Source organism: Triticum urartu, chromosome 7A (assembly GCF_056163025.1).
Source record: "Triticum urartu cultivar PI428250 chromosome 7A, HENAU_Tu73, whole genome shotgun sequence".
Taxonomy (NCBI): domain Eukaryota; kingdom Viridiplantae; phylum Streptophyta; class Magnoliopsida; order Poales; family Poaceae; genus Triticum; species Triticum urartu.
Genome location: NC_141879.1, coordinates 233,419,623 through 233,563,801, shown reverse-complemented (window position 1 = coordinate 233,563,801; position 144,179 = coordinate 233,419,623). Strand labels below are relative to the sequence as shown.

General features: G+C 46.5%; 1 protein-coding gene across 1 annotated transcript; it reads left to right on the top strand.

The window, feature by feature from the left end:
• The first annotated feature begins 67,665 nt into the window (after positions 1 to 67,665).
• On the top strand, positions 67,666 to 68,061 carry LOC147959144 (uncharacterized). Its single transcript, XM_087532503.1, has one exon. It carries the CDS (start codon positions 67,666 to 67,668, stop codon positions 68,059 to 68,061), a length of 396 nt encoding a protein of 131 aa, XP_087388629.1.
• The last annotated feature ends 76,118 nt before the right edge of the window (positions 68,062 to 144,179 follow it).

The following is a 144,179-nucleotide window of genomic DNA, read 5'->3' as shown; positions in this document are numbered from 1 at the left end:
TCATGCTACCTAAGCCCATATTTCGGGTGCACCTTTCAACCAATGTTTAAATTGGGTATGTTTTCCTCGAGCATATCTCCTTATATCATTTGGTCTGACAAATGTTATCTCTTTGTTCACATGATTGTGGAAATCCATCTTTTGGAAATCTCGACGAGTTGTTGTTTAGTTTATCAGCCACCCCCTCATCCTCTCCTTGGTTTAATGCTGAACTCTGGTTTCAGAACTTGCTCCATGGTTCATTTTCCCGAGGATCTTAAAATGTCTTTGCGTCAACTGTTGTTGCACCTTTTTTTGTCGGGCATCCTGAGTCTGAGATATCCTAACACCAATCAGATAGAATCCCGGTCAGATATGATGGTTGGGACGCATTTTCCAAGAGGTATAACGTTGGTCTTTATATGACCCGGTAAGTTGATGTCATGCCTAGCACACCTGGCTGGAGGGCCTATTGTTATAGTTCTTCCTTTTAGCAATGTTAACCATTCTTCCATGAGGAAATTGAAAGACTTATTCTATCAGTTGTTCCTAATGAATCCATTGAGTATCCAAAGTCTGACCTTTGCTTGAATACCACGTCAATGCTATCTTGAAGCATGTCTATGGTACTCCGGTTTTCAACAGGAACATTTGAAGCCCAATGCTAAATGTTTCCTGCTCAATTATCCAAGCACCGTTGTATGGGTAATGACATGAAATTTATTTCCCCTTACCTAAATGGTTTTCTACTTCTATCTTGTACTGGATATCATGCTCTGCTTGTCCTTGAGAAGGATATACCCTGAAATATGTGTTTAAACATATTTTCCTTTCCATTACTTGTTTAACCTTTCCAGTAATCTGACTTAACTGAGCAGTGATAATTCCCTGCTTAGGTAAGCACTTCGTTGTACCACTCTGCCAGTAAGAACCTGCTACTATTGTTGATGACATTTCGATAACCGCCGATGGACGAGAAATTTGCCTATTGGTCCGCCTCGTTCAACGAGCAGGAAAATGGTTCTCTTCGTCCCTTGCCCTTGGTATCGATGTTGTTGCCGACCTAACTGACATGCTACCCTCTAACATGCCTTGCTATCGTGACCGTGTAAGATGTCAGCCCCCTTTCTACTTTAAACCACATGGTGAGCCTATAACCCATAGTTCCACAGGAACGAAACCTGACACTCCTGTACACCCCTGTCCCCAAGGTTGTACCTTGCGCGTGGCCTCGTATGTAATTCGCGAGCCACCTTCCTAGTGATCTATACTGGTATCAGGCACAATAGTTATCCCCATTGCTTTGAACCCCTTTCACGCCCTGTTTCAGGCATCGAACGATTGCCTGCCCGCTCGAAACTTCCCATGATACCTCCTTACTTTGCTCTCAGTATTTTCTTAAGTTTTAATTCGAGAGTTACTTTCCGCCACCTTCCCCGATGTTATCGACCAGGTAGTCAACCTTGTAGAGGTCCGTTCTTTCGGAATAACCACCCTTTATTCTTTCGTAAGTACGATGGAGATCCTGCAGAAAGGATGCCGGCTTCATCATGACGACTAAATCATAGGAATGAAGAAATCAACTCTATGGATCGACCTCTTTGAGAAAAGCAACCAAGACCGAGAAGACTCGATATAATTTCATAACCACATCTTTCCCCTTACTCTACCTCTTAAATCTGGGGACGAGATTTCTTGTAGTGGAGGAGAATTGTGATGCCAGGATATTTAAGCTACAGTAATTCCCTGTTAATGATGCCACGTCACCGCGGTTACTATTGTCAATCTCGCGTTAGTTCAAAACGTTTCAAATTCAAATTTGAGTTAAAGGCAAACAACAAGTTTTCAAAAGTCAAAACTATAATGTTCTTAATGTGAAAAATAAATCATGGATAATATTGGTGAAAAAACAACATCTTTATAAAATAATTAAATACCCTAAAGTGATTAAAACAATAGCAAAAACAATTAATTATACTCCTGTTGTATTTTATAAAATACTAAACTATTTTAGCTAGGTGCCAAAGTTATTATTGCAGTGATATAATTAATGTTACTATTTTAGGTGCTAGTTGAATGTTTTACAAAACTAATGCAATTTAGGAAACTAAAATAAAACAGTGAAGTAAAAATAAATAGAAAAGAAAAAGACAAACATAAATAAAACAATGAAAAGAAGAAAACTCCCCTGGCCATCTGAGCCAAACAGCCCAGCCGGCTAGCCCACTAGTCCTGCCGGCCCCCCTCACTCCCTTAACCCCCACACCCACCGAAACCCTAGCCCACGACCACACAAACCCCCACCCCCGATCTCTCTCTCATCCGCCCTCCCGATCCAGATCGGATCGAGCGCCTCGCCCATGTGCCCCTCACCGACGCCCCGTCGCTTGTCGCCGACCACCGCTGCTGGGCTCCGTCACCGGTCGCCGCCCCATCGCGCCTCCATCCTCCCCTGCGACGCCACCTCACCGGAGCCGCCCAACCGTCTTCGCCGCCGTCGCCAAGCCCTGCCTCGCGTCGGACGCAACCTCGACCTCCTCCTCGTCGGACCTCGCGTCCTCGTCCTCTTCCCCGCCGTCCGCCAGCAAGCCTCGGCGCCCCCTCTCCCCATCAACGCTGGTGAGGCCCGGGGCTTCTCCCTTTCTCTTCCTCTGGCCTCGCTCGCGGTCACCGCACGCTAGACCACCCACGCGCGCGCCCGCGGTGAGCACGCGCTCACCGCGCCTAGCGCGCCCTATGCGCCGTGCTCCTCGCGACCAAGTCGTCCTCGCCGTGCGCCGCCTCCCCGCGTCGCCCACGACGGCTGCGCCCCGCGCCCTTGCTCCACTTCTGCTGCCCTTCAAGTCATCGTTGCCTGCTCCGTCGGCCGCACCGCCGCGCCCATTCAACCGCAGCTGCAACCGCTCCCCCTCTGGCTACTCGTCGCTCGCCCGAGTGCGCGTGCTGCCCCGCCTCACAGCGATGCCACGGCCTCGTCGGCCCGCGCAGCCGCACCCCCCCCCGCTGCGCCCGTGGTGCTCACTGCCGCCCAGCGAGCGCCCGGCTCCGCCCGCGCGCGAACAATGTCGCCCCGCCGCGCACGACCCGCGGCCTCTGCCGACCGCCCCGCTGCATCCTGCAGCCTGTGCCTGCCGCCGCACCCCGGTGGCCTTGCCCCATCGGGCACACGCCCGTTCGGGCTGGCGCCCGCATGCCCGAACCTGATAGGCCCTTATGGGCCTATGACAAACGGGGCCCACGCCGAGAACATCTATTAACAATAATAAAAAATAAAAAAAAATTAATAAACAAAAATAAAAATGAATTAATAAAATTAATTATTAATTAATTAATGAATTAATTTAATTAATCATGTTTAATTAATCTAATTAACTAGTTGGTTTAATTAAACAGTAATTAGTTTAGCTAATTCCTAATTAATCTAAACAGAGAATGATAGGTGGGTCCCACTGGACCCACACGTCAGTTTGACCAGTCAACACCTCTGTTGACTGCTGAGGTCATGCTGACGTTGGCATGCACTATTCTGGATAATGTTGAATTAAAATAATTAATAATAAATTAGAAAAATGATTTAAAACTTTGAAGATAAATAGTAAATAAACCGTAGCTCGGATGAAAATACTTTGTACATGAAAGTTGCTCAGAACGACGAGATGAATCCGAATACGCAGCTCGTTCGTCTGCCCCGCGTCCCTAGCATAGTGAACCTGCAACATTTCACCTCCGGTTCATCTACCCAAAAACACAAAACACCGGGGATACTTTCCCGGATGTTTTTCCCCCTTCGCTGGTATCACCTACCACTACGTTAGGTCACCCCTAGCACTGCGTATTGCCGCGTCTTGCTTTGTGTTACATTTGATTGCTCTATTATTTATTGTGTTCCCCCTCCGTTACTACTTTCCGGTAGACTCCGAGACCGCTGCCGATGTCCGTGTGTTCGACTACACCGAGGATGACCCCTCCTTGCCAGAGCAACTAGGCAAGCCCCCCCCCTTGATCACCAGATATCGCCTACTCATCTCTATACTGCTTGCATTAGAGTAGTGTAGCATGTTACTGCTTTCCGTTAATCCTATTCTGATGCATAGCATGTCATTGCTGCTACAACTGTTGATACGTTACCTGCAATCCTAATGCTTAGTATAGGATGCTAGATTATCATCAGTGGCCCTACACTCTTGTCCGTCTTCCATGCTATACTACTGGGCCGTGATCACTTCGGGAGGTGATCACGGGCATATACTATATACTTTACACTGTTACATTACCGGTGATACTGTTTGGAGTTGGGGGCTGAAGGGGCAGGTGGCTCCATCCAGGTAGTGGTGGGTCTGGGTTCCCGATGGCCCCCGACTGTTACTTTGAGGTGGAGCGACAGGGCAGGTTGAGACCACCTAGGAGAGTGGTGGGCCTGGCCCTGGTCGGCGTTCGCGGTTACTTCAAAATAACACGCTTAACGAGATCTGGGTATTTGATCTGAGTCTGGCTACTGGCCTATACGCACTAACCATCTACGCAGGGACAGTTATGGGCACTCGACGTCGTGGTATCAGCCGAAGCCTTCGTGACGTCAGCGACTGAGCGGCGCGCGCCGGATTGGACTGGAACGCCTGCTAGGCTAGGTCTCCTTCCGGCCGCGTTCGCAACATGCAGGTGTGCAATGGGCGATGGGCCCAGACCCCTGCACCATAGGATTTAGACCGGCGTGCTGACCTCTCTGTTGTGCCTAGGTAGGGCTGCGACGTGTTGATCTTCCGAGGCCGGGCATGACCCAGAAAAGTGTGTCCGGCCAAATTGGATCGAGCGTGTGGGGTTATGTGGTGCACCCCTGCAGGGAAGTTAATCTATTTGAATAGCCGTGATCTTCGGTAACAGGACGACTTGGAGTTGTACCTTGACCTTATGACAACTAGAACCGGATACTTACTAAAACACATCCTTCCAAGTGCCAGATACAACCGGTGATCGCTCTCTCACAGGGCTACGAGGGGAGGATCATCGGTTAGGATTATGCTATGCGATGCTACTTGGAGGACTTCAGTTTAGGAGGATCCCAGGCAGGAGGCCTGCGCCTCTTTCGATCTGTATCCCAGTTTGTGCTAGCCTTCTTAAGGCAACTTGTTTAACTTATGTCTGTACTCAGATATTGTTGCTTCCGCTGACTCATCTATGATCGAGTTCTTGTATTCGAGCCTTCGAGGCCCCTGGCTTGTAATATGATGCTTGTATGACTTATTTTATTTGTAGAGTTGTGTTGTGATATCTTCCTGTGAGTCCCTGATCTTGATCGTACACGTTTGCGTGTATGATTAGTGTACGATTGAATCGGGGGCGTCACAGCTGGCCCTTCAAAGAGAGTCACTTGTGGTTCAAAGCAAGCGTTTCCAACTCCGAGGATTGGTTGATTTGAAGTTCATTTCATTGATTGTTATTTGTTGTGTGATGAAAACTTTAGTATTTATAATGTATCATTGTTGTCGTTGTGGGTTGATGACATGTTGTATGTAATAAAATGATATGCCTGTGATAAACCTACTAAATTTATGAATGGCTTTCGAGTCGCTTCTCTGAGTGGGTGTTGCGACAAGGCAAAAAATATTTTCCGAATACATAATTGTACGCGCATTGCAATAGGTTATCGGATGAGGCCAATCAACAATAGTACACTATTTGTAATAGCTTCACATGTTGCACTGTCTCTGCATCTACGTATGTAATACAAAAAGTTTTAAACTTGAGACCAACCACCCACCCTCACAAAGAACACTTTTGAACCTATCATAGACTCCAGGAAATTTGGCCATAGTGTGAGGTGGGTCGTATGTTAATGTGTTCGCTGTATGTAACCAGCACCTCGAATCCTTGATACTAATACTATATAGTAGGGTGGCATGGGCCAGAACAAGCATTCACGTTCAGGAGTACGGCACACACCACCAGCACGACTTCCATCTGACACCATATTTCTTAGAATCCGTGCTACAACTATCTCTTCAACCTCGCCGTTTCTCTAAGTCAGCCATCGCGCGGCGGGTAAGGTGGGGGTTTGCTGATAGTCAGTTTCCTCAACTGCGGTCCCACTTGTAAGGCCAACTCCAACGCACGACCCCAAACGGACCTCCGTTTTTCCCGGATTCTGTCCGTTTGGGTAGGGCAATGGGTCATGTTTGGGCCATTTCTCGGATGCGGTGGTCGTGCGCCCAACGCGCGGACGTATCCCGGCCGCTTACATTTTTTTTTTGCAAACACATATCTTTTTTCATCATTGATTTTTGGTACATGGAAATACATCACCAAAATTTGACTAGAAAAGCAAGACCAAAGAAAACAAGAACCACAAGAATACATTTTAGAAGATATCCAACTTCCATAACTGCTCATGTAAGTTGGATTAGTGCCTTCTCGATGCATTCATTGTTGATCTGCGGAGGCTCGATCTTGCATGCTTCTTTCTTATTCGAGTGTAAAGAAGTAGACGTTGCTTCCTCGCATCTAGTCTCATGTCTAGCCTCTATTCTATCAACAAGTGCACTAGTCTCATCTCTAGCCTCTATGCTAGATAAAAGTGCTACAATGTCTACTAAATTGCGCTCTATCAACATATCGATGGACTCTTCTTCCCAATACCAAAACTTGCATCCATTCTACACAATAAATTTTAAGTTAGCACAACAAGTCCAATTCGAGAGCACAACCGAAGCTAAAGTAGCACATACCCCATCGGTTGAGCAGTTGATGAACACCCATTCAGGATGTTCCGGCGTTGTAGACACGCGACGCATGACCTTCTTTGGCCAGTCATCGCACGTAATGAGTGGCAATGTTGCACTGACGAGCTTTTGGGCCAGCACCGAGCCCGGCCGACCGCCATTCATGAATCTGCCGGCGGACCACCGACGGTGTTGATCCGAGCGGCTAGAGGACGAGTCAGTACCTGCATGCGGCCTTGTAGCCTTGCTGGGGCCTTCCGGCCTGGTGCCCGGCCAGTCCGTGGCGTGGCGCGTCCTCCCACAACCGGGCGAGCTCAAGCCCGACCGGATCTGCTCCAAATCCGGCCACCGGGTGCGCAAAACACGTAGCCGTGGTTGCGTACTTTCGAAGTGTCGAGGGAAAGTGGGTTGAGCGAGCGCACATCCGAGCTGCACACGCTGGAGTTGGCCTAGCGGCGTGGCGGACCAACCGTGTGGGGGTGCCAAGTGGCTTCGCTCGTGTGGGGGACGGAAGCCATCCCGCGCGGGCGCTAGGTTTGACAGGATGACCTTGTCGTCAGTGTCTGACCTCTGTGGCAACCATCCGCTCCCCACTAGCCTCTTCGTTGACATGTGGTCCCGTTCCCACATGTTAGTGAGACGACGGCTAGTCCTTTTGTGCAATTTCGGAATGGATGTCTATGTAGGCCGGGGCGCCTCTTCGGGTACCGTGGCAACCTTCCAGCCACTCTTCGCCTTTCCCTCTCGATTTGAAACTATTGTCGCACGCTCTTCCTCCCTCATCCATTTGCCTTCACCCTTCCTTCTGCCATTGTTCGATCATCTTCTCCATGGAGGGAACAGACCAGAAACGACCCCGTTATTCTTGCCCCGATCTGAATGATGATGTGGTGGAGGAACTCATTGATCAGTGCGACATCATCACCTCAGCTAGCATGGCAGGTTCGTTCAAGACCATTCTCGACTCAACTAATAACATCATTACAACAAACCCAAGGGTCCAAAAGCGGTTTGATCTCCCCTATCTTCTTCACTGTGACCCTCCTCACTGGCGCGCGGACGACGGAGGCCTCGCCTTGTGCAAGTTCGTGTCGCTTGATAATGCTACATGTGATGTTAAGATGCCATCGCTTGAGGGTAAGGCTTGGGCAGGTGCAAATGGAGATTGGTAGTTTATATTTGGTCCAACTGCGAGTGGGAACTTGTGAATGTGTACACTCGTCACCGGGTTCCACTTCCAAAAATCTCAGATTGCCCAGAGGTTGAGCACATCGGTTATGACCGTACTTTCAACTACGGTCATGGTGACTGTCGTCTACAGAAGATAGCAATTTGTCAAATTCCCGACTGCTCTTGGGATTTAATGGAATATGTAGTTGTTGCTATCTTCGACAAGCTTGTTGCCTTCCTTCATAGTTCAACTGGATGGATATTGCTCAAAAATCAGTTTCTATACAATGATGAGTACTGTGATGCAATTCAATATGAGGGTCTCGTGTTTGCTGCCAATACTCGTGGCACTGTTTTTGCATGGAATCATTATGCTTTCAGTACGTTTTTTCCACCGTAATTATAATTGTTTCATCCACATGCATGCGGGTTAGCTAGTTTCCCTTTACTAAGTAACCTTCTTGTGTTTCCAAGGTCCTGTGAACATTCCACCACCTATACTTGAAAAAAATTATAACCAAGGGGGAGATGACGATGATGATGATCACGAGCATGAGGACCCATATACTCAGTGGCGCCTGGCAACTTATTCCGATGGATCACCTCTTCTTGTCTGTATACAGGGCACCACTGATGTGACTAAGGAAGCAGGTGTTGTCTCCCATGGTCGCACTCTCCGGACCTATTCCAACATCTATTGTAGGATATTCGGGATGGATACTACTGTGCTAGCACCAACACCTTCTCCCTGGTTTAGTATTGATACTCTTGGAGGAAACTCGCTCTTCCTTGGACAAAACTATCCAATCATGGTGAAAGGCGATCCAGATGCTGTTGACACAACATTACTACCATTTATGAGAAGCAATTGTATCTATAACTTGAACATTGCTATGCTTCCCTACCGTGGCTATCATAATATGGGTCATGAAATAGGTCGCTTCAGCCTGGATGATCAGTCCTGCGTTGGTCTCGAGATTGATAGTAGCCGGTCCTTCTGATACAAGTTCTTCTGGTTCAAATCAAGTGTTTCCAACGCCGAGGAGTGGTTGAGCTGAAGTTCATTTCATTGCTTGTTATTTGTTGTGTGATGAAAACTTTAGTATTTACTAGAATGTTTTGTTGGAACTAATCTATAATCCAACATGTATCCTCGTTGTCGTTGTGTGTTGATTACTTGTTGTATGTAATGAATGGCACATTTGCATATGCATGTCATAAACTCAATTTATAAATGGTTTTTGACTCACTTCTTGGAGTGTTAGTGCCGTAGTAGTATAGCCAGCATCTGTAGTAGTATGAAGTTGCCACATCACATAGCGCCAACCAATAGTTAGGTGTCGCACGGAGGCCGAGAAATATGGTGATAGCGCGACTGTGTGAGGTGGGCTTGTACGTAGTATGATTTACGCACAGTGCTTGCCGTGTTTCCTACTCCTCCGATCTGCCTCCTTTTGCCGACACGTGGGACATCCTGCATCCAGGTCATGTCATGCAAGAAAATGGAGTGCTAGTTGAAGCCACGTGATGTGCATCTTGGGTTAAAATGTAAATAGAATCTTACTACTCTTGAGTAACTCCAAAAGCGGCCACCAAAGATCTTTATTGGATTTGTTTTTCATCACCAGCACGTCGAGGTGAAAGATGTGCAGGTTCAGTGGGTCCTCTTGCGTTTTCACTGACATGTGGGACCGCATGTGAGAAAACAGACAATGGGCTCCGCGCGTCTGCTGGCTGGCTGACAAGAGAGATAGAGGAGGGCTGAGCACGGACTCCGGGAAATTTGTTGTACGTAACCAACACCTTGATATAGGCTCGATATAGTGGGGTGGCATGGGCCATAACTAGCATTCACGTCTAGCAGTACGGCACACGCCACCCACATGAGTCGCATCTGACACCAATTTTCTTGGAGTCCGTGCTACAACCATCTCTACTCCCTCCTGTTTTCTCAGCCATCGCGCGCTGGGCCGGGTGGGGTTTTGCTGATAGTCAGTTTGCTAAACTGCGGTCCCAGCTGTAAGTGAAAATGCAACACAGCACGCATTCCCCCTTGAGCGGCATGCCGGACCAACCGTGTGGGTAGCGGGGTGCGACGCGAACACGACAAGCTTTTCCTTTTGAACTTGTAACTTGTAAAATTTGGTTCTACTCCATGGCACAACCGATAGATAGAAATAAGGATTTTCCCTAGAGTAATGAGAAGTTAGGTTCTGGCACGGTTCATGCATGGAGTATGTAAAAAAATTATGAAGTTGATGCGAACGGTAAGATAATTACTAATAGTCCCATATACTACTACATGGATTTGACGGAAAGATAATGATACATACGAATCCATCAACGACATCCGCATGCCCTAGTGCGTTGGGTCACCAACCGACGTGTGAGGAGCAGCGGCGTTGATGGCGGGTTCAACGTGCGTCTGAACAATGTCGTTCAAGGTTGCCCTACGGGTCAAGAAGGCCCGCGACCTATCGTCCTCCTCTGGCACGTAGTAGTCCTTGTGGACGATTTGCGCGTAGACGTGGGTGATTATGTCGACGCTGTCTTGCTGCACCGGGCGCTGCGCGGCGAGCGCAGCCTCGAGGTGGACATTCTTCGGTGCGATGGCGGGCAGTCATAGGGCTACTAATGCATCGAAGAGGTTGTCACCATAGAGGCCATTGAGGGTGGTGGGCATCACAGAGCCTGGGCGTGTGGGCTGGAGGCATACGTAATGGTTGTCCGCGAGCTTCTGGACGACGGTGAACTTGTCAAGGAAGCCGACAAGGACCTTGTCAAACAAGGAGACAAAGCTGTTGTCCAAGCAGCCTCTCACCGTGGCGGCCTCAAGCACGAAGTGGAGACGTTCCTCGGTGCCGGGCCGCAGGCCGGCGTCGTGGACCATCTGGCACAGTCGGCTGATGCTCACGCTCATTGCCTCCATGGGTCTAACTTCTAGTCGACTGATCTTGCAATTGGAGTGATCACTCTTGCCCTTGGTTAGGGTGCGTAGGTGTGTAGGATTTCGTAGATTGGACTGGCGGGGAGCCTTTATATGATAAGTGCGGACTGCGTTGAATTTACGTGCGTGTTGGCCATCTATTCCTCGGCCCTCTACTGCACCTGTCTTTGGCTGTATGACAGGCGGGCCAGCCACCTACTTGGCCCATGTGTCATACAACCAAAGGCAGGTGCAGTAAGTCAATGAAGTTGCGTCACCCTCCATGCTGGTGCAGTATAGTCATCTCACCGGACCTCTAGCCGGGGCCAAACGAGAGAACTTTGATGTTTACTGGTTTATTGGTCCCCTTTGCATCTTGCGCCAAGTTTTGACCTTTGATTTAACTAATAAAATGTTAATGCATGTAACCAAAAATGTCGTGTAATCCCAAAACACTTAGGCATGGTACATTAACTCCCTCCTCATTTCTTATTTCGTGACATATCAAAGAATGAGAGATGTGGGCCATGCATGCTTTCAATGACTTGAGACTACCAAACATGACATGCAGTGCTTAGTTCATTGCATGTAATCCTATTAATTAGCAAAAACACATTAAGTTATCTGACCGATAGGAATAAAACAGTACACCATTTATTTATTTACAAAGGGATTAGTACATTTTTTGTGACATGCATTACTAGATATTGCTAGTCAAATACTAAATCCAGATGGACGTGGTAGTACTACTAAATCCAGAAGGTGGTGCTAGTACTAGTAGTAGTACTACCAATGTACTAGTAGCACTGTACTACCCGTTGGTAAAATTATTACGTGTTGTTCGTCACAGTGAAGTGACAAGACCCTGCGCCGGAGATGACACCTGAGTATAGGCGTCGTGTTCGGCATACCATAGTCAGCCTCACCGTTTGCAGTCACTATCATCATGGATGTAGAGCTATCCTGCTTACAACTAGCCGTGTTTGACATAATGTCCCGTGTGTAGATGCCCATGCATTGCATAGAACACCAAGATTGGGGGTGGACGGCATGAGTAGTGGCCATCGCCCCAGATTTTTCCATGGCCTTCTAGATGTGGTGGGGAGGAGATAAGGCTGATTGTGAGATACAAGGAGTTGTTTGTAAATAGAGAACAAGTGCGGGCATCTTTTTGCAAAATTGGAGAAGTTTGGTTTGTATGCGTCAGATCTAGATCTGACGGCTATTGGTGAAAGATGGCAGGCACAACATCATCACCAACTCAGGACCTCATTGATTCGTAGGATTTTGAAAACGCAGGGCAAATAAATTTTCGAGTCTCTGGCCACTTGATGTTTCAAAAACAAATTCAGCTTTTGCGAAGACTTTGTCATTTAGGCTTAGACGCTTGCGGTGATCGGCACACCATTCATTGTTGCGCCAGAGAATGCCAAACCTCATTACCTTGAGCACACTTGCCTCTAGAACAAAGAACCTGGCCAATTTAATATCAGATGAGCTGCCTCGGTAGTCAATCAAATCAATTTCTGTAAGATGGAGATCAAGGCATTCGATGAGATTGTTATGGTACAACACATTTTTCACTTTCGGGCCTTTTTTATCTGCAAAAGAAGAGAACATATTAGAGCAGTTGGCTGTATAAGATTGCCGTGTCATCAAGAGGTACCAATATCATTCGCTCATACGATAGGGTTGGATGGCTAGTGATATTTTTTCACTCTCTCTCTCTCTTTCTCTTTCCTCTCATTTACCTAGGAGCACGTGAAGAGCTTGGGCATTTGTTGCCTTCCACTATGTGGCCAATGCCATATTTCTCAAAAGTATGCCACATAATACACATCGATGTCAAATCAAAAGATTTTGGCACCGCTCTCGCGATGTAAGAGAGTTAGCACCGTTGTGCACACAGACCCACATGTATAAACAAATCAATCAAATCAACTACACCAGCCTCTCACTCTCCCAAACAAGTGTTTTTTTATTGCCTCGGTCCTCTCTCTCTCCCACGCAAGTGTTTTTTCATTGCGTGAGTTAATTTGGCACTGGAGCAAAGTAGGTGATCCAGATTGGGGCACCAGGTGAGCAATAGAGGGGCATCGATGCCAAATGCATCACAAGTGAATTTGGCACGTGTTTTGGCCTACATAGTGGAGGGCCTTTATAGCCCACTTTTGTACTACCTCGTATTTAGTGTAAAATTTTGACCATAGATTTACCTAAGAAAATGCCAATGCATGTTACCAAAAATTATACCATTTGAAATTATGTTCAAATACGAGTCCAATGATATAATTTTTAGTGACATGCATTAACATTTTGTCAGTTAAATCTATGGTCAAATTTTGATACTACAAAATAGGAAGAGTAAACCAGGACGGAGGTAGTACTTGCTCTTAGGGTAACCATAGAGTTACTAGTCTAAGTTATTGCACTATGACTAGCCTAGGCTACTATAGTAGTACAACAAAAAAAACGATGCAGGTGATCACGTGAGAAAAAAAATACTAAAAACATTTCTTTTGGTGCAGTGCATAGATGCAATTTTGAACACTTCACTTGTCATCGTAATTTGGAAAAATTACGAAAAAATTGAGCTACATTGTGATTACCATTTACTAATAGGAAAGACGTTTCACCTCGATGAGTAGATTCTCCGTGCATGGAAATCACGTAAGGAATCCAACAACTTGATCCGGATTGGGGCCGATAGATTTTATTGCCAAGATCTTCACAGTGCGCATAGACTGGGTCAAGCTTGTGGGAATCATTTTCTGGAAGATGGTCCTAAATACATAAAGAAGAAATTTAAAAATGTGAATTTCAAGAAGACGGAGAAGAAGATGTGGATCCAATAAGGAGTTCAGAGAATTTGGCAGACGAGTACACCAACGCTATCAATTTCGGCGCGTCAATGACCCTGATTTTTGTTGGACCTTCTAGATCAGATACGAGCAATCTCTCAAGGAAAGGCGCATTCTCAATGACCATAACGTGGAACAGCTAGAGTGGTCTCTTCCCAATTGATGTGTTGTTGCGGGGCCAGCAAGACGCAAAAATCCATCGGAGATTCGTCGAGGTGATGTGGAGGCTAATGAACCCGTGGATCTACTCAAGACGAAGGTACTCGAGCAGGTGCTCCATAGCCTGCATCGAGATGCCAACATCAAAGAGGTCGAGCTGCTTGAGTTGAGGGAGAAGAAGGGCGGGCGCGACATTAATCTAGGAAGATAGCAGGGGCTGAAGCTGGCGCGGCGCAACGTTGGCGTGAGGCAGAGCGCGGACGGCGTCAGAGAGCGACATCGTCCAGCTTGAAAGTTGAGCTCCTAGAGCTGATCTATGACAGGGGATAAGAACCACTCGTCGAACTTGGCTTGGACCTTGCAGTTGGTACTGAACATGCGGCTGTCAAGGCGTCTGGCTGGCCCAGGCTACGATGAAAGGATCTTGGAAACTGCGGCCATGCGTTTGCAATCCCCGTCGCAGAGGGAGCTGTCGACGGTGAGGTTGAGGGGGACACGACCCCAGAGGGGGCGCCACCACCGGGAGAGCAGGGCAGTCCGCACGACAGATTTGGTGGGGAGGAGTCCGATGATGACGAGGAACATGTCGTTAGGGAGGCTGCTAATGAAGCCCAGGCTCACCGGATGCGGTTTTGGCTCGAGCCGGCTCTGCTTGTTGGCTGCCTCGCCGTCCATCTCAACCGGCGACGATGTCGTTGTACACGTGTGCTGGTCTGTGTTGTGTGATGGCCTACTGGGTGTGCGCGAGTGCGTCCTTCTGTGCATGCCGCCGCGAAGTGGTGAATTGTGCGTGAGTGCGTCCTTCACGCAGAAGAAGTGTGTCCTCAATGCGCCCTCAATTTACTAGCATGCGGGGTGCTACCCCGAGTGGTTTCAACTTTGTTTACTTCACCGCGTATCAGATGGGCCTCTAGTTTACTTATTATCACCCACTGCCACACGGGCCATCACACGAAGATAGAGAACACGAGCTGACAAGGCAACATGTGGACTGGTTGACCGGTCAACTGAACAGTATACGGAGCTATACGCTGACACGGTGAGCGTATAATCCATTGGTATAGAGAGTTCGAGTGAGAGCGGAGGCCCGTGAGAGATAGCAGAGAGAGAGAAAGAGCTACTCCCTCCGTTCGATAATGTAGTGCCAACATTTTTTTTAAAGTCAAACTTTTGAAATTTTGACCAAGTTTATAAACAAATTACTTATATCTACAATACCAAAGATAAATGATAGTATGAAGTAAGTACATGTTGTGATGAATCTAATGATCGTTCTAGATGTAAATGTTTTTCTCCACATATACCTGGTCAAACTTTTCTGAGGTTTGACTTTTCAAAACATCCATATGCTTTTGGACGTGAGAGAGTCCCTAACTAGAGAGAGAGAGAGAGAGTGTGTGTGTGAAATAGAAAGAGTGAGTGAAAAAAGTGTGTGTGCGTGTGTGAAAGAGACATGGACAACACACGATAAAAGTAGAGAAAAGGCGTGTGCGTCTTATGCAAACATATCACACATGCATCTTCGACAACAGAAGCAAGGTGAGGAGATAGTGTGTGGTTGTTTGCAACCGAGAGAGAAAGACCCCTAGGACGTGGCCAATAGGGGTCTGACAAGCAAGGGAGAGAGAGAGAGGTTGAGAAAGACGTACGGAGAAAATGCAGACATGGCGAGGAGAGAGTGTATGTTTGTGATAGAGAGATCCCCTGGAGATCGTGATGGGACTACATGGGTGGGAGATCGAGTGACAAGGTATGTGCACGATAGAAGATACCCTGAGAGATATCGAGATAGACGTATGGATGAAAGGAGACAATACGTGTGTTCCTGATGGCTAGTGAGAGATAATCATACTTAGGGGGGAGTGCGTGCGCCTATAATGGAGTGAGGGATTATGGTACTTAGGGGGGTGCATGTCACATAGAGAGAGAACAAGGGCGGAGAGTGTTGGATGGGTCTATATGTAGCGCGAGTGAGACATGTGTATGTGTGAACCAGGAAGATATAAAGTTTGAGAGAGATAGAGGAGCCCCAATAAGGCTGAGTGGTGCATTAGATAGCTGAGAGGGGGAAAGAGATATTCCATCCGCTCGATAATGCAGTGCATGTAAAAAAATAGAAGTCGAACTTTGGAAACATTGATCAGGTTTACGCAAATGTTATTTATATCTACAATACCAAAGATACATCATATGAAACTACATCTCATGATGAATCTAATGGTATATGTTTGTTGTTCTAGATGTAAATGTTTTTCTCCACGTACATGGTCAAACTTTGTGATGTTTGACTTCTCAATAAATTTATATGCTATGGACCGAAGAGAGTGCCTAAGTCGAGAGAGCAAGTGCGTGTGAAGGAGAATGAGTGAGTGTGCAAAAAGAGTATGTGTGTGAAAGAGAAAGGGACAACAAATGATAAATTAGAGAGAGTGTGTGTTTTTTCATTTCTTATGCAAACATATCACACATGCATCTCCGAGATAGAAAAGTAAGGTGAGGAGATACACGAAGATAGCTAGTGCGTGATTGTTTGGAACCGAGAGAGACACCCCTATAGCACATGTCCAATAGAGGTCTGGCCAACAAGGAACAAAGGTCGAGAGGGACAGATGGAGAACATGGACGCATGGGGAGGGAGAGAGGGTGTGTTTGTGAAAGAGAGATCCCCTCGAGATCGTGAGGGGACTTATATGGGTGGGAGATCGAGGAATGTGCGTGCGAGATAGAAAGATGCCCCGAGAGAAATCGAGATAGACCATGCACATGTTTGTGATGGAGACTAAGAATAGCTAGTCATATACATATAGGGGGGACTGCGTGTGCCTACATTTGAGTGAGAGACCATCATACTTGGATAGGCATGAGATTGTGTGTGTGTGTGTGTGTGCGCGTGCGTGTGAGATGGAGAGAGAACGAGGGAGAGAGATAAAGTTTTAGATGGGTCTACCGAGTGCGAGTGAGGTATGCATGTGTATGTGTGACCCAGGTAGATGGAGAGTTTGAGAGAGGGAAGAGCTCCGAGACGACATAGTGGTGCGTTAGAGAGTTACGGGCAACGAGCCAAGGAATTTGTGTGCGTACGCTGAGTGCACCCAAGATATTTATCTTGGACTAGAGAATCATACATAGTGTGCGAGAGAGACCTATAGATGGAGTATATATGCATGCGAACTAGAAAGGAACCCCCCAACACACACACACACAAAGAGAGAGAGAGAGAGAGAGAGAGAGAGAGTCCGGGAGAGGGGGTCGCGTTTTATGCATCAAAAACTGATATAAACCATGTTTCGATATAAACTTGCATTCAAATATTTAAATTGGAGAACATGTTGTCTACAATCCACACATGAACGGAGATATGCGTATATCAAACAAGTTCATTAATTTGACTCTCAACATGTTCATGGAGTACTATAATACTGTACAACATGCTACTCGATTGAGGTGTTTAATTTTGGATTTAGTTCACTGTTTTGACCTGGTGAACGAGCTATTTCATTGAATCGAGATATTTCATTTTGGGTTTGATTCCTGTTTTTGAGTGGGTCAACTATTTGTCATATAGTAAATCGCTAGCAACGAGCATGTAAAAACACATTACTCCCGAGCATCATCTCTCCATCTAAAAAATAAGTGGCAAGCTAATATTTCAAAATTTGATTCGAATCGACTTGGTAAGGTAGACGTGGATGCTCGTTCTCCCAAAATTTGAATGAACCGTTAAAAACCCTTTGCTCGGTGGAATTCGCCTGAGCAAATAAATGGGAGACGCGAAATTATCGGCCTATGTGGGACACACATCAATTGGCCCATTGTACATCGAGGGTAGGTTCGTAACTTCATCCAAGTGTGCCTTCTCCGCGGCCGAAATGACATGTGCCGAATAATTCATAAACCATGGTCGGCAAAGCACCCTCTCCTCGTCCGAAATAGCTCACACCCACTATTTCAAAACATGCTCTCCTCGCCTGAAGTCGCTCGCGCCCACTATATTTCAAAACATGCCCTCCTTGCCCGAAATCGCTCGCGCCGACTGTATTTCAAAACACGCCCTCTTCGCCCAAAATCGCTCGCGCCTAGTATATTTCAAAACACGCCCTCCTCGCCCGAAATCGCTCGCGCCCACTATTTGGGAGAAGCAAAGTTACTCTACTGTCCCCGACCCTCAGTACACAGACCCAAGCCGAGAAGCCTAAAGGCAGGGGTAGAACTGTAACTCCCCATCACATTTCAGACAAATGCGTCCGTAAGACATGGTTCCCCTCCAAATTCCCCATTCATACCTCATGGGTGCCAAATCACCTTCTTCCCGGAAGCTCCCTTCTCCTGAGCCACGAAACCTCAGCCCCTCCTCCATGGCAACCCCACCCCACCAAATTCACAGCCGCCCTCCTCTCTAATCCTGGAGACGCTGTCCATTTGCCGTCATGCATCGGGCTGTGTGCTTCTTACTCCCTGTTGCCGGAGCTGCCTCGATGACGGTCGCGTGAACCATACCGGAGCCGATTCACCCCCGCCGTTGTTCACGGTGCTGGAGCGGCTCCAACTTTGGACCCGTCCAAAGCCCCAGTGCTGCTTCCCCGTAGTCATCGACCATCGCGACATCTCTACTTCCCTGCCGCTGGTAACCACCGCAACCGCACCGGCCTCACCGACTAGGTAGCTCGAGATGCCTACTTCACCAGGCCGCCAGATAGGTCGCACCCTCATCTCAAATCACTTTATTTAGGCGTCAGCTATCTGAATTTTTATTCTGGGCTAATCGATTCCCAATGGGAAGCAGCACCCCTCGAGTCGGCGGAGCTCCTAGGCTGTCGGTTGGCTGGTGTCTAACGTAAGGGTGCGTGGGCGCAAGTTCTCCGTGGAAGCAGCGCTTAGATGGCTATCTTAGAGTTGCGTGGGTTGAAGGTACTGTCGCCGCCGGATCAGGATGACGGCGAGTCTATGTGGATTGGCCCGGGGGCGGAGCAACCACGGCAGTGCGGCGGGCGGGGAGCGGGGTTTTGGTCGGGGCCACGGACGGCGGAGGCAGGTTGCTCTGCCAGTGGTCGCTCGCTCTTCGGGGAAGATTCTGAACACTGTCAGTCGGGAGGCACAAGACGGCCATCAAGGCATCCGGCATAGATCGGACAGTACCAGAATATAATAAAATCGTGTGACGCCAATTAAGTTTTCAGTCAATAGACGTGTGACCACTCTCGTACCTTGTTGTTGATCTCTTAGGGTATTTCTTCAGATCAGAGAGATGTGTCGTTCTTAACATTATGCGTTTTCTGCATCTTCAGCCACACCGTCTTCTGACTCACCACAGCTGCTCCAACAAGGGAAGCATGCACCAGAAGGGAGCTATAGTCCCCACACAACAGTTCCCTACATCGAATGCGCGTGCCCGACATGGACAGCTGAAAGGATCGATATGGTTGAATAGAGGGGGTGAATAGGCAACTAACAATTTTTAGCTTTTCTTTAACAATTTAAACTTTGCATCAAAGTAGGTTGTCTAGATATGCAACTAGTTGAGAAACCTATATGATGCAACAAGGATAGGAACACAAGCAAGCTAGAGATATAACACAAATAAGCTTGCACGAGTAAAGGCACGAGATAACCAAGAGTGGAGCCGGTAGAGACGAGGATGTGTTACCGAAGTTCCTTCCCTTTGAGGGGAAGTACGTCTCCGTTGGAGCGGTGTGGAGGCACAATGCTCCCCAAGAAGCCACTAGGTCCACCGTATTCTCCTCACGCCCTCACACAATGCGAGATGTCGTGATTCCACTATTGGTGCCCTTGGAGGAGGCGACCGAACCTTTACAAACAAGGTTGGGGCAATCTCCACAACTCAATTGGAGGCTCCCAACGACACCACGAAGCTTCACCACAATGGACTATGGCTCTGCGGTGACCTCAACCGTCTAGGATGCTCAAACACCCAAGAGTAACAAGATCAGCAAGGGATTAGTGGGGGGAATCAAATTTCTCTTGGTGGAAGTGTGGATCGAGGCCATCTCAACCACTCCCGAGCAAATCAACAAGTTTGATTGGCTAGGGAGTGAGATCGGGCGAAAATGGAGCTTAGAGCAACAATGGAGCTTAGGGTTCAAAGAGGTAGGTCAACGGGGAAGAAGGGGACCCCTTTTATAGTGTGGAACAAAGATCCAACCGTTATCCACCTACCAGCCCGTGGCCAGCGGTACTACCGCAGGGCCACGCGGTACTACCGCTTGCCGCCAAGCGGTACTACCGCGAGGTCACGCGGTACAACCGTGCAGGCCCGTGGTACTACCGCAGCACCAGCAACAACTAGGGCGGACCAGTGGCACAAGTGCTGAGGGCGGTACATCCGCGGGCGCGGTACTACCGCTCCCCCTTGCGGTACTACCACAAGGCAGGAACCCCCTAGCCTGGGAAGAGTGTGGATAAGGAAACAACCGTGCCTACTTCCGTGGAAAAGCAGAAGAAGAAAAAACCCGACACAGTACTACCGTAGAGGGGCGGTACTACCGCCTGACAGCTGAGCACGGTACTACCGCGGAAGGAAGTGGTACTACCGTGGTGGGCGCGGATGTAAAAAATTACATCCGCCCCTACTACCGCGGGGAAGCGGTACTAGCCTGGTGGGCCACGGTAGTGCAGCTCCAGGGGAGCGGTACTACCGTGGGCACCTGCAGTACTACCGCGCCACAGCACGGTACTACCGCTGGTGCCTACGGTACTACCGCTCACCTGGGAGCAGTACTACCGCGAGCGAACACAGCAGTCGGGAACAAGGGACGAGATAAACAACAGAGGAAGCTCCAAGGTGCAAGGGAAAGGAGGGGACAAGGAAGAAACGTGTACGTGTTGATTCCACCCAAACCTTTCCGACGCGGACCCCCTCTTAATAGTACGGCTTTCCTACGACTCAAATCCACCAAAAAGAAACATAGAAAATACGCCGTCTTCAACAGTCTTCGAGGGGCACCCAACCGTCTTGTGCCTAGCGATGAAATGTCTGGGATACTCAAGGCACGCGATTAGTCCGCAAACGCGTTGTCATCATTCGCCAAAACACCTTAGGGATAAATATGCCCTTACAATCTCCCCCTTTTGGAGGATTGATGACAATACGGGATTTGCACAAGGGAAATAATATTAAGCAAACGCAAACCCCTCCTCTCTAGAATATAGACGGGCTCCCCCTAGATGTGTGCCATCTAGATGGGTGCTTTGGACTGCACGGCACACATACTAGGAACAAAGCTCCCCCTATGTTATAGAGACAAGGCATATCTAGAAATAGGAAGGCTAACACTAGACAAGATAGCACAAACATAAGTTAACTAAGATAGATAGAGTGCATATGTCTTACACCATATGTAGGATAAGTCTCGAAGGCACAAACCAAAACAAAGGCAAACGAGGCAAACAAGGTTCAAATGACAAAGCAAACACACCAAGCACGACACAACGCAAATCCCTAGACTCTCTCCCCCTTTGGCATCGAGACGCCAAAAAGGCAGAGAGGACACCTACACACACGGGTTGGCTCAGGCAGAGAAGTCATCCCACTGCTCCTCGTGCTCCTCGTCAGACTCGGTGGTGGGGACAGTCTCCTCGATGTCCTCCTCAGAACTAGTCCACTGGTACCCCTGCTTGGCCATCCATGCAGCCTCGGCCGTGATGACATCCTCAGAACCGCCAGAGACATCCTCCCCATAGAGCCTCATGACCTTCTTGTCGCGGCGGCGACTCTCCTTGTCTGTCACGTGAGTCCTATACTGTCCCTTTGCCTGCATGCAGAAGAGAGTCTTCATCTTGTCCTTTAACTTCTTGGCCCATGACGGCTCAGAGGAAGGTGTGGTAGACCTAGCAGCACGGTCCTCAGCAACATGCTCTGCACCAGCCTCTTCCTCACCAACAACCCTCCTAGCAGAAGAAGCCTCAGCACGGGTGGTAGTGTTGGCCCAGTTGGGCTTGACGCGGAGACTGATGGACACATGCCGAATCCAGTCTGGAGCAAGGAACTCATCACCAGGGTACATCTTCTCCCAAGTTGTGGAGAGCAACAGAAACAGGTACGGGCCATAGATAGGTTCCTTGCGAGTGAACACGGCAAACTGAAGCTCACACCACATGATGTGTGAGACATCCGGTGGCTGAGTCTGAGACGAACGTGCCTCTGCACACAGGAGCAACATGTCCACTAGAAAGGAATGAACCTTGTCCTTGTCGCCAATGTGTGGGAACAGAGTGTTGCGGAAGATGTGATGCATGATATCCAGAAAGGAGTTCAGTACCCAAGTCGACTTGCCATTGGGAAGCACCTTCTCAACAAGGAATGGCTGAAGCAGGTTCTTGTTAGCAGACTCGGAGTTGGCGTGGGGGCGAACACTAATGGGTGTGTGAAGCCCGTCATCAGGAATGTGAAGTAGATCCATGAACTCTTTCCATGTAGCAGATAGCTGACGGCCGTTGGTCATCCAGGTCATCCTCCGCTCATCCCCGGGATGAAAGTAAACTGAGGCAAAGAACTGACAGATAAGCTCAGGGTCATAGTCAAGGTGAAAGGAGATCACAGGCTCAATAGCAAACTGCTCCACCAAGTCCAGAGCCTCTCCAAAATAGTCACGCAACTTGTCCTTCCGCACGTGATTCATGTCTATCCACTTGACATCCACGAAGGTATTCTGCTTGTTCTTGATCACATCCAGATAGATGAGAGCCTGTTGCTTGGTCCAGAATAACTCGGTGCCTCTGAGGACAGCCCGAGGATTCACATAGGGATTGATCTTCCGGCGTTCGACATACTCATTGACTGAAATCTCGTCCATGCCCTTAGCAGGTTCCTTTTGCTTGCTGGCAGTGGTCTTGACATTGCGCTTGGGGGCATTGGGCCCTCTGGTGCTTCATCTTGGGGATTGCGCAGACGCTTGGAGCCAGTGTCACGACTGGGATTGGAGCGGCGAGAGCCACCACCTGAGACACAAAAGGCAAAACACACACGACAAGCAAGAAGGATCAATGCAAAGACCACAACACAACAAAAGAAACATGTAGGAAGCACACAAGATAATTGCCATGAGAGAGATTTGACCCCTACGGTAGAACAGCCAAGTGCTGCGGTACTAAGAGATCCTAGTCATGGTAGTACCGTGTAAGAGCACGGAGTACCGGGTCTGGGAGCGGTAGTAGGATCTTAGTGCCACAGCTAGTGCGGTAGTACCGTACCTGATGGGCGGTAGTACTGCACTATAGCGCGGTAGTACCGCACCTGAAGGGCGGTAGTACCGCACGAGCGGTAGTACCGCACGAGAGCCGCGGTAGTACCGCACCGCGTCAGATCCGAACAGGTTCAAATCTAAGAAAGCCCGCGAAACCACGGCTGTACTACGGTTCGACAAATCTATCACAGGACAATATCTCAAGTATAATTCCTACGCAACACGACTCTCCTACATCCTACTCTTGCATAGATTTGGCCTAAAATCTCAAGAACAACAAGCATCTCCCCAAAAACCTAGAAGAGAGACAACAACCAAGAAAGAGAGGGATTTGGGGAAAAACCTTGGTCCATGGCAAGAGGAAGTTGTGGGGAACGATCCAACCGGTCGGAATCCGAGGAGAGTGGCCGGAGACGGAGATCTGGCGAGGACCTCTGGCGCCGTTCTTGAGTGAGCGAGAGAGAGAGATGTGGGGAGAGAGAAAAATGAATGGGTATGGGGAGTTGGAACTCCCCTACCCGAGGCATAACCCCCACGCCCACTCGATGGCGCGGTAGTACCGTGCGTCATCCGGTAGTACCGCTCGGCGGGAGAACCGCACCGGAGCAGTAGTACTGCTCTACTGAGCGGTAGTACCGTGCCCTCTCAACGTAGTAGTACCGTGGCAAGCCGCGGTAGTACCGTGGGCTCAAAAAGTTGCAAGTTTCAAGCAGGTCTTTGCACGAAAACTTCAAGGCAACACGACACCACAAGACCACGCGACACACGAAGGCAGAGAGGCAAACGACAACACGAAACAACCACGAGACACCACCTCTTCCAAAGAGAGGGCGGTGGCCAGAGCCACCTATGTTTGAGTCAATTGGTATGGCACCGCGAAGAATTATGCTTGGGCCCATGACCAAAACTCGTCTTTGAGGCACAAGTACCATCAAACATGGCTAATGTGAAAGACTTGATCAATTTATGCATAATGGGGGAGAGAGAGTTCATTGAGAGAACAACACTCCCCCTATGTCCATGCCTACATCTAAACAAGACAACAAGTTGAGTATGGTGGGGTGTGCAAGGGTTCAAGCAACATTGCTCGAATCAATGATATTTAGCTCATGCCTTAACTCGCGAAATCTTGCTTCATCCAAGGGCTTCGTGAAAATATCTGCAAGGTTATCATGAGTGTTGACATAGTTGAGCTCGATCTCTCCTCGCCTAATGTGATCCCGGATGAAGTGATACCGGATCTCAATGTGCTTCGTCTTGAAGTGTTGCACCGGGTTGAGAGAGATCTTTATGGCACTTTCATTGTCACACCAAAGAGGCACTTTGTCACAAATGACACCGTAATCCTTTAAAGTTTGCCTCATCCATAAGAGTTGTGCACAACAACTACCGGCCGCCACATACTCCGCTTCGGTGGACGAGAGAGACACACAACTTTGCTTTTTGGAAGACCAACTTACCAAAGAGCAACCAAGGAATTGGCACCCTCCGGAAGTGGACTTCCTATCCACTTTGTCTCCCGCCCAATCGGAATCCGAATACCCTACAAGCTTGAAGTTTGCTCCTCTTGGGTACCATAAACCAAAGTTTGGGGTATGAGCCAAATATCGAAAGATTCGTTTGACCACCACATAGTGACTTTCCTTAGGTGCAGCTTGAAACCATGCACAAATTCCCACACTCAACATGATATCCGGTCTAGATGCACAAAGGTAAAGCAAGGAGCCTATCATGGAGCGATATACCTTTTGATCCACTGCTATACCATTGGGATCTATGTCAAGTTGGCACTTGGTGGGCATTGGAGTGGAAGACGGCTTGACATCACTTAGCTTGAATCTCTTGAGCATGTCTTGAGTGTATTTTGCTTGGTTGATGAACGTTCCTTCTCTTCTTTGCTTCACTTCGAACCCTAGAAAGAACTTCAACTCTCCCATGGAAGACATCTCGAACTTTGAGGTCATGAGAGCGGAAAATTCCTCATTGAAAGCTTTGTTAGGGGAACCAAAGATAATATCATCAACATATAATTGGCACACAAACAACTCCCCTTTGACCTTCCTAGTAAAAAGAGTGGGGTCGATTAGCCCAACTTCAAAACCACGGTCTTGTAACAACTCAGTAAGGTGATCATACCATGCACGTGGGGCTTGTTTAAGGCCATAGAGTGCCTTATCGAGTTGATACACATGATCGGGAAAGTAGGGATCCTTGAACCCGGGGGGTTGCTTGACATAAACCAATTCATTAATAGGACCATTAAGAAAAGCACTCTTCACATCCATTTGTTGTAACTTAAAGTTATGATGAGAAGCATATGCAATCAACATGCGAATGGATTCAAGATGAGCAACGGGAGCAAAGGTTTCACCGTAGTCGATACCCTCGACTTGGGAGTAGCCTTGTGCTACCAGACAAGCCTTGTTGCGAATGATAATACCATGGACATCTTGCTTGTTCTTAAATATCCACTTGGTTCCAATGACATTGTGATTCCCCGTTGGTCTTGGCACCAATCTCCACACTTTGTTGCGCTCGAAGTTGTTGAGTTCTTCATGCATGGCATTGAGCCAATCCGGATCTTCGAGCGCCTCATAGACCTTGTGAGGTTCGACACAAGAGACAAACGCGTGATGCTCACAATAGTTTGCTAATTGTCTACGAGTGCTTACCCCCTTTCTTAAGCTTCCAAGCACATTCGTCATGAGATGATCCTTGGTGGAGAGCTTGGAAGCAACCTTGGCGGCACGACGCTCCAATTCCTCCTCGGGGGTGAGACGAGGAGTGGTCACTTGATCATCTTGAGCATCGTCTTGAGATTTTTCTTGTTCTTGAACTTGCTCGGAGGAGAGAACTTGACCTTGGTCATCACTTGGTGTGTCACCACCGTCTTGAGCATGATCTTGCCCTTGGTCTTGTTCTTGAGGATGAGGGCCTTCATGTTGTTCTTCGGAAGCGTGTGGGCCTTGGGTTGGTGATGGCTCCACATGAGTGGAGCATTGTCCTTCTCCTTCGGCCACAAGGGGTTCCTCAATGGGTAGGATAAAACCAACACCCATTCTTCTTATGGCTTGAGGAGGAATTTCATCACCTACATCACAAGTGCCACTTTGCTCCACTTGGGAGCCGTTATTCTCATCAAACTCCGCGTTACACGTCTCCTCAATAAGTCCCATGGATTTATTGAGGACACGGTAAGCATGAGAGTTTGTAGCATAACCAACAAATATGCCCTCATAAGCTCTAGCCTCAAATTTAGACAACCGAACACCTTTCTTGAGAATGAAACACTTACACCCGAACACCCGAAAGTACTTGAGGTTGGGCTTGTTACCGGTGAGTATCTCATATGGAGTCTTATTCAAGCCCTTGCGGAGGTAGAGCCGATTGGATGCATGACACGTGGTGTTGATGGCTTCGGCCCAAAAGTTGTATGGAGACTTGAACTCCGCCATCATGGTCCTTGCCGCATCCATCAACATTCGGTTCTTCCTCTCCGCAACACCGTTTTGTTGAGGGGTGTAAGGTGCGGAATATTGATGCTTGATCCCCTCATCACTAAGAAACTCATCCAAGGTGTAATTCTTGAACTCGGAGCCGTTGTCACTTCTTATTGTCAAGATCTTTGCATTGTGTTGACGTTGTGCTTCATTTGCAAAGTCAATGATGGTTTGTTGGGTCTCGCTCTTCCTCTTGAAGAAATACACCCAAGTGTATCTTGAGTAGTCATCCACAATCACCAAGCAATACTTCCTACCCTCAAGACTATCAAAGGATGGAGGCCCAAAGAGATCCAAGTGAAGGAGCTCCAAAGGCCTCTTTGAGTAAATGATAGTCATGGGAGGGTGAGCCTTCTCATGCAGCTTTCCTTCGATACAGGCACTGCAAGCACGATCTTTAGCAAAACTAACATTCATTAGTCCACGGACATGGTCCCCCTTGAGAAGACTTTGCAAAGATCTCATATTGACATGGGCTAAACGGCGATGCCAAAGCCATCCCACATCAACTTTAGCCATTAGGCATGTCGCGGTCTTACTGGGTCGCTCCGAAAAGTTAATCACATATAGACCATTCTCGACATGCCCAACAAAGGCTACTTTAAGAGTCTTGCTCCACAAGAGGGCCACGGTATCGATATCAAAGGAAGTGGCAAAGCCCATGATTGCAAGTTGACGAACGGAAAGTAAATTGTATGCAAGGGACTCAACAAGCATGACCTTCTCGATCGTGAGATCATGAGAGATGACTACCTTGCCAAGTCCCAATACCTTAGAAGATGACGCGTCACCCCACTCGACATTGGTGGGCATAGATGGAATCTTGTGCACGTCCACCACCAAGTCCTTGCTTCCGGTCATATGATTTGTAGCTCCGCTATTGAGCAACCATGATCCCCCACTGGAAGCAAACACCTACAAGAGATCAATGCTTGGTTTTAGGTACCAATTTTAATGGGTCCTTTGATGTTAGTAACAAGGGTCTTTGGAACCCAAATAGACCATTCAATGTACTCATGAGGGGAACCAACGAATTTGGCATAGACATGCCCATCACTAGCACGACATAACATGTAAGAAGGATTAAAGTCGCCGGCTTTGATGGGAGGAGTGGCATTGCCCTTTTTCACACCGCCACCCTTCGCATTGTTCTTCTTCTCCTTGGAAGCACTCTCTCCCTCCTTCACAAAGGTTTGCATGAGAGGAGGAGGTCGTTTGGTCTTGTCATTCATCTTCTTGTTCTTGGACTCGGGCACGTACCCAATCCCTTCCTTGGCCACGACTCCCTTTTGGTTGATCAAGAGGTCGTTGAGGTTCTTCTTGCCTTGTATGCAAGTTGCAAGACCTGTCTCAAGTTGCACCTTTAGCTTAGCGTTCTCCTCAACAAGATGCACATGCTCACAACACGGGTTGGTAGCATTTGCATTATCAATTAGCATCATACGAGGAAAGGTGGCTTTTTCCTTGGTTAGCTTTACTTGAAGTTGATCATGAGACTCTTTGAGGCTAGCATGAGCACCCTTCAAGACCTTGTGAGCCTTGTCAAGTAGATCAAACTCCTCTCTGAGTCTAGCTAGATCAACCTCAAATTCGGCCTTCTCGGAGTTTAGCACATGAGAAACAATGAGAACATGATCATAATCTTTCTTTAACTTAGCATGATCAACGTTGTGTGACTCCTCAATAGCCAAACGAAGACCACGCTCTTCCTCAAGAGCATTGGAAAGATCTGAAATCTCATCGGCATAGTCACGACTATGCCCTTCCATCTTAGTGATGGTATCTTCGTGAGCCTCGATCATGTCATTGGCTTCACCAAGTTGTTCCAAGAGAGCAACAAAGTGCTTCTTGGATTTACCCTTAAGTTTGCCCATAAAGGCCTCAAACTCATTCGCCTCCACATTAGCTCCCTCATGTTCATCAATGCTATCCGTCGAAGAAGGATGATTAATGATGGTAGTTTTGATGTTGGGGGTTACCTTGTTGGTGGCTTTAGCCATGAGGCACTTGGCGGTGATGCTCTCATTGGGTGAGTCGAAGAGAGACACCCATGGAGTCGTCGCAATGGCAACGGAGGCCATGGCAACCGACTCATCATCTTCATCCTCACCATCATCCTCATTGTACTCTTCTTGTACCACCAATGCTTGGGGAGGAGTCTTCTTGGTGAAGTTGCTCTTGTTGGGGAACGACTTGGCCTTGTCCTTTCGGATGAGCTTGCCATCATTGTCTTCCCTCTTCTCATACGGGCACTCTGCAACAAAATGACTCACGTTGCCACAATTGTAGCAAGTCCTTACATGTTGCTTGCTCTTCGTGCCACTTGAGTTGTTCTTGTTAAAGTTTGGCCTTGAGTTTTTCTTGCTCCAAAATTGCCTTGAAGCGAGTGTCATGTGTTCATGATATGCATACTTTGTATCTTCGGGGTTGCTCTCCTCTTCTTCCTCTTCTTCTTCTTCAACGCAGAGCTTGGCCTTCAATGCAAGGTTGGGCTTCTTTGCCCTTTGAGAACGAAGCACCGCATTGTCGGCGGTCTTGTCCAAAATGTTCATGGCCACAAATTCATCCAACACTTCGCTTAAGGTCAAAGTGTGGAAGTCCGGCCTCTGACGAATGACGGAGGACATGGCCTTGTGGTAGGGCGTCATTGCCTTGAGGAATTTGCGCTTGATCCAATTGTCATCCTTGTCCTTGCTCCCGTGATCTCGGAGTGAGACCGCGAGTTTGGTTACTCTCCGATAAAGCTCACGAGGTTCTTCATCTTCTTTCATTGCAAACTCATCGGCCTCATCTTGCACCACTTCATAGTTGGAGTGTTGAATGCTTGCGCTTCCCCGGTAGAGCGAGACAACACAAAGCCATGCGTCTTTGGCCAAGGCAAAGGGACGAAGATGAGGTAGATCTTTGGGTGGAATTGCATCTTGAATGATGAAGAGAGCATTCTCATTGAATTGGTTATCCGCGGCTTCTCAAGGAGTGAAGTTGCTTGGATCATGCGGATGGAAACCTTCTTCAATGATTCTCCAAAGATTAGTGTTCACATGATTTAAATGACGTTTAAAGCGGTAAACCCAAGAATCAAAGTCCTGATTTTTCACAATCTTAGGGGGAGGACCGGCATGATTCAAATGAGTGGAAGGAACCGGCCCACCATAAAAAAGTGGTGGTTCCACATGAGCAAAGATGTCGGTGCCATTTTTACCACTAGAAGGAGCCTTTTCACTACTAGCTTCCCCCTTGTCGGAGATAGCATCCATCACCTTGTCGGTGGGATCACCCACTTTCAACGGTGTGGTGGATAGTTTAAACCCCTCAAGGAATTTAGTAAACATGCTTTCAACCTCGGTCGTCATGGAGGTTTTCAATGTCTCCAAGGCCACATTGAACTCCTCACGAGAGACCGAGGTTCCCCCACCGCCCATAGATGAGGTCGGATTCACACCGGAGTGTTCCTCCACACCGTCTACGGTATCAACCACACTCTTCGGATGGTAAAGTCCTTAATAAAGAGACAAGGCTCTGATACCAATTGAAAGGATCAATATGGTTGACTAGAGGGGGGTCAATAGGCAACTAACTATTTTTAGCTTTTCTTTAACAATTTAAACTTTGCATCAAAGTAGGTTGTCTAGATATGCAACTAGGTGAGCAACCTATATGATGCAACAAGGATAGGAACACAAGCAAGCTAGAGATATAACACAAATAAGCTTGCACGAGTAAAGGCACGAGATAACCAAGAGTGGAGCCGGTAGAGACGAGGATGTGTTACCAAAGTTCCTTCCCTTTGAGGGGAAGTACGTCTCCGTTGGAGCGGTGTGGAGGCGCAATGCTCCCCAATAAGCCACTAGGGCCACCGTATTCTCCTCACGCCCTCACACAATGCGAGATGTCGTGATTCCACTATTGGTGCCCTTGGAGGCGGCGACCGAACCTATACAAACAAGGTTGGGGCAATCTCCACAACTCAATTGGTGGCTCCCAACGACACCATGAAGCTTCACCACAATGGACTATGGCTCCGCGGTGACCTCAACCATCTAGGATGCTCAAACACCCAAGAGTAACAAGATCCGCAAGGGATTAGTGGGGGGAATGAAATTTCTCTTGGTGGAAGTGTGGATCGAGGCCTTCTCAACCACTCCCGAGCAAATCAACAAGTTTGATTGGCTAGGGAGTGAGATCGGGCGAAAATGGAGCTTAGAGCAACAATGGAGCTTAGGGTTCAAAGATGTAGGTCAACGGGGAAGAAGGGGACCTCTTTTATAGTGTGGAACAAAGATCCAACCGTTATCCACCTACCAGCCCGCGGCCAGCGGTACTACCGCTCCAGGCCAGCGGTACTACCGCAGGGCCACGCGGTACTACCACTTGCCGCCAAGCGGTACTACCGCGAGGTCACGCGGTACAACCGTGCAGGCCCGCGGTACTACCGCAGCACCAGCAACAGCTAGGGTGGACCAGTGGCACAAGTGCTGAGGGTGGTACTTCCGCGGGTGCGGTACTACCGCTCCCCCTTGCGGTACTACCGCAAGGCAGGAACCCCCTAGCCTGGGAAGAGTGTGGATGAGGAAACAACCATGCCCACTTCCGTGGGAAAGCGGAAGAAGAAAAAACCCGACACAGTACTACCGCAGAGGGGCGGTACTACCGCCTAACAGCTGAGCACGGTACTACCACGGAAGGAAAGCGGTACTACCGTGGTGGGCATGGATGTAAAAAATTACATCCGCCCCTACTAGCGCGGGGAAGCAGTACTAGCATGGTGGGCCACGGTAGTGAAGCTCCAGGGGAGCGGTACTACCGTGGGCACCTGCAGTACTACCGCACCGCAGCACGGTACTACCGCTGGTGCCTACGGTACTACCGCTCACCTGGGAGCAGTACTACCGTGAGCCAACACAGCAGCCGGGAACAAGGGACGAGATGAACAACGGAGGAAGCTCCAAGGTGCAAGGGAAAGGAGGGGACAAGGAAGAAACGTGCACGTGATGATTCCACCCAAAACTTTCCGACGCGGACCCCCTCTTAATAGTACGGCTTTCCTACGACTCAAATCCACCAAAAAGAAACATAGATAAGACGCCATCTTCAACAGTCTTCGAGGGGCACCCAACCGTCTTGTGCCTAGTGATGAAATGTCTGGGATACTCAAGGCACACGATTAGTCCGCAAACGCGTTATCATCAATCACCAAAACACCTTAGGGATAAATATGCCCTTACAACAGCCACAACAATTGCAGGGCCATCGACAAGTCAGCACATGGTGCTCACTCCTATGGATGGCGGTCAAATAGGTTTCACCCTCATCTTACTTGTGTGCAACATTTATGGCTTTGTTATTCATCTAAGCATTGAAAATAGATTATCACATTTCACTGTATATTCATGCTAATCTCCTACGGGTCTTGTTCAGGAGTTAACGTTGTTCCATAGTTCGGCTAAGAGACTTGTTCTTTAGGTAATGTTGTTCCATAGTTATCATCCATCAGCCAACGCTATCCCACAGGCTGGTGATTATAGTATTATACCACTTCTAGTATAACCTATGTTGTTCCTTAATACTTTTGTGTGCTATCTAGTTAATCTTGAGTACAAACGGTACATATTCTATAGCTTTCATCTGTGTTCTCCCTTTAGTTTTTGAGGCCTGTTGCTGCTAGTTAACCCAGTCCTACTATTTATGTCGTCTCCTACAGGCACTCATTACATAAATCTAACTACTAGTTGTCTTCCATGCATGTCAGATATAATTGCACGCACTGATTTATCCACAAGAACCTCACGGAGCAATGTAACGGCCAACAAACTTGACGTCAATGATACCCAATATGATGGGACATGTAAAGGCAGTTCTTCACAAAACTTGCAGAAAGATGATGAATCCTATTCACCCCATAAGGTCCTTGCTCTAACTTGGCCCTTGATATGGGAACAACATGCATATAATGTCCTGGAGTGCATCTACTCTGTTGCAATGCCTTGTGCTTCGCCTGCTGATCATGCATGTAAATATGGCATGCTTTCCTGTTTTTCAGTACCTATTCCATTAATGATAACATGTTTTCAAATTCAAGTACTGTCATTCTACTCTATCGCAATGTCGTCTGCTTAGTTTGTACATCATGCCTCTCAATATCTTATGCATTGTTATTCATCAGTATGTACTTCATCTGTCTACCATACCATGTTCTTTTTTTACATTGAAGTGATGTTCTTGTGGTCTCTTGCAATGCCATCTTAGTTTCCCAATCATACACGCATATGTTGTCTTAGTGTTTTTCTGTAATGCATTCCGCTAGCATATAATTTTACATTCAAGTAGTGTTTTTTACACCGTTGTCCTGTCGTATCCCTAGCTCTTACATCATACTCCCTCCGTCCGGATTACATGTCGCAGAAATGGATAAAATTGGATCTATCTAGAACTGAAATACGCCTAGACCCATCCGTTTATTTCTCGATGGAGGGAATACATGTCAATATGTCATGCCTTTCTATTCTTCAATGCCTATTCCATCTCTGTTGTAGCATGTTTTACAATTGAAGCACAATTCTTTTATATAAGGCATGCAAGGGGAAGACGGCTATGTTAGAATATGAAGGGTTACAAACCAGGTCTTTGCAAAATATCCAAACGTCGGGAGATAGTAAACCAACTCCAATTTTCATAGATATTGCTCCAGCACAGAGAAACCCGTCTCCCACTGATAATAAGAAGATTCCAGTGGCCAAAGAACTAGTCCGCTCTAGTCCAGCAAAAATATGTCAACTCCATTCTAAGAAGCGTGTGCGTATCCTCGCATCATGAAATTTTATAGCATTCTGATAATATTTTCTACATGTTTCTTACCCATCTCTCTTTTAGAAAATAGGCTTAAAGGATAGAAGACTTTTTGTACTAGGATCGTATTCGAGGAAAGTATCTTGCGGGAATTCTCTGTGCTCCAATGCTGATGTAAGTACCTACGGTATATCCCTATATTTTTACATCAACATGTATTTTGTTAATCAGTGTGAATCCAACCTTTATCTGATCTAAATTCAGTTGTAGCAAAATGTTAAAGGTGACAATGTTGATTTTTGTAAGGAAAACTGCCTAGTAGTTTTGCATACTGAGTTGCATGAGTTTGCTATCTCATATCATGCACATTACTGAATTGTAGTGCTGCTCTGGTTGCCCATTCATTCATTGTGTCCATGTTGCTTTCGTATTACCTTACCTGGCTGATGATAGATGGGCCATATTGTGTTAATTTGGTGTAGGCTGGTGTGGTCTGGTTGCCCAAAAGTTGCTTATGTCAATGTTACTTTCCTATTATCTGACCTGGCCAATGATAGCAATGCTAGTGTGTTAATTTGGTGCAGGGTGCTGAAGATAAGAAGACAAACTTTGAAAACAGCAAGGCAACCCAATTGTTTCTTTTCAATAAATCTAGGCCAGGTAATATGGCAATAACTCATGATTAATCTGTTCGGTTCCCGTCCTAATTTATGTTATGATGCAGTGGTGGAGACACTCTCCACTATCAATAATACAAGCCTGCCAAAATCGCCATCTGAATCTGTTCAGTTTCCTCTTCTCGAATGCAACGGAAAAATGTATGTTTGTGAACCAATTAATGGCTGAAGCAATGATGGAAATGGTGGAGGAATCAGAGCTGCACATTCGTGTGCAACAACAACTGATCAATGTTTTCAGAGACAATGTAGCAAAGCAGCAAGAACTTGCCCACATGCTTATGGGCGTCATCCGTGCTAAGGTTGCAGATTGTGATATTGTAGATCATTAGGTTCTGTTCATTTATTTGCATTGGCATCAATCTTTGATTGCCCAGTGGATGTAATTTCCTGTAATATAAGCTGGATGTGCAACGTTTTTCCCTTTATGCCGTACCTTTGCTTGATCGGTTTTGGTCCTGTGCATAATTGCTCGTCGTAATGGGCTCATATTATCTAATTGGGCTTAAAGACATGTACGAACTTTAGTGGGCCCATTAAGTTAATGGGCCGTTACCAGGCCGAAAGTTAATGGTAGGCCCTCTTACCTCCCGGGTTGTTAACAGGCCGACATCAAAGCGGGCAACAGGTGGGCCCATTTGATTTCACGGGCCGTTAACAGGCTCTTACTAAGGTCGAGCTACATATGGCCCAACTATACTGTGGGCCTTTAGCAGGCCGAAAGAGACAGCGGGCTCGTACTATACCATGAAGAGCATGGGCCGCTAAGAGGCTGAAAGTCAGGTCGTACTGTAAATGGCCCAACTGTGTTGTGGGCCTTTAGCGGGCCGAAAGAGAAACTCGGCTGGTATTGGACCATGAAGAGCATGGGTTGTTAAAAGGCCAAAACTCAGGTCCGACTACAAATGGCCAAATCATTTATGGGTCGTCAACAGGTTGAAACACACACCGGGCCGGGAATTGGCCCAACACTTAAATGGGTCACTAAAAGGCCAAAACTAAGGTCCGACTACAAATGGCCCAACTCATTTATGGGCCGTCAACAGGCTGAAAGACACACCGGGCCGGAAATTGGCCCAAACACTTAAATGGGTTGCTAAAAGGCCGAAAGATGTACATCCTGAAAATTGGCCCATCCGTTGAATGGGCCGTTAACAGGCTGAAATCACATCAGGTCGATATTGAGCGCAAATATATAGCAGGCTGTTAACGGGATCGAACTGACGATGGGCTAAAATGGTGTCAAATCTTTAACGGGCCATTGACGGGCCAAATTGGCACATCTCGTATGGGCCGTGGGATTAAAGGCCTGCTAATTTTTACTAGGCTGGCCTTTTTCACCGAAATGGGCCACTATTGGGACGTGCCATGTGTCGACCTATCATAGGCGCCTCCTGTCCAATGAATGGATGACATCTGTCCCAACGGTGAGCCAACACGTGTTTCCTCCGGCCAATGAGAATTTTACATGTGGAAAATCCTCATGGGTCCGGGCTATTAGCAGGTTATCGGATCCAAAACCTGACCCGATAGCTTAACGGCGTTCCATTACAGTGGATGCCATGTGTCGGTCACCCTTGACGAAAGCATTTCCATGAAGCACGATTTGTCGTCAAGGAAGTGGACACTTCCGTGATGATAATTTTGGTAATGTCATGGAACACTTCTACAACAGCACAGGTATGACTATCTTGATTCTGTCATAAAATCATCATGGATGTACATGCATGACAAAAAACGTGACCTACTGTGACAAACACGTATCATCACGGAAGTGTATTTTTTTGTAGTGAGTACAGCCGCGGAGTAGGTGCTCCATGTCATCCTTTGGGATGCGGACGGCGACGAGCTCGAGGTGCTTCAGTCGTGGTAGAAAAAGAGCGGGGGCGTCATTAAGGGGGGGGGAATGGCAGTTCATGAACTTGGCGAGGCGCAGCATGGGCGCAAAGCGGAGCGCGCACATTGGCAGCAAGCGCATATGCCCATCATGATAACTTAGCTTCTCAAGCTGATCTATGGCGCGGGATCGGAACCACTCGTCATGCTTGGCTCGTTCCTTGCTATTGGAACGGAAATTTCCCGCAATAAGGCCTTTGATTGGGTCATCGTGACTGCCGAGGATCTGGGAGAACACATACAAGCTTTGGCGATAGCCATGGCAGAGCTTTTGGGTGTCGAGGAGGTCGACAGGGGTGCGGAGCCATAGGGTGCGCCACCGTCGGGAAAGGGCGGTTGTCCTCGCCCGATATTTGATTGGGAGGAGGGATATGATGACTATCAACATATCATCGAGGAGGTTGTTGATGAAGTCTAGGCCTGCTGGAGTCGCTTGCGGTTCTTTCTCGACCCGCCTCCGCTTGTTGGCAACCTCGTTCTCCACCTCGTCAGCGGGGATGGAAATCTGTGTCAACATATTCACGCCGTGCTCCGGTGCTTCAGTAGCCCCGGCGTCGCCACTCCCTCTGATGGGGCGCTTCGGCGGCATCCTCGTACACTGATGGCTTTGAGGACTCAGACCGGCGTCGAGGATGCGGGGGGAGAGAGAGGAGTTGTGTGTGTGGCGAGGATGGGGGTGCGGCCGCTCGGCGGCGCCATTAATATAGACCAGTGGGAGCGAGGCGGGTGGCGGTCCAGGGTTGTCTCGCTTCCCGGTGAGAATGACGGCTTAATCTCTAGTATGAATGAAATCTATGCTTAATCCCGGTGAGAACTATTAATTTTTAGCTGCATATTTTGACAAATCGCATTGTCTCTTGGCTTAGCGCCAAAGTCTGGCTTTAATTTGCATACCGTAATCTGAACTGTTTCCGTTGAAGAGATGCACACATCCTGTGTTGAACAGCTTGTACGCTTCCCGGTGAGCCTACGCACCGGACTGTGCTCGCACGCCTCCCGTTCAGTCAAGCAGCTGTCCACACGGCACCTCCTATAGACATTAAAACCAAGACACGTGGCGTCACATGAGTGGTTAACCGAACGCACACGATTTGAATTATACAAACATTTGAGATATTAAAGTGGCAGCTATTTTTTCAAAATGCCTTTGTTGGCTGTCATTATTTGAGTGCGCCTTCTCTCAAAATGGACAAGACAAATACCACAGCATGTCGGGTGCCCTTCCATGATAGCATGCCAAGTTTCACGAATTTCATACGAGTTTTAGATTTACTAGAATTTAAAAACAAAGTATCTCAATGTTTTGCCGGCAATCAACGGTGCCCTGGTGTTTGAAATTCATTCCCATTTCTTGCATGGGACCTAAGCATGCACCCAAGGACATATATTTGATTTTTCAACCAATTTATATGCACTGGAGCATGCGCATGTGGTTCAAATTTGAATTATGCACATAAATGCATTGAAAACTCAGATAATGCAAAAAATGTCCAAACGAACCCCGAAAAATCACAAAAATTCACACAACACTCCTGTTGTTCTATGCTAACACGAGAAAAATAATTGAAAGCAATAATAGGCAATGGATATCGTTCCGTCCCCAAAGGTGGGGCGTTCCCTACCGAAAACCATCATGCTTGTTGTGAGAAGCTCTGGTGTGTGAGAAGCATATACCCAAACCTGCCCCAAATGGGACAAAAAAATTACCACGGCATGTTGATGCCGCTCCATGATAGCATGCCAAGTTTCATGAAATTCAGACGAGTTTTGGATTTACTAGAATTTAAAAACCAGGCATCTCAATATTTTGCCAGCAATCAACGGTGCCCTGGTGTTTGAAATTCATTCCCATTTCTTGCATGGGACCTAAGCATGCACCTAACGACACATATTTGATTTTTCAACCAATTTATATGCACTGGAGCATGCGCATGTACTTCAAATTTGAATTATGCACATAAATGCATTGAAAACTCAGATGATGCATAAAAATGTCCAAACGAACCCCGAAAAATCACAAAAATTCACACAACACTCCTATTGTTCTATGTTGACACGAGAAAAAATTGAAAGCAATAAGAGGCAATGGATATCGTTCCGTCCCCAAAGGTGGGCCGTTCCCTACCGAAAACCATCATGCTTGTTGTGAGAAGCTCCGGTTTGTGAGAAGCATATACCCAAACCTGCCCCAAATGGGAAAAAAATTCCACGACATGTTGATGCCGCTCCATGATAGCATGCCAAGTTTCACGAATTTCAGATGAGTTTTGGATTTACTAGAATTTAAAAACCAGGCATCTCAATGTTTTGTCGACAATCAACGGTGCCCTAGTGTTTGAAATTCATTCCCATTTCTTGCATGGGACCTAAGCATGCACCCAAGGACACAGATTTGATTTTTCAACCAATTTATATGCACTGGAGCATGCGCATGTAGTTCAAATTTGAATTATGCACGTAAATACGTTGAAAACTCAGATAATGCATAAAAATGTCCAAACGAACCCTGAAAATCACAAAAATTAACACAACACTCTGGTTGTTCTATGTTGACACGAGAAAAAAATGAAAGCAATAAGAGGCAATGGATATCGTTTCGTCCCCAAAGGTGGGGCGTTCCCAACCAAAAACCATCATGCTTGTTGTGAGAAGCTCCGGTTTGTGAGAAGCATATACCCAAACCTACCCCAAATGGGACAAACTTTTTACCATGGCATGTTGATGCCGCTCCATGATAGCATGCCAGGTTTCATGAATTTCAGGCGAGTTTTGGATTTACTAGAATTTGAAAGCCATGCATCTCAATGTTCGCGGCCAAGTGACAGTGGCAGGGTGTTTGACATTCATTCTCATTTCTTGCATGGGACCTAAGTATGCACCGAAGGACAAAGATTTGATATTCAACCAATTTATATGCACTGGAGCATTTGCTTGTAGTTCAAATTTGAATTATGCACATAAATGCATTGAAAACTCACTTAATGCATAAAAGTGTCCAAACGAACCTTGAATAATTCCAATTTGTTTGATGACACACCTATAGTTGCATGTTCACTTCAGATAAAAGTTCTAGCAATTGAAACACCGTCCATGGCCGTTGTGACCCCATTATGTAATTCAAATCAAGACGAAAAATCAAGTAGATCCCACACATATTATTATAACCAACCGTGTGAGATGCAGCACAAAATATCTTCGGACCGTGTCTGATGACACTTTGCGCGCCTGTTGTTTGGCTGAAGCGATTCCAAATTTTCGGCTTCCGCGAAAATATCTACCTCCCCGCCCCCTCCCCCTTACCAAAATCCACATTTCCCCTGTTTCCTCCTTCCTTGCCAAGTTGAAACCTTCACTCCTTGCTTGTAGCATCGCCGCCTCCTCGCCGGCGACCCTCCTTCACGCTGCTCGGCCTCGCCTATCAAGGCAGGTAATCCACATCCGACCCCCATCCTCCTCCTCCTTCTACATCCAACATCCCCCGACCGCTGGCGCGAGTGCGACACCTTCCACCCAAATCACCGACCCCTCCACCAAATAAGCGTTGGCCTAAGCCATGGTGCACGTAGTATAGCCAGGACCTCAAGGAGCATTTGGCAGCGGAGAAGCAAATCATGGCTGCACGCACGGATGAGGTTGCGATGGCTACCATTCGTGCTGACCCCCAGATCTTGGAGGAGCACCTCACCGTCGAGGCCACCGTTGACGCCTTGCGCACCGATGCCGCGACGTGGTTGTCTGCTTTAAACTGCAATTCGTGGCGTTTTCTTGAGGCCACCATTGGTGCCTTCGACAAAGACTACGAGGTGTTTCCTCAGCGTGCACGTGCTTACCTCATCTCGAGAGCCAGCAGGTTGGTGCTCGGAGCGGCTCAGGCAACTCACCACTACAACGAGGGCACCCACGATGCGGAGGCCTCGCCTTCTTCCATGTCCAAGGAGCCAATCATCATCGATATCTCCGACAATGAGGAGTAGCTTGTCTTATTAGCTCACTATAGGGACCCATGTTCAGTTTGCTAGCTACTACCTTTCCTTAACAAATTCTAGTGAATTGTGCTATCTACTTTTACCATGCAATCTTCTGTTATAGTGTATATGTTCTATATGTCGTGCAATGTGGTGTTCCATTAACTGCTTGGTTCAATTCTGCAAATGTGATGTTCAATTGTTCAAGGTGCAATATTTTCAAGTTATTAAGCATGCTTGGTTTGGTTAACTATCTGATCTTCTATTAGGAGTATGTTATATTGTTGAATTGGTGTTTAGTTAACTGCTTGGTTCATTTTTTGTGGCTTGGTTCACTTGTTGTGGTGTTTAGTTAACTTCTTGGTTCAATTCTGCAATGCGATGTTCAATTGTTGTGGCTGCATTCTGTTATTGTATACCATCTGAGGAATAAATCGAATTTGGCTGTACTAAATACATGAGAAACAAATACAATTGCTATATTTCCAAGTTGTTAAGCATGCTTGGTTTGGTTAACTATCTAATCTTCTATTAGGAGTATGTTATACTGTGCAATGTGGTGCTCAGTTAACGTTTGATTCATTTGTTGTGGTGTTTAGTTAAGTGCTTGGTTCAATTCTGCGATGTGATGTTCAATTGATGTGGCTGCATTATCTTATTGTATACCATGTGAGGAATAAATCGAATTTGGATGTACTAAATACATGAGAAACAAATACAATTGCTATATTTCCAAGTTGTTAAGCATGCTTGGTTTGATTAACTGTCTGATCTTCTATTAGGAGTATGTTATATTGTGCAATGTGGTGCTTCGTTAACATTTGGTTCATTTTTTGTGGTGTTTAGTTAACTGGTTGGTTCAATTCTGCAATGTGATGTTCAATTGTTGTGGTTGCATTATGTTATTGTATACCATGTGAGGAATAAATCAAATTGGGCTGCACTTAATACACGAGAAACATATACAACTGCTATATTTCCTAGTTCTTAATCATGCTTGGTTTGGATAAATGGGTTTTCCATGTGGCTTGAATTAATCTGATGAATCTGCAATGTGCTTATTTGTCATCAACATATTTTACTGATAGCATGCGAACCTTTACTTAACCTTATTACTAACTACCTTATATGTGTTGCAGGGAAACAATGGGAAGCACTGAGGTTTACAAGATGGTACTAACTATTATACCTTGCCTTTTTTATTCCTTTGCCCCGTTTCCAATATAGAGAAGGTATTTATGCACATCCTTGTTTTCAGTGTTCACTGATGATTACCTCTCGTACCACCTCTGTGGTCAAGAGGCGAGGAAAGTTTTCATACAAGACCCATGGTTCAATATTGAAGTGTTCCTGAAGAGGTCGAAGGATGGACGATCAATCATCCACAGGCACTGGCCTAAAGTTGCAAAGACCTTCAACATGAATGAAGGCTCAATATTCTCCTTCCGCTTCAGCAGTTTTCCAGATGAGATGCATCTCTCTATGTACCGTCTATGATGCTAATTTCGAAAGGTTCTAGATGTTGCATGTGAAACTTGCTGTTGGTGTAGTTTTGTAATGGGGTAGCTGAGTGCTGAAGCTATATCATGATGTACTCTGATGTATTTCAATTATGAAATCTTGCTTCCTTCATATGGAAATGAAATATATTATGTGCTTAATATGAATATCAATTAGATTAGCAAATGGATTATTAATAATAGGGCAATTAGCCCGCTAATTGGCCAATTAGCTTGCTAATTGGGTTTTCCTATTGCAAACAGTTAATGAGAAAACACCGTGGGCGATGGCCTCACGCAACGCACACAATTTCTAGGAATAAACCATGTTGGATCAATGAACAATCCCACACGACATTCTTTTTAAAATTGTTTGCGTTACGCCACCTTGCGCAAACGTATTCCTTGTAGCTACTGTGTGGGATGTATATACGAACGGAAAAATTTATCAAGGACTGAATGTGTGGGATGTACTTGCGACCGGAAACAATTTCATCGTATAATTGTATTTTTTAGCACTACTGTACGTATTTCCGCATTTGAGCGCTCGCCGGTCGCACACGACATCATTTTGCCGAGCGTGTGTGCCAGGAGGGCATATCCCCAACGGTGTCTGGGCCGTGTGGGAAGGACCCCCCTATCTCCCACACTCACTTGGCGACGGTTCCGAATGCCATCGCGGAAAGGGTTTAAAAATCGTTTGTTTAGGATCGACGCGCGCCAGTGAAGAATGTTCTTTGAATTTTCACTTGGCAGATTCTACTATTAAAAAGCCTATGGGAAGAATTAATGATGTTCTTATTCTTGCAAATAGGAATTATGTACCCATAGATTTTATTGTTCTTGATATTGATTGCAATCCGTCTTGTCCAATTATTCCTGGTAGACCGTTTTTACACACTATTGGTGTCGTGATTGATATGAAAGAAGGCAATATTAAGTTCCAATTTCCTTTGAGGAAGGGTATGGAATACTTTCCTAGAACTAGAATTAAGCCATCTTATGAAATAATCATGAGGGATTCTTATGGATCTCGAACCATAGATGACAAAACTTAGATCCTTGCTTTATGCCTAGCTAAGTGCGTAAAACTATAGCGCTTGTTGGGAGGCAACCCAATAAATAAATTTTATTTTTGCTTTTTGTTTCCTGTTTTTGTGTGTTAACACAATTATGCTACTGTTATGATTGTGTTTTTTATGTTTTAATTAGTGTTTGTGCCAAGTAAAGCCTTTAGGATCTTCTTGGGCAATAGTTGTTTGATCTTGCTGAAAAAACAGAAACTTTTACGCTCACGAAATTAATTTTAAGTTTTTTACTAGAGAGAGATAAAATACCCATTACACTTGCAGTAAATCAATATACAAATTTCTTAGGCCGTCCTAATGTTTCAGAATTTTTGGAGTTATAGAAGTATTCGAAATAGTCATATTTCTACAAACTGTTTTGTTTTGACAGATTCTGTTTTCTTTGTGTTGTGTGCTTATTTTGATGGCTCTATGGTTTTCTTTGATGAGTTTTTGCCATAGAAAAGTTGGAATGCAGTAGATATAATAGAAAAAATATGAATTGGTTTGACACATCACTTATAGTAGTGATTTATTATTCTTATACTAACAGATCTCATGAAGGTTTTGTTGAGTTTTGTGTGATTGAAAATTTTCAAGTTTTGGGTTATATTACGATGGATGAAGGAAGGATGGAAGAGCCTAAGCTTGGGGATGCCCCGGCATCCCAAGCTATTATCCAAAAATGAGCAACCAACTAAGCTTGGGGATGCCCCCGAGTGGCATCCCCGCTTTTTTCCAACGATCGTCGGTATTTTACTTGAAACTATATTTTCATTCGTCACATGGTATGTGTTTTGCTTGGAGCGTCTTGTATGGTATGAGTCTTTGCTTGTTTTATTTTGTGTTATAAGTCATCAATCCTTGCTGGACACACCTATTTGAGAGAGCCAAAATTATGTCATGACTTGTTAAAATTGCTCTCTATGCTTCACTTAATTTTTATGAGCAATGGACTTGCCCTAGTGCTTCACTTATATCTTTTTGAGCACGGTGTGCTTTAGTATTTTTGAAGAAATGCTCTCTTGCTTCACTTAGATTTATTTGAGAGTTAGTAAAATTTTAAAGAAATTATCATTTGCTTCACTTAAATTAATTTAAGAGAAATAAAAATATATTATGTTCATGATCTTCACTTATACTTGTTGGAGCTTGTCAAAAGCAATACATGAAAATTAGTCCCAAAGTGATAGATATCCAAGAAAGATATAATAAACACTTTCATGAAGATCATTGGACAAAATAAACTTGATTCTTAGTGATAGTTTTGAGATATGATGATGTGATATGTTAGTCATCTTGATGAGTAATTATGCTTTAGTAAGAATATTGGTGTTAAAGTTTGTGATTTCCTATGCAAGTACGAAAGTCAATAGTCATGCGATGAAATTATATCCTACTTGTGGTGCATTATTCGGTGTTATTTATGCTTAATGTTTGCTTATGAGATTATCTGTTTCTTAGTTGGTCGCTTCCCAATCTTTTGCTAGCCTTTATTTTGCACTAAGTATGATCACTACTTGTGCATCCAAAATCATTAACCCAGTTTTGCCACATGAGTCCACTATATCTACCCATATGCGGTATTCTTTTGCCGTTCTAAGAAAATTTGCATGTGCCATCTCTAATTTTCAAAATAAACTTCTCTTTTGTGTGTTTGTTTCCCTCGCGGAGCGGTGAGGGGTGGCTAATATTTTCCATGCTAGATGTGTTATTCTCAAGATGAGTGTTTATTCACTTGTCATTTCATGAGAGTAAGGCAAAGGTATTAGGGATGCCCAGTCCTGAAATGCAAAAAAAGTTGAATTTACTTTATGTTGTCAAATAATAAATTCCTTGGAAAGTGTTGGTATGGAGGGCACCCGTGGATACACTTTATGATGGAAAGTGAAAGTTATGGTGGAAAAAGGAATACACTTTATTTTCTGTTTGGGAACCGCCTATGATACATCTATGCATGGAAATTATTGGGAACTCTAAGTCATTTTCATTGGTGGGATGGATACACCTCTCAAAATGTTTTTATCTCTAAGTTTTTCGCTTTAAGCTCTAGCACCTCTACAAATCCCTACTTCCCTCTGCGAAGGGCCTTTCTTTTACTTTATGCAATTTTTATTTTGAGTCTCCATCTTCTCTTATAAAAGCACCAACTAGGAGGCAATAATGATCGTACTTAAGTATTGGGTGTAGCTAATATTCAAGTGTGTTTCATGAATGGATCAGTGTTTGAGCATGATGGGCTAGGGACAACTTATTTTAGCGTTGATATTTTGAAAGACATGGTTGCTTGTTGATATGCTTGAGTACGTAAATTATCATGTCAAAACTAGACTATTTCTTTGAACAGCTAAAAGTCCAATTGTCCATGCTATAAAGAAAAGAATATGATATGACATGATAGGCAGCATTCCACATTAAAAATTCTGTTTTTATCACTTACCTACTCGAGGACGAGTATGAGTTAAGCATGAGGATGTTGATACGTCTCCAATGTATCTATAATTTTTTATTGTTCCATGTTGTTATATTATCAATCCTGGTTTTTTTATAATCATTTTATAGTCATTTTATATCATTTTTTGGTACTAACCTATTGACATAGTGCCAAGTGCCAGTTCTTGTTTTTTCCGTATTTTTTACATCACAGAAAATCAATATCAGAAGGAGTCCAAATGCCACAAAACTTTATGGAGATTTTTTTATGGACCAGAAGGAACATGTTGGGCCTTGGTTGCACCTGGGGGTAGTCCCAAGGAGGGGACAACCCACTAGGGCGCGCTTGGAGGCCCAAGCGCGCCCTGGTGGGTTGTGCCCACCTCGGGTGCCCCACGAACTGCCTCTTTGCTCTACCAATACCCCAATATTTCCAGAACCCTAGGGGAGTCGACGAAATATTCATCCAGCCACCGCAGAGTCCAAAACCACCAGATCCAATCTAGACACCATCTCGGATGGGGTTCACCACCTCCATTGGTGCCTCTCTGATGATGCGTGAGTGGTTCTTTGTAGACCTTCGGGTCCGTAGTTAGTAGCTATATGGCTTCATCTCTCTCTCTCTCTCTTGATTCTCAGTACAATGGTCTCTTGGAGATCCATATGATGTTACTATTTTGCGGTGTGTTTGTTGGGATCGATGAACTTTGAGTTTATGATCAGATCTATCATTTTATATCCATGAAAGTATTTGAGTTCCTTTGATCTATTTTATGCATGATTGCTTATATCCTCGTATTTCTTTTCCGATATTTGGGTTTTGTCTGGGCAACTTGATCTATTTATCTTGCAATGGGAAGAGGTGCTTTGTAGTGGGTTCGATCTTACGGTGCTTGATCCCAGTGACAGAAAGGGAACCAACACGTATGTATCATTGCTACTAAGGATAAAATGATGGGGTCTATCTCTACATAGATAGATCTTGTCTACATCATGTCATTGTTCTTATTGCATTACTCCGTTTCTCCATGAACTTAATACACTAGATGCATGCTGGATAGCGATCGATGTGTGGAGTAATAGTACTAGATGCATGCAGGAGTCGGTCTACTAATCTTGGACGTGATGCCTATATAATGATCATTGCCTGGATATCGTCATAATTATTTGAAGTTCTATCAATTGCCCAATAGTAATTTGTTCACCCACCGCTTTGTTATTTTTCTCGGGAGAAGCCACTAGTGAAACCTACGGCGCCCGGGTCTTATTTCTCATATTATTTGCCTTTGCGGTCTATTTTTATTTGCTTTTATTTTCAGATCTATTAGTCCAGAAACCCAAAAATATATTGCTGCATGATAACCCACAAGTATAGGGGATCACAACGGTTTTCGAGGGTAGAGTATTCAAACCAAATTTATTGATTCGACACAAGGGGAGCCAAAGAATATTCTCAAGTATTAGCAGTTGAGTAGTCAATTCAACCACACCTGGAAGACTTAATATCTATAGCAAAATATTTAGTAGCAAAGTAGTATGGAAGTAACGTTAACGGTGGCAAAAGTAACAATAGTAGTTTTTGTAGCAATCATAACAGTGGCAACGGAAAAGTAACTAAGCAAAGATCAATATGTGAAAAGCTCGTAGGCAATGGATCAATGATGGATAATTATGTCGGATGCGATTACTCATGCAACAGTTGTAACATAGGGTGACACAGAACTAGCTCCAGTTCATCAATGTAATGTAGGCATGTTTTCCGAATATAGTCATACATGCTTATGGAAAAGAACTTGCATGACATCTTTTGTCCTACCCTCCCATGGCAGCGGGGTCTTATTGGAAACTAAGGGATATTAAGGCCTCCTTTTAATAGAGTACCGGACCAAAGCATTAACACTTAGTGAATACATGAACTCCTCAAACTACGGTCATCACCAGGAGTGGTCCTGATTATAGTCACTTCGGGGTTGCCGGATCATAACACATAGTAGGTGACCATTGACTTGCAAGATAGGATCAATAACTCACATATATTCATGAAAACATAATAGTTTCAGATCTGAAATCATGGCACTCGGGCCCTACTGACAAGCATTAGGCATAGCAAAGTCGTAGCAACATCAATCTTAGAACATAATGGATACTAGGGATCAAACCCTAACAAAACTAACTCGATTACATGGTAAATCTCATCCAACCCATCACCGTCCAGCAAGCCTACGATGAGATTACTCACACACGGCGGTGAGCATCATGAAATTGGTGATGGAGGATGGTTGATGATGACGATGGTGATGGATTCCCCTCTCTGGAGGCCCGAACGGACTCCAGATCAGCCCTCCCGAGGAAGATTAGGGCTTGGTGGTGGCTCCATATCGTAAAACACGATGAATCCTTCTCTCTGATTTTTTCCTCCCCGAAAGTCAATATATGGAGTTGGTGTTGAGGTCGGTGGAGTCCCAGGGGGGCCACGAGGCAGGGGGCGCGCCCCAGGGGTCGCCCTGCACCCTCGTGGACAGGGTGTGGGCCCCCTGATGCTGATTCTTTCGCCAATATTTTTCATTAATTCCAAAACGTGTCTCCGTGGATTTTTAGGTCATTCCGAGAACTTTTATTTCTGCACAAAAATAACACCATGGCAGTTCTGCTGAAAACAGCATCAGTCCGAGTTAGTTCCATTCAAATCATGCAAGTTAGAGTCCAAAACAAGGGCAAAAGTGTTTGGAAAAGTAGATACGTTGGAGACGTAGCAACTCCCCCAAGCTTAAACCTTTGCTCGTCCTCAAGAAATTCAGTTGACAAACTGAAAGTGATAAAGAAAAACTTTTACGAACTCTGTTTGATCTTGTTGTTGCAAATATGTAAAGCCAGCATTCAAGTTTTCAGCAAAGATTATGAACTAACCATATTCACAATAACAGTTATGTCTCATGTTTACTCATATCAATGGCATAATCAACTAGCGAGCAATAATAATAAATCTCGGATGACAACACTTTCTCAAAACAATCATAGCATGATATAACAAGATGGTATCTCACTAGCCCTTTCTGAGACAGCAAAATATAAATGCAGAGCACCCCTGAAGATCAAGGACTGACTACACATTGTAATTCATGGTAAAAGAGATCCAGTCACAGTCATACTCAATGTAAATTAATAGCAATGCATGCGAATGACAGCGGTGCACTCCAACTGGTGCTTTTCAACAAGAGGATGATGACTCAACATAAAAGTAAATAGACAGGCCCTTCACAGAGGGAAGCAGGGATTTGCAGAGGTGGCAGAGCTCGAGTTTTGAAATAGAGATAACTTATATTTTGAGTGGCATACTTTCATTGTCAACATAACAGCCAAGAGATCTCGATATCTTCCATGCTACACACATTATAGGCGGTTCCCAAACAGAATGGTAAAGTTTATATTCCCCCACCACCAACAAACATCAATCCATGGCTTGTCCGGAACAACGGGTGTCGTCCAACTAACAACAATCCTGGGGGAGTTTTGTTTGCAATTATTTTTATTTGATTTGAGCATGGGACTGGGCATCCCGGTTACCGGCCATTTTCTCGTGAATGATGAGCAGAGTCCACTCATCGTGAGAATAACCCACCTAGCATGGAATATATATATATATATATAGCCCTAGTTGATACTTGAGCTATTCGAGCATACAAAACAGAATTTCATTTGAAGGTTTAGAGTTTGGCACATACAAATTTACTTGGAACGGCAGGAAAATACTGCATATAGGAAGGTATGGTGGACTCATATGAAATAACTTTGGGGTTTATGGAAGTGGATGCACAAGCAGTATTCCCGCTTAGTACAAGTGAAGGCTAGAAAGAGACTGGGAAGCGACCAACTAGAGAGCGACAACAGTCATGAACATGTATTAAGATTAATCAACAATGAGTGCAAGCATGAGTAGGATATAAATCACCGTGAACATGTGCCAAGTCAAGCCACTCGAATCGTTCAAAGGAGGATACCACCCTATCATACCACATCACAACAATTTTAATAGCATGTTGGCACGCAAGGTAAATCATTATAAACTCCTAGCTAATTAAGCATGGCATAAGTAACTATAATCTCTAATTGTAATTGCAAACATGTTTCATTCATAATAGGCTAAATCAGGAATGATAAACTAATCGTATTTACAAAAACAAGATAGGTCGAGTTCATACCAGCTTCTCTCATCTCACTCAGTCCATCATATATCGTCATTATTGCCTTTCACTCGCACGACCGAACGGTGTGGATAATAATAATAGTGCATGTGCATTGGACTAAGCTGGAATCTACAAGCATTTAATGCAAGGGAGAAGACGAGGTAATATGGGCTCTTGGTTAAATCAACAATAATGCATATGAGAGCCACTCAACATTTTCATCATGGTCTTCTCCTCTCGACCCCCAAAGAATAAGAAAAGAAATAAAACTATTTACGCGGGAAAGCTCCCAACAAGCAAAAGAAGAGCAAGAAATCATTTTGGGTTTTATTTTAATTACTACTACTACAGGCATGGAAAGTAAACTAGCTAAAAGCTACAACTAATTTTTTTGGTTTTCCTTAAAGTTTTTCAAACACACAAGAAGAAGGCTTAGAAAAGAAAATAAACTAGCATGGATAGTACAATGAAAAGGTATGAGCACCGACAACTAGAATGAGTGTGTGAATATGAATGTAATGTCGATGAGAAATACGTACTCCCCCAAGCTTAGGCTTTTGGCCTAAGTTGGTCTATGCCCATGGATCGAAGCTACTGTCTCCGATGTACTGGTTGGTGATCTCCTCCGGATCCGGCTGATAAACAGACTGTCGATAAGTCTCAAGTGGTGGCTCAGGCTCAGGCTCCAGGACTTGTGTCAGCCTCCAGTATGCATAAATGGCCTCACGTAAGATGAGGTACATGCCTGAAAGTATGTTAAACAAAGAGGGTGCGGGCAAGGTAATAGTCTCAGAGTGAGTTTTATCAAATATCAAATTATACTTAAGCATCTTCTTCTTATTTTTAACAATAAATTCATGTGCTTCCAAACTCTTATAATCTTGAAAAATAGGGGGCAACAACTTTTCCTCTTTCTCATAATGCCTAATAGGCATCTCAAAGTGTTTAGCAAGGCGTGAAGCAAAGATGCCTACGAATATGGGGCCCTTTGTACGGTTCAGACTTAATCGTTTAGCAACAGTAGTGCTTAAGCTGAAAGTTGTATCACGAAACAAAGCATGGCGCAAAATGACAAGATCAGGAGCACTAAGATTTCCACTGTTCCCGCGACCAATTAAGCATCTACTAGCAAATATCACAAAGTAACGTAGAACACGAAAATGTATACTAGTAATTCTTGCATCGGAAACTTTCCTCGTTTCCCCTACAGCAATTCTACCAATAAATCCATCCACATCACTACGATGTGGTTCCTCGATGCTGCCCACAAAGGGTATCTTGCAGACTCGACAAAAATCATGGAGTGACATCTCCTTAACCTCATCATATAAGTGAAACTCCACTGAAGGTGGTGATTTCTGTCGGGTTTCGGGTTCCGGCAGACCCTTGAGGTTCGAACACTGGGGTGCGCGCGGAGATCTCTCCCCTACCAATCTACGTCTGATCCTCTCGTGCGAACTAAGATGAAAATGATGAACAACACAAGAGACACGATGTTTATACTGGTTTGGGCCACCGTTGTGGTGTAATACCCTACTCCAGTGTGTGGTGTGGTGGATTGCCTCCGGGGCTGATGATGGACTGTACAAGGGAAGAACAGCCTCGCGAGAGGTGTTCTTGAGCTGGTGCGATGAACTACTAGGGTGAGTTCAGTCGCCTCTCTCTCTCTGCTGGGGTTCTACCAGATCTCTCCGGGGGTCTCTCCCTGGGGGTCTCTTCCTACTCTGTGGTGGCTAGCTCTATTTATAGAGGCCCTGGGCCTCTCCCCAAATAATGAGCGGGAAGGGCGCCAACAATTGGTCATTTCGAAGGGGAACATGTAGTACAAGTTATCCTGACCAAAGGTGGTCTTCGGCTGCCAAAAGCACTGGCGATGACGTCGTCTTGGGCTCCACGGTGACCTCTGTTCTGCCGTCTAGCTTGTCTTGGTCTCGTTGCACCGGAATGGTAACCTTTGCCTGATGCCTTGGCCTGTGCTTGCCCCCTTTGCACCAAAGGGGAAACAAGGACACTGTGCAGGCCGGCGCCCGCCTGGTCTCGATCGTCATGGCTTGCGTCACGGGTTCCTCGCGAGGTACCCCTGCCTTGATCTCTCCGCCTCCTCGCGAGCCTGCCTGATGAGGCTGCCTCTGAGGAAGCTTCCTGTCGTCCGTCCCACGAGGCTTGGCCCCTCGCGAGGGTCTTTGAGCTTGAGCTGATGAAGATGGGCCGCGCTGGGCTCCCGCTTGAGCCACGCCGCAGGCCGCAGGCAGGCAAGTCTGGGACCCCCGTTCCCAGAACACCGACAGTAGCCCCCGGGCCCAAGGCGCGCCCGGGCTGGGCCCAATAGGAAAATGAAAGGGCAAGCGCGAAGCGCCACGGGCCCTAACAGCCTGCGGCCTTGGGCGCCGCGTGGCGGTTGATTGGGCGTGGGCGTCTGCACTTCCCACGACGCCTCGGCAACTGCACGACTTGACAAGTCCCTGCATGCAAAGATATGGGTCATGATTACCTGAGGTCATGGTGCTCGGCGGTTGGCCTTCCCCAGCTATAAGTTCGGGGTCGCGTGAGCTTCGCCGGTTCACCCCTTTCCGTCACTCCTCCTCTTATTCTTCCTCATCCTTGCTTCCTCTTGCGCCAATGGCACCGATCCGCCGGTTTTCAGCTGAGGAGAAGGGAAAGGCCCCCAGAGAGGGTCTTAACCCCCTCCAGCGGAAGAAGCGGCCAATCCTTTGTCACCGGGACAAAGGCGCCTGGCAGGTGGTGTGGAGGCCGTGGTACGAGCGGCCGCCGCCTGGGTTTCCGCTACCCTTGCACGCCCGCGTCGTGGGCCCCAGGGGGAAGGGCGCCGAGCAACACTGACAGCGTCGCCGCCGACGCCGGCGAGTCACAGTGGTGCACATCGTCCCCCCTGGAGTCCACGCGGAGCGCTCCTCTCGCGAGCTTGTGCTTCACGCCGCCATGCCTCCAACTTCGTGGATCCGCCTTCTTCCCTCCTTCACCTTCGATATGCCGCCGAGAGGGGCCCTGGAGCTCTGGCTGCAGCACGCCGACTGTGGCACCCCTGCAACCGGAGCGGAGGTCGCGGCCGTCGCTCCGGGCAAGGTCTTCATGACCCGGGGCTGGGGTGAGATTGCCCGGGTCTGTCGCACGGACGGCGCCTTGGTGATCCATCTTGAATACGACGGTGCCTCCTTGACGTTCTTCAAGGTCTTTGATGCAGAAGGACGATGGTTGGAATGCTGCCCTAAGGGAAGCGGCAGTGGTGACGAACTGGCGAGGACCAGCCCCGCCAGTTGGTCCTCCTGCAACTCCTGAGGCAGCAGCGGAGGGACTGCAGGCTTCAGCGGCTCCCCCGAACTCCTCGCGACCCCGGAGACAAGCGACGGCAGCTACGAGCCTCCGAGCTCGCGCCGCGCTCGGAGTGAGGCAGCTGCATCGGGCCGCCGACGCCACTGATCTGTATGGGATTGGCGCCGACACTGGGCGGCCCACTATTGATGATGGCGTCGCCTGGGGAGGTGCTAGCAAGTAGCGTTCCTTAGGGTTAGCACCTTTTGTTCCCTGCAAGGAATTAAAGCAACACCCCGCGGGGGTATGTAAGGCGTCTGCCGTGCTTTTGTAATTACTATATCCTTCATATGAATTGGCGTGAGGTGTCCGTTCTGTTCCGGCTAAGCTCCCCCTTTCTATCCTCACGAGGACTTGGCGCTCTACGCTGACAGGTCCCAGTCCCTAGGCAAGCTTCAGCCATCACTGGTATGCCAGGTCGCGATGCCGTGGTCAAGGCCAGGAGGTGAGCGGCCCGAGGTCCGGTAAGAGCCCCCGAGTCGCGTTGCTCAGGAGGTCCCCTTTAGCGCTCAAGCAATCCTTGTTGGGCGAGAAAGGAAGGAAGCGTCGCCGTGACAGAGTTGCACTGGGAGGGGATTTAGCGCTGCGTTGGTCTAGCTTTTGCGACGGCATGACTTATCTTGTGTGTCTGACGTAGTTCCTCGTAGAGGCGCCTGGCCCGAGAGGCGGTGGTCGAGGCACTACTGGGTTAGGCCCTTGCGAGCTTCCTCCCACTCCCCCGCACTTTCCTTAACGCTCTACATCCTCAGGTCCCGGCCCTCGAGCGAGCTCAGCCACCGCTGGTATGATAGGTCGCGATGCCGTGGGTCAAGGCCAGGGCGTGAGGGCTGGAGAGCTAGTAGGAGCCCATGAGTCGCGATGCTCAGGTACCCCCCTTTTAACGTGCAAGCGGTCCGTGCCGAAGAGAGGGAGAGAGAGCTCACGATGCCCCCAATGTTGCTCCTAGAGTAGGTCCTACACACCAATCATGAGGAGAAACAAGGCCTGTCGTTACGGTTGCCGGCCAACCTATGGTCACTCCGAGGGAGCGGTTAGGGCACTGAGGGCCTGGTGAGGTGGCGTCGTGTGGGGCTGCCGCGGCCAGAGCTCGGCCACTCAGGTTTATCAACGCTGCAGGGATGGACCCGTGCGCACGCGCTGTGCCTGAGCGAGCGGCTCTTCAAATAGGCGTCGATCGAGCAGGTGATTAGGTCAGGTATGTTAAGCACATAGGAGGAAATCCAATTTCAAGCAAGCGCAGGTAAAAGCAACCGCCGCTGGGTCGGGCCCGAGCGGCGTGGGGATGATGCAGCCCGAGGGGTGCCCCAACAAGGTAAATAAAGAGCATAAACAAAAAGGATACATGTCGCGGGGACGGACCCACGCGGACTGGGAATGGTGCAGCCCTGTGGGCGCTCCCATCTGAAAGTAGAACTCTGAAAGATGTCACCTGATGCTGTTGAAGATGATGTGATGCTGAGGAAGTGAGCGATGCGCGGTGAAGATGTCGGCCCTCATGAGCCCCCAGGCCCAGGGGCCTCGGGAGGCTCTGGTGGCACGTGCAGGTCTTCGGGGACCATCGCCACCTCCGCCAGGACCGCGCGATGCCTGACCTCCTGAGCCTCCAGAATGCTCCTCAACAAGCACCGATGTGCGGCGACCACGCTCGGCAGGCCGAAGGGCATGCGAACGTAGCTGTGGGGTGGTCCCACGCAGCGCCCTACGGCCGAAGGCCATAGGTGCTCCTGGGACGCAGCTCGGTTGAGCCCTGGTACGTCGACGCAGACGCGCAGTCCTCCATCCTCGCCTGGATGTGGAGCCACGGCACGTAAGCGGCGGCTGCCGCGCATGAGTCTGGACTCTTGTAGCTCTTGGGTGTTCCTTGCGGCGAACTCCTGAGGGTTTGGTCTCCTTTGACTTGTACCTTTCTGAGGGAAGCGTGCCTGAAAGCACCCCTCCAAGTGGTGCCCGAGCGCCTCCCCCGCGACCTTGGCAAGGTCGGTGGCTCTCCAAGAGAGAGCCCCCGAGCCCTGCCTGAGGAGGGCGCTGGGCGCGCCTTCCTATGCGCGAGAGGGCGGCGCTCCCTGATCGGGTGCGAATCCTGATGCAATACCTCTGGAGGTACCTGCTTCCTTGTGGCTCTGGCCAGGTGAGGTCTTCTTCTTCTTGAGGGTCGCCTCGGGAGGCCTCCCGCTCCTGCGATCTGGGTCTTCGATTGCTGCGGCTTGGAACGCACGCTCGAGCGAGCACACTGCGTCCCTTTCTTCACAGGGTACGGTGATGACTCCACCGCTTCCTGGCATCTTGAGGACATTGTAACCATGGTGAGTCACTGCCATAAACTTGGCTAGGGCTGGGTACCCGAGGATGGCGTTGTACGGCAGGCGGATGTGAGCGACGTCGAAGTCGATGAGCTCGGTGCGGTAGTTGTTGCGTTGCCCGAAGGTGACCGGAAGGCGAACCAGCCCAATTGGAACAGTGGAACCATCGGTGACTCCTGAGAAAGGCTCGGTCGGCTGAAGCTGGTCGTATGGCACTTGGAGATTGTCGAACGTCTCGACGGACAAGACGTTGAGTCCTGCTCCACCATCAATGAGGGTCCTGGTGACCTGCACGTTGCTGATGACTGGGGAGCAAAGCATCGGGAGGACTCCGGCCGCTGCCGCACACTTGAGCTGGTCTGCGAAACTGAATGTGATCGCGCACGAAGACCACCTGAGAGGGCGCGTGGCCTCAAGCTTGGGAAGGGCTGCATTCACCTCGCGAGCAAACTGCTTGAAGATGCGCTGTGAGGTTGGGGCCAGGGCGCCGCCCAGGATGCAAGCAATTGCACGCGGCTCTTGGAAGCCCCCAGCCCCATCGTCTTGGTGTTGGTCTTCCTTCCTCCTCGGTGGAGGCAGCAGAGGAGGGAGGCCTGCGTTGCCGTGGGGACGGTCCTCATGAGGCTGGTCCCTCCAGCCTCCCTCGCGAGACTGGTCCTGCCAGTGGTCCTCGCGAGGGCGGTCACGCCACGCCTGGCGAAGGCCACGGTCTTCCCATCGTCCACCGCCTCTTTCTCCTTCTCGGCCATAGCCCCTGTCGTTGCGCTCTGGGCGTTGGTCGATTCGCCCATCTCGCACAGCTCTGAGCTCTTAACATTCATTAGTGTTGTGGGTGTGGAGGTTGTGGTACACGCAGTACCGTCCGCCCTTAGATGACTCAGGCTGATCCCTGCCTCACTTGGTGTCCGGTTCCGCTGCTAGCACGGCAGCCCCCTTGCACTTCACGTCCTTGGCCTTGAGCTTCTTTTCTTCCGGGTCAGCTGCCGGGAGCTTGAGAAGGGAGAGACGCCCTTCCTCAGCCCTGGCGCACTTGGTGGCCAAGTAGAACAGCTCCAGGGATGTGCACAGGTCTTCATGGATTGCTAGCTCTTCCTGCATCTTGACGTCACGCACGCTGTCGGAGAAGGCTGAGATGATGGCTTCTTCAGTCACCTTGGGGATCTTGAGGCGAGCGTAGTTGAAGCGCTGGATGTACTTCTGCAGGGTTTCTCCTGGCTGTTGCTTGATGCGGCGCAGGTCGCTCACGGCCGGGGGCCGGTCGCGAGTGCCCTGGAAGTTGGCGATGAAGCGGGTGCGCATCTTGCTCTAGGAGGAGATCATGCCGGGCGCCAGGTTCAGGAGCCAGTTGCGGGCGCCGTCCTTGCGCGCCATGGGGAACCAATTCGCCATGACCTTCTCGTCTCCGTTGGCGGCTACGATGCCCAGCTCGTAGAGCTGCAGGAACTCCGTGGGGTCCGCTGTGCCATCATAGCGGGGAGGGAGGTCAGGCTTGAACTTGCCTGGCCATGTGACGCCACGCAGCTCGGGGGTGAAGGCGAGGAAGCCCGCCGTGGCCACTGGCGCCCTTTGCCGGTGCTGGACTCGTTCTTGCGGGTCACCACGCGCCGCCACTGGGAGCAGCGCGGGGTTTTGTCGTGGAGGCGCTAGGGCGTGATCTTGGCGCTCCGGCGCTGGGAGCGCGCGAGCACCTTCCCGGGGACGTGGGATCTCTTGGCAGCTCCCTTCTTGCTGCGCTGGCGCCGGACGTGGAGGGTCTCGCCTTGGGGCTGCGTGCCTTGGAGCCAAGGCACCTTCTTGGGGAGGAGGCGGCGGAGGCGCCTCCTGATCCTCGCCCACTGCACGGGACGGAGGGTGAGGCAGCGAGAGGGACCGCAAGGGGGAGCCCCCTGCGGCACTGACGAGCTCGGTGATGCGGGCGAGCCAGTCCTCGTAGAGGTCATCGACGGGGCGATAGTGCAGGAGCTCCCGCGCCAAGAGCAGTGAGGCGTGCGCGTCCATGGGTGTGCGACGGGCGTGGGACGACGAGCCAGCTGGAGTCAGCGACGTGGTGGCGGTGCGGCCATCCCGCCGCACCGAGGGGTGCTGGGACGAGGCCTGCTGCTCGTTCCCCGCCGGGCCGGTGGCGGCGTTGGTGGCGGGTGACGGGGAACGACGAGTGGGGCCACCGACGGGCGCCGTCTGGGCAACGCGAGCGGCATGAGCAGCCCGGCGCTCGGCGCGAGCCTGACGAGCGTCAGCCATGGACACGATGGAAGATCACACGCGAACAGCGGAAGGAAGATTCTGGCGCGCCAAATGTCGGGTTTCGGGTTCCGGCAGACCCTTGAGGTTCGAACACTGGGGTGTGCGTGGAGATCTCTCCCCTACCGATCTACGTCCGATCCTCTCGTGCGAACTAAGATGAAAATGATGAACAACACAAGAGACACGATATTTATACTGGTTCGGGCCACCGTTGTGGTGTAATACCTTACTCCAGTGTGTGGTGTGGTGGATTGCCTCTGGGGCTGATGATGGAGAGTACAAGGGAAGAACAGCCTCGCGAGAGGTGTTCTTGAGCTGGTGCGATGAACTGCTAGGGTGAGTTCAGTCGCCTCTCTCTCTCTGCTGGGGTTCTACCAGATCTCTCCGGGGGTCTCTCCCCGGGGGTCTCTGGGGGTCTCTCCCTACTCTGTGGTGGCTAGCTCTATTTATAGAGGCCCTGGGCCTCTCCCCAAATAATGAGTGGGAAGGGCGCCAACAATTGGCCATTTCGAAGGGGAACATGTAGTACAAGTTATCCTGACCAAAGGTGGTCTTCGGCTGCCAAAAGCACTGGCGATGACGCCATCTTGGGCTCCACGGTGACCTCCGTCCTGCCGTCTGGCTGGTCTTGGTCTCGTTGCACCGGAATGGTAACCTTTGCGTGATGCCTTGGCATGTGCTTGCCCCCTTTGCACCAAAGCTGAAACAAGGACATTGCGTAGGCCGGCGCCCGCCTGGTCTCGATCGTCATGGCTTGCATCATGGGTTCCTCGCGAGGTACCCCTGCCTTGATCTCTCCGCCTCCTCGCGAGCCTGCCTGATAAGGCTGCCTCTAAGGAAGCTTCCTGTCGTCCGCCCCGCGAGGCTTGGCCCCTCGCAAGGGTCTTTGAGCTTGAGCTGATGAAGATGGGCCACGCTGGGCTCCCGCTTGAGCCACGCCGCAGGCCGCAGGCAGGCAAGTCTGGGGACCCCCGTTCCCAGAACGCCGACAATTTCTTAGCATCGAAATAAAAAAATTGCACGAAAATATTAGTGAGTAGGCGATGCTGTTCGCACTGGTCGTGGAGGAAGTCGATGAGGCCTGCATTCTCATCCAAGTAATAAAAGTCATCATAAATTCCGGCGGCTCTCAAGAATGCATCACAAGGCCATTCGCACGGCCGAACCTCCGCAGTGCGAGGAAGATTGTATTTGGGATTTTTATTCTCCTCATTCTGCTTATCCTTCGAGCTTCGGCTTGAAGAGCTCCTCAACAATCTCTTCATCATTTTTCTTTCTCTGCAAAATTTCTGAAATTTAGTGACTCAAAATAAAAGTGAACCAAACTCAACAACATTGATAGCAACTACTCCCACAGGTGCCTAGAGGCTATATCATGCATTCAAACTACTTTGGACCATAAAAATTTGACATGCAAGCTCAAGAATAGGGTCACCTTAGCAGCAAAAATTTGCAATAAATAAATCACTAGAACAAAAACTAATTGGACCATTGGAGGAGTCACATACCGAAGAACAATCCCCCAAAATAATTTTGTGAATGGAGCTTTGAGCAAAGAGATCGAAAATGGCAGCAAGATGAGCTAGAACACGGATTTGAGCTGTGGGAGGATTTTTCTGGAGGAAGACGAAGTGAGTGGGTGCTGGAGTAAGTGGAGGGGGTCCACGTGGGGCCCACGAGGCAGGGGGCACGCCCCAGGGTTATCAAGATCAACAGCAGGTTCCATCTATACATCATTGTTATTGCTAGGTTGAGCATCAACATGAACATCATCATTATCACTAGGTTCATGTTCATTACCAGATTGTGTTTCAGCATCAGAAATAGAAATATCATTGGGATTCTCAGGTGTGTCAACAACAGGTTCACTAGAAGCATGCAAAGTCCTATCATTTTTCTTTTTCTTCTTCTTAGAAGGACTAGGTGCGTCAACATTAGTTCTCTGAGAATCTTGCTCAACTCTCTTAGGGTGGCCCTCAGGATACAAAGGTTCCTGAGTCATTCTACCCCCTCTAGTCATAACTCTAACAGCATTATCATTTTTCTTATTATTTAATTCGTTGAGCAAATCATCTTGTGCTTTAAGCACTTGTTCTACCTGAGTGGTAACCATAGAAGCATGTTTACTAATAAGTTTAAGGTCACCTTTAACTCTAGACATATAATCACTCAAGTGTTCAACCATATAAGCATTACGTTTCAATTGTCTACCAACATAAGCATTGAAGTTTTCTTATTTAACAATAAAATTATCAAACTCATCCAAGCATTGGCTAGCAGACTTATTACGAGGAATATCACCTTCATCAAATCTATAGAGAGAATTTACCTTTACTACCTGTGTCGGGTTATTAAGACCATGTATTTCTTCAATATGTGGTAAATTCTTAACATCTTCATCTCTAATACCCTTTTCTTTCATAGATTTCTTTGCCTCTTGCATATCTTCAGGGCTGAGAAATAGAATACCCCTTTTCTTCAGAGTTGGCTTAGGAGTTGGTTCAGGAAGTCTCCAATCATTATCATTACTCAATATATTATTCAATAGCAATTCAACTTGCTCAACAGTTCTTTCCCTGAAAACACAACCAGCACAACTATCCAGGTGGTCTCTGGAAGCATCGATTAGTCCATTATAAAAGATATCAAGTATTTCATTTTTCTTGAGAGGATGATCAGGCAAAGCATTAAGTAATCGGAGAAGCCTCCCCCAATCTTGTGGGAGACTCTCTTCTTTAATTTGCACAAAATTATATATTTCCCTTAAGGTAACTTGTTTCTTATGAGCGGGAAAATATTTAGCTAAGAAGTAATAAATCATATCCTGGGGACTACGCACACAACAAGGAGCAAGAGAATTAAACCATATTTTAGCATCAACCTTTAATGAGAACGGAAATAACTTAAGGATATAGTAGTAACAATTTTTTCCTCATGAGTGAATAGGGTGGCTATATCATTCAATTTAGTAAGATGTGCCACAACAATTTCAGATTCATAGCCATAAAAAGGATCGGATTCAACCAAAGTAATTAACTCAGGATCGATAGAGAAAATATAATCCTTATCAGAAATACAGATAGGTGAAGTAGCAAAAGCAGGGTCATATTTCATTCTAGCATTCAAAGACTTTTCTTTCAGCTTAGCTAAGAGTTTCTTAAGATCATATCTATCTTTGCAAGCAAAAAGGTCTCTAGCATTTTCTTCATCCATAACATAACCCTTAGGCACATCAGGCAATTCATATCTAGGGGGAGAATCTCCATCATCACTTTCATCAATATTATCTGTTTCAATAATTTCATTCTCTCTAACCCTAGCAAGTTGTTCATCAAGAAATTCACCTAATGGCACGGTATTATCAAGCATAGAAGTAGTTTCACCATAAGCATCATGCATAGCAGAAGTGGCATCATCAATAACATGCGACATATCAGAATCAATAACAGGTGTAGGTGTCACAAATTTACTCATAACAGAAGGTGAATCAAGTGCAGAGCTAGATGGCATTTCCTTACCTCCCCTCATAGTTGAGGGAAAAATCTTGGTTCTTTCATCTTTCAAGTTCCTCATAGTGATCAACAGATATAAATCCCAAGTGATTCAAAGAATAGAGCTATGCTCCCCGGCGATGGTGCAGAAAATAGTCTTGATAACCCACAAGTATAGGGGATCGTAACAGTTTTCGAGGGTAGAGTATTCAACCCAAATTTATTGATTCGACACAAGGGGAGCCAAAGAATATTCTCAAGTATTAGTAGTTGAGTTGTGAATTCAACCACACGTGAAAGACTTAATATCTGCAGCAAAGTATTTAGTAGCAAAGTAGTATGGAAGTAACGGTAACGGTGGCAAAAGTAACAGTAGTAGTTTTTGTAGCAATCGTAACAGTGACAACGGAAAAGTAAGTAAGCTAAGATCAATATGTGAAAATCTCGTAGGCAATGGATCAATGATGGATAATTATGTCGGATGTGATTCCTCATGCAACAGTTATAACATAGGGTGAGACAGAACTAGCTCTAGTTTATCAATGTAATGTAGGCGTGTATTCCGAATATAGTCATACGTGCTTATGGAAAAGAACTTGCATGACATCTTTTGTCCTACCCTCCCGTGGCAGCGGGGTCCTATTGGAAACTAAGGGGTATTAAGGCCTCCTTTTAATAGAGTACCGGACAAAAGCATTAATACTTAGTGAATACATGAACTCCTTAAACTACGGTCATCACCGGGAGTGGTCCCGATTATTGTCACTTCGGGGTTGCCGGATCATAACACATAGTAGGTGACTGTTGACTTGCAAGATAGAATCAAGAACTCACATATATTCATGAAAACATAATAGGTTCATATCTGAAATCATGGCGCTCGGGCCCTCGTGACCAGCATTAAGCATAGCAAAGTCATAGCAACATCAATCTTAGAACATAATGGATACTAGGGATCAAACCTTAACAAAACTAACTCGATTACGTGGTAAATCTCATCCAACCCAACAAGCCTACGATGGGATTACTCACGCACGGCGGTGAGCATCATGAAATTGGTGATGGAGGATGGTTGATGATGACGATGGCGACGGATTCCCCTCTCCGGAGCCCAACACGGACTCCAGATCAGCCCTCCCGAGGAAGATTAGGGCTTGGCGGCAGCTCCGTATCATAAAACGCGATGAACCCTTCTCTCTGATTTTTCCTCCCCGGAAGTGAATATATGGAGTTCGGGTTAAGGTCAGTGGAGTCCCAGGGGGCCCACGAGGCAGGGGGCGCGCCCCAGGGGGCGCCCTATACCCTCGTGGATAGGGTGTGGGCCCCCTCATGTTGATTCTTTCGCCAATATTTTTCATTAATTCCAAAATGTGTCTCCGTGGATTTTCAGGTCATTCCGAGAACTTTTATTTATGCGCAAAAATAACACCATGGCAGTTCTGCTGAAAACAGCGTCAGCCCGGGTTAGTTCCACTCAAATCATGCAAGTTAGAGTCCAAAACAAGGGCAAAAGTGTTTGGAAAAGTAGATACGTTGGAGACGTATCAGTAAGCAGTATGACTATTATCGCCCACAACTCTTTGTGTTCTACTCGTGCATATAATATCTATGCATAGACCTGGCTCGGATGCCACTGTTAGCGAACATAGTATTTCAAAAAAATTCCTACGATCACGCAAGATCTATCTAGGAGGAGCATAGCAACGAGCCGGGAGAGTGTGTCCACGTACCCTCGTAGACCGAAAGCGGAAGCGTATAGTAACGCGGTTAATGTAGTCGAACGTCTTCGCGATCCAACCGATCAAGTACCAAACGCACGACACCTCCGTGATCTGCACACGTTCAGCTCGGTGACGTCCCTTGAACTCTTGATCCAGTTGAGGCCAAGGGAGAGTTTCGTCAGCACGACAGCGTGGTGACGGTGATGATGAAGTTACCGACGCAGGGCTTCGCCTAAGCACTACGACAATATGACCGAGGTGGAAAACTGTGGAGGGGGGCATCGCACACGGCTAAAGATCAACTTGTGTGTCTATGGGGTGCCCCCATCCCCTGTATATAAAGGAGGGGAAGAGGAGGAGGGCCGGCCACAAGGGGCGCGCCCAAGGGGGGGTCCTACTCCTATTAGGAGTAGGTTCCCCCCTTTCCTAGTCCTAGTAGGAGAAGAAGGAAGGAGAGGAAGAAGAGAAGGAAATGGGGCGGGGCCCCTAGCCCTAGTCCAATTCGGTTTGGGCTAGGGGGCGCGCACCACACATTGGCCTTCCTCCTCTCTTCCACCATTAGGCCCATGATGCCCAATAACTTCCCGGGGGGAGGGGGGTCCGGTAACCCCCGGTACTCCGAAATGACTCGAACCATTCCGGTGTCCGAATGTAGCCTTCCAATATATGAATCTTTATGTCTCGACCATTTCAAGACTCCTCTTCATGTCCGTGATCTCATCCGGGACTCCGAGCAACCTTCGGTACATCAAATCATATAACTCATAATACAAATCATCATCAAACGTTAAGCGTGCGGACCCTACGGGTTCGAGAACTATGTAGACATGACCGCGACACATCTCCGGTCAATAACCAATAGTGGAACATGGATGCTCATATTGGTTCCTACATATTCTACGAAGATCTTTATCGGTTAAACCGCATAACAACAAACGTTGTTCCCTTTGTCATCGGTATGTTACTTGCCCGAGATTCGATCGTCGATATCATCATACCTAGTTCAATATCGTTACCAGCAAGTCTCTTTACTCGTTCCGTAATGCATCATCCTGCAACTAACTCATTAGTCAGATTGCTTGCAAGGCTTATAGTGATGTGCATTACCGAGAGGGCCCAAAGATACCTCTCCGACAATCGGAGTGACAAATCGTTATTTCAATCTATGCCAACTCAAAAAATACCATCGGAGACACCTGTAGAGCATATTTATAATCACCCAGTTATGTTGTGACATTTTATAGCACACTAAGTGTTCCTCCGGTATTCGGGAGTTGCATAATCTCATAGTCATAGGAACATGTATAAGTCATGAAGAAAGCAATAGCAATAAACTAAACGATCATAGTACTAAGCTAACAGATGGGTCTTGTCCATCACATCATTCTCTAATGATGTGATCCCGTTCATCAAATGACAACACATGTCCATGGCTAGGAAACTTAACCATCTTTGATTAACGGGCTTGTCAAGTAGAAGCACACTAGGGACTCTCTGTTTGTCTATGTATTCACACATGTACTAAGTTTCCGATTAATACAATTCTAGCATGAATAATAAACATTTATCATGATATAAGGAAATATAAATAACAACTTTATTATTGCCTCTAGGGCATATTTCCTTCACTCCTACTGGTTCGGTAACCTTGGTTTCATATCTGAGGGAAATACCTTCCGCCGCTGTACTGCATCATCCCTTCATCTTTGGGGAAATACCGATGTAGCTTCAAGCGACCATCATCGGCCCTCCACAAAAAAGATACGGGGGGAAGCAGCTGCACTATCTAGACGGGCAAAGCATGTCGAGGAGCTCGCCTAAGGTGATTGTCCGATGGGCTATCCGTCCATGCGCAGCACTTGTTGGTTTTGAATTAGGGCTAAGGGAGTCAAGAAGTTTAGGTTCATTATGTTTTAACAATTGCTAAGGCTTTCAGGCTAGAAGGACATTTCTTCACGATATTGCAATGTGAGACTTTTCCTACTTCTTATGATTATTAGTTCCAGAATCCCAATAAAACTATAAAAAACTAAGTTGCCTCTACACTGACAGAGCTTACAACAAGTTGGCGTAATTAGTATGAACACGCATGTCTAACTTATCAGGATGACCCCCAACTGGAAGTAGCTTCACATCTATTAAGAAGTAATACACGCAGCCTTGTTTATGCTTGCTTGAGCTGAAGAGCCCTCTTGAAATTAAATGATGTGTCAAATGCACATGGAACTTAATATGGAACAAACTAATGATACTTAATTAGTAGTAAAAAACAAGCCTACACTATACTGAAATATAAAGGTGGGAATCTGGACGGAAGCTGTATGTGGATGCAAATTTCTGCACGAACCTTAGCTTCCTTGATGTTGAACTCATTATGTAATTTGCTCATGGGTTGTTAATGAGGTAACCTTCTTGGTGAATTTGTTTAAACAACATAACAGTATTAAATTCTTGTTATGAATTCATAAGTAGAACTTCTACTCTCTTCGAATTGAATCTATCCAAGGAGCCTCTCACGGAACAACATCATCTGCTTCTTGTTTCAGTTATAAACCTCAGGTTGTCTAAACATGAAAAATTCAGTGATGTGTATATGTACAGTACGAGGTTCACAATTATACTTGAACATGATTAGGTGTTGTTCTTTCCCCTCTCGCACCTATAGTTATGAGTTCACTAATTACTATTGTTATTCCATTATGTTCGGTATCAAGCTGATATCTACTTATGTGTACAATAGTCGAACAAATAATTTATGGTATGAATTTTTTTTTGCTATCAAGCTGATACTAGATTTATTTGTTGGTTTGGGATCTTCATAGTTCTTCCTTTGCTTGATGTTCAGTGTGTTGATGCTGCATGGAAGCATTGTAAGCGGAAAAAATCTTCACATACCTTCCTGTAAGTGCACTCCCCGTCTTAATTTAGGTTGCTCTCGCAATCTCGCTTACCTATTATGCTTCGCCCAGGTGGGTTGTGCCCACCTGGTAGCCCCACAGACCCTGATCTCGACTCCATAAATACCTATTTTTGGAGAAAAAATAGGGGAGAAATAATTATCGTGTTTTACGAGACGGAGCCACTGCCACCTCATGTTCTTCATCGGGAGGCCATATCTGGAGTCCGTTTGGTGCTCCAGAGAGGGGGATCTTCGATCTTCGTCATCACAAACCCTTCTTCATCGCCAATTCAATGATGCTCCCCACCGGGAATGAGTAATTCCTTCGTAGGCTCGCTGTTCGGTGAGGAGTTGGATGAGATTCATCATGTAATTGAGTTAGTTTTGTTAGGGCTTGAACCCTAGTATCCATTATGTTCTGAGTTTGTTGTTGTCATGACTTTGCCATGCTTAATGCTTGTCACTTTGGGCCCGGGTACCATGATTTCAGTTTTGAACCGTTTATGTTGTAACCATTATATCTACGTTCTAGATCCAATATTGCAAGTCATATTCACCTACTACGTGTTATGATCCGTAAACCCCGGAGTGACAATAGTCGGGATACTTTCCAGTGATGACCGTAGTTTGAGGAGTTCATGTATTCACTATGTTTTAATGCTTTGTTCCGGTTCTCTATTTAAAGGAGCCCTTATTATCCCTTAGTTTCCATATGGACCCCGCTGCCACGGGAGGGTAGGACAAAAGATGTCATGCAAGTTCTTTCCATAAGCACGTATGACTATTTACGGAATACATGCCTATATTATATTTGTGAACTGGATCTAGTTTTGTATCGCCCTAGGTTATGACTGTTATATGATGAATATCATCCAACGAATCTACCGATCCAATGCCTATGAATTTCCGATAAATTGATCTTGCTAAGTTAGTACTGTTGTTGTTACTATTTCACTTGCTACAAAATCATTGCTGTCGCTGTTACCGACACTATTGCTGCTACCACTATTATCAACACTATCATGTTACTATGCTACTGATCACTTTGCTGCAAATATTTAATCTTCAGGTATGGTTGAATTGACAACTCAACTGCTAATACTAGCAAATATTATTTGCCTCCCCTTGTGTCGAATTTATAGATTTGGGTTGAATACTCTACCCTCGAAAATTGTTGCGATCCCATATACTTGTGGGTTATCAAGACCTTTTTCTGGCGCCGTTGCTTGGGAGCATAGCTATATTTGTTGAGTCACTTTGGATTATTATCTATTTATCATTATGAAAAATCTGAAGGATACCAAGACTAAGATTTCCCCTCTAAGACGAGGGGAGGTAAGGAACTGCCATCTAGCTCTGCACTTGATTCACCTTCTATTTTGAGTAGACTTGCAACACCATCACATGTTATTAATCATGATATGTCACAAGTTATTGATGATGTTACTTCTATGAATGGTACTCATGATGATGCTAGTACCTTGCTTGATGATAATATGCCACTAGGTGAATTTCTTGATGAACAAATTGCTAGAGCTAAAGATATAAAGCATGCTGAAACTGATGAAACTATTGAAACTGATGAAGTACTTGAAACTGAAAATCCTGAAACACCTATTAGACCTAGCCCTCGCAGATATGAAATGCCTAAGATACCTTAAGGTTATGTTATGGATGAGGAGACAACTAGAGATTTTCTTACTTGCAATGACAGAGATGATCTAAAGAAATTATTATGCAAGCTGAAAGAGAAATCTTCGAATGCTAGAATGAAATGTGATCCTAAGCTTCCCGCCGGGCCACCGAAGCTTCCCATCCCCACCTCTCGATGCCGCCGCGAGCCGCAAGCCACCTCGCCGCCCCGGCTAGCTTCTTCGTCCTAACGCCGGCACGCTCGTCGGACGTCTCCAGGCCAGCCACCTAGTCCGAGGGAGGCACGTGTCTCTTCGCCGGCTAGCTCCTTCGACGACGCCCGCAAGTTGTTCGACAGTTTGCCAAGGTACAAAATGAACTCCGCCGACGAGTTGTTTTTCCACAATTTCCTTTGTGACTCCGACGATTCCTCGTCCGATGTTGAGGAAATCTTGGATGCCCTGTTGGTCCATCACCACCTTAATAGCCAGCGTCCGTTGTTCCGTGGCTCGATCCCGGGACACCTTCTGGCGTTGAATAACAACCGAGAGAGCGGACATTTCCTTCTTTGGAAGGACCACTTTGACACAATCAACTCGTTGTTCAAACATCAGAAATTCCGATGGCGTTTCCGTATGGCTAGGCATGTTTTCAACCGTACTAGAGAGGGAGTGTTCGGATGCGATAACTATTTCGAGTGCAAAGAGGATGCCTTTGGAAAGATTGGCTTCTCATCTTATCAAAAATGCACCGCAGCCATCCAGATGTTTGCATGCGGAGTGCCGGATGATCTCATTGAAGAGTACGTTCGTATGAGGGAGTCCACAAGCCTAGAGTCCATGTACAGGTTCTGCAGGGTTGTGATTGATGTGTTTGGCCCTGAGTACTTGAGAGAGTCGACTCCAGGGTTCTACAGTCCGCTTGTTGGCGATGAATACTAGCAGGGGCTTCCGAGCGATGTTTGGCAGTATAGACTGCATGCACTGGGAGAAGAACTGCCCTTCTGCTTGGCAAGGGCAGTATAAGGGCCATGTCAGGGGTTGCACCCTCATACTTCAGGCCGTGGCCTCACAAGATCTCTGGATATGACACTCTTTCTTTCGGCATGACCGGATCACACAATGATATCAACGTGCTTCAACGCTCGCTGGTGTTTGCAAGGCTTGCCGAAGGCAACAACCCTCCGGTGATTGTTACCATCAACGGCCACAAGTACGACAGAGGGTACTACCTAGGTGACGGTATCTATCCTCAGGGGACCACTATTGTGAAGACAATCTCCAACCCTATCGGAGAGAAGAGGAAAAGATTTGTCCAAGAGCAAGAGAGTGCTAGGAAGGACGTCGAGCGTGCCTTCGGTGTTTTGCGATCTCGGTGGGGCATCGTTCGGTATCCTGCTAGGACTTGGAGCACCAAGAAGCTGTGAGAGGTGATGATAACTTGTGTGATTATGCACAATATGATCGTAGAAGATGAGCGCCCGGAACGTATCTACGATCAAGGATTTCAGTTTCAAGGTGAAAATGTTGTGCGTGAGCATGGAGGAGCGGCAGCGTTTGAACAGTTCATCCAATTTCATCATGAAATGTGTGATTGGGATACTCACATGCAGCTGTAAAATAATTTGGTTGAGCATATGTGGGCTCATATTAGTAACCAATAGATGTATCTTTTCTCACATGTATTTGAGACAATTTAATTTTTACTCGGCTTGTAAAACTATGCTTAATTTATTATGTTTTGAAACTATGCTATTTTTATATGTTTGCTTATGAAATAAAGCAAAATGTGTGCATATTTATTAAAAAGGACGGTCAGCCGGCCACACCGGTAAATATGATCGACGCGTTGAATGCACTGCCGACCAAAATATTAAATAGGATGGACACCGAGCGAGTGACTGAGAACGGACAAAAACGAAGAAAAACGCCGTCCGTTTGAATTGGCGCGTTGGCGTTGCTCTAAGAACATCTCTCGAGAATTAGAAAGAACTGACAATGAAAATGCGCCTACAAACTGTTGCCACCTAAGCGTGTCCTGAGCTGTGCTAGAAAGCAAAATTAACATAACAACCGAGATCCCAAGTATAGTAACGGAGGATCCACTATGGAGTGCTGGTTTACGCGGGACCCAGATTAGACTTGGGTGCCGGGGATTACTCAAAGATCGCGACTGGACGGCGGCGATTAGATTCGGGCCTCGCGGTGAGCCTCGGAAACGATGGTGATGCGATGTGAAACGGGTGGGGTGGGGGGACTTGTCGCCACCCGGTCTGGTCTCGGGACCGTACAGAGTTAGGTGCGCCCTCAACAGATCGCCCCCTATGGCGGCCCGTGCTCCCGCCACCGTCGCCATGGACCGTGCCCACCAACCGCCGCATCCAACCTCATTCAGTCTGTGGAAAACCGAACCCTTCACATGGACCCGGTGCACCGCTGAATAGAGGAATCCTGTGCCTATTGCTAGGTCCTAGGCCTGTACCCGGCGCCTGTCCACGGACTCGACGTTCCACGGCCATCGCGTTGGTGGAGCCAAAAGGCAAGGCAGAGTGCCTCGGTGGGCGAGCCGGGCTGCTTCTTTTCAGATCAGTAGACAGATCGGCGCCAAAACCTACCACCACCCTCCCCGCCTCTCTCTCTTTCCCTCCCCTCCTCTTCTGACTGCTGCTTTCCAACTTTGTTCGTTCTCGCCTTGTTCTACTCGTACGCGACTTGTGACTAGACATGGTAAGTTGGAGGAGCATACCAAATGGTCTCGCAGGATCAGACTAACTCCAGCGCACGACCCCATACTGTTCGGGTGCGTTGGTTTAGGGCAAAACGAACAAGCCAGACGGCCAGCGTACGGGTGTAAATGATTTTTTGTTCGTTTTCGACCCATTCCTGACCTAAATTTGAACAGCTTTTGGGATGAAACGGACAGCGCACAGACGGACGGGACGCGTGCTTGTCCTCCCCTGACCCGCCCGTCGATTACACAAAGCAAAACCCACGCGCCTCATTTAGCGCTATTTCCCCCAAATCCTTCCATGCCCCCCCTACCCCGTCCATGGCCGACGCCCCGCCGAATTCCAGCGGTCTGGCCGTCGCCCCGCCCGTAAAGGTGAAGAAGAAGACGGCCAGGGGTCCAAGGAAGCCACAATCGAAATGCACGCCGGAGGAGCTCGCTAAGAAGGGCGCGGAATCGGCGAAGAGGAGGAACCGGAGAGCGGCCGTCAAGGGCAAGACCGCCGCGGCCAAGTTCGTCGCCGAGCGCGATGCGGTGGAGGCCGTGCGGCGCAAGGCCGAGGTCGACGAGAAGGAGGCCATCGTCAACAAAGCGCACGCCTTCCTCATGCTTGGGCTGTGTCGTCCGGCAGGTTTCTCTGGTGCGGTTGTCGGCCCGGCGAGCACAGTCTCGTCGGTCGCCAGGCCTCACCACTGCCCGTCGCCGACGTCGCGGACCACGCCTATGTCGCCCGGTTTCCCACACCAAGGCATGATGGCCAGACCCGTTTTTCGGGGTCGCCGGACGTTGGCGTGATCACGCCGTCCACCCCGCGGCTCTCGGCCGTCGTCGATCTCAACATCACGCCGGGGTGCAGCAACGGCGGCCGGCCGTCCGTCGAGATGCAAAGTAAGCAAGCACGGGCACCGCTTACGGGCATCATGTCGTCGCCCCACGTCCTGTTTGATGAAATGCCAACATCAACGCGAACGGTCGACGACCCCTTCTACCACCAGTTGAGGGAGAATGTGATCCACGAGGGTGGGCATGGCGGTGTCTACGATCCCGACGAGACCCAAAGTCAGGATGGCTGCGCCCAGTATGTTGCCCGATGAAGAGGCCCACGACCATGCTGACGACGGCCATGGTGAGTCGTGGCATGAAGATGATGACATCTACTGCAGAGGTGGACGACATACGTGGTGCGTCATCTATGGCCTTGCATGAGACTTTGCATGGTATGATGTCTCAAAGGGAGGTGAGAGACGAGAAAAAGCGACAAAGTAAGGACGAATGAAGCAATGCCTAGAGTTTCAAAGGAAGAAGCTTGAGATGGAAGAGGCGGCCAAGAAGAGGAAGATCGAGATGGAGGAGGCGTCCCGGCAAAAGCAGCTGGACATCATGGCTGTCAATGTCACGGCCAGGTAGAGGCAGCTCGACATCGAGGCCACCAATGCCACAACCAAAGCAAACGAGGTGGCCTTGCGATCATGTGTGTGGACTTGACCAAGATGAGCGAAAAAAGACGAGGAGCTGGTTCGAGACCAGCCAGAAGGAGATGTTCGACGCCGACGGCCTAAACTAGGTCGACTGATTGGTCGTGGCCGTTCTTTTTTAGAGGCTGGCATGGGTGCCGGCCGCTGTTGTGTGCCGGCGAAAAACACATTCATTTTGGAGGATGGCTGTGTTGCCGCCGATAAAACTATTCATTTTGTAGGTCGGTTCTGTTGCCGGCCGCTGGCTGTATTGCCGGCGAGGACGTGTAGGCCGCTGGCTCTGTTGTCGGCGTGAACTAAGGCCACTGGCCTGAATTAGGGTGTGGTATTTTGAAAGTTGGTGTTTGAAAATGAAGGTAGACAGAATAGGGCCAAAGGATGGGTCCACGCGTTAAACACACGATCACCGTATTTTAGGATAAGCCCAAACACAACCCCGTTGCTCTACTCAAACAGATAAAATTCAGGCAAAACGAACGTCTGATCGTACACTGGAGTTGGCCTCATGCCGCTGTCCTAGGGAGGATTTTCTCAACGGCGACGAAGCTTCATGATGTGCGTTTTTTGGGGGAGAGCACGGGACGGACGGCCAACTTTTCCCATGCGCAGGGCATTTGAGGGTGGATGGATAGGGACGTCTATTCTGATTTTGTGATGTCTCCAGAGAGGTCGACTATTGGTGCCCCTCCGCATGTTACCCTGCTGCTGGCCTCGCGGTCGGTACACGTACGCGGAAATATCAACGGAAGGAAACCCCATGTGCGTGATGAAGATCGACAACTCCCACGTTACGGCCATCACAACCTGCTTGGCTACGTGTCGCAACGATCCATCCACGCCCATCTACCGCCCACATGCCCGACCCCAAACCTTTTTTGCACGTCACCGCATAAACCCCCACGAGATTAGGAGTGCTAAGAAATTATCGCCCCATGCAGCAGCTTATCCATATCCAGGAGAAGAACAAGTTGCCGGGTGATGATCGCATCCCAACCGCAACAACCGTCGATCATCAAGAGCGCACCGTCCGGAGCCATCAATGCAATGCAGGCTGCCGCGACGCGCACCGACCTTGGGCGGCCGGAAGGGGACGTCGTCTCGTCACGTTGTACGTCTACATTCGGCCTCAGTAATGGCGCCACAAGAGGGTACCCCTACCCCGAATGGAAAGGCACATTTTACACAACTTGACGTATTTTTCATCCTTCTGCTTGCCAACAAAACAAACAAGCAAATGGCTGGTTCAGGGAGCAGACCTGGCTCACAGGAGACGTCCCTTTCGGCTCCCAAGTGAAACGGAACAAAAAATGGGCATTTTGTGTTTCTACCTCTTTTTAATAATCGGCAGGCTCGGCAGTAGTACTACTGGTAGCATACTAGTAGGTTGTGAGATACTGTGCGTACTTATCTGTTCTTTTTTATGTGCATGACAAAAGCAATTTGCGCATTTTTGTGCCTAAGTTCCTATCAGTGGATTCGGCAGGTTGCTCGATCTATTTGATTTATTTATGCGTGACAAAACAAGGGAGATCTTCCAATCATTTGTTTATGCACGACAAAACAATGATGATCTTTTAAGTACCGGACACTTGCGCATTATTGCAGAGCATGGATCATCTCTCTCCTCAGAGGCAATATGTTAATCATCCATTTCTCCGCTGCGAGCCCCTTAACTGAGCCCTCGGTAAGCTGGTTAGCTAGGGTTCCTAATCCAAAGCTAGTCCTTAATAGTACATCCATGGCACTGCGACGAAGACCGTGCAGTCAAACGTAGGCACTGGGACGGAGTGTATGTACTCCCAAAACACCGCTACAATCCATCAGCCTGATACAAAACGGATGAACTACTCTTGGTAGCGGCAGGATCTACGACCAGTAATTAATCCCGGCGCGCAAGTTGGGCGAGCCTGGACCGATATTCCCTTTTGCTCTTGGGCGCATCCCAGCTTGCCATTTTCCACGAGCTCACTTTCACTTTCACCCGCCCTGGAATACTTGTCGTGGCCCCTCTTGGCTCTACTCCTGAGCCGAGCCCACCGATCGAGGGGACCAGCCATCGGCCATCGGCCATGGATGATGGATGATGGATGGACCGATCGGTGCATGTGGAGAGAGTGGTAAAAACAAGGATCGGCTCGCACGCGTACAAAGCGATCCCGATGAGGAGCCGTGTAATTTATGGACGTGGGGTTGGAGCGATCGATCTGATCACGCACGTCGTCGGCCGGATCGGGGGATGCTATGCTGGGACATCGTCGTGGCCGGTTTCATGTGGTCTTCCGTTTGCCCCTTGAGAAGTTTCCGTAATAATGATGCCGGTGCGTGCTAGATCGTGTGAGCAATGTGAACACGCATTGAAGGTGCGCAAAGAGAACGGCGAGGAATAAGAGCAACTCCAACGGGCCGATTCAAATGTACGGTGTATTTGTCTGTTTGGATAGGCCGTCCGTCCGGCGTCCGTCCAGTTTTGTATTTGGATCGGCAATGCGGGTAACACGCAGATTCATTTCATGTCCGCACTTAATTTTTTTTTAAAAGCCCCGCGGCCATAGATCATGCTGGCATCATGCCGGCGCCGGCATACATTGCCTGCTGGCGCACTCGCCAGCGGCCGGCACACACACCAGCACACAAAAAGGGTGGGACTTGAGTTCGACCACGCCATCGCGGCCTTGTGGTCATGCCAGCACACAGCTGGCATTCAAAGAAGGAAGGTGCTGGCCGCGGCGACCGCGGCGTTGAGTAGGCTGTGCTGGCTAGGGTCTAACCCTAGCATGTAGAGCGCCTCCCTCGTTGCCGCTGCGACGCGGGCGGTGGTGACCTCCTGCTGCGCGGCGGCGGCAACCGCAATGGCTTCATCCCTCGCATCTGCTGCGTGTCTCCGGCCCGTCTTCTTGGCCGACTACCTTGCCCGTTGTTCGGGCGCTAGCGTCTTCTTTGGCTTGGGCATGGCGGCGGTCTTGCGTGGGGCACGAGGCTTGCCTATGCCAAAGCGGACGGTTGTCTTGCCGGGCGAGGCGAGGGCACTACAAGAAACCTGTTAATGTGTGACGGATTTCCGGTGACAATTTCAGAAATCGTCATGAAAAGCCCGGTACAACCCCGCAAGCCCGCCTAAAGCCCTAAACCTTTCCTGTATATAAACCTAAATCTGACACACTCATATCCCCACTCTCCTTCCTCCATACGCCGCCGCCACGCCTCTCCTATGCTCGTCCCTGTCCTCTGCATCCACCTCCCTGCCTCCACCTAGTAATAGCGGCCCGAGATCCATGGCGACGGCGGCTGCAGCGGCCCAATGGAAGCGGCGGCCAACCCTGGCCGCTGCCGCACGCCTCTGCTGCTCACAACCAATGACCAGGGCCATGGATCTGCGGCAGGGGCCTCTGTTATCCGTCTCCCAGGTCATGCAGCTGCCCTCGCCATATGGAGATTCGTAGCAGCAAGCGCTGGACGAGGAGAGGAAGATGACCGAGACCTGCGGGAGGCCCGAGCTCGACCTCGCCGCTGCCGCCAACGCACCTCACAGGGTCCCTCCCTACTTCTCTCCCTCGTCTCCTCTCTCCTTCATTTCTTCATTCTCTCTCTCCCATTCCAATCGACTTTTTTGATTCCATTCAGATCAGCAGGAGCTCTCTGCCTCTCCAGATCCATGCACGGTGATGACCGGGGCCGCACGCTCGAGCCCCACGAGCTGGACGAGCTCGACAATGAGGTCATCTGCCCCGCTCACCATGATTCACCACAGAATAAGAAGGTCAACCCTCTCACTCTGTTTTCTTTACTTTCCAAGTGATTGATGCTCTGCTGTAGCATAGTTCTCTAGGCGTTCTCAAATTTTCTTAGACTGAATCTAATGAAGAAAACGTGGCCCCTTTGTTTCCTGATACTCGCAAGTCACATCCAAACCTAGACTAGCATCTGCTGAAGAAAACGTGGCCATTTTGTTTTTCTTCTATCACCTTGTGAGCACTAGCAGTGTACAATTTGTGAGATCTGTTACTTATTTAAGCAACTATTAGTTTATTTAATAAGTAAATGCCCATGATATGCTCCTCTTGGTTCCTTTGATTTTTATTGTTTCTGCAGGAAAAGTAATTCATTAATCTCACTGAATCGATTGACCAAGAGTAGACTGTTTGTTAACTACACTTCTTCTCTGTCACCATGTTCAGGATATTACGTACTAGATGCCTCCATCGGACAATCTAATTTATTTATTTATAATGGAAACTGGTGCAGAGATAGATAAGTGTAGTGCTTGAAGATTTGTCCTCTTAAGTCCTATTTAGCATACCCAGTTGATATATCTTTGTTATTATCTAGATTTGTTCTCATGCTGGTTAACTTGGTTTTTTAATGCAGAGGCTCATGGGTAATATATTGTTTTTGCACGTATACACAGAAAGCAGAGGCTCCTTTTTTAGAACGTTTCCAAGAAAATTCAAACTAGGATATGCTTGACAAGTAACTAACAAGATCAGATTATTCATTTTGTAAATGTAGAGAACAAATAAGTATGGTCTTCACAATGTCCACCACTGAATATCTCAGCACATTTCTAGGCCTTGATTTGATATAAAACAATCCAATTTATCTTCTTGCTTATGCCTTGGATTTCACTATGATTTGACTCTCTTTCTCTGATTTCTTGTTACACAACTTGCTGCCCCATAGGTGGAGATGTTGAAACATTCCTACTGTAGGTGTGCCTTTCACAAGTTTGCTGAGATGTTTGAAAAAAAAACCCTTTCCTTATGCAATTCCACCAAAACAGCTTAGTGATTGCTACTCCATGTTGTACATGTAAGCCCCCTGAGTTCCCATGTCATACTTGTCAATTGTGTGCATGAAGTATTCTAGATTGCGTAAACTAAGGTGACTTTTTACTATTATGTATATGTGTGTTGTTACACTAATTAAGATCACAAGAAACATAAACATGCTTCTGATTTGCACTGAAGATGTTAAATATAAAATTGTTGGAGGATATGTGCTACGATTTTATAGTTAAGCAGTGTTTTTTGTTTCATGCTGATACCTTTTTGGTTCCCCTAGACTGAGCATATCTAAAATACAATCTGTACAAGATGAACCAATAAAGAAAAGGAACTTCAAACTTTGGCTTGTACCTTAATAACCTTGCATTGCTTCGATACATTACCGATTTGGCATGTACCTTAATAACCGTGAAATAATTTTTAAGCCATGTATAGACTAAGTTTGTAGTTCTCGTGCAAGCTGATGAGGTTTGCTACACATGTGCAAGCCTTGTTCCTACTGTTGTCATATTGTATACATATATTCTGGTTCATTTCATTTCATTATTGTTTCCTATTATAAATAATAGCACTATGTTGGTCAAGTCAGCAGCAAGTATTTTTACTATTGGCCAGCCCTTTGAGATGTACTTGCAGCATAAACATTTAAGAATCTTACACAACATGTAATTTATTTTTATCTTTCTTGTAATTCTTTTATGTCTACTATCTATTCATATCTTCAAATATCTAATATTCTTGTAATATAAATATGCTAGGTGAGATTGGATAACGAGCTACTTGGTGTTGCCTATCACAATCAGCCACGACATGATAATTGCACGGGAGGGCCGTGGGCAAGACTATGAATAAGAGTCTTAATAGTTTATATGTTCCGTTGATGTAAAATGGATTGTACTGGTTCCTAACCTTGATGTGATATATTTTGTTAGTCTATGTTGTAAGTTATCATTTCATAGATGATTTTGGAGGAATAAACTGCTATGCTGTAGATACATACAATTGGCTACATACTCAATGAACTGTGTAATGTTTGACACTTTGCAAATACTTTTTCTTGGGTAAAAGTTGGCATTTGTGTGATGCATTATGCTAAAAATGTACTGGGTGAAAATTAGGCCAAAATGAATGAGCTAATGGGCTTGACCAAATTTATACTGTACCTAAATCCATGACGGATTCTATGACGAAAAGTAGTATCCACGTAGGCAGCCATGTTGGTCAATCAAAATCCTACGTGGCATTAGTCCATGACGGATTGTTCCGTCACAATGGTTTGGGCCTGGGCGGGCTTGGGGCAGATCCATGACGGTCAAGAACCGTCAAGGAAGGTACGATGTGAAATTATGATGCGTTATACATGACGGATTTCATATCCGTCATGTATGGGCACCCATGACAGTTTTTTACTTGTCCGTGACGGACTAGATCCGTCATGTATTAACAGATTTCTTGTAGTGGGGAGCTGAGGCTGGCGGCAGCGTCGAGGTCGAGGTCGTCGTCCATGGCGGATGTGGCGCGGGAGCGCATGCGGGCGGAAAGTTTTGGGGGAAAATAGTGGTGGTTGCCACCGACCGGCGGGCGCAGGGAGAGGAGTAGGCGCGCACGCGTCCGTCTCGTGTCCACGCCGACGCAAATCCGGTTCAAAATTAGGCAGAAAATGGATCGTCATGCAGACGCCAAACGAACGTGCGTCCGTTTGGATCGACGCGTTGGCCGTCTTTTGTGTCTGCGCCGACCCAAACGAATGCCAACAAACAAAATGGATCGTCCATTGAAGTTGCTATAAGGTTCCATGCGGATGTGGTTGCTCAAAAAATTTGGTCAGTGTGTGTGATAAGTAGTAGCATTGTGGTTGCCCAATCGGTAAGGAGGAAAATATACATTGAAAATAGTGATTGGTGGCACAAATCTGATTAAATAGAGTAAAAATGTGAGTATAAATAGGATAATTGTTGTCATGAAGATGAAACTATGGGTTAAAATGCGAAATTACTAATTCCTAATTTATAATTGCTAATTAGTCGGCCCTGATTAGACTCCACCGGAAGCAAAGGTGCAGAACAACATGGGGAGGGGGCCAGGGCAGCAGCTGCACATGGAGCTGGAACCCGTCAAAGGAGATTTCAGGCGAGTCAGGTCGCCTCATGGCATCCTTCCCGGACCCGTGCCACCACCCTCTCCTCTCTACCAGCTTCATCATCAACAAACCTAAGACAGCGCCACGATTGACGTGATTGATGATTAGACGGATCGAGTTCGATCAACCAACTGGTCCAGGCGCTCATCATCGCTAGTACGCAGTAGGAGTGTACATTTGACGCCATTTTTGTAGTAATCCTACATGCGATGCCGCTTTCCTGAACACGGCGTTCGACCATCTGGCCAGTACCTAGGGCAACAAACCAAACGACAAGCAGGTAGAGACAAGAAGCCGCTGCCCTCCTCCGGTCGATCAACGACGCACCGTACGTACACACACCCCGGCCCAAAGGCATGCACCGGCCGAGTCCTTTCGCCTCGCCTGCCGCTGCCAAACACGAACGAAATGGCTGCCAAACAAAGGCACGGCGAGCAACATAACCTGCTAGTACCACTGTGCAGCGAAAAGGCGATTAGCTCGGCTGTTTTTCTCCGAGGAAGGCAAGCAAAGGGGGGCAGCAAGTCCCAAGTCGTAGTGGTTGTCGTGGTACCGCAGGGCGATCGCCTTTCTCTTTGTCGAGGGAAATCGGGCATCGTTCGGCCGATCGACTGCCACGGTTTTGTTGCCGCGCGCCCCTTCCCCGTTTGTCTTTTCACCTACTGCCGGTTGACGGACGGCGCCCTCTCCCTCTCCCACTTTTTCACGGTGTCACGGACGAGCGGCCTGCCGGCCGGCCGCGCATAGCAGAGAGAGAGAGAGGGGGGGATCTATCTCTGCATGCATTGGCGCACGCGACATAAATTTGGCAGCACGGGAAGGCATGGCATCGGTGCTCGTGCTTTGATTAGGGCACTCGATGCCCTCCTCATACGTGAGATGGAACACCTCCATTTTTTGTACGTACAGAGCCACAGAGGCAGGGTGGTAGGAGTGGCTCGCTCGCTCTGTACCGTACGACGAGATTCTCCTATACGCTAGCGTGGTTCGCGGTAGTGGCCGCTGCTCCGGCTGTTGTATTTCTGCAGCGTTGCGTTCCTGTCAGCCATGCTGCGTGCCGTGTCAGCCTAGTACTAGTACGTAGTACGTTCGCTCTACCTCTACAGTGCCCCTCTCGTCCGTCCCGCCTTCAAGGGTTCGACCTTCCCGCCATGGTCCTGCTCCTACCGGCCGGCTCTTCTCGTGCACACACACAGCTAAAGAGACATCGGACGGCGCAGAGCGCAGCAGAGGCCCGGCTGCTTGCGGCCAGGCTTCCCTTCGGCGAACGGCGGGCAGCGTCGATCGGCACGCCCCTCGATGCGTCCTCTTCGACGCAGCGCCGTGGGATCGCCTCCGCCTCCGCGTGATGCCCTTTTGCCGCGCCACCGCACGCCATGACGACCAGGACGTGGCGCACCAGCACCTGCACTTGGCCTTGCCCGCCTCCGTGACCCCGAACCGAAACGCCGTGCGTGCGTGGTTATTACCGTCGTGGTTAACCCCAAAAAGAAGCGCCCGCGCGCGTGCCGCAGCCGGCGATCAAGGTGATATGATTACCTCGTAAGTGGCGGGTCAGGCAGGGCAGGGCAGCGCGTGCTCGCAAATCGCCATGATGGTCGAGTGCGGCGTTGCAGAGGCCGGGTTTCATTGAGCCCGTTTTGTCAAAAAAAAATTAAATATACTTAAAAGTTTCAAAATATATCAAATTTTTTTATACAAATACATATGCATGTTTGTCAAGTAGGTAAAAAATTTCATCATGTAATTCAGTTATTTGCGTGCTACACTAAAAAGATAAATATCTGACATAAAAACAACAAAGATATAGCCTATATTAATATGTGTATTTATCTTTTTCATATACACTACATGAAAACATATATGTCCATGAAATTTCATACGTGTATAATACAAATACACATGTATGTATAGATTTTTTTTCAGATTTTTTCAATGTATGAAAATAGTATTTTCGCTGAAAAAAAATAAAAAGCTATATGGAGCTCGGTCTCTGCAATGCTTTTTCGCATGATGGTCTCGTAATTGGGCCTGCCTGCTTCGCTGTTTGCTTGCCTACTGTATCCGGGGGGACAATAGGAACTATACTCGGTACGTACTCCTCCCAAGGCCGTGAAGAGCGTAGTTATGGACTACCGGCCGGCGCCTCTCTCGTCGACTTGCAGCGATGGCTGTACACTACTGTATGCCAGTGTAGACAGAGCGAGCGTGCCGGGGTTCCTGCAACGTGGGAGTGTGGGGCTGGCGCCATTAACGCAAGGTGGAGAGTGGTACCGCAGGCAGGCAGGCGGGCGGGCACCGCTGCACAGGAGACTCCTGGAGTCCGTCCTGCCGGACCTGCCCGGCCTCTCGGCATTAATAATACCATCGATCCTGGATCTAAGGTACTAAGTGGGGATACCATCCGTCCATTCGTAGTACGTACAGTACGTGGTCCTCTTCTGTCCCAAACTGTAGGGTTCAGCTCAGCTTTGGCCAGTAGATTTCTTTCCTTAACGAACTGGGGTTCAAACGGGACGTCGGAGGAAAATAACATCGTTTAATGGGGCTGCAACACATGCCGCAAAATTCACACCTTATAACCCCGATTCATAATGCCTCCGCGCGCTAGTGCTGCAAACACGTGAGGTCAAAGTTAACCCTTGTCAAAAATGCAGTGCTCACACTCATACCGCGGAGCTGCAGACTCGTTCATACCTGATGTTAAGGCCAACTCCAGCGTGCACGATCTCAAACGGATATTCGGTTTGGCCTGTTTTTGTCTGTTTGGAAAGCAATGGATTCGTCCATGTCAGTTTGGGGCTCTTGGGTTGTCGGTGCATCCAAAGCGCGGCCACACCCCAAATCATGTCTGGGGTGAACGTGATTTAAAAAAACACAAAAACTAAAATAAAATGCTGGAAAAAATTAAAAAAACGTAAACGTAAACATAAACCATAAAACATAAATTAACCATCACAGCCACAAAACGGTCCAGTTACATGGTTTAAATAGACATAATTAACATAAAAAACAAAATAAAATCGCCGCCCGCGCGCTCCTGCCGTGCCTGTCGATGTCGTGGCCGTCGCCGTCTTCAGTGCCCGCTGTTGTCGTCGTCGTCGCTGATGAGGTCGACGTAGTCCGGCGGCGTTCAGAGGTGGAACGACGGTGCGTGGTACACGGGGGGCGGGCTGGAAGGCGGGAGGTGCCTGCACCACCTCCTCCCGTGGCGACGCCTCTCGCTCCGGTGACCGCGGCGTCATGGGGCACCAGTTCATGCCCCACACGGCGTCGGCCATCTCAAGAGCCGTGCACGACTAGCTCCAGTGCTGGCCCACGAGGCCCGGGTGGAACGCGGCCACGGGCTCCTCCTCCATCACCTCCTTCGTCCTCACCATCTTTAGCTCGGGGATGGCGACGTTACCGGCCGCAGAGAGGGCCATCATCTCCTCGAGGCCCGCCCATGGGCGCTCATCGTGCGTCTTCATGGAGTCCTCCATGACGCGTTGCATGAGCCGGGCCTTCTCCTCCACTGTCATGCGAGGAGGTGGTGGTGGCGACGGAGATGGTGAAGGCGACAGCGTGGGCGTGAGGCCGCGCACCCACGCCCGCCCGCGCACCTGGGGAGCAGCCGCTCCGTGCTCTGGACGTGGCCGCCGCGGCCCCGACGAGGTGCCGACGAAGGAGGCGCACCACACGTCGTGCTCGCCCCTTAACCACGTGTCCCAGAGCCCGGAGTCGGGGGCGTACCTGGGCTCATAGAAGAGGTCGTTGCGAGGAGGCGGCGGCGGCACTCGATCTCTTGGCGGCGGGCACGATCGCTCGTCGGCACCGGCGGGATTATTGGGGAGGTGTACGTTGCTCCACGGGAGCGGCGTCCTCGTCTCCCAATAACGCCGACATACATCCGCGTCGATGTACTGCTGGTCGCGCTCGCCGCCGGCGTAGGTGTCGGTGTCAAAACCGGCAGATCTCGGGTAGGGGGCCCCGAACTGTGCGTCTAAGTATCGAGGGTAACAGGAGGCAAGGGACACGATGTTTACCCAGGTTCGGGCCCTCTTAGTGGAGGTAATACCCTACTTCCTAATTGATTGACTTTGATGAGTATAGGGGTTACAAGAGTTGATCTACCTCGAGATCGTAATGGCTAAACCCCAGTTGTCTAGCTTGTATGATTATAATTATCCCCTACGGACTAAACCCTCCAGTTTATATAGACACGGGAGGGAGCTAGGGTTGTACATAGTCAGTTTATAGAGAAAGGAATCTTCATATCCGCACGCCAAGTTTGCCTTCCACGCCAAGGAGAGTCCCATCCGGACATGGGAAAAGTCTTCCATCTCGTACCTTCGCGGCCCATCAGTCCGGCCCATGTCACATAGCCCGGACCCCCGAGGACCCCGTAATACAGGACTCCTCAGTAGCCCCCGAACTAGTCTTCAATGACGACGTGTCCGACGCGCAAATTGTCTTCGGCATTGCAAGGCGGGTTCCTCCCCGGAATACTTCAAAGCATCTGAACCGAGGGGCTATATTCGGCCCCTACATCTTCGGTCTTGGTAAGGTGAATTCTTCGAATAGCTCGGTCTTCATTAAATGTCGTACCCCTCAGCTTCTGTGCTTCCGCCGCCTCAGCTTCCACATGGCAAACGAATTTGAAGGGCCCAAGCGTTTTTACAGATAACCCCTCGACAATGTACGGAAGGTGTCTATTTAAGGAGATCAAATCTCATATATCATTCCACGCCAAGCGAGAATCCCTCGAACTTGCCTCAAGGAACCACGCAACCATGGCTAGCGCTCCCAGTTCTTCCTCCCGCCCCACGGCCCTCAAAAAGGCGATTGGGGGAGCTTGTAAGTGCATCTAGTGCCACCCCTAGTTGGTTTTGGAGTATTGACGACAAACCTAGTTGAGGGACTAATGTGTTTGTGAGAATTGCAGGATAACACAGGTAGAAGTCCCTCATTGATTCGGTTTTACTACCAGAGATGACCCCTAAAACTGTATGAAGACATTGAAGTCAAAGGTGGTATATGAAGATATTCACATTGAAGACTATGACAAGAGAAGACACTATATGAAGCCTATGGAGCTCGAAGACTTAGATCTTTCGTAGTTCTTTTTCTTTTGTGTTGAGTCATAGGAACCACTGTACTGTTAAGTGGGGTCCAAGAGAACCAGTCAGAATGACTGAAGTGATGCCTAAACCAAAAACCTATGTATTCGAGTGAAGACTATGAGAGCGAATCTTGTCCAGAGTCGGACAAGTCAGCTTTGCTTGTAGCCCAAGTAAAGTTGCCATGTGAGTTTGAAATCTGACCGTTGGAACACGTGTCAGTTCCTTAGTGACCCAGGGTCATTTCGGACAAATCAGGTCGGGTTGCCAAGTGGCTATAAATAGCCCACCCCCTACAACCATAAACGGTTGGCTGCTCAGATTGAAAGTACGGGTTTTGTCGTTTGAGAGCAACCCACCTCGAAGCCTTTGAGAGAGAATTCCTTGCGAGGATAAAGCCCTAACCACCAGAGCCAGAGAGAATTGGGCATCACTTAAGTCTTCTTGTCTGTGTGATTTGAAGACTTATTACACTTGAGGACTGTGCATCCTCCAGCCGGTTAGGCGTCGCGTTCTGAGCTTCCAAGAGACATTGTGGATTGCCGGTGAACGAAGTCTGTGAAGGTTTGGGAGTCTACCTTGAAGACTTACCAGAGTGGTTGGGCGAGGTCTATGTGACCTTAGCTCAAGAGAATACGGTGAGGACTGGGTGTCCTGAGCTGCGTGTTCAGGACTGGGTGTCCGGGACTGTGTGTCCTAAGGTTTAAATACCTAGCCGCTCCAACCAGATGTACAGTTGTCACAGCAACTGGAACTGGTCCAACAAATCATTGTCTTTAACGAGTCACTGGTTTCATCTTCACTTCCCTTTACTTACTGTTACTCCTTGTGAAGTCATTGTATGTTTGTACTGTCATTTGTCTTCACTGAGTGACTGCGTGTTCTGTTTGGCTTCACAATATCTTCCTACCTGATCCTTACTACCTAGCTGCTATTAGTCTTTGTGCTTTCACTTCATTGAATACTTGACTATGGTTTGCCTAATGTAGTCTACCTTCCGCTGCATGGTAATAGGTTTAATTTTATCGTTTGTCTTCAAAACTTCTATGTTCTGAAGACTTTCATAAAAATCGCCTATTCACCCCCCTCTAGTCGATATAACGCACTTTCAATTGGTATCAAAGCAAGGTGCTCCCTTGTTCTGTGTGATTCGGTTTAACCACCTGGAGTTTTAGCTATGTCGACTGCAGGGATAATTAAAGTCTCCGCTGCGTGCCCCGTCTTCGATGGAACTGAATATCCCTACTGGAAGAATAAGATGCGCATGCATCTTGAAGCCATTGACGTCGACCTATGGTATGTCATCGAGAACGGCGTTCCCAAGGCTGGAGAAGGTGTCACTGCTGCTGATGTCAAGAAATTTGTTCAACTGGACTCTACTGCCAAGAATATCATCTGTGGTCATCTGACCAAAGGACGGTATGGCCGTGTGAGTGCTTTAAAGACATCTAAGCTGGTCTGGGACTGGCGCTCCAAGGTCAATGAAGGCATCTCAACCCAGAGAGATCAGAGAATCAGTGTCCTTCGCAACCTCTTCAACCGCTTCAAGCGAAATGACAATGAGAATGTCCAGCACACATTTGACCGACTCACTGACATCACAAATGAGCTTCAAGCCCTCGGCGCCACTGAGATTACCAAACACGAAGTCGTTAAGACGCTGCTGAGATCACTTGATAGTTCGTTTGACATCCTGGCCCTGATGATTCAAGAACGTCCTGATTTCAAGACACTCGATCCGTCTGACATACTTGAGAGGCTCAACACACATGAGTTTTAGCTTTCGGAGAAAAGAGATATCTACGGTCCAAACTATGGGCGAACTCGTGCCTTGAAGGCAAAAGCTGTCTCCTCATCTGAAGAAGAATCTGACAGCAGTTCTGATAATCCTGAAGATATTGGAAGGGAACTTGCTATGCTTGTCAAGAAGTTTCAAAAATTCACCAAGAAGAAAGGCTTCAGAAAGTCTTCCCGATCAAGTTCAAGGAATGATGAAGCTCCTGCTCATGAATACAAGAAGAAAACATGTCACAAGTGCAAGAAACTTGGCCACTTCATCTCTGAGTGTCCACAGTGGGACAATGAGAACAAAAAGAAGAAGAAGAGCAAGGAATATGACTCTGACGACAAGAAGAAGAAGAAGAAATACTCAAAGTCTTCTTCCAAGTCTTCCTCAAAGTCTTCATCACACAAGAAGAGCTCATCTGGCAAGGCACGTGCGTTTGTTGGCAAGGAAATGGATTCAGAGGAGGAGTCTGCTTCTGAGGAGGCGGAGGTGGAGTCTGAGGAGGAATCCGACTCAGGCGTCGCAAGTCTGGCTACAGCATACGTTGCCAAGTCCATCTTCAACACTGAAGACAATGACTTCATCACCGACACCGATGCAAATGACAAGGACTACTCTGCTTCTACCTACTGCTTCATGGCACGCGGTGCCAAGGTAAACACATGCACTACTCACTATCAAACATCTAGCGACGATGACTCTGATTGTGGTTCAAAACCTAGCTACAAAACACTTGCTAAAATTGCAACTGAACAACAGAAAGCTATGGAAATATTCAAAAACTGTTAGACAGAAGCAATGATCTGTTAGGTGCTGAAATGACTCGATTTGAATCCTTAATTGAAGACATAAAAAATCTTCACGTTAAGTATCAGGAACTTGAAAGTCGTCATGAAACTCTCTCAACAACTCATGAAAAGCTTTCCTATGATTATCTTCAAAGGAAGCAAGATCTTGATAAATTGAGAGCGGTTCATGAAGATCTTCAAACGGAAAACGAGTCACTTCGCGCCAAACAGATCAGTCCCACTCAGGAAGGATTTGAACCACCATGTCTTAAACGCATTGAGCGTGATAATGCTACTTCTGTTGCTGAATGTTCTACTGCTACTGCTGTTGCAATATCTTCAACTGTTGATGTGGTGACTAACCCCTCTGCTGAGGATACCACCGCTATTGCTGATGAGAATGCTAGGTTGAAGACATTGCTTGAAACAGGGATGTACAAAAGTCTTAAAGGGAATCAGACGCTATGTGATGTCCTGAAAAAGCAGATTCTGAACCGAAACCCTAGGAAAGAGGGTGTAGGGTTTGTAAGGAAAATGAATGCAGATGGCTCTTACTGAAAACCTGAGCAGTACCCCAAAACCATGTGGGTTGCTGCAAAGGAACCTTCAGCAGATCCATCCAATCTATCTGGATTCACTTGTGCTAACCCCATTATCATTGATGAATCCTTTGATGCAAACTATATACTGTTTAAGAATCAGAATGGTGAAGTGTTTGCTAGGTACATTGGCACTAACTGCAGGAATGGACTACCTATGAAGAAGATCTGGGTTCCGAAAAGGTGTCTGGAGAGTCTTCCTGTGAATGTCATCATGACACCTCATGTGAAGAAGACAAACCTCAGACCAAAGGCTTCATACGGTCCAAAGGCTTCATACAGACAGAGGACTCATCTGAGTCGCACTAACGCAAATGTTTTGCAGGGAAACCATACTCAGGCATATGAATATGAGAGCGGTTTATCAAACCGCCATGTTCATAAGACCAAGAACTATTCTGCTTATTCTTATGAGTACTATTGTCCACCTGCAAGACTGTTTGCTAAGGCTTCAAAGCCAAAATTCTCAGATACTGCACTTAGACTTATTGCTTCTAAGCCGCCCTTGATGTGCGTGGCTAAGAAAGCTTAACTCTCTTTTGCAGGGAAAGGTCTCCAGCAGAAAACCAAAATCGTCTGACGCTATTGCTAGGGACCTTAAACATCTTGTAGGGCGCAAGATCAAATGCCCAAATGGTCTTACTATGTACTTCCTACCTGAATCGCTTGCTGCTCTCCCTATTAGTCCTAACCTGGATCTAAGCTTTCATAACCCACTGGTTCATCAAATGTTTTTGCTTCACAATGCTCTTGGTGAAGCCTATCCCCCTAACTGCCCTGTAGGGTACGACACCAGCGTCTTCAGAATGGATTATTGACAGTGGGTGTACAAATCACATGACTGGCAAAAGAAGTCTTCTTATGGACTCAACCTTACGTCCATCCGACAAGAGCCACATCACATTTGCTGACACTGGTAAAAGTAAGGTATTGGGTCTAGGTAGAGTTGCAATCTCAAGGGATCAACACATGGATAAAGTCATGCTTGTTGAATCCCTTGGCTTCAACTTAATGTCTGTCTCAATGCTTTGCGATTTGAACATGATCATAATGTTTGGAAAATATCATTGCCTTGTACTAATGGAATCTGACAAGTCTCTAGTGTTTGAAGGGTATCGAAAAGATGATTTGTACGTGGTAGATTTCTCAGCAGGGCCACAGCTTGCAGTATGTCTTCTAGCAAAGGCTTCAGAATGCTGGCTCTGGCATCGGAGGCTTGGACATGCTGGCATGAGGAACCTCCACACCCTTGCGAAGAAGAAGCATGTCATAGGCATCGAGGGCGTCAAGTTCAAGAAAGACCACTTATGCGGTGCCTGTGAAGCAGGGAAGATGACGAGGGCCAAACATCCCTCGAAGACAATCATGACCACTACTCGACCCTTCGAACTGCTTCACATGGATCTTTTCGGTCCCACTCATTACTCAACTCTAACTACTACTGCTTGCTTCTATGGCTTCGTTATTGTTGATGATTATTCTAGATATACTTGGGTGCACATAATCCTTTACAAGACTGAAGTGCAGGATGTCTTCAGATGCTTCGCCAATCGAGTTATGAACAATTTTGGCGCCAAGATAAAGCACATCAGAAGTGACAATGGCACTGAATTCAAGAACACTGGCCTTGATACATATCTTGATACCTTGGGCATCACACATGAATTCTCAGCCCCGTACACGCCACAGCAGAATGGCGTCGTCGAACGCAAGAACAGAACACTAATTGAGATGGCCAGAACGATGCTAGATGAATATAAGACCCCAAGAAAATTCTGGCCCGAAGCCATTGATACTGCATGCCATACAATCAATCGTGTTTTCTTCACAAGCTACTGAACAAGACATCTTATGAGCTCCTTACTGGCAAGAAGCCAAATGTCAGTTACTTCAGAGTATTTGGCGCAAGGTGCTGGATCAAGGACCCACATCACACCTCAAATTTTGCACCAAAAGCACATGAGGGTTTTATGCTTGGATATGGAAAGGATTCGCACTCCTACAGAGTCTTCAATCTCTTTCATTACAAAATGGTTGAAACAATGGATGTGCGGTTCGATGAGACCAACGGTTCACAAAGAGGGCAGCTGCCAAATGTGCTAGATGAAGTTCCATCCAGTGAATCAATCAAGCTAATGGGAACTGGAGAAATTATACCTTCTGAAGCTCATCCTGAAGAAGAACTTATCATTTCAGCACCTGATCAACATGAAGACAATGCTCAGCCTGAAGACATTCCTTCCAACAATGACAATGAATAGCAAGAGCAAAGTCTTCGCCCTGTACATCCTCGTGTTGCCAATGAAGTGCAGATTGAAAGAATAATTGATAGCATCAATGCACCTGGTCCACTCACTCGTTCAAGGGCAACTCAGCTAGCAAATTTCTGTGGGCACTTCGCGTTCGTCTCAATAACAGAACCCAAGAAAGTTGAAGAAGCCTTCATGGAACCTGAATGGATTCAAGCTATGCAAGAAGAGCTTCAACAGTTTGAGCTGAATAATGTATGGGAACTGGTTAAGCGTCCTGATCCACGGAAGCACAATATAATAGGCACCAAATGGATATACCGCAACAAGCAAGATGAGCATGGTCAAGTTGTCAGAAACAAAGCTCGTCTCGTTGCTCAAGGATATACTCAAGTGGAAGGCATTGACTTCGATGAAACATTTGCTCCTGTGGCTAGACTTGAAGCCATACGCATACTGCTGGCCTATGCAAATCATCATAACATACTTCTATATCAAATGGATGTGAAGAGTGCCTTTCTCAATGGCAAGATTGAAGAAGAAGTGTATGTTGCACAACCGCCTGGCTTTGAAAATCCAAAACATCCTGACATGGTATACAAGCTCAACAAGGCACCGTATGGCCTCAAACAAGCCCCTCGGGCCTGGTATGACACACTCAAATACTTCCTGAAGAGCAAAGGTTTCATACCTGGTTCCCTAGATCCCACTCTTTTCACGAAGACATATGATGGTGAACTGTTTGTGTGCCAAATATATGTGGATGACATTATCTTCGGCTGCACCAATCAGAAGTACAGTGAAGAGTTTAGATATATGATGCAAGAGCAATATCAGATGTCCATGATGGGGGAGCTGAAGTTCTTCCTCAGTCATCAAATACGACAACAACGCAATGGCATCTTCATATCTCAAGAGAAGTATCTCAAAGATTGCCTGAAGAAGTTCGGTATGCAAGACTGCAAAGGCTTCACAACACCAATGCCAGCCAAACATCATCTGGGTCCTGAAGACAATGGTAAAGAGTTCGATCAAAAGGTATACCGCTCCATGATTGGTTCTTTACTTTATCTATGTGCATCTAGGCCAGATATTATGCTTAGTGTTTGCATGTGTGCTCGATTTCAAACGGCATCAAAGGAGTCGCATCACTTAGCTGTGAAGCGAATTCTTCGATATTTGGCTCACACCCCAACTCTAGGATTATGGTATCCAAAGGGCTCAGAGTTTGATCTGGTTGGATTCTCGGATGCTGATTATGCTGGTGACAAAGTTGATCGCAAGTCTACATCAGGCACATGTCACTTCCTGGGACGATCACTTGTATGTTGGTCTTCAAAGAAGCAGAACTGTGTATATCTCTCCACTGCTGAATCTGAATACATTGCTGCTGGATCTTGCTGCGCTCAGCTTCTGTGGATGAAGCAAACACTCAAGGACTATGGCATTCATCTGAAGCAAGTGCCACTATACTGCGACAACGAAAGCGCCATCAAGATTGCCAACAACCCAGTTCAGCACTCGAAGACAAAGCACATTGAAATTCGTCATCACTTTCTCAGAGATCATGTTGTGAAGGAAGACATTGATATCATACACGTCAACACTGAAGAGCAATTGGCAGATATCTTCACCAAGCCCTTGGATGAGAAGAGGTTTTGCAAGTTACGGTGTGAGCTAAATATCCTGGAATCCTCAAATGTCCTGTGATCAGGCACACATCCTAACCCTTATGCATATTGATGACTTAGATGTGCAACACACGAAGTAAAGTATATCTTCAATCAATGAAGACATACATTCTAAGTGTGAATACATTAATGTGGAATTTGACTTCGGAACGCCACGATAATTGTGCGCCGTGTCTGGGTCTAATACTTCCTATACAGTGGGTAACGCCACCACCAAACATTCTATTTTGAAGTGTTTCACTCATGGCATTACCTTGCAATGTCTTCACATTTGGTTTGTCTTCGATCTCAACATATATTCATGATTATCTTCACTATGTTGATTATATATATATATATATATATATATATACACATACTAGTGCTCTGTCCTCTACAGCATTCAGTTATAGCTATGTCTTCGTGTTGAATCTTTTGAACTAAGTGAATGTGATCGGACCCTAACCTCTCTATGCTTTCTATCTCAAACTCTATCTCCCCAAGTCATATGCATTCTATTGAAACTGTCGAATGTCTTCTCTGCGTCCTTGTCAGCAGAATATACAGAGACAACCATTAAGTCCGTTTTCAATGCTCATTCCTCCACATGAAATCCGGAGAAGTAGGAACGACCACCCGATAATCCAGGCGTGCGTGGGACATGGAACAAACCCCAAAATTCCGCATAATGGCCACGTGTTCCTCAGATGCGAATCGCCAGGGGCACCTGTGTAATAGCACAGTGCCGCCCCTGTACCTATAAATACACACTCACAGCGGTCATTATCTCTTCTTCCACCCTCGCACGAACCCTAGCGCCACCGCTAGCCCTAGACGACGCCGGCGACGAAGCGCTTCGCTGCCGCAACCTCTCCGATGACGTCTTCACGCCGACCGCGGACATCGTCCTCTCCGCCGTCGCCGTAGGTGTCCTCCGTTGCCAAGTTAGGGCACGGAAGATCGAACTGCTTGGCCTCATCTTACACTCCGTCTAGCAGTTCTTAGTGTGGTAAATAAAACTTCCTCTTTTTACAGCACCATTGATCCTATGGATTTGTCACTTTCTACCACAAGCAGTTTCTGTTCACACAAGCTAGATCTCTCTCATACTGCATCTCATAACATGCCTAGTATATTCACTTGTGCTTCACAAATTAGTTAGATTCCTCACTTGTACTGATCTGTGGATTCGTACAAATCTGGAACCAACTTCTTATCTGTGAGTGAATGTCTTCGCACGATGAGGTCAATGTCTTCTAAACTGATATATCTTCAAAATCTTCTGAGAATGCATATGACCTCTTCCCCTTCCCTCGCACCTTAATGCTGTCACAGGTACATGTCCGTGGGAGAATCCTTTGGTTCTCATAGTCTGCATTCATTTGCAGAATTCTTACAGCATCACATAAATTCTCCCGAAGCTAGTTCCTGTTGGTCCAGCAAATGAAAACCTTTGAAGCCTTTGAACGTCTTGAAGCCTTTCAGGTTAAAGTTTATGGCTTCAGAGAAAGCAGCAAGGAAGGGTGGCAGAAAGCGTCGTGGTGATACCTCTAGAGATCTGCCAGATGAACTCTCAGAAATGTACAAGACAGATCCTGAAGAGGATTACAGTCAGCGCAAGACCCGAATCCAATGGATTCGAAGATATTGGGCAGAACAATGGTTCACATACAGATTTGTGACCCAGGAGTATGCTGAGAAAAACGCCATCAAGAGACCGTGGGGAGACATCCTATTCAAGAATCTTCTACCCAGGTCCAGAGATGAAGCCATTGCTCAAGGCTTCTATCCATGCATGGTCTGTGGACCACAGCCTGCTGATGCACACTCGTCGTCACTGCTATGGTGTCGTGACGACAATCTGTTCAAGCGCAACTTCCAGTTTGCTCAGAGCTCAGCGAAGCAGAACAAGAAGACTTTTGGGTTAGACTTCAACCCTGGTCCCTCATCTCCAAGGGCAGATGGCACACGACATGCAGAACCCAATGTCATCGGTCCTTTCGCCAACCTTGAAGGCCTCATCACCTACATCTTGGTTCAAGGGACTGCAGTGAATGAGCCTGCAGCTGACACTGAGTCTGATGACGCGCCTGCAGTGCCGAAGCGAAAGCAGTTGAAGAAGCCAAAAGCTTCAAAGCCGGCCCCTTCACCAAAAATCTCAAGGGCGAAGCCATTGGCAACTGCACCTCCTGAAGACAGTGTGCAGTATGAAAACTTATCACGCGTCTCCAAGCCCCAGAAGACCAAGATGCCTCTGTCTCACACTGGCAAAGAGCTAACAGCTGCTGCCATTCTGCGCAATGACGACATTGATCTGTCAAGTGATGAAGATCTTGCAGATGACGCTCTTGAGTAACTCATCAAGAGCAAAGAAGAAGCAGAAATCTTCAATGATCTGCCTCTCTTTGATGTCACCATCATGCACAACTTCATTGACGAGTGGTTTGACACGCCAAACATCAGCTTTGAAGATCTGCAGCTACCCATTGGCCTCAGTGTCGCCTTCCAAGGCGCCATTGCTTCAGAACTTGCTATTGCCCAGCGCATTGTTGAACTGAAGCAGAAGATTGACTATGAAAAGGCTCAGTTCAAGAAGCATATGGCCAAGCTCAGCGTGCAAGAAGTGAAGAACTTCAAGACAATGATGCACGAGCTCAAGGAAGCCTTTGTGAAGAAGCGTGCAGAAGCTCAGGGTTTGCGTGAGCGCATGAAGACTCTGGCTGACAGATGTGTGCAAGCCTATAATGAGGCTGAGAAGCGCAAGGCACTTGGGCGTCCTGGCATCGACCCCAGGATGGCCGCAAAGAAGAAGAAGAAGCCTGCTACGGCTGAACCTGATGCACCAAGGCAAGAAGCAGTTCCGATTGTCTTCCCAACTAGACTGACTGGCTCGAAGCCAAAAAGTCGGTCAACAGCTTCAGACCTCAAGAAGACAAGGACTGCTGAGGCTGAAGCCAGGAAGAGGAAACACTCTGAAGCCTCTCCTACTGCCCCCTCCAAGAAGAAGAGGAAGACCAAGAAAGCTCGGGCTGCTTCCACAGAGCCCTTGATAGTTGAACCCATTTCTATGGTCTATCCTGAAGCTGAACGACAACTGACAATTCATGAGCCTGCTTCCACAGAGGCTCATGAAGCTGAAGACATTCCAGCAGCTGATCCCATCGCTGCTGAAGACATTGGTCAACATGACAATGTAGAAGATGGTGCAGTCCTTCCTCAGCATGAAAACAGCGAACTCATCAGCATTGGTCGTCCACTGACGCCAATTGCACAGGATGCTTCATGGGCGGATCGCCCACAAGAGGAAGAAGACTATGAGGCCCAGCCCACTCCAACTCCACAGGCGTCGTCTGCGTTCCGCAGGCTTCGCAAAGATCCAAGGCCTCAAGTCTCTGCTGAAGACATTCCGGCTGCATCAGCCGCAGAAGGAGTCCCACAAGATCCCACTCCCCTGTCCCACCAAGAAGCAGTTCTCCAGGAGAATGTGCTTGTGACTGACCCTCCAGCTAGTCAAGTGGAGGATGAAAATCGTGAGGCTGCCACAACCACCAATGAAGCTAATGTGGAGCCCTCCCCAGCAAAGGCATCAGAAGACAGCGAAGCCACTGATCCCGCCACTTCTGTTCCTGAGTCTGCTGCCGGTCCTCAATTCGACTATCATGTTGAGCACATGCCTCAGGTCCAGAAGCCAATCCCAAGACTGCCAAGGTTTCCAGGTCCTGCATCAGCACCTGGCTCCTTCAACATCAATGGCTTCAGGGCAGACAACACGTTCTTCAATAGCTCCAGGAACCCCTACTCAAGGGAAAGGATGTCATCTGATCGATTCTGGAGCTATCCTCAGCGAAGCTATTACTCTTGCATTCTTTACAACCAAGGTCGCATCTTCCCACGCAAGCTCCTTGACGTTGAAGCTATAGCTGGTCTGCCCTGTCTGGAAGAAGCTTTAGATTGCTTCAAGGAAGTTGGATTGCTGCCGTTCATTACTGACGAAGAGCATTGGAATGAAGAGCTGCTGCTTCAATTCTATGCCACACTTCACATTAGAGGGTACAGCAGAGATCCGAAGAATTGGGGTCCTAGAGTGGATGACTGGCAATGTTCATCACGAAGCCAATGCATTTGACATCATTGAGCTCACTGGCTTGCCCACTCCTGGCGATCTCTTCGAGCAAGGCTGTCACCTGCATACTGAAGCTATTGAGAGCATCTTTCAGTGGCCAGAACCTGATATGAGTCAGATGCTCAGCATGATGAAGCCATTGCCCCAAGATGCTGCTTATCCCACAGAGTTCTTCGTTGAAGACCTTGAGTATCTGCCAAGAACCATCTATCACATCATTAGGTGAACTCTCTGGCCTATCAAAGGGCACTCTCTGAATGCCAAGCTTCAGGGTGCAATGAAGACTTTGGTCTTCTATATACTTCATGGCAAATGCTTCAATGCACATGACTTCTTCATATGCCAACTTGCTGCATCAGGCATTGATCTGTTTGGTTTGAAGTTCTACGCCCCTTGGGTCATGCGGCTGATCAAGCTACACTCCGCCATCTCGTATCAGCCCTCAGCCCGCAGCCATCGGATCTTCTTGCCTGACGTGGACATGTCTACTGAAGCCATATATTCTGAGCCTGCCAAGCAACCTCTAAGTCTTCAGAATGCAGAACATCAGAGTTTTACTCAGAACGTTGAAGGCGTTGAAGCAGTTTCTCGGGTGTATCCTTTGGCTGGCACTACATGTGCCCCACACCCTGCTTCCACTGAAGCCACCGACAGTGCCACTGCTCCAAGACCCAAGAAGCGCACTCGTGTTCTCAACGACCGAGAGCTTCTTGTGGCTCTACATCAGAAACATGATAGGCATCATGACTGGCTGAAGCGTCAGATGAAAAGCCTCTTGGTGGATGTTAATCGCACTCGAAATCTTGCCACCAAGAATGCTTTCGTTGCCCATGAAACCTGTCGCCGCACATGGAAAGGGCTCACGATGATGTGTTCTGAAGCTGATCTTCAAGAGGATGGCTTCACTGAGAGATTCAAGTTTGACTCCACACCTCCTTGAAGTGTTGTGCTGCTAGGAACTCCATCCCTTGAAGACTCTGAGTTCTCTTCCTCTGCTGCCACAGTGACTGCCAGAATTATTGAGGAAGAAGACGATGCTACTTCACCGCCACCTCCTTCAGCACCTCTAAGCTCTTCTGCACCGCCAAAAAACACCAACAACCCTGCTACTTCACCTACTCCTCATGGGAACGAATAGAGGCTCTATGTCTTCAAACCTTTTTGGTCATTACTGACAAAAGGGGGAGAAGCATATGAGATTGATAGTCTTCAAGCGGGTCCATATGGGCGGGTGCTTTAAATTTTGCTTCGTGCTTACAACTCTCGTTTTTGCTACATTTGGTTCTTATGAGTTGTAACACTTAAACTAGATGGTCGCCTGCTACTTATTTGCCACCTTGTTTTGCGAAGATAAATTCCGCATGTGCGACGATAAATTCCGCACTTAGCTCATTCTGCAGACGTTCATTTTCCATTATGCATGTCATTATCTTCATATACTTTCACATGCATAGTGGATTGTCATCATAAGTTGAAGTGGATCTCCACAAGTACAACCTGCCATGTGCATTTGCATTCCAAAAGCAAATTAACTTATATGCACATCTTCAGGGGGAGCCCTTGCAACTTATGAAGACAATTCCTTATCCTTTACAATTTCACAGATTATATTCCCCATTGAAAACTTCAACTAGTTTGTCATCAATCACCAAAAAGGGGGAGATTGTAAGTGCATCTAGTGCCACCCCTTGTTGGTTTTGGAGTATTGACGACAAACCTAGTTGAGGGACTAATGTGTTTGTGAGAATTGCAGGATAACACAGGTAGAAGTCCCTCATTGATTCGGTTTTACTACCAGAGATGACCCCTAAAACTGTATGAAGACATTGAAGTCAAAGGTGGTATATGAAGATATTCACATTGAAGACTATGACAAGAGAAGACACTATATGAAGCCTATGGAGCTCGAAGACTTAGATCTTTCGTAGTTCTTTTTCTTTTGTGTTGAGTCATAGGAACCACCATACTATTAAGTGGGGTCCAAGAGAACCAGTCAGAATGACTGAAGTGATGCCTAAACCAAAAACCTATGTATTCGAGTGAAGACTATGAGAGCGAATCTTGTCCAGAGTCGGACAAGTCAGCTTTGCTTGTAGCCCAAGTAAAGTTGCCGTGTGAGTTTGAAATCTGACCATTGGAACACGTGTCAGTTCCTTAGTGACCCAGGGTCATTTCGGACAAATCAGGTCGGGTTGCCAAGTGGCTATAAATAGCCCACCCCCTACAACCATAAATGGTTGGCTGCTCAGATTGAAAGTACGGCTTTTGTCATTTGAGAGCAACCCACCTCGAAGCCTTTGAGAGAGAATTCCTTGCGAGGATAAAGCCCTAACCACCAGAGCCAGAGAGAATTGGGCATCACTTAAGTCTTCTTGTCTATGTGATCTGAAGACTTATTACACTTGAGGACTGTGCATCCTCCAGCCGGTTAGTCGTCGCGTTCTGAGCTTCCAAGAGACATTGTGGATTGCCGGTGAACGAAGTCTGTGAAGGTTTGGGAGTCTACCTTGAAGACTTACCAGAGTGGTTGGGCGAGGTCTATGTGACCTTAGCTCAAGGAGAATACGGTGAGGACTGGGTGTCCTGACCTGCGTGTTCAGGACTGGGTGTCCGGGACTGTGTGTCCTAAGGTTTAAATACCTAGCCGCTCTAACCAGGCGTACAATTGTCACAGCAACTGGAACTGGTCCAACAAATCATTGTCTTCAATGAGTCACTGGTTTCATCTTCACTTCCCTTTACTTACTGTTACTCCTTGTGAAGTCATTGTATGTTTGTACTATCATTTGTCTTCACTGAGTGACTGCATGTTCTGTTTGGCTTCACAATATCTTCCTACCTGATCCTTACTACCTAGCTGCTATTAGTCTTTGTGCTTTCACTTCATTGAATACTTGACTATGGTTTGCCTAGTGTAGTCTACCTTCCGCTGCATGGTAATAGGTTTAATTTTATCGTTTGTCTTCAAAACTTCTATGTTCTGAAGACTTTCATAAAAATCGCCTATTCACCCCCCTCTAGTCGATATAACGCACTTTCAAAGCTGCTCTGTATCCCATGCCCAGCTGACCAAGCTCCAGGTGCAGGGCTATCTTCCCCCTGCGGATCTAGTCCCCGTTCGGGCGGGATTAACATCCTTTACTGGCGAAGCCCTGGCAGAAAATTTCCCGAATCCTTCAGAAGGGGAGCGAGTGTGCTTCGTGTCTTTTCTTTTGATAGCCGCTGGATTCCCAATCCATCCTTTCCTTCGGGGTATCCTGGAGTACTACGGCCTCCAACTGCACAATCTCACACGGGGCTCCATTCTGCATATCGCAGGCTACATTGCTCTTTGCGAGCTGTTCCAGGGCTGCGAGGCCCATTTCGAGCTATGGAGGAAGCTCTTTTGCCTCGTCCCTCGCTCCCAAAAGGGATCCATATTTGAGGTGGGCGATGCCGAAGTATGGCACATATCCAGGACAGGATATCTGTCCGGCACTCCGAAGAAGGCATCCAAGGAGTGGCCCTCGAAGTGGTTTTATATTGAAGACGTTGTCCTCTCGGACCCAATCCGACGTGGCCTACCTGGATTTTCCCGAGGCCCGCTAAAGAAGCGCCACAGCTGGCGCCCATGGAGCCTCGAGGAGGAATATAGTGCGAAAGTTAAGAAGTTACTGGACAAGATAAAAGTACTCGCCCAGTCCGGACTGTCCATAATTGAAGTCATGGCGATCTCCATAACGCGCGGTGTCCAATTGCTCCAATCCACAGGACTCCCCATGTGGAACTACAACAGGGAGGATGATACATCCCACTACGGGCGCAAGGGTCCGGATAACTTCACCGCCTGGATGCCATGTTGGCCGATCTTTATAAAGGGGAGAAAGAGGAATTCACTCGCCTCAAGTGTCGAGATGGCTTTTCCATGTACAGCCCGCCTACCTGGGTAAGCTTTCAATCCAGCACCTCACTCAACCTTCTATCTGAGTCATAATTAATCAATCTTAACCCGACCATTTTCACCAGGAATGGAGGAAGGCCATTGCGGGGATCTACAGGCCCGCTTCGCAACCGGAGGACCATATTCGGGACCTGGATCCCGGATTCGAGGAGGACCAAGATGTATCCGTGGAGCTCAAGGAGGGGTCTTCTATCAGGCGAGCTACGATGGCACAAAAGTGGCCATCGAAGCCGATTACCCCGGCCTTCTTCCATCTTCCCATGTAAGTGCCCAGGGAGCATCTCCTCCAACAGAGCTTTCCCATTATGCCTTACTCACTGCACTTTTCTCGTGCTTTAAAGGGGCGGCGCTCGTCTCACCACGCCACATCGGGATCGTCCCTTAAGAAGGGGGCGCCGACACAAGGCGGGTCTTCGAAAAGAAAAGCGGACGGCGATGGTTCCAAGCCGCCACGTTCATCAAAAAGGTACGGTTTTCGATATGCCCTGCAGCAAGCATACCGGACTGTGACGTTATCTGTTGCACCGTATTTCAGGAAGAGCGTCCACCGGACTATATCCGGAGACCCTGTCGGACATATGTCCGCCAATCTGACCCTGGACCCTGCCTCTAGGGCTAGAGTCGATATGGGTGTAATGCCGGATTGTTCTCTCTCCGGTGATTCGGATAATGTGTCCGTCACCAATTCCGAAGTGGAGAGTTCCATGAACCATCGGCGCCGGGGGGCAGCTATGCGGGATCCCAATTTTACTGAAGAGGCGTTCAATGCCTTCAGCTCGGCAGATGCCTATATCCGAGCTGCTCGGGATGGGCTTGCTGGAGACACTTACCAGCTTTCGAAGGATATGCGGGTAAGATCATTTTGCGTGGATTTAATAGTCCTATACCAGTAGCCCCCGAGACTTGAAAACAATTGAAGCAACTGATTTTAAGGATTGATGTATGATCAGATACTCACGGAGAAGAACGACATGCTATCTCTGGAGCTGGAACAATGTTGGACCCAGCTAACTGTTGTTACCGCCGAACTGGAGAAGTCCAAGGAGGCGTCGACTGGTAATGTCTCCTGCTGTCCAGAAAATATAATCATGTGCCAGTCGTGTTTATGCAAATAAACATTGTTTGCGTGTGACAATGGCAAGATCGTCGGATCAGTTGGAAGAGAAACTAAAGGCCGTGCAGGCGGACAAAGAACATGCCGAAAGAAAAGAGGCTGCTGGTCAACGCGTACTGACACGGACCAGGGACGAAAAGAACAAGCTGTAGGATGCCAACACCTAGCTCGGCGAAGAGCTGAAAGACGTGCGAGCCCAACTGGCAGACGCCCTAAAGGAGAACAAAAAACTGAGAGGCGGCATATTCAGTATGCCTTTTAACCTACTGACATACTGTTTGCTGATGCGGATCCAAACAAGTTTATTTCTGTAGGTGTGTTGACTGGGCAGCTCGAAGAAGAGGTGTCCAGATTTCAAGGTGACCTACTACAAGAGCTGCCCAAAGTGCATGAGCGAGCGCAGAAGGCAATGAGAAGCATTGCTAAGGCTTTATGGCCAGCCGACTCTCCTCCAGGAAGTATGGAAGAGCTCGTGAATTTATTCAAGGGATCTCGGCGCCGCTTTGGGCTGTGGAAGATATCAGCATGCCGAGAAGGGGATCAGGAGGCATGGGCCATGGTAAAAACACGGTACACCGGACTTGATCCAAATCATATGGCGCGGGTCGGACCTCGAGGATCCGATGGACAAGAAATCCCGATCAGCCTGGTGTACGGCCAAGTGAAGGAGGCCGCCAAGTTTTCCCAACAAGATTGTAGACTGGACAACCTGTTAGAGGGTCTAGAAGAAGAAGAAGTTTTTGAGTCCAAGTAGCAATGTACTTTTAGCGAGAGACTTATCTCCAGCCGAATTTATAAAACGATTGTCATGGCAGACTTTCTGCTTTGACCTCCGAAAACCCTAGGTTTGGAGTGTTTTAGAATACTATACTGTAGGTAAACACCAGGGTATGTTCAGAAACCAGGCAGTTCAGTCATAGTTTCTTGAACAGACAAGTTGTATTCGGGGAGTTATGTTATACTACATTTGATTGTAAGAAACATCTTCCAGAGAGAATAGTTCCGTTAAGGGTCCCTTTCCCTGGGCTGGTATGCGGGTTTTTTTGCGCATATCGAAGTTGTGATGCTAAAAAAACACGGTACACTTTTATAGTCTGGGGTTTTGTATTGCCATGAGGGCAGTTCGTCTTTTGTTCACCGACCAATCATTTTCTTAAGAACGCTAGCTTTCGGCTTCACCCATCTGAGGTACATGTCCGGATAACCCGGCTGTCACAATCGCAGAGGTGCTCCCTTTATGCCCTAGCCGAACAAGTGGGAACGTAGGGCATAAGCACAGGAGCCAGGCAACCTAGCTTGGCAAAAACTTAAGTCATAAAGGTGCATATAATGGCGAAGAAAGGACATATATGGACAGATGACACATATATACGGTGAGCTTGATGCTCGAATAATAATAATAATAATAATAATAATAATAAGCTTCTTGTGAAAAGAAGCCCCCAGGTATTGTGGGGTATGTACATTTAAGGATGTATACCCCTCAAGTGTACGGTTTATCCGAACACGAGCTAGAAGTCGTATAGAAACGAGAGAGAAAAAGGAAAACGGTAAAAATGGAGAAGAGAGGGAATGAGAAAAAAAGGTATGTATGCGGACTTTAGGCGTAGAATCTTCGGAGCCTGGCAGCGTTCCATGGGTGTGGCTCCAAGCGATTGTCCAAAGCATTGCGAAGGCGATAGGCTCCTCCAGTGAGAACTTCATCTATAATGAAGGGACCCTCCCATTTGGGCTTGAGCTTGTCGTTTTTCTTCTCTGGTAGGCATAAAACGAGTTTGCCTACATTGTAAGTCTTTGCCCATACCTCTCTGCTTTGGTATCGCCGAGCCTGTTGTTGATAGAATGCGGAAAGGTCTTTTGCGACATCGCGCTCCTCCTCCAGGCCGTCCAAGTCGTCCTGCCGATCAAGCTCAGCTTCTCTCTCTTTATACATGCATACTCGAGGTGAGTCATGAATAATTTCACAAGGAAAGACTGCCTCCGCACCGTACACCATGAAAAAAGGTGTGTATCTGGTCATGCGATTGGGCGTGGTCCGCAACCCCCAGAGTACGGAGTCGAGCTCCTCAACCCAGTGTTTGTCTGATTCTTGCAGAGATCGCACTAGTCTGGGTTTAATGCCGCTCATTATCAAGCCGTTAGCCCGTTCGACCTGTCCATTTGTCTGAGGGTGGTATACAGAGGCATAATCGAGCTTGGTGCCCAAATTGGAGCACCAAGTTTTCACCTCATCGGCTGTAAAGTTAGAGCCGTTGTCAGAAATGATGATTTACGGGACACCGTAACGCTGTACTACGCCGGATATAAAGTCTATCACCGGTCCGGCTTCAACTGTTTTAACTGGCTTGGCTTCTATCCACTTGGTGAACTTATCGACCATAACCAACAAGTATTTCTTCTTATGGCTTCCCCCTTTAAGGGGTCTAGCCATATCGAGGACCGCAAAGGGCCAAGTAATGGGTGATACGTCTCCAACGTATCTATAATTTTTTATTGTTCCATGCTATTATATTATCAACCTTGGATGTTTTATATGCATTTATATGCTATTTTATATGATTTTTTGGGACTAACCTATTAACCTAGAGCCCAGTGCCAGTTTTTGTTTTTTCCTTGTTTTAGAGTATCACAGAAAAGAAAAATCAAACGGAGTCCAATTGACCTGAAACTTCACAGAACTTATTTTTGGAAGGAAAGCAACCCGGGAGACTTGGAGTCCACGTAAGGGAAGCAACGAGGAAGCCACGAGGCAGGGGGGCGCGCCCTCCACCCTCGTGGCTCCCCTGACGTACTTCTTCCGCCTATATATCTCCATATACCCTAAAATGATCGGGGATCACAATAGATCGGGAGTTCCTCCACCAGAAGCCTCCGTAGCCACCGAAAGCCAATGTAGACCCGTTCCGGCACCCTGCCGGAGGGGGGAATCCCTCTCCGGTGGCCATCTTCATCATCCCAGTGCTCTCCATGACGAGGAGGGAGTAGTTCTCCCTTGGGGCTGAGGGTATGTACCAGTAGCTATGTGTTTGATCTCTCTCTCTCTCGTGTTCTTGATTTGGCACGATCTTGATGTATCACGAGCTTTGCTATTATAGTTGGATCTTATGTTTCTTTTCCCCCTCTACTCTCTTGTAATATATTGAGTTTTCCCCTTTGAAGTTATCTTATCGGATTGAGTCTTTATAGATTTGAGAACACTTGATGTATGTCTTGTCGTGCGTATATGTGGTGACAATGGGATATCACGTGATTCACTTGATGTATGTTTTGGTGATCAACTTGCGGGTTCCGCCCATGAACCTATGCATAGGGGTTGGCACACGTTTTTGTCATGATTCTCCGGTAGAAACTTTGGGGCACTCTTTGAGGTTCTATGTGTTGGTTGAATAGATGAATCTGAGATTGTGTGATGCATATCGTATAATCATACCCACAGATACTTGAGGTGACATTAGGGTTTTGGTTGATTTGTGTCTTAAGGTGTTATTCTAGTACGAACTCTAGGGTTGTTTGTGACACTTATAGGAATAACCCAATGGATTGATTGGAAAGAATAACTTTGAGGTCGTTTCGTACCCTACCATAATCTCTTCATTCGTTCTCCGCTATTAGTGACTTTGGAGCGACTCTTTGTTGCATGTTGAGGGATAGTTATATGGTCCAATTATATTATTATTGTTGAGAGGACTTGCACTAGTGAAAGTATGAACCCTAGGCCTTGTTTCAACGCATTGCAATACCGTTTACGCTCACATTTATCATTAGTTACCTTGCTGTTTTGATATTTTCAGATTACAAAAATCATTATCTACTATCCATATACCACTTGTATCACCATCTCTTCGCCGAACTAGTGCACCTATACAATTTACCAGTGTATTGGGTTTGTTGGGGACACAAGAGACTCTTTGTTATTTGGTTGCAGGGTTGCTTGAGAGAGACCATCTTCATCCTACGCCTCCTACAGATTGATAAACCTTAGGTCATCCACTTGAGGGAAATTTGCTACTGTCCTACAAACCTCTGCACTTGGAGGCCCAACAACGTCTACAAGAAGAAGGTTGTGTAGTAGACATCAAGCTCTTTTCTGGCACCGTTGTCGGGGAGGTTAGCGCTTGAAGGTATATCTTTAGATCTTGCAATGCAATCTTTTTGTTTCTTGTTTTAGCACTAGTTTAGTTCATAAAAGAAAACTACCAAAAAAATGGAACTAAGGGTACCTCATATGCTTCATATTTTTAATATCTATCATGAAAATAAGGATTCCAATAATTGTGCTCAAGTGCTAGAATAAGAATGCATTAGAATGTTTGGCACTAAATATTTGAATGATGAGCATGATTGCAATGTTGTTAGTATGAATTCCTTGAATATCTATGATGCTAATGATATGCAAAGCCACAAGCTTGGGGAAGCTATGTTTGATGAAGATGATATTTTTCCCCAAGCTTTGATGAGCAAATTTACTATGATGAAAGCATGCCTCCTATCTATGATGATTATTATGATGACACGCATGCTTTAAAGAATAATGGTAACAATGAAACTTGTCATCTTGATTTCAGTTTTCAATCCCATGATAATTATTTCGTTGAGTTTGCTCCCACTACTATTGATGATAAGAGGCCCAAATATAATCTCCGTCGCACCGCGGAGGTTCGGCCGTGTGAATGGCCTTGTGATGATTTCTTGAGAGCAGCCGAGATTTATGATGATTTCTATAAGTTGGCTGAGAATGCAGGCCTCACCGCCTTCCTCCACGACCAACGCGAACAGTATCTCTTACTCACCAATATCTTTGTGTAAAACTTTCATTTCCATGCTAGGAGCTCACCACCTTCGGTGGAATTTTATTTATATGATGAGAATAAGGAGATGTCACTTCGTGACTTTTGTCGGATTTGTTTGATCCCCTTTGAGGGCAGTGTAGAGGAACCGCATCGCGACGATGTGGAAGGATTTATTAATACAATTGTTGTAGGGGAAACGAGGAAAGTTTCCGATGCAAGAATCGCTAGCATACATTTTCCTATTTTACGTTACTTTGCAATATTTGCTAGTAGATGCTTAATTGGTCGCGGAAACTGTGGCAACCTTAGTGCCCCCGATATTGTTATTTTGTGCCATGCCTTGTTCTGTGATGACACATTTAGTATGAGCGCTATTGTTGCAAAGCGATTGAATCTTAACCGTACTAAGGGCCAACATGCTATTAAAATCGTTGTGATGTGGTATGATAGGGTGGTATCCTCTTTTGAACGATTCGAGTGGCTTGACTTGGCACATGTTCACGCATGTAGTTGAAACAAAATCAACATAGCCTCTACGATATTTATGTTCATGGTGTTGGGGAACGTAGCAGAATTTTAAAATTTTCTACACATCACCAAGATCAATCTATGGAGTCATCTAGCAACGAGGGAGAGAGGAGTGCATCTACATACCCTTGTAGATCACGAGCGGAAGCGTTCAATAGAACGGGGTTGATGGAGTCGTACTCATCGTGGTCCAAATCATCGAAGATCCTAGCGCTGAACGGACGGCACCTCTGCGTTCAACACATGTACGGAGCGAGGACGTCTCCCGCGCCTTGATCTAGCAAGGAGGAGGGAGAGGTTGAGGAAGAGGGCTCCAACAGCAGCACGACGGCGTGGTGGTGGTGAAGCTGCAGTACTCCGACAGGGCTTCGCCAAGCTCTTACGGAGGAGGAGAGGTGTTGGGGAGGGGAGGGGCTGCGCCTTGGATGTTGTGAGCAGCCCTCCCCTTGCCCCTCTATTTATAGGGGAAGGAGGAAGGGGGCTGGCCCCCTCTAGATGAGATCTAGAGGGGGGGCGGCCAAGGGGAGGGGGCTTGCCCCCCAAGCAAGGGGGCGCCCCCTTTAGGGTTTCCCCCCCAACCCTAGGCGCATGGACCCAAGGGGGGGTGTGTGGCCAGCCCATGTAGGGCTGGTTCCCCTTTCCTCTACAACCCATTAGGCCCTCCGAGAGAGGTGGCCCCTCCCGGTGGACCCCCGGAACCCCTCTGGTGGCCCCGGTACAATACCGATATGCCCCGGAACCTTTCCGGTGACCGTATGACAACTTCCTACATATAAATCTTCACCTCCGGACCATTTCGGAACTCCTCGTGACGTCCGGGATCTCATCCAGGACTCCGAAAAACATTCAGTAATCACATACAAGTCTTCCTAACAAACCTAGCGTCACCGAACCTTAAGTGTGTAGACCCTACGGGTTCGGGAGACATGCAGACATGACCGAGACGACTCTCCGGTCAATAACCAACAACGGGATCTGGATACCCATGTTGGCTCCCACATGCTCTACGATGATCTCATCGGATGAACCACGATGTCGAGGATTTAATCAATCCGTATACAATTCCCTTTGTCAATCGGTACGTTACTTGCCCGCGACTCGATCGTCGGTATCCCAATACCTTGTTCAGTCTCGTTACCGGCAAGTCACTTTACTCGTACCGTAATGCATGATCCCATGATCAACCACTTGATCACATTGAGCTCATTATGATGATGCATTACCGAGTGGGCCCAGAGATACCTCTCCGTCATACGGAGTGACAAATCCCAGTCTCGATTCGTGCCAACCCAACAGACACTTTTGAAGATACCTGTAATGTACCTTTATAGTCACCCAGTTACGTTGTGACGTTTGGCACACCCAAGGCACTCCTACGGTATCCGGGAGTTGCACAATCTCATGGTCTAAGGAAATGATACTTGACATTCAGAAAAGCTACAGCAAACGAACTACACGATCTTTGAGCTATGCTTAGGATTGGGTCTTGTCCATCACATCATTCTCCTAATGATGTGATCCCGTTATCAATGACATCCAATGTCCATAGTCAGGAAACCATGACTATCTTTTGATCAACGAGCTAGTCAACTAGAGGCTCACTAGGGACGTGTTGTGGTCTATGTATTCACACATGTATTACGATTTCCGGATAACACAATTATAGCATGAACAATAGACAATTATCATGAACAAAGAAATATAATAATAACCATTTTATTATTGCCTCTAGGGCATATTTCCAACAGTCTCCCACTTGCACTAGAGTCAATATTCTAGTTACATTGTGATGAATCGAACACCCATGCAGTTCTGGTGTTGATCATGTTTTGCTCTAGGGAGAGGTTTAGTCAACGGATCTGCCACATTCAGGTCCGTATGTACTTTACAAATCTCTATGTCTCCATTTTGAACACTTTCACGAATGGAGTTGAAGCGACGCTTGATATGCCTGGTCTTCCTGTGAAACCTGGGCTCCTTGGCAAGGGCAATAGCTCCAGTGTTGTCACAGAAGAGAGTCATCGGGCCCGACGCATTGGGTATGACTCCTAGGTCGGTAATGAACTCCTTCACCCAGACTGCTCCTTGTGCTGCCTCCGAGGCTGCCATGTACTCCCCTTCACATGTAGATCCCGCCACAACGCTTTGCTTGCAACTGCACCAGCTTACTGCCCCACCATTCAAAATATACACGTATCCGGTTTGTGACTTAGAGTCATCCAGATCTGTGTCGAAGCTAGCATCGACGTAACCCTTTACGACGAGGTCTTCGTCACCTCCATAAACGAGAAACATTTCCTTAGTCCTTTTCAGGTACTTTAGGATATTCTTGACCGCTGTCCAGTGTTCCATGCCGGGATTACTTTGGTACCTTCCTACCAAACTTACGGCAAGGTTTACATCAGGTCTGGTACACAGCATAGCATACATGATAGACCCTATGGCCGAGGCATAGGGGACGACACTTATCTTTTCTCTATCTTCTGTCGTGGTCGGGCATTGAGCCGTGCTCAATCTCGTACCTTGCAATATAGGCAAGAACCCCTTCTTTGACTGATCCATTTTGAACTTCTTCAATATCTTGTCAAGGTACGTACTCTGTGAAAGACCAATGAGGCGTCTCGATCTATCTCTATAGATCTTGATGCCTAATATATAAGTAGCTTCTCCAAGGTCCTTCATTGAAAAACACTTGTTCAAGTAGGCCTTTATGCTTTCCAAGAATTCTATATCATTTCCCATCAACAGTATGTCATCCACATACAATATGAGAAATGCTACAGAGCTCCCACTCACTTTCTTGTAAATGCAGGCTTCTCCATAAGTCTGCATAAACCCAAACGCTTTGATCATCCCATCAAAACGAATGTTCCAACTTCGAGATGCTTGCACCAGCCCATAAATCGAGCGTTGGAGCTTGCACACCTTGTCAGCATTCTTAGGATCGACAAAACCTTCTGGCTGCATCATATACAATTCTTCCTTAAGGAAACCATTAAGGAATGCCATTTTGACGTCCATTTGCCATATCTCATAATCATAGAATGCAGCAATTGCTAACATGATTCGGACAGACTTCAGCTTCGCTACGGGTGAGAAAGTCTCATCGTAGTCAACCCCTTGAACTTGTCAATAACCCTTAGCGACAAGCCGAGCTTTATAGATGGTCACATTACCATCCGCGTCTGTCTTCTTCTTAAAGATCCATTTATTTTCTATGGCTCGCCGATCATCGGGCAAGTCAATCAAAGTCCATACTTCGTTTTCATACATGGATCCTATCTCGGATTTCATGGCTTCCAGCCATTTGTCAGAATCTGGGCCCGCCATCGCTTCTTCATGGTTCGAAGGTTCACCGTTGTCTAACAACATGATTTCCAAGACAGGGTTGTCGTACCACTCTAGTGCGGAACGTGTCCTCGTGGACCTACGAAGTTCAGTAGTAACTTGATCTGAAGCTTCATGATCATCATCATTAACTTCCTCTCTAGTCGGTGCAGGCACCTCAGGAACATTTTCTTGAGCTGCGCCACTTACCGGTTCAAGAGGTAATACTTCATCAAGTTCTACTTTCCTCCCACTTATTTCTTTCGAGAGAAACTCTTTCTCTAGAAAGGACCCATTCTTGGCAGCAAAGATCTTGCCTTCGGATCTGAGGTAGAAGGTATACCCAACAGTTTCTTTAGGGTATCCTATGAAGACGCGTTTTCCGACTTGGGTTCGAGCTTTTCAGGTTGAAGTTTCTTGACATAAGCATCGCATCCCCAAAGTTTTAGAAACGACAGCTTAGGTTTCTTCCCAAACCATAATTCATACGGTGTCGTCTCAACGGATTTTGACGGAGCCCTATTTAAAGTGAATGCGGCAGTCTCTAAAGCATAGCCCCAAAATGACAGCGGTAAATCGGTAAGAGACATCATAGATCGCACCATATCTAATAGAGTGCGATTACGATGTTCGGACACACCATTACGCTGAGGTGTTCCAGGCGGCGTGAGTTGTGAAACTATTCCACATTTTCTTAAGTGTGTGCCAAATTCGTGACTCAAGTATTCTCCCCCACGATCTGATTGCAAGAACTTGATTTTCCTGTCACGTTGATTCTCAACCTCACTCTGAAATTCCTTGAACTTTTCAAAGGTCTCAGACTTGTGTTTCATTAAGTAGACATACCCATATCTACTCAAGTCATCAGTGAGGGTGAGAACATAATGATAGCCACCGCGAGCCTCAACACTCATTGGACCACACACATCAGTATGTATGATTTCCAATAAGTTGGTTGCTCGCTCCATTGTTCTTGAGAACAGAGTCTTGGTCATTTTACCCATGAGGCATGGTTCGCACGTGTCAAATGATTCGTAATCAAGAGACTCTAAAAGTCCATCTACATGGAGCTTCTTCATGCGTTTGACACCTATGTGACCAAGGCGGCAGTGCCACAAGTATGTGGGACTATCATTATCAACCTTACATCTTTTGGTATTCACGCTATGAATATGTGTAGCATTACGCTCGAGATTCATTAAGAATAAACCATTCACCATTGGAGCATGACCATAAAACATATCTCTCATATAAATAGAACAACCATTATTCTCGGATTTAAATGAGTAGCCATCTCGAATTAAACGAGATCCTGATACAATGTTCATGCTCAAAGCTGGCACTAAATAACAATTATTGAGGTTTAAAACTAATCCCATAGGTAAATGTAGAGGTAGCGTGCCGACGGTGATCACATCGACCTTGGAACCATTCCCGACGCGCATCGTCACCTCGTCCTTCACCAGTCTCCGCTTATTCCGCAGCTCCTGCTTCGAGTTACAAATGTGAGCAACCGCACCGGTATCAAATACCCAAGAGCTACTACGAGTACAGGTAAGGTACACATCAATTACATGTATATCACATATACCTTTCGTGTTGCCGGCCTTCTTGTCCGCTAAGTATTTGGGGCAGTTCCGCTTCCAGTGACCACTTCCCTTGCAATAAAAACACCCAGTCTCGGGCTTGGGTCCATTCTTTGGCTTCTTCCCGGCAGCTTGCTTACCGGGCGCGGCAACTCCCTTGCCGTCCTTCTTGAAGTTCTTCTTACCCTTGCCTTTCTTGAACTTAGTGGTTTTATTCACCATCAACACTTGATGTTCCTTTTTTGACTTCTACCTCTGCTGATTTCAGCATTGAATATACCTCAAGAATGGTCTTTTCCATCCCCTGCATATTGAAGTTCATCACAAAGCTCTTGTAGCTCGGTGGAAGCGACTGAAGGATTCTGTCAATGACCGCGTCATCCGGGAGATTAACTCCCAGCTGAGTTAAGCGGTTATGCAACCCAGACATTTTGAGTATGTGCTCACTGACAGAACTATTTTCCTCCATCTTACAGCTGAAGAACTTGTCGGAGACTTCATATCTCTCGACCCGGGCATGAGCTTGAAAAACCATTTTCAGCTCTACGAACATCTCATATGCTCCGTGTCTTTCAAAACGCTTTTGGAGCCCCGGTTCTAAGCTGTAAAGCATGCCGCACTGAACGAGAGAGTAATCATCAGCACGTGACTGCCAAGCGTTCATAACGTCTTAGTTCTGTGGGACGGGTGCGTCACCTAGCGGTGCTTCTAGGACATAATCTTTCTTGGCAGCTATGAGGATGATCCTCAGGTTCCGGACCCAGTCCGTATAGTTGCTGCCATCGTCTTTCATCTTGGTTTTCTCTAGGAACGCGTTGAAGTTGAGGACAACGTGGGCCATTTGATCTACAAGACATATTGTAAAGATTTTAGACTAAGTTCATGATAATTAAGTTCATCTAATCAAATTATTCAATGAACTCCCACTCAGATAGACATCCCTCCAGTCATCTAAGTATAACATGATCTGATTTAACTAGGTCGTGTCCGATCATCACGTGAGACGGACTAGTCAACATCGGTGAACATCTTCATGTTGATCGTATCTTCTATACGACTCATGCTCGACCTTTCGGTCTTCTGTGTTCCGAGGCCATGTCTGTACATGCTAGGCTCGTCAAGTCAACCTAAGTGTATTGCGTGTGTAAATCTGGCTTACACCCGCTGTATTCGAACGTTAGAATCTATCACACCCGATCATCACGTGGTGCTTCGAAACAACGAACCTTCGCAACGGTGCACGGTTAGGGGGAACACTTTCTTGAAATTATTTCGAGGGATCATCTTATTTAAGCTACCATCGTTCTAAGCAAATAAGATGCAAAACATGATAAACATCACATGCAATCAAATAGTGACATGATATGGCCAATATCATTCGCTCCTTTTGATCTCCATCTTCGAGGCTCCATGATCATCGTTGTCACCGGCATGACACCATGATCTCCATCATCGTGTCTTCTTGAAGTTTTCACGTCATCTATTACTTCTACTACTATGGCTAACGCTTTAGCAATAAAGTAAAGTAATTACATGACGTTTATGTTGACATGCAGGTCATAAATAAATAAAGACAACTCCTATGGCTCCTGCCGGTTGTCATACTCATCGACATGCAAGTCGTGATTCCTATTACAAGAACATGATCATCTCATACATCACATATATCATTCATCACATCCTTTGGCCACATCACATCACAAAACACTTGCTGCAAAAACAAGTTAGACGTCCTCTAATTGTTGTTGCAAGTTTTTACGTGGCTGCTATAGGTTTCTAGCAAGAACGTTTCTTACCTACGCCAAAAACCACAACATGAATTGCCAATTTCTATTTACCCTTCATAAGGACCCTGTTCATCGAATCCGATCCGACTAAACTGGGAGAGACAGACACCCGCCAGCCACCTTATGCAACTAGTGCATGTCAGTCGGTGGAACCGGTCTCACGTAAGCGTACGTGTAAGGTTGGTCCGGGCCGTTTCATCCCACAATACCGCTGAATCAAGATAAGACTAGTAACGGCAAGATAATTGACAATATCGATGCCCACAACTACTTTGTGTTCTACTCGTGCATAGTAACTACGCATAGACCTAGCTCTGATACCACTGTTGGGAAACGTAGCAGAATTTTAAAATTTTCTACGCATCACCAAGATCAATCTATGGAGTCATCTAGCAACGAGGGAGAGAGGAGTGCATCTACATACCCTTGTAGATCACGAGCGGAAGCGTTCAACAGAACGGGGTTGATGGAGTTGTACTCATCGTGATCCAAATCACCGAAGATCCTAGCGCCGAATGGACGGCACCTACGCGTTCAACACACGTACGGAGCGAGAACGTCTCCCGCCCCTTGATCCAGCAAGGAGGAGGGAGAGGTTGAGGAAGAGGGCTCCAACAGCAGCACGACGGCGTGGTGGTGGTGAAGCTGCGTCGTGGTGGTGGTGAAGCTGCAGTACTCCGGCAAGGCTTCGCCAATCTCTTACGGAGGAGGAGAGGTGTTGGGGAGGGGAGGGGCTGCGCCTTGGATGTTGTGAGCAGCCCTCCCCTTGCCCCCCTATTTATAGGGGAAGGAGGAAGGGGGCCGGCCCCCTCTAGATGAGATCTAGAGGGGGGGCGGCCAAGGGGAGGGGGCTTGCCCCCCAAGCAAGGGGGCGCCCCCTTTAGGATTTCCCCCCAACCCTAGGCGCATGGACCCAAGGGGGGGGGTGCGGCCAGCCCATGTAGGGCTGGTTTCCCTTTCCTCTACAGCCCATTAGGCCCTCCGAGAGAGGTGGCTCCTCCCGGTGGACCCCCGGAACCCCTCCGGTGGCCCCGGTACAATACCGATATGCCCCCGAACCTTTCCGGTGACCGTATGACAACTTCCTACATATAAATCTTCACCTCCGGACCATTCCGGAACTCCTTGTGACGTCCGGGATCTCATCCGGGACTCCGAACAACATTCGGTAATCACATACAAGTCTTCCTAACAACCCTAGCGTCACCGAACCTTAAGTGTGTAGACCCTACGGGTTCGGGAGACATGCAGACATGACCGAGACGACTCTCCGGTAAATAACCAACAGCGGGATCTGGATACCCATTTTGGCTCCCACATGCTCCACGATGATCTCATTGGATGAACCACGATGTCGAGGATTCAATCAATCCGTATACAATTCCCTTTGTCAATCGGTACGTTACTTGCCCGAGACTCGATCGTCGGTATCCCAATACCTTGTTCAGTCTCGTTACCGGCAAGTCACTTTACTCGTACCGTAATGCATGATCCCATGATCAACCACTTGATCACATTGAGCTCATTATGATGATGCATTACCGAGTGGGCCGAGAGATATCTCTCCGTCATACAGAGTGACAAATCCCAGTCTCGATTCGTGCCAACCCAACAGACACTTTCGGAGATACCTTTAATGTACCTTTATAGTCACCTAGTTACATTGTGACGTTTGGCACACCCAAGGCACTCCTATGGTATCCGGGAGTTGCACAATCTCATGGTCTAAGGAAATGATACTTGACATTCAGAAAAGCTACAGCAAACGAACTACACGATCTTTGACCTATGCTTAGGATTGGGTCTTGTCCATCACATCATTCTCCTAATGATGTGATCCCGTTATCAATGACATCCAATGTCCATAATCAGGAAACCATGACTATTTTTTGATCAACAAGCTAGTCAACTAGAGGCTCACTAGGGACGTGTTGTGGTCTATGTATTCACACATGTATTACGATTTCCGGATAACACAATTATAGCATGAACAATAGACAATTATCATGAACAAATAAATATAATAATAACCACTTTATTATTGCCTCTACGGCATATTTCCAACACATGGTGCATTATATCCTACTCATGCTTGCATTTGGTGTTGATTAATTTTAATGCATGTTCATGACTGTTGTCGCTCTCTAGTTGGTCACTTCCCAGTCTTTTTCTAGCCTTCACTTGTACTAAGAGGGAATACTGCTTGTGCATCCAATTCCATAAACCCCAAAGTTATTCCATATGAGTCCACCATACCTACCTATATACGGTATCTACCTGCCGTTCCAAGTAAATTTGTATGTGCCAAACTCTAAACCTTCAAATAAACATTCTGTTTTGTATGCTCGAATAGCTCATGTATCAACTAGGGTTGTCTGTATCTTCCATGCTTGGCGGGTTATTTTCAAGAGGAGTGGACTCCGCTCCTCACTCATGAGAAAGTGACTGGTCATCGGGATGCTCAGTCCCATGCTTTATGCAAATCAAATCAAAATAACTGCAAACAAAACTCCCCCGGGACTCTTGTTAGTTGGAGGCACTCGTTGTTTCGAGCAAGCCATGGATTGATGCTTGTTGGTGTAGGGGGAGTATAAACTTTACCATTTTGTTTGGGAACCGCCTATAATGTGTGTATCATTTAAGATATTGAGATCTCTCATTTGTTATGTTGGCAATGAAAGTATACCGCTCAAAATATTATTCATATCTCTTTCAAAACCGAGTTGTGGCACCTCTACAAATCCCTGCTTCCCTCTGCGAAGGGCCTATCTATTTACTTTTATGCCGAGTCATCATCCTCTTATTAAAAAGCACCAGTTAGAGAGCACCACTATCATTTGCATCCATTACTGTTAGTTTACATTGAGTATGACTTGACTGGATCTCTTTTACCATGAATTACAATGTCTAGTCAGTCCTTGATCTTTAAAGGTGCTCTGCATTTATGTTTTGCGGTCTTAGAAAGGGCTAGCGAGATACCATCTTCTTATATCATATCATGATTGTTTTGAGAAAGTGTTGTCATCCGAGATTTATTATTATTGCTCACTAGTTGATTATGACATTGATATGAGTAAACATGAGACCTAAATTTTATTGTGAATATGGTTAGTTCATAATCTTTGCTGAAAACATGAATGCTGGCTTGACATATTTACAACAACAAGAGCAAACAGAGTTTGTAAAAGTTCTTCTTTATCACTTTCAGTTTATCAACTGAATTGCTTGAGGACAAGCAAAGGTTTAAACTTGGGGGAGTTGATACGTCTCCGTCGTATCTACTTTTCCAAACACTTTTGCCCTTGTTTTGGACTCTAACTTGCATGATTTGAATGGAACTAACCCAGACTGACGTTGTTTTCAGCAGAATTGCCATGGTGTTATTTTTGTGCAGAAATAAAAGTTCTCGGAATGACTTGAAAATCAATGGAGAATTATTTTGGAATATATAAAAAATGCTGGAAGAAAGATCCACGTCAGGGGGGCCTCCCCCTGTCCACGAGGGTGGGGGCGCGCCCCCTGACGCTCCACCGACCTCAACCCCGACTCCATATATTCACTTTTGGGGAGGAAAAACCAAGGAGAAGGATTCATTATGTTTTACGATACGGAGCCACCGCCAAGCCCTAAACTCTCTCGGGAGGGCTGATCTGGAGTCCATTCGGGGCTCCGGAGAGGGGAATTCGTCGCCATCGTCATCATCAACCTTCCTCCATCACCAATTTCATGATGCTCACCGCCATGCGTGAGTAATTCCATCGTAGGCTTGCTGGACAGTGATGGGTTGGATGAGATTTATCATGTAATCGAGTTAGTTTTGTTAGGGTTTGATCCCTAGTATCCACTATGTTCTGAGATTGATGTTGCTATGACTTTGCTATGCTTAATGCTTGTCACTAGGGCCCGAGTGCCATGATTTCAGATCTGAACCTATTATGTTTTCATTAATATATGAGAGTTCTTGATCCTATCTTGCAAGTCTATAGTCACCTACTATGTGTTATGATCCGGCAACCCCGAAGTGACAATAGTCGGGACCACTCCGGGTGATGACCGTAGTTTGAGGAGTTCGTGTATTCACTATGTGTTAATGCTTTGGTCTGGTACTCTATTAAAAGGATGCCTTAATATCCCTCAGTTTCCAATAGGACCCCGCTGCCACGGGAGGGTAGGACAAAAGATGTCATGCAAGTTCTTTCCATAAGCACGTATGACTATATTTGGAATACATGCCTACATTACATTGATGAACTGGAGCTAGTTCTGTGTCACCCTAGGTTATGACTGTTACATGATCGATCGCGTCCGGCATAATTCTCCATCACAGATCCATTGCCTACGAGCTTTCCGTATATTGTTCTTTGCTTATTTACTTTTCCGCTGCTACTGTTACAATCACTATAAAACACCAAAAATATTTCTTTTGCTACCGTTACCTTTTACCACCGTTATCACTACAATCATATTACTTTGCTACTAAATACCTTGTTGCAGATATTAAGTTTCCAGGTGTGGTTGAACTGACAACTCAACTGCTAATACTTGAGAATATTCTTTGGCTCCCCGTGTGTCGAATCAATAAATTTGGGTTGAATACTCTACCCTCGAACTTTTGCGATCCCCTATACTTGTGGGTTATCAACACGGCATGATATCCATTGTTAAAAGGAGCCACCTGGAAGATTATCTCTTCAGACCTATAGTTTTCTAGTGTGCCGAATACCACATCCAGTTTAATTTTCCCCGAGCATCTTGCTTCCCTGCTGGGGATGATTCTCCTAAAGGATGTATTGCTCTACTCAATGCGACTCCTGTCCATTTGCATTTTATTGAGCGTGTCCTCATATAGGAGGTTCAATCCGCTGCCACCGTCCATTAGCACCTTAGTGAGCCGAAAACCGTCCACAATTGTGTTGAGGACCAGAGCGGCTGGTGCCCGGACTGAGCGGGATCTTGGTTCATGATGACCCACAAGTGTAGGGGGTCTATTGTATCCTTTTTGATAAGTAAGAGTGTCGAGCCCTACGAGGAGCAGAAGGAAATGATAAGCAGTTTTCAGCAAGGTATTTTCTGCAAGCACTGAAATTATCGGTAACAGATAGTTTTGTGATAAGATAATTTGTAACGGGTAACAAGTAATGAAAGTAAATAAGGTGCAGAAAGATGGCCCAGTGCTCGGGTACAGTCCTTACTTGGAAAAGCATCCCACTTATGATTAACCCCTATTGCAAGCATCCACAACTACAACAGAAGTATTAAGGTAAACCTAACCATAGCATGAAACATATGGATCCAAATCAGCCCCTTACGAAGCAACGCATAAACTAGGGTTTAATCTTCTGTCACTCTAGCAACCCATCATCTACTTATTACTTCCCAATGCCCTCCTCTAGGCCCAAACAATGGTGAAGTGTCATGTAGTCGATGTTCACATGACACCACTAGAGGAAAGACAACATACATCTCATCAAAATATTGAACGAATACCAAATTCATGTAACTACTTATAGCAAGACTTCTCCCATGTCCTCAGGAACAAATGTAACTACTCACAAATCATATTCATGTTCATAATCAGAGGGGTATTAATACGCATAATGGATCTGAACATACGATCTTCCTCCAAGTAAACCAACTAGCATCAACTACAAGGAGTAATCAACACTACTAGCAACCCATAGGTACCAATCTGAGGCTTTGGGACAAAGACTGGATACAAGAGATGAACTAGGGTTTGAGATGAGATGGTGCTGGTGAAGATGTTGATGGATATTGACCCCCTCCCAGTGAGAGGATCGATGATGATGACGGTGGTGATGATTTCCCCCTCCCGGAGGGAAGTTTCCCCGACAGAACAGCTCCGCCGGAGCCCTAGATTGGTTCCGCCAAGGTTCCGCCTTGTGGCGACGGAGTTTCGTCCCGTGAGCTAGCTTATGATTTTTTCCTCGACGAAAGACTCCATATAGCCAAATATGGGCATCAGAGGGCCACCAGGGGGTCCATGAGGCAGGGGGCGCGCCCAGGGGGTAGGGCGCGCCTCCCATCCCCGTGGACGGTGGGTGGCCCCCCTCTGGTACTTCTTTCACCCAATATGTTTTATATATTCTGAAACGTGCTCCCGTGAAGTTTCAGGACTTTTGGAGTTGTGCAGAATAGGTCTCTAATATTTGCTCCTTTTCCAGCCTAGAATTCCAGCTGCTGGCATTCCCCTCTTCATGTAGACCTTGTAAAATAAGAGAGAATAGGCATAAGTATTGTGATATAATGTGTAATAATAGCCCATAATGCAATAAATATTGATATAGAAGCATGATGCAAAATGGACGTATCAGTTCGTCATCAGCATTGAAAGTAATTGTCGTATCGTTCCAAGGGTTTATTGCTGCTACGTGGCAGACTTCGGCAAGGTCACGAAGCACCCATTTGCGCTGATTATTTGATGAGAAGGTCTAGAAGACTGTGAGTACTTCGGGGTCGTCGCGTTCCGAAGAGTACTTTTCTAGGGTAGTGTTGGTGAGGATACCCTCGCCGCTCTTGGCCACCTGCCGGAGTATCCAACATGCCCGTAGGGTGTGCGTTGGTTCAGTATTCGGCATCATGTGTATTTGACAGGGCCTATCGAGACATACTTCGAAGACGGTTCTATGTCTCGTAAAGGGCTTGATTTTCTTGTCTACGGGATGATGATCGGGTGCCCCGCGAGGGTGCATCCTTTTTCCCCGCCCGGGAGATGGCTTAAAGGCCTGAGGTTCCCAGCTGGCTGTCTGAGTTTTCCAGGCGCTTTCCATTGCGCAGTACTTCTGTACTAGGTGTGCCAAATCTGCAAAGTGCGGAATGTGACGGCGACTGAGGGCATTAAGGATTACCTCGTCCGTACATTTGTTGCGAAATACTGAGATTGCGTCATCGTCGCAAGTCTTTTATCTTGTTTTTAACGAGGAATCTAGCCTAAAAATGATGGACTGTCTCCCGAGGCTGCTGTCGCACATATTAGGTCGCATATGTCTAGAGGACCAGAGTTGCTTGGAGAATATTGCTTGTCGTGGGTGGGCAGGCTCGAATTCGCACCTCGAGCTGCTGCGGAATCCGGAGTTTGAAGAATTTCCAAGGTTACCAGTCCAGTCTTCGGAGTGACCGAGGAGTTCTCAGGCTCAACGTCCGATTTTGTGTTCGGAGGATGGGGAGTGTCCTCTCGAGGATGAGTACTCGGTTCTCCGGGTTCGGAAACCCGAACATAGTTGGTTCTCAATGTAGGAGAGGAGTTATTATCAGCCTGCTCCTCCACAACCGCTACCTGATGGATGATCGGGGGAGATTTAATTTCTCTCTGATCGGGTTTAAACCCGATCCGATCATAGTCAGTTGAGACCCCTAGGGCGGCGATGCGATCTAGCAGTTCGTTCAAAGACGATAGGTCTGACGGATCCATCTTGTTGGAGTATCCGGGGCTGATTCGAAGAGGATTTTCAGCAACTTGGGGGGTTGCTTTTGGCTCAACGGCCAAACGAGCGCCCATGGTGAAGTCGCCGAGCCGGAGGGTTTGCCCTGAAACTAGGGCTCCTCCGAAAGTGATACTGTCCTTGATGACAAGGCGAGCCATCGGTCCTTATGCCGACGCTACAGAGGAACTCTCAATGAAAGCACCAATGTCAGTGTCAAAACCGGCAGATCTCTGGTAGGGGGTCCCGAGCTGTGCGTCTAAGGATCGAGGATAACAAGAGGCAAGGGACACGATGTTTACCCAGGTTCGGGCCCTCTTAATGGAGGTAATACCATACTTCCTGCTTGATTGACTTTGATGAGTATAGGGGTTACAAGAGTTGATCTACCTCAAGATCGTAATGGCTAAACCCTAGTTGTCTAGCATGTATGATTATGATTATCCCCTACAGACTAAACCCTTCAGTTTATATAGACACCGGAGGGGGCTAGGATTGTACAGAGTCGGTTTACAGAGAAAGGAATCTTCATATCCGCACGCCAAGCTTGCCTTCCACGCCAAGGAGAGTCCCATCCAGACACGGGAAAAGTCTTCCAGCTCGTACCTTCACGGCCCATCAGTCCGGCCCATGTCACATAGCCCGGACCTCCGAGGACCCCGTAATCTAGGACTCCCTCAGTAGGGCCGATGATGAATGGGGCAGGCGCGGGGGCCCGACGCGGTGGTGATGCGGGCTCCTCTTTCACGGAGCCGCGACGGCGGCCCGAGGACGAGCCAGCCTTGCGGTCATGCTTCCCCTTGCGGCCGGAGTTTCATAACCCCATGGCTGCGAGGCGGCCGGCCGGCGAGATCAAGGACGGGGAGAGGGAGAGCTAGGGTTTGGGGCGTGTCGGGTTTCAAGGGGCAGAGAGCCCTGGAGTGGGGAGTGTGAACGATGACCGGTCCATTGCTTCCCATTTAAGAAGGACGACGGCCTTTCGCTGGGCGGATGACAGATGAGGCCGACCGCGCGTGCGCATTAATGTTGGCTTGTGGGAGGTTGGTGGTCGTCTGACACGCGACCCCGAAGCGGATGAGCGATGCGTCCGTTTACCGACGCATGTTTCCGTTCGAAATGGGTCGGCCCGGACACAAAATGGACCAAATGGGTTCAGGCCGTCGCGCGCTGGGCCGTGGTGTCTGTCTGTTTTACTCCAAACGGACAGGGCCAGATGGAATGAGATCGCGCGATGGAGTTGGCCTAAGCTGCAGAGAACACAAAATGTCACTCCCTCGCAAGCTACTGCTGCAGGAAATATGCACACCCACTAGCCGTACGAAGAGTGTGCAAAACTTGACGACTCCCCGTACCGTACCGTAATGAGGATCCTCGCCAAAAAGCGACTGTCCTGTCACCACGGAGACACCGTAACGGAAATGACAAGTACAGCGCCATCCGTCCCACGGAGCGCCGCGCGGATCCGCGCGTTGGCATCGGATGCCGCGGCCGGGCCGCGGAAGCGAATCAGGCAGCGACGGGACGGACGACGTGCATGTGCAGCGACGCAGGCGAGGCAACAGGGCGGGGGCCGCGACAGCCGCGCCATGGCGCCAGGACGCGTGCTGGCGCCGAGCAGCGCGGCCAGAGATCCCTGTAGAACGGTACAACGGGCTGCCTTGTTCGTATCCGTACGTGATCCCTCACCGTCCCCGTCCCGTCCCGTTGTTCACGGATCGGTGCCTCGCCCCTACGTACTCGACAAACTACGGTTCAAACTTTTACCAGTACTGCTGCTATACGATGGTGCAGTAATTTGTTGACTGTAGCAGAAGATTTAATTCGCAAAGGGCAATTCGGTGTAAGCAAAAAGATGGCGCAGGGTGTCTGACCCCCTGCCTGGCCTCCTGCGGCGACCAACAGTGCGGGAGTAAAATCGATCCCTCCCTCGGACTTTCATTCTCTGCTCGAATTACGAATGCACGAACTCAGGCAAAAGGGTGGAGACGACAGACAGGAACGGAGTAATTTATCATGGAGAATGTAAGAAGCATTCACGACGAGTAGCTGCACAGCCTGCGCATGCACGCGCGCGCTCGATCCTGCTCTAGGCTGCGACGCGGGGCACGGGGAGCTGAGGGGCGTCGGATCTCGTGCCGCTGGCAACGCGCGCACTGTGTTCGCACGAGCCTCTTCCTCAAATTAAATTCCAACCCTACCGCGATAGTGTAGTGCTACGCTCGTGTAGAGTATGGCGAGTACGTACTCGACGTGCAGCGCCACCGCTCGCTCACTGATCACTATCCGCGCGTCGTCGGTGGCGGCCGGCCCCGGCAGTGGTGATGCGACGCGTGCGCGCAGTCAAGCTGTTGGAGGCCGGAACTGTTTGCGTAACGTTTTCACGTCGGCTCCAGTGATGCCGCTCGCCGCTGGCCGCTTGGGGTTCTCGAAGATCTGTGGTTCACGCTGCATGGTTTCGTTCAAGTCTGCCCATGGCAGAACTTGCCACAACCTAGTTAAGAAGTTTCTACGTCCTGATTTGATCCGCCTGCTTGTCAACGCAAATTGAGTGGGTGCGTATGAGTTTTACTTCACGTGGCAAATTTGTGATTGCGAAGCTGCATTGCATACTCCCCACTTTGTGTTGTTTCTGACTCCGCAATGCCCAATGTTTTTTCCCACCAAAAAGAAGATTGAAGAGGGCCTGGATTGCAGCAGGTTGAGCTATGATGGGCCCTGTTTGTGATGGCTTCCAGCCTTTTTTGTGGACTTTTCCTTTTTCTTTGGAGAGAGAGAGAGAGCACATTTCGTTTTGTGAGCTCTGTGATCGGGAAAGGGCTTATTACTTTGTGTTCGTTGAGCCATTCGACGGAAAAAACGGAAAACCCCATTTGACGCTCTCTGCGTCAAATAGTCGACCATGCCACCGGGGCGCCATCAGCTGGGCCCACCCATCTCCCGCTGTATGCAGTTCCGGTTTTGGGAGCTTTCTAGAAGTTTCCTGTCCGTCTTTATCGGTTTTCGAATCTTCTAGCAGGTCCCTTAAGGGGTTTTTTAATTTTACTTTTTTTTTCTTTTTCTTTTTGTTTTTGTTTTACCTTTTCTTTTCCGTTTTATCTGTTTCGTCTTTGTTTTATTTTTTATTTCTCATTTTTTATTTCAAAATAAGTTCGAAAATATCAAATCTTTTTTTGATTTAAAAAACTTGTTTTTTCTAAAAATTTTGGAGTTTCAAAAAACTTTTCCCATTCAAATATTGTTCTCATTTTTTCATAAATTTTCACAAATTCAAAAAGTGTTTGCGCTTTACAAAAATGTTCGAGAATTCAAAAACTATTCCCATTTTCAAATTTTGTTCACAAAATTTAAAAATGTTTGTATTATAAGAAAATGTTCGCATTTTTTCATATAATTGCTAGCTTTTTAAAAAAAATGTTTGTGTTTTAAAAAATTGTCCAGAGATTCAAAAAATGTTTCTATTTTCAAATTTTGTTCACATACTCTAGAAATGTTCATGTTTTCAACTTTTGTTCAGCGTTTAAAAAATCTTTGGGTTTCCTACTTTATTCCCAATTTCAAAAAATATTCCCATTTTTTACAAAAATCACAAAATGAAAGAATGTTCAAATTTCTAAAATGTTCTTTCATTTTTTTTGCATATTTCGCATTTCAAAAAGTATTTACTTCCTCCAAAAAAATGTGTTTGAATTTTCAGCAGACGTTCGATCTAATAGTATTGCGTTATTAAATACCCGAGCTAGATATTGAACAACAACTCTCTTCAGCTGCGCTGGTGATCAACCCGCATGTAGTATGTCTGGTCTTGTGTTTGAACCTGATATAGCACATTATTTTTTGGGTTTTGCACATGCACCCCCGCTGCTGGGCTGGCCCAATTCGCTGCCTCTGTGTGCATCGGGCAGCTAGTCGCTGGAAAATGCGGCGTATTGATGTGTCCATCAAAAACTGTTTCCGCGGCAGTGGGCAACATACCGAGGAGTTGCGGTCTTCTCGTGGCTCATGCTTGTCCTGCGAGATATTTATAGTGGTAGAGTTGGTCAGCGTGGCGGCGACCACCCAACTCGTGCATTTTTTCTTCTATGGGTCTGCCTCCATCTCGGGGTTCTGGCTGCCTTCTCATTTGGTTCCTATGTGGCGACCTTCGGGGCATGGTTACTTCAACCACTCTCTTCTACGATGACGTAACCGGATGGATATCTAATTATAGCGCATAAATCCTGTTTTATTACCATAATTAGCGCATAACTAGCCATGCATGTCCCTTCTTTTCAGTGTTTATTCTCTTTGATTATTTTAGTGCTCACGTGCCCACAATTTGATTGGCACGTGTCCACAATTTCTTGTAATTATAGCCAACCAACATATTCTCTCTTTATTGGCACGTGTATGCTACCACCAGCAATAATTTATAGAGTCCCTCCTTCTGCTCATGAGTCCCGAGACAACTTCTTATTCTCACACTACCTCCTTATTTCCAGGCAACTTATAGACATCTTAAAATTGGTGTGATTTAGTATAAATCTGCAAGGTGGGATTGTTCCTATCATAATTGAAAGCTAGTTTTTTAAAAAACAATTGAAAGCTAGTTTTTTAAAAAACAATTGAAAGCTAGTTGAGTTGGTCTTGTTCATTGGCTCAATAGGGAAGGTCCATAGTTCGATCCCTTTGCAGCCAAAAATTTGTGCTGCTCGTTCGTCTGGCATAAGAAAAAAATGCGTGGTACGCCCAATTCGATCGACCCATGGGACAAACGAAAAAAATCGGGAACTACGTGCGGAACGGACATAACAAAATCTATAAATATACTATTGCTCTTTTGGGGCTAGCTGCATGGGACCTACTATATAACGCTAGTTGCGTTAAATAGCACATGGGACACACAATAGCTCGCGTCTGGGCCAGCCCACTACCAGGCATTTAAGAACATATTGTTGCGTCAGATTCAATTTTTTTAATTTATGAAAAATATAAATTCCCGAATATTCTATGAAAATCGAACAATTTTCAAAATTATGATTTTTTTAATATACCATACATTTTTTTAAGAACATGAACAAAATTTAACACGGGGTCATTTTCTAAAATTCACAATTCCCTAAAAACATGTACCTTTTATAAAATAACAAATAATTATTTTTATTTGAGAATTTTTTTTTGAAAAGAAGAACATGATTTCCACATTCAGAAAAAATGTAGAATTTTTTTTCAACATGGTCATTACTTTGAATTTGTGAACATTTCACTAAAACTAGAATATTTTGCAAAATCGAAACATTTCTTAAAATGGTAATTTTTTAAAAACAAATCTGAACAATTTTGGATATACAAAATAAAATAAAATTAAACATTCTGCGTATTTTGAAGAAATTTTGGAATAAGAATCTTTTTACAGTTCTAAACACTATTGCAAACATAAAAAGAATTTTGAAATTCTGAAAATTATTCTATTTTTTGAATAACATTTTTGGAAAGTTTGAATTTATGAAAAAGGAAAAAAATAAACTAAGAAAGAAAAATAGAATAAAGAAACAAGAGATAAAAGGTGGCAGGAAAATATAAAAAATAAAAATTAGAAAGCAGAACACTGAATAAATTAATAAACATGCAGGCCCAGTCTTGGGCGCCCTATGCTAAACTCTGACTATTTGTCGCGTCGTGTGGCAAATACGGGTGCCAGTGCTGCGTGGGCGGGTAAATCAATGGGTTGGCCTTGCTGAGCCACAACGTGCCCCACGTACGAAGTTCTGGAGTGTTGAAAAAACAGACGAACGCACTCGGATAGAAAATGTTCTAAAAAAACCTCAAATAGAAAAAAAAATCTTTTCAACAATGAACGGATGAAAAAATCAGAGAAACACGCCTTGCTTTATTTTTACGTATAGATAGATTATTAATTTCGTGTTTATTTTCTAATTCCTTTTTTTCCAGAAACTTAAAAAGCTGCATTTTCCAAAATTTCTCTTTTTTAAAAATACCATTCCTATTTTCAAATTTGGTTCGGAGATTCAAAATTATATAAAATTGCAAATATAGTTCATAATTCCAAAAAAATCTTGTTTTTCAAAATCTTGTTCATAAATTAAAGCCAAACTCGTGTATTAAAAAAATGTTCCTGCTTTTCAAATTGTTTGGGATTTTCAAATTGTTCTAGGTTCCAAAATTTGTTCTCAAAATTTAAAAAATGTTCACACCTTTAAGAAAAGTTTGAAATTTTAAAAATGGTTCAAGGTGTTAAAAAATCAACAGATTTTGAAACATTATCCGCCTTTAAAATAATGTTCAAATTTCCAAGTAATGTTTGAATTTTTTGAAAAAGAGTTTGGATCCGAGGCTTCCATCATTTCTTAAACTTCGACACTGCTCATTGTTCACGTATAATTAGTAGTTCGAGTAGCTTGCAGTGCACTTTCGACCAGAGAGGTCGACCACACATGAGGGCATTCCTTTTTGCAGTTTTTACATTGCACATAATTGGGCCGGCCTAGTCAAAGCAACATACGTGCGTCGTGAGCCTATGACACAAAATGAGTCAAATAGGAGCTCCCCCATTGGGCGTCCGATTTGTTGGTCACTAAAGTGGCCTCTATGTGATGTCTCTCCCGCTGTCATTTCCTTTTGTTTTCTTCGAGAATGGGCACTTGAAAGGATCGATATGGTTGACTAGGTGAACAACCTATATGATGTTAATAACAACAACACAAGGAAGCAAGCCGGAGATACAAAACAAAACAAGCTTGCACAAAGTAAAGGTACGAGTTAACCATAAGTGGAGCCGGTGAAGATGAGGATGTGTTACCAAAGGTCCTTACCTTGGGGGAAGTACGTCTCCGTTGGAGCGGCGTCGAGGCACAATACTCCTTAAGAAGCCACTAGGGCCACCATATTCTTCTCACGCCCTCGCACAATGCAAGATGCCTTGATTGCACTAGTGGTGCCCTTGAAGGCGGCAACCGGGCCTTTACAAAGAAAGTTGGGGCTCTCTACACAACTTAATTGGAGGCTTGATGACCCACAAATATAGGGGATCAATTATAGCTTTTTTCGATAAGTAAGAGTGTCGAACCCAACGAGAAGCGGAAGGAAATAACAAGTGGTTTTCAACAAGATAATGTCTGCAAGTGCTGAAATTGTAAGTAGCAAAGTAGTTTGATAGCAAGATAATTTGTAACGAGCAAGTAACTATAGTAGCAACAAAAGTGTAGCAAGGTAGCCCAATTCTTTTGAGGCAAATGACATGCCAAACCGGTCTCTTATGATAAGCAAAGCGTTCTTGAGGGTACACGGGATTTTCATCTAGTCACTTTCATCATGTTGATTTAATTCGTGTTCAGTACTTTGCTAATTTGATATGTGGGCGGACCGGTGCTTAGGTGCTGTTCTTACTTGAACAACCTCCTACTTATGATTAACCCTCCCGCAAGCATCCGCAACTATGAGAAAGTATTAAGAACAAATTCTAACCATAGCATTAAACCTTTGGATCCAATCGGTCCCTTACGAAATAGCGTATAAACTGGGGTTTAAGTTTCCGTCACTGTCGCAACCCATCATCTAATTGCTACTCCATAATGCATTTCCTTAGGCCCAAATATGGTGAAGTGTCATGTAGTCGACGTTCACATAACACCACTAAGGTAATCACAACATACATACTATCAAAATATCGAACACATATCAAGTTCACATGATTACTTGCAACATGATTTCTCCCGTGACCTCAAGAACAAAAGTAACCACTCACAAATAATAATCATGCTAAAGATCAGAGGGGTATTAAATAGCATATTGGATCTGAACATATAATCTCCCACCAAATAAACCATATAGTAATCAACTAGAAGATGTAATCAACACTACTAGTCACCCACAAGTACCAATATATAGTTCCCGTAATATGATTGAACACAAGAGATGAACTAGGGTTTGAGATGAGATGGTGATGTGGAAGATGTTGATGGAGATTGCCCTCCCCAAGATAGGAGAGTTGTTGGTGATGATGATGATGATGATTCCCCCCCCCCGGGAGGGAAGTTCCCCCGGCGGAATCGCTCCGCCGGAGGGCAAAAGTGCTCCTGCCCAAGTTCCGCCTCGAGACGACAGCGCTCCGTCCCGAAAGTCCTCTCCTTACTTTTTCTACGTCAAAATGACTTATATACCAAAAGATGGGCACCGGAGGTGGGCCTGGGTGGGCACAACCCACCTGGGCGCGCACAACCCAGGTGGGTTGTGCCCACCAGGTGGGCCCCCTCTGGTAGTTATTTGCTCCAAATATTCCTCAAATGATCCATAAAAAATCTCCGTGAAGTTTTAGCTTGTTTGGATTTGTGCAGAATAGGTGGCCTGACGTAGCTTTTCCAGGTCCAGATTTCCAGCTGCCGGAATTCTCCCTCTTTGTGTATACCTTCCATATTATGAGAGAAAAGGCATTAGAATTACCCCAAAAAGCATCATTATGGATGAAAATATTATAAATAATAGTAAGAAAACATGATGCAAAATGGACGTATCAACCCCCCCAAGCTTAGACCTCGCTTGTCCTCAAGCGAAAACCGAAATCGAAAAACATGTCCACATGCTTTGAGAGAGAGGTGTCGATAAAAAGAAAATACGAACATAGAAGCATCATGTAGATTATTATAACAGCAACAAAATTCAACATAAGACTTTCATCATAGAAATTTTATCATATACTTCTCATGAATAAGTAACAATTCATCACACAATGAAAGTATAAAGCAAAAACTCTATTAGAAACTATTGGGGAGCGCAGTATTTCGAACATTTTCCTACGATGACGCAAGATCTATCTAGGAGACGCATAGCAACGAGAGGGGAGAGTGTGTCTACGTACCCTCGTAGACCGAAAGCAGAACCGTTTAGTAACGCACTTGATGTAGTCGAACGTCTTCGGGATCCAATCGATCCAAGTACCGAACGTACGACACCTCCGCCATCAGCACATGTTCAGCTCGGTGACGTCCCTCGAACTCTTGATCCAGCCGAGGCCGAGGAAGAGTTTCGTCAGCACGACAGTGTGGTGACGGTGATGATGAAGTTTACCGGCGCAGGGCTTCGCCTAAGCACTACAACGATATGACCGAGGTGTGTAACTATGGAGGGGGGCACCGCACACGGCTAAGAGAAACTTCGGTGTGCTTTTGGGGTGCCCCCTCCCACGTATATAAAGGGGGGAGGATAGGTGGCCGGCCCTAGAGGGGGGCGCACCATGGGGGGAGTCCTACTTGGACTCCCGGTCCAAGTAGGATTCGTCCCCCCCCCTTTCCTAGTCCAAGTAGGAGGGAAGGAGGAAAAGAAGAGAAGGAAAGAGGGGAGCGCCGCTCCCTCCCCTTGTCCAATTCGGACTGGGAAAGGGGGGCACGGGCCACCTCTGGCCGGCCCTCTCTCCTCTCCACTAAGGCCCATGATGGTCCATTAACTTCCCGAGGGGGGGTCCGGTAACCCCCGGTACTCCGAAACTTATCTGAAGCGACCCGAACCATTCCAGTGTCCGAATGTAGCCTTCCAATATATGAATATTTATGCCTAGACCATTTCGAGACTCCTCGTCATGTCCGTGAACTCATCCGGGACTCCGAACAAACTTTGGTTCATCAAAACACGAAACTCATAATACAAATCGGCATCGAACGTTAAGCGTGCAGATCCTACCGGTTCGAGAACTATGTAGACATGACCGAGACATATCTCCGGTAAATAACCAATAGCGGAACCTGGATGTTCATATTGGCTCCTACATATTCTACGAAGATCTTTATCGGTCAAACCGCATAACAACATACGTTGTTCCCTTTGTCATCGGTATGTTGCTTGCCCGAGATTCGATCGTCGGTAACATCATACGTAGTTCAATCTCGTCACTGGAAAGTCTTTTTACTCATTCCGGAATGCATCATCCTGTGACTAACTCATTAGTCACATTGCTTGCAAGCCTCATAGTGATGTGCATTACCGAGAGGGCCCAGAGATACCTCTCCGATACACGGAGTGATAAATCCTAATCTCGATCTATGCGAACTCAACAAACACCATCGGAGACACCTGTAGAGCATCTTTATAATCACCCAGTTACGTTCTGAATTTGATAGGACACAAGGTGTTCCTCCGGTATTCGGGAGTTGCATAATCTCATAGTCCGTGGAACATGTATAAGTCATGAAGAAAGCAATAGCAGAAAAACTAAACGATCATTATGCTAAGCTAACGGATGGGTCTTGTCCATCACATCATTTCTCTAATGATGTGATATCGTTCATAAAATGACAACACATGACTATGGTCAGGAAACTTAACCATCTTTGATTAACGAGCTAGTCAAGTAGAGGCATACTAGGGACACTCTGTTTGTCTATGTATTCACACATGTACTAAGTTTCCTGTTAATGCAATTCTAGCATGAATAATAAACATTTATCATGATATAAGGAAATATAAATAGCAACTTTATTATTGCCGCTAGGGCATATTTCCTCCAGTCTCCCACTTGCACTAGAGTCAATAATCTAGATTACATAGTAATGATTCTAATACCCATGGAGTCTTGGTGCTGATCATGTTTTGCTCGTGAGAGAGGCTTAGTCAATGGATCTGCAACATTCAGATCTGTATGTATCTTGCAAATCTCTATGTCTCCCTCCTTGACTTGATCACGGAAGGAATTGAAGCGTCTCTTGATGTGCTTGGTTATCCTGTGAAATCTGGATTCCTTTGCCAAGGCAATTGTACCAGTATTGTCACAAAAGATTTTCATTGGACCCGATGCACTAGGTATTACACCTAGATCGGATATGAACTCCTTCTTCCAGACTCCTTCATTTGCTGCTTCCAAGGCAGCTATGTACTCCGCTTCACACGTAGATCCTGCCACGACGCTCTGCTTGGAACTGCACCAACTGACAGCTCCACCATTCAATATAAATACGTATCTGGTTTGCGACTTAGAGTCATCTGGATCAGTGTCAAAGCTTGCATCGACGTAACCGTTTACGACGAGCTCTTTGTCACCTCCATAAATGAGAAACATATCCTTAGTCCTTTTTAGGTATTTTCAGGATGTTCTTGACCGATGTCCAGTGATCCACTCCTGGATTACTTTGGTACCTCTCTGCTAAACTAATAGCAAGGCACACATCAGGTCTGGTACACAACATTGCATACATGATAGAACCTATGGCTGAGGCATAGGGAATGGCTTTCATTTTCTCTCTATCTTCTACAGTGGTCGGGCATTGAGTCTAACTCAACTTCACACCTTGTAACACAGGCAAGAACCCTTTCTTTGATTGATCCATTTTGAACTTCTTCAAAACCTTATCAAGGTATGTGCTTTGTGAAAGTCCAATTAAGCGTCTTGATCTATCTCTATAGATCTTGATGCCCAATATATAAGCAGCTTCACCGAGGTCTTTCATTGAAAAATTCTTATTCAAGTATCCTTTTATGCCATTCAGAAATTCAGTATCATTTCCGACCAACAATATGTCATCCACATATAATACCAGAAATGCTACAGAGCTCCCACTCACTTTCTTGTAAATACATGCTTCTCCAAAAGTCTGTATAAAACCATATGCTTTGATCACACTATCAAAAGCATATATTCCTACTCCGAGAGGCTTGCACCAGTCCATAAATGGATCACTGGAGCTTGCACACTTTGTTAGCACCTTTTGGATCGACAAAACCTTCTGGTTGAATCATATACAACTCTTCTTTAATATATCCATTAAGGAATGTAGTTTTGACATCCATTTTCCCATAATCATAAAATGTGGCAATTGCTAACATGATTCGGACAGACTTAAGCATCTCTACGGGTGAGGTCTCATCGTAGTCAACTCCTTAAACTTGTCGAAAACCTTTCGCAACAAGTCGAGATTTGTAGAAAATAATATTACCGTCAACGTCAGTCTTCTTCTTAAAGATCCATTTATTCTCTATTGCTTGCCGATCATCGGGCAAGTCAACCAAAGTCCATAATTTGTTCTCATACATGGATCCCATCTCAGATTTCATGGCCTCAAGCCATTTCGCGGAATCTGGGCTCATCATCGCTTCCTCATAGTTCGTAGGTTCGTCATGGTCAAGTAACATGACCTCCAGAACAAGATTACCATACCACTCCAGTGCGGATCTTACTCTAGTTGACCTATGAGGTTCGGCAGTAACCTGATCAGAAGTATCAAGATCATCATATTAGCTTCCTCACTAATTGGTGTAGGAATCACTGGAACTGATTTCTGTGATGAACTACTTTCCAATAAGGGAGAAGGTACACTTACCTCATCAAGTTCTACTTTCCTCCCACTCACTTCTTTCCAGAGAAACTCCTTCTCTAAAAAGGATCTATTCTTAGCAACGAATATCTTGCCTCCGGATCTGTGATAGAAGGTGTACCCAACAGTCTCCTTTGGGTATCCTATGAAGACACATTTCTCCGATTCGGGTTCAAGCTTATCAGGTTGAAGCTTTTTCACATAAGCATTGCAACCCCAAACTTTAAGAAACGACAACTTGGGTTTCTTGCCAAACCACAGTTCATATGGTGTCATCTCAACGGATTTCGATGGTGCCCTATTTAACGTGAATGCAGCCGTCTCTAAAGCATAACCCCAAAATGATAGCGGTAAATTATTAAGAGACATCATAGATCGCACCATATCTAATAAAGTGTGGTTACGACGTTCGGACACACCATTACGCTATGGTGTTCCAGGTGGCATGAGCTGCAAAACTATTCCACATTGTTTCAAATGAAGACCAAACTCATAACTCAAATATTCACCTCCATGTTCAGATCGTAGAAACTTTATTTTCTTGTTACGATGATTTTCCACTTCACTCTGAAATTCTTTGAACTATTCAAATGTTTCAGACTTATGTTTCATTAAGTAGATATACCCATATCTGCTCAAATCATCTGTGAAGGTCAGAAAATAACGATACCTGCCGCGAGCATCAACACTCATCGTGTTGGAAATATGCCCTAGAGGCAATAATAAAATGGTTATTATTATATTTCTTTGTTCATGATAATTGTCTATTGTTCATGCTATAATTGTGTTATCCGGAAATCGTAATACATGTGTGAATACATAGACCACAACACGTCCCTAGTGAGCCTCTAGTTGACTAGCTCGTTGATCAAAAGATAGTCATGGTTTCCTGACTATGGACATTGGATGTCATTGATAACGGGATCACATGATTAGGAGAATGATGTGATGGACAATACCCAATCCTAAGCATAGCTCAAAGATCGTGTAGTTCATTTGTTGTAGCTTTTCCGAATGTCAAGTGTCATTTCCTTAGACCATGAGATTGTGCAACTCCCGGATACCGTAGGAGTGCTTTGGGTGTGCCAAACGTCACAACGTAACTGGGTGACTATAAAGGTACACTACAGGTATCTCCGAAAGTGTCTGTTGGGTTGGCACGAATCGAGACTGGGATTTGTCACTCCGTATGGCGGAGAGGTATCTCTGGGCCCACTCAGTAATGCATCATCATAATGAGCTCAATGTGACCAAGTGGTTGATCACGGGATCATGCATTATGGTACGAGTAAAGTGACTTGCCGGTAACGAGATTGAACGAGGTATTGGGATACCGACGATCGAGTCTCGGGCAAGTAACATACTGATTGACAAAGGGAATTATATACGGATTGATTGAATCCTCGACATCGTGGTTCATCCGATGAGATCATCGAGGAGCATGTGGGAGCCAACATGGGTATCCAGATCCCGCTGTTGGTTATTGACCGGAGAGTCGTCTTGGTCATGTCTGCGTGTCTCCCGAACCCCTAGGCTCTACACACTTAAGGTTCTGTGATGCTAGGGTTGTTGAGATATTAGTATACGGTAACCCGAAAGTTGTTCGGAGTCCCGGATGAGATCCCGGACGTCACAAGGAGTTCCGGAATGGTCCGGAGGTGAAGATTTATATATAGGAAGTCAAGTTTCGGCCATCGGGAAAGTTTCGGGGGTAATCGGTATTGTACCGGGACCACCGGAAGGGTCCCGGTGGTCCACTGGGTGGGGCCACCTATCCTGGAGGGCCCCATGGGCTGAAGTGGGAGGGGAACCAGCCCTTAGTGGGCTGGTGCGCCGCCCTTGGGCCTCTCCTGCGCCTAGGGTTGGAAACCCTAGGGGTAGGGGGGCGCCCCACTTGGCTTGGGGGGTAAGCCACCCCCTTGGCCGCCGCCCCCCCTTGGAGATTGGATCTCCTAGGGCCGGCGCCCCCCCTAGGGGTCCTATAAATAGTGGGAGGGGGGGAGGGAGGGGAGCCGCACCCGAGCCCCTGGCCTCTCCCTCTCCCTCCCATGACACCTCTCCTTCTCGCAGTGCTCGACGAAGCCCTGCCGAGATAGCCGTAGTTTCCACCACCATGCCGTCATGCTGCTGGATCTCCATCAACCTCTCCTTCCCCCTAGCTGGATCAAGTTGGAGGAGACGTCTTCCCAACCGTACGTGTGTTGAACGCGGAGGTGCCGTCCGTTCGGCGCTAGGTCATCGGTGATTTGGATCACGACGAGTACGACTCCATCAACCCCGTTCTCTTGAACGCTTCCGCGCGCGATCTACAAGGGTATGTAGATGCACTCCCCTCTCCCTTGTTGCTAGATGACTCCATAGATTGATCTTGGTGATGCGTAGAAAATTTTAAAATTCTGCTACGTTCCCCAACACATCGGACCGCATACATCAGTATGTATTATTTCCAATAAGTCTGTTGCTCGCTCCATTGTTCCGGAGAACGGAGTCTTAGTCATCTTGCCCATGAGGCATGGTTCGCAAGCATCAAGTAATTCATAATCAAGTGATTCCGAAAGCCCATCAGCATGGAGTTTCTTCATGCGCTTTACACCAATATGACCTAAACGGCAGTGCCACAAATAAGTTCCATTATCATTATTAAACTTGTATCTTTTGGCTTCAATACTATGAATATGTGTATCACTACTATCGAGATTCAACAAAAATAGACCACTCATCAAGGGTGCATGACCATAAAAGATATTATTCATATAAATAGAACAACCATTATTCTCTGATTTAAATGAATAACCGTCTCGAATCAAACAAGATCCATATATAATGTCCATGCTTAACGCTGGCACCAAATAACAATTATTCAGGTCTAAAACTAAACCGAAGGTAGATGTAGAGGTAGCGTGTTGACGGTGATCACATCGACTTTGGAACCATTTCCCACACGCATCGTCACCTCATCCTTAGCCAATCTTCGTTTAATCCATAGCCCCTGTTTCGAGTTGCAAATATGAGCAACAGAACCGGTATCAAATACCCAGGTGTTACTACGAGCATAAGTAAGGTACACATCAATAACATGTATATCAAATATACCTTTCACTTTGTCATCCTTCTTATCCGCCAAATACTTGGGGCAGTTCCGCTTCCAGTGACCAGTCCCTTTGCAGTAGAAGCACCCAGTCTCAGGCTTAGGTCCAGACTTGGGCTTCTTCACTTGAGCAGCAACTTGTTTGCCGTTCTTCTTAAAGTTCCCCTTATTCTCTTTGCCCTTCTTCTTGAAACTAGTGGTCTTGTTAACCATCAACACTTGATGCTCCTTCTTGATTTCTACCTCTGCAGCCTTTAGCATCGCGAAGAGCTCGGGAATTGTCTTATCCATCCCTTGCATATTATAGTTCATCATGAAGCTTTTGTAGCTTGGTGGCTGTGATTGAAGAACTCTGTCAATGACACTATCATCAGGAAGATTAACTCCCAACTGAGTCAAGTGGTTGTGGTACCCAGACATTCTGAGTATTCTCCTCCATCTTGCAGCTATAGAACTTATTGGAGACTTCATATCTCTCGATCCGGGCATTTGCTTGAAATATTAACTTCAACTCCTGGAACATCTCATATGCTCCATGATGTTCAAAACGTCGTTGAAGTCCCGATTCTAAGTCGTAAAGCATGGCACACTCAACTATTGAGTAGTCATCAGCTTTGCTCTGCTAGACGTTCATAACATCTGGAGTTGCTCCTGCAGCGGGCTTTGCACCTAGCGGTGCTTCCAGGACGTAATTCTTCTATGCAGCAATGAGGATAATCGTCAAGTTTCGGACCCATCCATGTAGTTGCTACCATCATCTTTCAACTTAGCTTTCTCTAGGAACACATTAAAATTCAAAGGAACAGTAGCACGGGCCATTTATCTACAACAACATAGACATGCAAAATACTACCAGGTACTAAGTTCATGATAAATTAAAGTTCAATTAATCATATTACTTAACAACTCCCACTTAGATAGACATCCCTCTAGTCATCTAAATGATCACGTGATCCATATCAACTAAACCATGTCCGATCATCACGTGAGATGGAGAAGTTTTCAATGGTGAACATCACTATGTTGATCATATCTACTATATGATTCATGCTCGACCTTTCGGTCTCAGTGTTCCAAGGCCATATCTGCATATGCTAGGCTCGTTAAGTTTAATCTGAGTATTCTGCTTATGCAAAACTGGCTTGCACCCGTTATATGTGAACGTAGAGCTTATCACACCCGATCATCCGGTGGTGTCTCAACACGACGAACTATAGCAACGGTGCATACTCAGGGAGAACACTTGCACCTTGAAATTTAGTGAGAGATCATCTTATAACGCTACCACCTTACTAAGCAAAATAAGATGCATAAAAGATAAACATCGCATGCAATCAAAATAAGTGATATGATATGGCCATCATCATCTTGTGCCTTTGATCTCCATCTCCAAAGCACCGTCATGATCACCATCGTCACTGGCTTGACACCTTGATCTCCATCGTAGCATCATTGTCTTCTCGCCAACTATTGCTTCTACGATTATCGCTACCGCTTAGTGATAAAGTAAAGCAATTACATGGCGATTGCATTTCATACAATAAAGCGACAACCATATGGTTCCTGCCAGTTGCCGATAACTGTTACAAAACATGATCATTTCATACAACAATTTATATCATCATGTCTTGACCATATCACATCACCACATGCCCTACAAAAACAAGTTAGATGCCCTCTACTTTGTTGTTGCAAGTTTTATGTGGCTGCTACGGGCTTCTAGCAAGAACGTTCTTACCTACGCATCAAAACTACAACGATTTTTCGTCAAGTGTGCTGCTTTAACCTTCAACAAGGACCGGGCGTAGTCAAACTTGATTCAACTAAAGCTGGAGAAACAGACACCCGCTAGCCACCTGTCTGCGAAGCACGTCGGTAGAACCGGTCTCATGAACGCGGTCATGTAATGTCGGTCTAGGCCGCTTAATCCAACAATACCGCCGAATCAAAGTAAGACATTGTTGGTAAGCAGTATGACTATTATCGCCCACCACTCTTTGTGTTCTACTCGTGCATATAACATCTACGCATAGACCTGGCTCGGATGCCATTGTTGGGGAACGCAGTATTTCAAAAAAATTCCTACGATCACGCAAGATCTATCTAGGAGATGCATAGAAATGAGAGGGGAGAGTGTGTCTACATACCCTCGTAGACTGAAAGTGGAAGCGTTTAGTAACGCGGTAGATGTAGTCGAACGTCTTCGCGATCCAACTGATCCAAGTACGGAACGTACGACACCTCCGCGATCAGCACACGTTCAGCTCGGTGACGTCCCTCGAACTCTTGATCCAGATGAGGCCGAGGGAGAGTTTCGTTAGCACGACGGCGTGGTGACGGTGATGATGAAATTTACCGGCGCTGGGCTTTGCCTAAGCACTACAACGATATGACCGAGGTGTGTAACTGTGGAGGGGGGCACCGCACATGGCTAAGAGAAACTTTGGTGTGCCTTTGGGATGCCCCCCTCCCACATATATAAAGGGGGAGGAGAGGTGGCCAACCCTAGAGGGGGGCGCGCCATGGGGGGAGTCCTACTTGGACTCCCGGTCCAAGTAGGATTCGCCCCCCCCCTTTCCTAGTCCAAGTAGGAGAAGAAAGGGAAGGCGGAAAAGAAGAGAAGGAAGGAGGGGGGCGCCGCCCCCTCCCCTTGTCCAATTTGTATTGGGAAAGGAGAGGTGCGCGCCACCTCTGGCCGGCCCTCTCTCTTCTCCACTAAGGCCCATGATGGCCCATTAACTTCGCGGGGAGGGGGGGTCGGTAACCCCCGGTACTCCAAAACTTATCCGAAATGACCCGAACCATTCCGATGTCCGAATGTATCCTTCCAATATATGAATATTTATGTCTCGACCATTTCGAGACTCCTTTTCATGTCTGTGATCTCATCCGGGTCTCCGAACAAACTTCGGTTCATAAAAACACGAAACTCATAATACAAATCGTCATCAAACATTAAGCGTGCGGACCCTACGGGTTCGAGAACTATGTAGACATGACCGAGACATATCTCTGGTCAATAACCAATAGCAGAACCTGGATGTTCATATTGGCTCCTACATATTCTATGAAGATCTTTATCGGTCAAACCGCATAACAACATACGTTGTTCCCTTTGCCATCGGTATGTTACTTGCCCGAGATTCGATCATCGGTATCATCATACCTAGTTCAATCTCATCACCGGCAAGTCTCTTTACTCATTCCGTAGTGCATAAGCCCGTGACTAACTCATTATTCACATTGCTTGCAAGGATCATAGTGATGTGCATTACCGAGAGGGCCCAGAGATACCTCTCCGATACATGGTGTGGCAAATCCTAATCTCGATCTATGTCAACTCAACAAGCACCATCGGAGACACCTATAGAGCATCTTTATAATCACCCAGTTACGTTGTGACGTTTGATAGCACACAAGGTGTTCCTTCGGTATTCGGGAGTTGCATAATCTCATAGTCTGAGGAACATGTATAAGTCATGAAGAAAGCAATAGCAGAAAAACTAAACGATCATTATGCTAAGCTAACGGATGGGTCTTGTCCATCACATCATTTCTCTAATGATGTGATCTCGTTCATCAAATGACAACACATGTCTATGGTCAGGAAACTTAAACATCTTTGATTAACGAGCTAGTCAAGTAGAGGCATACTAGGGACACTCTGTTTGTGTATGTATTCACACATGTACTAAGTTTCCGGTTAATAAAATTCTAGCATGAATAATAAAAAATTATCATGATATAAGGAAATATCAATAACAACTTTAGTATTGCCTCTTGGGCATATTTCCTTCAGAAACCAATAAACTATGTTCTCAGTCAACTTTGCAACTACAATTCATCATCTTTTTAGGGCACGTATCGGAGTCTTTAGGCAAGTCCACATACTCAACCATCATATAGTATTCCATGATTGCTAACACTCACCGCGTACACATGAGCAAAACGTTTCAACCGGACACATAGAAAGATAGGGGCTTATAGTTTCGCCTCCCAACATATTCACTGTTGGGGAACCTAGTAATTCAAAAAAAAACCTACGATCATGCAAGATCTAACTGGGAGATGCGTAGCAACGAGAGGGGAGAGTGTGTCCACGTACCCTCGTAGACCGAAAGCGGAAGCGTTATGTAACGCGGTTGATGTAGTCGAACGTCTTCAGAATCCAACCGATCCAAGTACCGAACGTATGGCACCTCCATGTTCAGCACACGTTCAGCACGATGACATCCCTCGAGCTATTGATCCAGTAGAGGGTCGAGGGAGAGTTCCGTTAGCATGACGGCATGGCAACGGTGTTGGTGATGTGATCCGTGTAGGGCTTCACCTAAGCACTACGACAATATGACCGAGGTGGTAAACTATGGTGGGGGGCACCGCACACGGCTAAGAGAAATCTTGGTGTGTCTTTGGGGTGCCCCGCGCCCCCGTATATAAAGAAGGGAGGAGGAGGTGGCCGGCCCAAGGGGGGCATGCCAAGGGGGAGTCCTACTTGGACTCTAGTCCAAGTAGGATTCGGCCCCCTCGTTCCAATTAATGGAAAGGGGAAAGGGGAAAGGGGGAGATGGAGAAGGAAAGGGGGGCCGCACCCCCAACCCTAGTCCAATTCGGTTTGGGTTTGGGGGAGGGGGGCGCCCCACCTCTTGTGTCAGCCTCCCTCTCTCCACTATGTCCCAATAGGCCCATTAACTTTCCCGGGGGGTTCCGGTAGCCTCCTGGTACTCCGAAAAATCCCCGAACATTATCGGAACCATTCCGGTGTCCGTATATAAACTTACAATATATCATTATTTACCTCTCGACCATTTCAAGACTCCTCATCATGTCTGTGATCTCATCCGGGACTCCAAACAAACTTCGGTCACCAAAACACATAATTCATAATACAAATCGTCATCGAACGCTAAGCGTGCGGACCCTACGGGTTCGAGAACTATGTAGACATGACCTAGACACATCTCTAGTCAATAACCAATAGCGGAACTTGGATGCTCATATTGGCTCCTACATATTATACGAAGATCTTTATCGGTCAAACCGCATAACTACATACGTTATTCCCTTTGTCATCGGTATGTTACTTGCCCGAGATTCGATCATCGGTATCATCATACCTAGTTCAATATCGTTACCGGCAAGTCTCTTTACTTGTTACGTAATGCATCATCTCGTAACTAACTCATTAGTTACGTTGCTTGCAAGGCTTATAATGATGTGCATTATCGAGAGGGCCCAGAGATACCCCTTCGATACATGGAGTGACAAATCCTAATCTTGATCTATGCCAACTCAAAAAACACCATCGGAGACACCTGTAGAGCATCTTTATAATCACCCAGTTATGTTGTGACCTTTGATAGCACACAAGGTGTTCCTCCGGTATTTGGGAGTTGCATAATCTCATAGTCAGAGGAATATGTATGAGTAATGAAGAAAGCAATAGCAATAAAACTAGACGATCATAATGCTAAGCTAACGGATGGGTCTTGTCCATCACATCATTCTCTAATGATGTGATCTCGTTCATCAAATGACAACACATGTCTATGATCAGGAAACTTAACCATATTTGATTAACGAGCTAGTCAAGTAGAGGCATACTAGGGACACTCTGTTTGTCTATGTATTCACACATGTACTAAGTTTCCGGTTAATACAATTCTAGCATGAATAATAAACAATTATCATGATATAAGGAAATATAAATAACATATTTATTATTGTCTCTAGGGCATATTTCCTTCAGTCTCCCACTTGCACTAGAGTCAACAATCTAGTTCACATCGTCATGTGATTCAACACTCTATAGTTCACATCGCGATGTGACCAATACCCAAAGGGTTTACTAGAGTCAATAATCTAGTTCACATCGTCATGTGCTTAACACCCAAAGAGTACTAAGGCGTGACCATGTTTTGCTTGTGAGAGAAGTTTAGTCAACGGGTCTGCCACATTCAGATCTGTATGTATTTTGCAAATTTCTATGTCTACAATGCTCTGCACGGAGCTACTCTAGCTAATTGCTCCCACTTTTAATATGTATCCAGATCAAGACTTAGAGTCATCCGGATCAGTGTCAAAGCTTGCATCGACGTAACCCTTTATGACGAACTTTTTGTCACCTCCATAACCGAGAAACATATCCTTATTCCACTAAGGGTAATTTTGACCATTGTCTAGTGATCCACTCCTGGATTACTTTGGTACCTCCCTGCTAAACTTATAACAAGGCACACATCAGGTCTGATACACAGCATTGCATACATGATAGAACCTATGGATGAGGCATAGAGAATGACTTTCATTTTCTCTCTATCTTCTGCAGTGGTCGGGCATTGAGTTGGACTCAATTTCACACCTTGTAACACAGGCAAGAACCCTTTCTTTGACTGATCCATTTTGAACTTCTTCAAAACTTTATCAAGGTATTTGCTTTGTGAAAGTCCAATTAAGCGTCTTGATCTATTTCTATAGATCTTGATGCCCAATATATAAGCTGCTTCACCGAGGTCGTTCATTGAAAAATTCTTATTTAATTATCCTTTTATGCTATCCAAAAATTCTGTATTATTTCCAATCAACAATATGTCATCCACATATAATATTAGAAATGCTACAGAGCTCCCACTCACTTTCTTGTAAATACAGGCTTCTCCAAAAGTCTGTACAAAACCATATGCTTTGATCACACTATCAAAGCGTATATTCCCACTCCGAGAGGCTTGCACCAGTCCATAAATGGATCACTGGAGCTTGCACACTTTGTTAACACCTTTAGGATCGACAAAACCTTCTGGTTGCATCATATACAACAATTCTTTAAGATATCCATTAAGGAATGCAGTTTTGACATCCATTTGCCAAATTTCATAATCATAAAATGCAGCAATTGCTAACATGATTCGGACAAACTTAAGCATCGCTACGGGTGAGAAGGTCTGATCGTAGTCAACTCCTTGAACTTGTCGAAAACCTTTCGCGACAAGTCGAGCTTTGTAGACAGTAACATTACCATCTGCGTCAGTCTTCTTCTTGAAGATCCATTTATTGTCTATTGCTTGCCGATCATCGGGCAAGTCAACCAAAGTCCACACTTTGTTCTCATACATGGACCCCATCTCAGATTTCATGGCCTCAAGCCATTTCATGGAATCTGGGCTCATCATCGCTTCCTCATAGTTCGTAGGATTGTCATGGTCAAGTAACATGACCTCCAGAACAGGATTACCGTACCACTCTGGTGTGGATCGTACTCTGGTTGACCTACGAGGTTCGGTAGTAACTTGGTCTGAAGTTTCATGATAATCATCATTAGCTTCATCACTAATTGTTGTAGGAACCAATGGAATTGATTTTTGTGATGAACTACTTTCCAATAAGGGAGAAGGTACAATTACCTCACCAAGTTCTACTTTCCTCCCACTCATTTCTTTCGAGAGAAACTCCTTCTCTAGAAAGGATCCATTCTTAGCAACGAATATCTTGCCTTCAGATCTGTGATAGAAGGTGTACCCAATAGTCTCCTTTGGGTATCCTATGAAGACACATTTCTCCGATTTGGGTTCAAGCTTATCAGGTTGAAGCATTTTCACATAAGCATCGCAGCCCCAAACTTTAAGAAACGACAACTTAGGTTTCTTGCCAAACCACAATTCATATGGTGTCGTCTCAACGGATTTACATGGTGCCCAATTTAACGTGAATGCAACCGTCTCAAAAGCATAATCTCAAAACAATAGCGGTAAATCGGTAAGAGATATCATAGATCACACCATATATATAAAATAAAGTACGGTTACGACGTTCGGACACACCATTACGCTGTGGTGTTCCAGGTGGCGTGAGTTGCAAAACTATTCCACATTGTTTCAAATAAAGACCAAACTCATAACCCAAATATTCACCTCCACGATCAGATTGTAGAAACTTTATTTTCTTGTTACGATGATTTTCCACTTCACTATGAAATTCTTTGAACTTTTCAAATGTTTCAGACTTATGTTTCATTAAGTAGATATACCCATATCTGCTCAAATCATCTGTGAAGGTCAAAAAATAACGATACCCGCTGCGAGCCTCAACACTCATCGGACCGCATACATCAGTATCTATTATTTCCAATAAGTCAGTTGCTCACTCCAATGTTCCGGAGAACGGAGTTTTAGTCATCTTGCCCATGAGGCATGGTTTGCAAGCATCAAGTGATTCATAATCAGGTGATTCCAAAAGCCCATCGGTATGGAGTTTCTTCATGCGCTTTACACTAATATGACCTAAACGGCAGTGCCACAAATAAGTTGCACTATCATTATTAACTTTGCATCTTTTGGCTTCAATATTATGAATATCTGTATCACTACAATCGAGATTCAACAAAAATAGACCACTCATCAAGGGTGCATGACCATAAAAGATATTACTCATATAAATAGAACAACCATTATTCTCTGATTTAAATGAATAACCGTCTCGCATTAAACAAGATCCAAATATAATGTTCATGCTCAACGCTGGCACCAAATAACAATTATTTAGGTCTAAAGCTAATCCCGATAGTAGAGGTAGAGGTAGCATGCCGACGGTGATCACATTGACTTTGGAACCATTTCCCACGCGCATCGTCACCTCGTCCTTAGCCAATCTTTGTTTAATCCGTAGCCCCTGTTTCGAGTTGCAAATATGAGCAAGCGAACCAATATCAAATACCGAGGCGCTACTACGAGCATTAGTAAGGTACACATCAATAACATGTATATCAAATATACCTTTCACTTTGCCATTCTTCTTATCTAGAAAATACTTGGGGCAGTTCCGCTTCCAGTGACCAGTCCCTTTATAGTAGAAGCACTTAGTTTCAGGCTTAGGTCCAGTCTTGGGTTTCTTCCCTTGAGTAGCAACTGGCTTGTGATATGTCTCCAACGTATCTACTTTTCCTAACGCTTTTCCTCTTGTTTTCGACTCTAATTTGCATGATTTGAATGAAACTAACTCCGGACTGACACTGTTTTCAGCAGAACTACCATGGTGTTGTTTTTGTGCAGAAATAAAAGTTCTCGGAATGGAACGAAACTTTGCAAGGATTTTTTATATCAACAATAAGAATTTCTGGAGCCAAGACCTACCAGAGAGGGGCACCTCGGTGGGCACAACCCACCAGGGCGCGCCCAGGTGGGTTGTCCCCACCTGGTGGCCCCGCCGGCCCTGATTCCAACGCTATAAAATCCTATTTTCGGAGGAAAAAATCAGGGAGAAAGAATTATCACGATCCACGAGACGGAGCCGCCGCCAAGCCCTGTTCTTCCTCGGGAGGGCAGATCTGGAGTCCATTTGGGGCTCCCAAGAGGGGGTCTTCATTCTTCGTCATCACCAACCCTTCTCCATCACCAATTCCATGATGCTCCCCACCGGGAGTGAGTAATTCCCTCATAGGCTCGCTGGTCGGTGAGGAGTTGGATGAGATTCATCATGTAATCGAGTTAGTTTTGTTAGGGCTTGATCCCTAGTATCCATTATGTTCTTAGATTGATGTTGCTATGACTTTGCCATGCTTAATGCTTGTCACTTTGGGCCCGGGTGCCATGATTTCAGATCTGAACCGTTTATGTTATCATCATTATATCCATGTTCTAGATCCTATCTTGCAAGTTATAGTCACCTACTACGTGTTATGATCCGATAACCCCGGAGTGACAATAACCGGGACTTCTTCCAGTGATTACCATAGTTTGAGGAGTTCATGTATTCACTATGTGTTAATGCTTTATACCGATTCTCTATTAAAAGGAGGCCTTAATATCCCTTAGTTTCCAATATGGACCCCGCTGCCACGGGAGTGTAGGACAAAAGAGGTCATGCAAGTTCTTTTAATAAAGCATGTATGACTATTTACGGAATACATGCCTACATTATATCGATGAACTGGAGCTAGTACCTAATAGCCCTAGGTTATAACTGTCACATGATGAATATCATCCAACAAGTCACCGATCCAATGCCTACAGATTTATCTTATATTGTCTCTGCTAAGTTACTGCTGCTATCATCAATGTTACACTTGCTACAAAATTACTGCTATCACTATCACTGTTACTATTGTTGTTGTCACTACTATCAAAACTATCAAACTACTTTGCTACTGATCACTTTGCTGCAGATAATTAATCTCCATGTGTCGCTAAATTGAAAACTCGGCTGCTAATACCTTCAAATATT

What these genes read in the sequence shown, in the direction of transcription:
- LOC147959144 (XM_087532503.1), top strand. Translation starts at nt 67,666, where the DNA reads ATGTCAGGGGTTGCACCCTCATACTTCAGGCCGTGGCCTCACAAGATC.